Source organism: Motacilla alba, chromosome 5, assembly GCF_015832195.1.
Source record: "Motacilla alba alba isolate MOTALB_02 chromosome 5, Motacilla_alba_V1.0_pri, whole genome shotgun sequence".
Classification (NCBI taxonomy): Eukaryota; Metazoa; Chordata; class Aves; order Passeriformes; family Motacillidae; genus Motacilla; species Motacilla alba.
Window position 1 is genome coordinate 54166658 of NC_052020.1, and position 144179 is coordinate 54310836.

The window sequence follows — 144179 nt, forward strand, 5'->3', positions numbered from 1 at the left end:
TGTGATTAATGCCCAAAGTTTTTATGGATGTTCATAAGACATCACTTTCTGTGACCACAGGAATTCAAAGCTTAGTCAAGCTATTAGATCTGAAATGTTTTCACTGAGATATTTTGCTTTTGAAAACAGAAACAAAGCAAAATCCTTATTCTTTCATCTTCTCCGAGAAATATGCTCCTGAGGAACTACAGGAGGGTGTAAAACAGAGCAGGTTCCCAGGTTCCCTTCCCATTCCAATCCAGGGGCAATGCTGAAATCACCTCTCTGGGGTGGCTCCATGTCATTTTGGGATGAAGGAGAGATAGTTTGGAGCTGCAGCCTGCCAAAATGTCTACTGGGAAGGCTGCCCTTGGGTACGCACCTCTGAGCCACCTCGGGGACATACCATGGAGCTTTCCAGAGCTCCCAGGGGATGGCACCCTCTGCTTGGCTCCACTGTTAGTGCTTGCAGGAAGCACTCGAGACAGCGTGGGCAGCGTGGGCTGGCATGGGAGGGAAGGCACGGCCACTGTGAACGAGGCTGGAAGGTGCCCCAGCACGCCAGGCCTGGGCACGCTGCCGGGCTGGGGCTCACTGGGGCCATGGGGCTGGATGGGAAAATCCATGGCAAGTGCTGCAACATCACAACGGATGGACCAAAGCAGCCCCACATTCAGCCCCCAGCTCAGCTTGGAGGGGGACATCCAACAGCTTCACTTGGTGCTGTGCCCACCCACCAAAGCCTGACTTTTTGCCCAGCTCATTTGGGGCAGGGCAGCAATTAAAAGTGAAGAGAGGAAGCCACATCCCTGCCATGCTGGGGGACCCTGTGACCCTCCCTTGGCCATCATGCCAGTCCTCTGCAACATGTGGGTGAGCACTTTTTGTATTTCACCCAGAACAGCCAAATCTGTGCCCTGAGGGAGCCCATTCCTCCTGTCCCACCAGCTCCAGCCAGCTGAGTAACCCTGCAGGAATCAGGCACCGCGCTGTCGGCCGAGCTGGGCACCACCAGCACCGTGGTGTGCAGGGCCTCTCCCATCACCCAGGAGCCATGGAGAGTGTGTTCCTGCCGGAGCCAAGAGCAAATACCAGAGGCATGAATCCTGCCCTAACAGCTCAGGGTTTGCAGAGCTAAATTAAAATGATAAAAGGCTGCAAGGCTGGGCAGGCTCGCTGGCACAGGGCTGGCGGCAGCGGCGGGGCCATCAGCTCCGCTGGGTTCTTGCCACCGAGGCGTTTGAGCCAGGCAAGGGCGGCTCATGCCCACTCCTCTGCTGCTCCTGGTGTGTTGGGAAGGTGTCATCTGCCAGGACAGAGAGGGTCCCACCTCTGCCTGGAGCTTGGCTGAGCAGCTGTGGTGGGTTGAGCCCTATTTCTGTATGCACACTCAAACGCACCCTGGAAGATCCACTGTTGGTCTGCACCAAGGGACACCATTGCCATTTTTCTCTTCATCTTGCCTTTCTCTTCAACTTTTGATGTTGAAGGTTCAGGCTGTTTTTGTGAAGGGCAAAGCATTTGAGGGATTTGCCTTTTTCCAACACCCACCACTGCATTGACTGGAGGGATTCAGCTCATCTCCCTTGGTTTAGGAAAGCTTCAAGATTCACCGCTTCCCTTCAATCTAACCCAAATTTGACCCATGCAGAGGTCCTACCCTTACACACTGTGTCTCTGGTGCATCAGGAGAGACCCTTTCCCTTCCCTTGGCTTCCACACCCAAAGGCAGTTCCCATGAAATTTGATGGTTTTCCTACACCCCAACGTAAACTGATAGGTTGCTGCATGTGCAAATACTTGTGTCCACACTAAATTTCCTCAAAGTAGTCCCAAGGATAAGAAACCCTTCGTAGATCTGATTATTCCTCACCACCAGTGCTCTTTTTCCATCTTTCCCACAAGAGCTCCCCTCCCCTCTTGCCATCCACACCCATTTCTGGGCTTAGGTAATCGGGAGTAAATGCCATAGGATGCATGTTCATATGGTTGGAATATCCCTGTGATCCCTCAACAACTTCTCTCTTTGCTGCCTGTCTGTAGGAATAAATGCTATTAAAATGCAAGTGATTTTCAAAGGGCCTGAATTTTTATGCATTTTGTATCAGGATCCTTTGCTGTTCTTAGAAATGTTTGTCTTTCCAACATTCAGCAAGATGTCACAGGAACCACAAAAGCCTAAGATACACACATTTATGTTTCCTGGAGTTCACTGACTGTTACAGGGCCCTGAGACATTCTCCCTGCTCTTCTTCCTCAGGGACATAGCTGAGCTGCTTCAAGGACAAATATTCCAATTATAGACAAAGCAGGGAGCACTCAGAGGCAGGTGTTAACATTCAGCTTACTGCTCCAGCTTCTCCAGTGCCTCTTTCGAGGTTTCCAGGCAGCAAATGCAATCCCCTCTGCTTCCCTTTCTGTCCACAACTCTTGCTGTTCTCTGAGTTCACATCACTGTCATCTCCTACTAAAATGGGAGACATCTGAATGGCACCTCTGCAACACCAGAGCAGGGATGGAGACATGACGGGTGTGTGGAGCACCCTGAGTTCACGGGAGAGCGTGAGTGGTCACCCCAAAACCCACCACCAGATGAACCAAGGGTAGGGTTGCAAAGCTGGTGGCTGAGGGGAGCAGCCAGGGGACTTGCTCTTCATCCCCACTCAGCTGTTGGAGACATCCCTGCATCACCCACCCCCCCTCTGCCACAGAGGAGTTGGAATACCATGGATATTTCACTTGTACCCACAGGACAGCAGTGGGATCTGTATCAAGGACTCTTGAAACGAATGTCCCATCCTGTCTTCTCCTATCCTAAACTACCATTTATGAGTGGAAGAAGAGAGAAAATAAAAACGGTGTCAAAGAAAACCTACCTTTGTTTCATGGACCATGGAATCCTGGGGATTAGTTCCTCTGTAATAGCTGCTCCTGTAAATAGGTACCAGGTAAAAGCCCCTGTCATTCATTGGTAATATTCTGTTCTGCCATATTTTTCAGTTAACTTTTTCCATCACCAGGGATAGCAGTGTCAGAATTGAATGGACAAAATACCTGACAGGGAATGGGGCATGAGGAAAAATAAATCCCAGTTTTAATGCTATGACCTCAGGCAAATCTCTTGTCAGCCCCACTGTTTATGCTTGCGCATTTCGTGTGTCTTTTCTGTCCAGACTACAGGTGCTTTGGGACAGACACCATCTCCCAAAATTTGTTTGCAACAATTCCCCTGGGAGGGCAAAGAAGAGCATAATAAGTGCTTAGTGTACCATAAAATTATTTAGTAAATAATAGGCAGTTGTGAGTCACTGCCCTGTAACTCCACGTCTGGTTCTTGGTGAGTATTTTTATACACAACTAAGAGATGTAAGGACTTACACCCTATCTTCAAAAGGAGGAACCCAAGGGTCTTGCCTCACATGGAGTTAAAAATGCAATGGCTGAGGCAGGCAGATGTCCTGCCTCTCTGGATGGGGAACATGAAGAGGACAGCTGGGACCAGTCCCTGACTTCAGCTGTCCCACTGTGTAGTGGCAACCACGAGTCCCTGAGTTCCCATTACCTCAATTTTTTTAGTCCCTTTTGAAAACAGTGTCATTTCTTGACACTTAAAAACTTAGTGGTATTTTTGCACTAAAATATCTGTTTATTTTGTTGTGTTTGTTTTGCTTGGTTATTTTTTCTGGCCTCTGGGCAGGCTTTTGTCATCTGTATGATATAGTTTCATGATATAGAAAGGTGTGTTGAGGAACAGCTGTGAATGAGTGTGCAGAGCACTTGAGAAGCATCCAGCCGTGGGGATAGTTTCATCTGTGGTCACCTTGTGAGTGATGTGTCCCACTGCCCCTTCCTTTCTTCACCTGTTGTTCAACTTCATTCAGACTTTGTGATAGTTTGGTGAAAAATATTGGGTAATCCTGGCAAATGTACACCACTGGAAGTGAGGTTTATTTTTACCCAAGGGCCATTTCCATACCTGATAATGTTGGTGGGTCTCAAGCTCATGCTGGCAAGTCTCTTCCAGTGGCTGTTTCAGCAGTGCAAGTAAAACTGCTGCCAGGTGGGCTGGTAGCCTGAGGTGGGACAAGGTGGGTTTGTCTTGGTGAACATGAAGATCTGCTAAGTGTGGCAGCTGGATTAGCCACGTTTCACCAGGTTCTGAGGACTGTTTGAAGAGGTGAGATGTGGAGCCAGCATGTTCTTTCATCAAAGAGCTTTGCATGTATCTCCACAGATAAGGGAGCAATCTTAAGTGTTTTCATGTGATAATCTTGTCTGACCAATTAAACCAACCTCCAGGTTTTGTGTCCTGTATCAAAATGAGAATGTCTGTGCAACGGTGCCAGCAGGAGGACAAATAAAAAATTGGAAATGCACAGAAACATATGTTACAGTGAAAAAATGGGGGATATTCAGAAGGCGGCTGTGTCCAGGACAAAGCAAGTGCTTCCTAGGTCAGAACCATTCCTTGTCCTCCACATATCCATGCCACCAAAACACCATCGCAACCTGACTGGCAGGGCTCTGCTTCTATGTTGTCACCCTGCAAAAACCCTTTGCAGACAAAACTAGAGGTCCCAGGCCATCAAGTGCCTTTCATTCAGGCAAAAATGGCAGGGCTGTTCATCCTGGGTCCCTGTGCATTCCTCCTGCCACTTCTCCTTAAAAGGCATCACCCACCTGGCCCGATTATGAACATGAACTCAGCAGCCCCACACTCACCCTTGCGTAGCAACTGCTGGATAGTGACAGATTTTCAGGGAATTGGTGGTTATCTGATACATAGTTGAGCAGCCACGTTCAAGGCTATAATTGATCCTTGCTCTCTTTTCTTTGTCACAAGCCCACCTGCTAACTGCAGCTCTTTCCATCAGGTTGTCCTCTAAAAAAACCAAGGGATTAATCTTGTGGCATAGCTCAAATTACACAGGAGTTATTTGGCAGAATAATATCTGTGGCCTGAGCTAAAGAACCAACCTGGGAGTAAAAAAGTCAAACAAGGCTGTTCTCTTAATGTTTAAAACCTAGAGAGATGGTGTAACAGGCAACACAGAGGGCAGATTTGCATTTTTATTTTCATTTTGAAGGGGTTCTCTTGTGCTGTGACATGTGCTCCAGGCTAATGCTGCTTTACCTTAAACTGCTCCCCTCGGGTGAATTCTAACAGCTCATAGCTCTCGTGTTATTCCAGCTGTAGGCAGAATGTGTGGCACTGTGCTTTTTATTTGAAAAAGAAAGTCACACTGGTGCAAATAAATGAGACTGGAATCACTGATACTATGGATTATTTGCAGCTTGGGAAGTACATGAGGTTGAAAAAATACCTCATTTATGGGCAGGTCACTAGGGAGGTTAAGACCTGAAATGGAGTCATTAGCCATGTTCTATAGCTATGTTTGGTAATGTTTCTTAAATTATTCTTTCTACAGAGATAAAATCACTGCTTTCTTTTCTCCCTTTTCTGGTTTTATGATCACAGAATACATTAACATATATTCATTTTTTTGCACTTTTATAGTTGCCTTCACATGTTTATGAACACAAATGAATTTAGCACAGAGGCACTTGGACACAGACAACGTTTCACCAGCTTAAAGGTGAGGAAAAAGACCTGGGGGTAAATAGCAGGGAAGCAGAAAGTGGCAGGAGGCAGCTGAGAATGCCAAGGAGAATCCAACATGATTCACAAAACTGCCACCTGGATCTGCTGGTCACCAGCACGTGACCCTGAACTCGGACATCAGCACAGGGGAAATTCCTTAGGGAAGAAAGGACCATGGAAGTATGGCCTGGGAGATGCAGTTACTGCTTGACTGCCAGCTCTGCCCAACACTGATGTCAGGACAACACAATGAAGGGGAAAACCCCCCCTGGCCGTGCTGCCACCTCGTGCCTCTCTGTCCCCACGAGCAGAGTCCCTCTTTTCACAGGTCTGTCTGAGCATCTCAGGGAATTCTCAGAAGGGGAACAAGCCTGCAATAACTGTGACCCATCTCCATCACGGGGATAGTGCTTTTAGGAGAAGAAAGTGCTTTTTTTCTGACAGCCCTACCAACAAATGCACTGCCAAAAGAGCTGTTTGTTGCACAGAAATTGCAAGCATTAAAGCCTGACCTCAACCACGATTACATGGGACACTGCTGCAGTTGATATCACCTCAGTTCATGGCAATTGGGAGGTAAATTAAACCTCTGTTTGCAGAAGGGGCTGTGCATTCATATGCCCCTATAAGGCAGAGCCATATCGATTTTCCAGCTGGGGTAATTCCCAGTTTAATGAATTACTACTGAAGTGAGAAGAGAGAAGGTTTCTGCCACTCATTGCAATCACACAGGAGCGCTGGGGCTCAGCTGGCCAGCCAGAATCTGTGAGATGCTGTAAAACAGAGCTGATCTCCACTTATACAGGGGACTTCTCCAGACTTTGAGCATTATTGGTGGGCAGCTCTTCTCAGCACAAAGCAGAAAGGTGCATGGCCTGAAACCCCAGACTGAGCACCTTATCAAACCACCTCCAGTCCACGCCTCCCTACAATGGCACATGAAAAGAGCAGCGCACAGAGCTCCTTGGAAGGGGCAGAGTGACTGGACAGGCTTTAGGCAGCAGAGCCCCCACCATGGCATCAAAATCCACATGGCATTAATTCCTTAGCCATAATTTGTGAATTATTTGGGGTTTCATCTATGCCCTTGTTCCTCCCTTCCCCTCACCCCCCAAGTTCATAAAGTAATTTATGCATGTGCGGAGAGATTGACATTTAATAGGATGTTGGAAAAATGGAATAAAATTTCAGGAAGGAAAATCAGCTGGAAAATTATATTTGATCTTTTAATTGAGACAAATAGGGAGAAATGAAGAGATGTCAAGGGATGATATGGGGCTGACAGGGAAGTGGAGGTAGAGGCACTTAAATGTCACATGAAGTTCTACAGATTTGTTTTACTATGAAAAAGAAGAAAATACTGGAACTTTCTTCAAGTTTTAGGCAATTTTCTGATAAATTTAATACCTGGTTTGGATTTATGGTTTTTTGCAGACAATGCACCAGGGATCCAGATAAAATATGTTTCTGGTCCATGTGTTGGGTTCCCCTGTTGTCATTGGAACATCTGTCAGATTACAGAACACATCTGCTCCCCGGTCAATGACAAATCTGCTCATAGCTGCCAGAAGATTGTTCTTGCTTAAAATATTCTCTCACCTTTCATGTAGTATTCAACTACATGCTGGGGAGGTTTAGAGAAACAATGTCTATAATCTTACTAAATCTGGTTTATACTTTTCTGCTTAAAATGTCCTTTTTGCTCTAAATTTGGAATATATGCGAAAAGTTTTGGATTTTCCTAAATGTAACATTTCTTAAAAAAAAACTCTTTTTCTGACAAGTGGAGAATTTTAATTTTCTAATTTTTTTCCTTTCAAATTATGTCACGTCTTTGTTTTATTCCTCCTTTTGTCCTTGTAAGCCCAGTAATATGCAGTTATTGGAAAGTCACAGATGACAGGGCTTGTCACCCTCTTTCTCTCTCTCAGATTTAGATGTCCAGTGAAAGCTAAGCTCAGCCTTTTGCCCCTTCCTAGAGAGCGTGGGATAAACTGCCAGCTGGGTCTCCCTCTGCCCTCTGTAAATCGAGCCCAGAAGATCAGCCTGGGTGAGTACCTGACTCTCAAATGGCTGAAATTGTGTCAGATGATTTGCACCCAGAGTGACTGAAGAGAAACGAGACACGGGCAAACAGATGATTGCAAGAAAACTGAAAAGAAAATGCAGATTATCACAAAGCCTATGTGATGTTGAGTGACAAGTGAGGAACAAAGGGAATTGGAATGAAGAGTAAAAGGGGAAGGATAAGGAAGAGAATTGCAATTTCAAGTGCTTTAATAGATCAATACCAATAGCTTAAATTATTGATGTTTTTTTGGTAAAAAATTAATGATTTCTCACCACCTTCATCATTACAGGATTCGTTTCTAGTTTTTTCCAAATTCTGATATATGTTGCAAAATAAATGAAACCCCTGCCTCTACCAAAATAGATTCTGGCATTACTAACAGCTTCCTCTGTCTTTCTCTGCTTCTCCTTTCCAGCTTCAGCTGTTGTCATCTGCCTTCACACACACTTTGTGCTGCTCCCCCTGGTTCCAGATGGCCAGAGAGAAGTTAGACAGATATTACAGTGCAGGCACTATGGGGCAGCCCCACCAGCCTGGAGAAGAGACAATCCATTTTTCCCTTGCTGGGATCGTCCTGTTGTGTGTTTCCTGACTATGCAGGACATGGTGTAGCTGATAGCCTGTCCCTTATATAAGTGATTATATGGATAAGCCTGTCCAGCTGCTTCTTCCTGCAGCCTGGAGCCTGGCCCTGTGTCCTTCCACCTTCCCAGAGCTTCTCTCCAGGACACACAATGCAAACCCTCCATTTCAACCATTCTGACTGGAGACAGGATGTCCTCAGTGTTATTTTCAGCTGCAATAATAGGTAAAAAATATTCATGTTGGAGGTCCATCTCACGGGACCCAATGAAGACCTGCTCCCAGATACTATGGAGCATGGACACAGTCAGTTTTTGTGATTCAGGGCCCATGTCTCATCACTCTCACAACCAAGAATTTCTTCCCAATGTCCAATCTAAACCTTTCCTCTGTAATTTTCAAGCCATTATCCCTCATCCTATCACAACACTCCCTGTAAAAAGTCCCTCTCCAGCCTTCTTGTAGCCCTGTTTGGGCACTGTAAGGCTGCTGTCATTGTAACCACTGCTTCACTGGTTCCCATTCTTGGTTTTCCTGTAGTAGATTTTCAGGAAGTTGCATCATTTGAAAGGGTCACTGAATGAAAGGTTCAACTTGTAAATGCATATTCAAATCTGGAAGACTTAAGTGCAAAGCAGACCCCTAGACTTGTAAAGGAAACATGAGCAGGATATACATGATTTCAGGCAGCAACAAAAATTCCAACCCCTATCAGCATTAGGACTTGCCAACCTTCATAGTACTATGAATTTGGAAGCTGAAAGAAAAATAGGGAACTTTGGAAGTTCTCTAGTAGCTATTACGGGAAGTGGTATAGCTGTATTCAAATAAATGTGTCCCACTTCCAACATTCTAATATATTTTGTCATTTCTCTGGAAGACGCAAGAGAATATAATGGAAATTAGGTTTCATTTTCCATTATTCATTTCTAGCAGTTCTAGTAATATCTACAGAAAACCTGCTAATCCCAGCTACACACCCACAGGGAGACTCATATTAGAAGCACGTCTTAAAATATTTCCAGCCAGCCCACAGGTTATATTAGCATTATGATACCTCCTACAGATGCTAAGATTGGGCACATTGGGGTAGTCCTTGAACAAGCATATGCTGAGAAATGGTGCTTGTGCCACACCACTGGCAGACCCAGTACCCAGGAGAGAGTAAAGGTGGGCAAGGATTAAGAAGCAGTGCCCAAACTGGAGCCAGACTCCTTAGAGTTGAAGATAAAATCCAGTTCTAAATGCACTTTTCCTCTGGCATGCTGGGCCAAGTTGCCTACTCTCTTACATTCATAAATGCTTTACGTCAGTCAGCCATAAAGTGCTTACCCATATCTTCTTCCCTTTGAAATGGATATAAACCCAAATACCAGAGGATCCCTGCAAAGGCTCTTTGGCCATTTCTGCTGGCTTTGTAACTTCTGATGTCCCGCTGAGATCAGCCATGACCAATTTGATTTGGTGCTAACACGCAGCGTTACCATGACTCTTCCTCTCGCAAACGCTTTACTTCTTTTCCCAAAGTCAAATATGGAAAAGGTGGGACAGCAGCATGAGCAAAAGGATATTGGAAATAATCCTCTTCATTCAGCCTGCATGCAAGATTTAGTGGTGCAGTAGCATTGCAAGGATGATTTCCACGCATCTGATAACACTGTGACACCCTATAATAAAACATATACCTTCTGTTTCATTTTATCCATTTAAGCCCTTTGAGCAACCAGCAGTTGTTGAGTTCCCCACTCCTGCTATTAATAGTCGGGGCAGACCACTCTGCCTGCTTAGATTTATTACATTTTAACTAATCTTGATTGAAGTCTTCGCATGTAAGGGCTCCAGGGCAGGCACTCACCAGGGTTACACACAACACACACACACAGACAGTTTGCCCTGAAATTAGCTCATTAGATGTCACATAATAACCATTTAATGTGAAAAAAACAGGTTTTGGTTTCCCCTTTTTCATTTGAAACCAGGACAAGTAAACAGAAGGATCCCTTCTTTCACCATGATGGATGTATTCTGGACTTTTACCCATGCAAAAATCCCTCTGAAGTCTGTGGGGAGATTTCCCTGAGCAGGGAAACTTGTGCAACTCCACAACTTTTGCCTGCACTCGGTAGCCATGATTCAAAAGATATCACACACAGGGAAGCAGAGAAATTCCTCCCCATATTTTTTTGCTGAATATTTTCTATGATTGATTTTATGTTGTGGGATTTGTTAATGACATGTGAAAACGCACTCAGGGGGAAATTTGTGGTGTAGTTTCTCAGCTGCTAGATGAGATCAAACAAGCCCCATGTACATACTGCACAAGGATGATGAGAAGGGTGATACTTTCCCCATGGCAAAGTGGGTTTGGAGGCTGCCATGTCCCTCTGTCCCTCCTTCCTCCCCCAGGACAGCACGAGCAAGCTGAGTGCCTGGCTGAGAAAGGACTTCTGAAGACACGCTGAACACTTTGCTTTAAATGCAGCTTTGCAGTTCCTGTAGACAAAATGTTTTGTTGAATGTTAATGTTTCAGTTTCTATTACTCTAGTAAAAAGTCATTCATGCTTATTTTCTAGGTCATATATCAGTTTTAAATGTTTCTCTGAGAAGCATCTGAAATCTCAAAGTAAAATAAAATGAAATAAAATAAAACAAAACAAAATAAAAAAATACTTCTCATTCTGGGAGGAACATCACCATTCTTAGATTCAACCTACTACAAGTGTTTCCAGGAACTGAATTTGCTGGTGAACAAGCAACACACCAGCAATGCACCCTGACTGCTCACAGCCCTCTCTAGGTGAGTTCGGCAACCCTGGGAGCTCCTGCCCCAGGAGAAGAGGCTGCCAGCCTTTAAAATCCTTCAAGATGCAGCTTTTTTTGCCTAAAGCCAAATTTCTCTGGATGCCTGCTGCAACTGGTGCTGGGGGCAGGCAGAGATGCAGCGGCATCGAGGCTGGGTTAGTAAATGCCCCTATTGCAAGAACAGGATAAATCACTTGGGGTTTTAAAGACTGGCTTCCAAGTGCCTGCAGCTGGTGATCTGCAGCTCAGGCAGGGCAGTGGGTTTGTCCCAGCTGAGAACATGCAGCTGTCTGGGCAAGGTGCAGTGGGTATGGACTGAGAAATTGCACAGTGCAGGGAGGTACAGCAGCGGGGCCGGACGCAGTCAGCTCCTGGAAAAGGCACTGTACAGGAAATCTGATGGGTTCAGAGCACGTGGAGCTTCCTGACTGCACACAAACCTCCTCCACCTCTTGTGCACAGCAGGTCTGAGGCATCTGAGGTGCATTCAATGCATTCACCACGTGCCGCATGTACAGCCTGAAGGTGACCAAGGCTGGCCTGTGGGATTTGGGGGTGCTGTCAGCAATGTGCAGGCTCCTGTGACAGTGTGCATGTGAACTGCAGAGCCCTTTCCATGTGTTTCTGGAAGCTGTAAAGGAACTTGGCTATTGCCAATATTCTGCATTTCGGGAAGGGGCGGCAAGAGCTGATAAGAAACTCTTTTCTTGACAGTTCAGCAAAAATCCCAGGGGGAATGATAACCAGGGAGGGGATTGTTCTGTCTGAGGTTTGGCAATGAGTTTTGGGTCAAACCCAAAACCCATTGGTTTGACTTTCAACCCTCCTACTCTGGCCCCAGGACAGAGGTGACAACTTTTTTCCTCTTGCATTCTGCCTCTGGCACACTGAGGTTTCTGGCTTTTCACTGGAAATTTTTTAGGTGTTGGGCACCTGATCCTTCACTGCATGGTGGTGACATGCAGAGGCAATGCTGGAGAGCTGAGTGATGCTCACAGGATTGGTGGGGCTGGATTGGATGGCCCCAAAGTTCTTCCCACCCTGCTTTGGGTGGTATCTTCTGCTTTGAACAACTGCTTTGACCCACAAGCTGCAGGATGATCAGTCGTGCTGCTCTGATGTAGGAAACAGGTAGAAAATTCACTCTTTTACTGATCTTTCTGTCCCTGGTTGTGCAACATGCCTCTGCCTGCCTGGTCAGAGAAGGAGCCTTTCGTGTAGAGCTGGTAACAGGTGGGATTTGTTGTCAAGAGCAAAGCTGAAGGGAGATGTGGGAGTCAGTGTTAGGTGTGGAAAGGTGATGTGCACACTGCTTCAATGTTTGCATGGATGCTTTAAAAGGAGCAAACTGTGTGTTTCAATGATGTCTGCTGGGAGTAACACAGTGTGTTTGGTTTGTGACACTGGTACACACCACACATAGCTAAAGGGACCTCTGCATACCCACTTGAATCATAAAAACATCAGCTGCAGGGGATTTGCGTCTAATGTCTTTCTTGGCACAAACAGGACCTCCCCACCCCCAGCATCCAAATAATCCATCCCCTATCAGCTTTTGCCATAATATGTAATGCAGATCAGCATTCCCATCAGGGAAACCTGAACACTTTCATAAGCAATTTCATAAAGAGGTGTTTCTCTGTGCCCACATAAAGCAGAATCTGGAACAAGAGAGACAACACAGTCATGAATCCATCCATCCATTGCCAGCAATGTATTTGGGAAATTTTCTGTCTTTTTCTGTCTCACCTATTGCAAAATTCTGTATCCTGTCAGTTGCTCTAAAAAGTGTCCAGATTTCCTTTGTAAATAATTTCTAATTCACAGCCATCACTTTGTGACTGTTAATGACACTGTTCACAGTTGCCAGCAGCTTGATATATGTATATATTCTGTTGAAAAAAATAGTTGAGCAGCCAAGCAAAGCATAAAGATTAAAATGTTTTAAGACTATTGAGGCACAACAGGAATGGAAGAAAGTTTTGGTGAGAGAAAGAGAGAAATCTCAGTTGACGTTTTGGAGCAGAGACCTGAGCCATGACTGTGATTTCTGCTATTTCTGTCAGCTGGGAAACCCTCTCCTTTTCCCTGGGTGCAGATTTTCCTTAAACATTGTGACTGCAATGTGTTTTTCCAGGGTTTTGCATAGAAGGCAGGAGCCCATGGAGCAGTGCAGGGGGAGGCAGCTGCTGTTGCTGCACCCCTTCCCCAGCTGATGGGGTGCCCTGGTCTGGGATGGAGCACTTACCCCCATCCCAGCCTGCAGGGGCTTGCCAGCAGTGCTGAACCCACAGGAAAACCAGACCTTGCCAAGGGTTGAGTGCAGCAAAAGCCTTCCCTGAAGTTCATTCCTGAGCTGACCTCAGCATGAAGTTGGTCCATAGCAAGGAAATGTGTGTGGGAGAGCAGGCAGGGAAGGGAAGCATAGCTGTGAGGAAGGGGAGAGGCTGGGATGATGATCCAGGATCATCAAAAGCCCAAAGGAAAAGCTCCAGGGGTAAGCAGTGGGTATGGGGCAGGACTGAATCCTCCAAATGCTGGGGGAAGGCTTTTGCAATCCAGGAGAAAGAGCAATCAAGACTTGGCAGAAGTGTTTGTTCAAGCCGTACTTCTTTGATGCTGCTGTGGCCAAAGTACATGGAAAAGAAAAACCCTGTTTAAAAGAAAATAAAGAGCTTAACAGAGCGTATCAATTATATAATGACAATACTTATAAAACCATCTGCTGGTCTCTGAATCCTCACTTAGTCATGAGCAATTGCTTGGTGCATTTTACTTTCTAGAGAGCAAGAAGTTCCCTGCAGAAAGCAAACTCAGAGCTACTTATTGGGATAAGCTTCTGTGAAATGAGGCAACATCCCAGTTGCTGAAACCCCTGCTGTAAGCCAGCACATCAAGGAAAAAGAGCATTTCACTCAGCTTTTGCTTCTGGGAAACATTTTGGAGGAAGCCTTCACCATGAAGCCAGAGCATACCCCCAGCTCTGGCCCACTCTTCTTAAACGTCACCCCAGGCTTTGCAGAAGGCTTGGGTAGGTTCAGCAAGCCTGGCATGTCAGGAATTCCTTAAAAAATGATCTGCATGCTCCCCTTGAGCCTCCTCATGCTTGTGCTCCCCCCGCCCTGGGCAGGCAGGAGGACTTTGTGAGGCTGCCGTGGTCCAGACAGACTCGAAGCAGCCCCACAGGGGTGATTGATCGGCCCTGTGGTGGTGAGAGCACTGAAAATAATCCCAACACATGTTTCCCAGCACCTGGCAGCCAACCAGAAGACAGCACTAGCATTTCCTAAATACTGGAAAAATGACTGTCACTGCAGATGCCTCGCTAAATATAACCTGGGTGATGTGGCAGCCTGTGAAAGGCTGGAGAGGGGCAGCTACCCAAGACATGGTACAGCTCTGGTCCCATCTGAGCCCTGGCTGCCATCCCTGCGCTGAAGATCTCCAGCACTGCTCGTGGAACAGTTTTGAAGCCACAGACCTGATGAGGAAGTGTCACTCAAGGCACAAGTGCCAATAAGATACTGGAAATTAGAAATACAGAACTCTCTGAGCAAAGCATGCTCTTACTGTCCGTGGGTGGGAAGGGTGATTTAGGGTGTCTCTCCATGTTTTGGTCTCTCTGGGAGGGGTTTTTCCTCCTGTGAGGCCAGGCACTTGGGACCATGTGCCTGCATGGGAGCCAGGCAAGGCTCTACGTGTAGCACCCAGCTGGGAGCCGGACAGCTTGCACACCTAAAATTTCCTGGCTCTTGTGAATGTTTTCACAGAGCAAAGTGCTACCCAGAGGTGAAACACAGTGTTTAATTTTTAAAGGAGGTGGGGATTATCCTCCTCAGTGAGCCCCTCTCCCCTTTGCCCCTTGGCCTCACCACAAGGATTAATTTTCCAGCAGAGTCCAGTGGTTCCTCGGGTGACTGCCAAGCATCAGTGCTGGGAGCTGCTCGGTATTGAGTTACAGGACAAGCCAAGGGGTAGTGCTGCCTGTGTTTGCTTTAGCAGCTTGCTGGGCCACCAAATGCATCCAAACACATGGTTCTGACTCTGATACCTGGGTCTCATTTTCCCAAGCTGGCTTTTGTAGGAGGGAATAGAGTTGAGGAGACCTCTTGGGTCATTAATGAAATCTGGGCTCTGGGACAAGCCCTGGTCAAGGTGTTTCATGCTTCTGAGACTCAGAAGTATCACTTTAACAGCCAAAATGTTAAATAACATGCCTAGGTTTGTGCTTCTAAGACAGAAGAGTTTGTTTGCAGAGGCTTCATTTGCTCTTCAGCCTGCTGTCATCCCCCAGCAAGAAGTGTCAGCCCCGGGCTGCTCAGCTGCAGACACAGCCCTGAGGAGCTGTGTCATGAACCCCACCAGGTGAGAGCAGAAATCAGAATTTCAAATTATTGGTATTTTTCTCTACTGTTTATTCCCTCCATGGGACTCATGTGGAGTGACAAGAAAGGTGATAGAGGAGAGCCTTCCATTCTGGGAGCACAGAAAGCCCCAGTAAGGAGGAGTTTCTAGCCAGGAGGTGAAAGGCTGGGTGAGGCTGCAGAGCAAGGTGGTCACTACAAAATGCCCCATCTACCTTCATGTACCTCACAGGAGCAATGGGGCACTGAAAGCATCATGACCCTGCTTTCACCTGACTTACTCGGGTCCCCCAACAACCCTAGGGTTGTTCTCCTGTTACCTGTGCTTGATAAAGCTCATGTCATGACATCCTTTTAGAGATGTGCTGGCAGTGTTCTAACATGTGGAAAATGCCACAAACAAGGAAAAAAAATTGAAAAGTATTTTCCTGGTTTTGTACTCTAGGAAATTATGGAAATGTCTTTGGCCTCAGTTTAATTGCAGCAATGCAGAAGGAACATCTCAGTGGGAGATTTGTTTTTCTGGATTTGGCCTTGTCACAGAATCACAGAATCTGAGCCACATGAAGCTTCAAGTCACCTTTTCACAGCTCTTATTAATGAGCAGAATTTAAAAAAAAAGAAAGAAAAAAGAGCAGAATAGAATTAAAATTTAAACTCTGGACTATGTCCTTTCTATGTGTTTGCAGAGTGTCTGCTAGAGCAAGCTCAGGGATCCTGAAAACTTTTTCGTCAGATGGTTAGCAAAAGAAGTCAACTGCAGAAATCCATCTCAAATCCATCACCTAATACTGGTGAGGGTAATTTTGGAAATCATTATCTGAAGCTGCCATCTTTTAGAATCAGATCCCTATATGCAGTTCCATCCACTCTTTGGAAATTCTCACTTGTCCCCTTTTTTAAGTGATTCAGGCTTCAACCAATAGAGATGAACAATTAATTTCCAACCCAAGGGGCACAGGGTTTGGGACTTGCAGGTGTTCTCTCTGATAGGAGCTGTCATAGGAACGGTTCCTACAGCAGAGTAGGTAAACAAACGGATATAGAACACAGTCCTGCAAAGGACAGCTGGTGAGAAAAGCTGTAGGGGCAGAAGAGTCATTTAAACAAAAATAGCTAATTTGGGATCTCCTGTACAGGATCCTTATGAGTTGCCAGTGTTTGACCATATTTGAGCATATGGTGATGGCTGATCCATTTTTGTCTCCAGCATTAGCTGTACAACCCAGAATGCAGCGTGTGAACTTTTTGATGCAATGAAATGGGCAAAAGCAATCTCAATAGAGGGATGTGCAACTTCACAAGCAACTCCTGAACTTTTGGATTTCCTTTTTTGCCATGTGCTTCCCTCCAGCCTGGCTGTCTGTGCCCACCTGTTGCCTCTGCTCTTATGTTTCGATTGTAATGGGATGGGAAGAGTTATCTTCATATGGGGCACTTGTGCAGGTCATAAAGCACTGATCTTGTATGTAATGGTCTCCTATAGCACTAAGGGAAGATTTAGGAGCTTTCTGGATTTATAAGCCTGAAAAGCTCTTTCTGTGGGTATGTAGAAAGCCCTGTGCTTACACACAGGTGCAGACTGCCTGGTGTGGCATTTTGTGACCCCTGGAAGATGGGAAGCCTGGGGGTGTCACTAGCAGGCACAGAGCTGGATGTGGGGGCTGCTGAGCCACCTGCATCCCAGCTGGGAGAAGGGACACATCCTGTCCACAGAGCCATCTCCTGCCTGCCCCAGGGCTCAGCTGTGTGTCCATCCCTGGAGCTTGGTGTGGTGCTCCTGGGCAGGGTCTCATGGTATGGGGCAGCAAGGGGCTGTGGTGTATGGAGTCAGCAGCTCCTGATCCAGAGGGAAGAGTGGGGCTTTTGGGAGTGAAGAACTCAGCTGAAGTGTAAGTGAAGAAATACTGTCCTCTTCCCAGCATTCAACAAGGTAAATCACCCTCTCAAGGCCTTGCACCCACACTCACAGTTGTCCTGCCATCCTGCACCTCATCTCCTGCCAGTCTGTGTCCTGCAGAGCTATTTGTGTTTCACACCCCTGTTTATGGCATGTGGTGGAGTTGGACTCGATCCCTGCAGGTCCCTTTCAACTCAGGAGACTCTATGGTAGAGCAGTGAGCACAGAAATGGGTTCCTCAGCCCACCTTTCTGGTTCCTCCCTGCCCCCTGCACAGCTGTCCTGCAGGCAATGGGAGCAAAAGCCTCCGGGCAAATCAGCTGATCTGGGACTTCATCACTGCAAATCTCGTATCCTATAAGAAGATTTCCCAAGATTCCCCCTCCCTCACTTCAGCATGCTTGAGGATGCTCTCAGGTGGTTTTGGTGAGCAACCCTCCATGACTGAGACTCACAGCTCTGGGTGCCTCTGCTTCAGCTCCCCTCCAGTGGGATGCTGGCTCCCGAGAGGCATTAGAGGGCATGAAGCAAAATCAGCTGATGAAAAAGCTCTCTTTATCTTCATACTCATCCTCTTTATGAAGGCCCATCCTGTGTCTTCCCTTGCATTCAGGTTTTAGCAAAGTTAACAGGCACCTCAGGAGCCATTAGGATTTCAATATTCATCCACTTTCCTAATTGTTTGCTTCCCAGTGCCTTCTCTTCCTGCCAGGAGATGGAAATGTTTCTCGCCTAGAGCCAGATTCCTCCAGCTCCCTGACTAATTTCCCTACAAATTTTGCAGCCAAAGCAGTTGGCTGGTAGATCTGTTCAGCACTTTAATTTTACCTAGGGTGAAATTCATCTCCCTAGCTCCAGGTGCCTCCATCTATCTGGTTACCATCTAACCTGCTGTTGTCTTTTTAGAATCAATGGCTTCAAGAAGGATCCATCTCATGCTGAAATAGGTGCCCAAAATAATTGCAGCCATCCTGTGTTACACGGCTGTGGAGGGAGCTCTGATGAGACAGCAGTGGTGTGAACATCTGAAATGCTGTGAGGTGAATCCTACTCTCATGTCACAATCACAAACACTATCATGTTCTCTGGTAATTAAAACTGCTTAAAAGAACATAAGGAATTATGGAAAATCCTCAGCTACACTGGGAAAAGTCATCAAAGGAACTGTCTTCTTTCTCATTGCTCTGATTGAAGAGTTCCTATTTCCTCCTGATTCCAAACATCCTCTTGAACCTCCCAGTTCCACTGGCAGCCCCAATAAATTTATGGAGTTTCTGTATCCATTTTTCTGGGAGTATGCACACAGATTGTTATCTTATGTGTAATGAAGTGTCCCTTTCTCTGACAGAACTGCAGGTTTGGATGCCTGAAACAGCAGCTTTTGAGGTCTGTAGCCATTAGTTCAGGGCAGGCTGATGAGCTGTACCTGTGCTGTGCACACCCATGTCCACACCAGGATGAACACAGGCAAAAAGGGCATCAAAGAATCTCAGAATGCTTTGGGTTGAAAGGAACCCTAAAGTTCATCTTGCTCCACCTCCCCTGCCATGGGCAGGGCCACCTTCCACCAGATCAGATCACTCAAAACCTCATGCAGCCTGGCCTTGAGCACTTCCAGGGATGGGGCAGCCACAGCTGCTCTGGGCAGCCTGTGCCAGTGCCCCAGCACCCTCACAGAGAAGAATTTCTTTCTAATATCTAATCTAAACCTGCCCTCTGTCAGCTTAAGGCCATTCTCCCTCATCCCCTTTTCCTATCACTCCATATCCTAGTTTCTCCTGAAAGCCTCCAGGTGGGGAGGAGAGAAAACTTCTCTTCAGTTGTGAATCTTGCATTTTCAGTCTTCTCAGTGTCTATAAAACCTTGTAGAGTCTTTAACTTAGAGGGACTTTGGCACATGTTAAAAGTCAGCCACGTGGTGAACCTCCCTCCTGAATGAGACACTAAACACAGGGCCCTTCGAATGGAGCATTAGTGTTTATTTTAGGTCTTCAGGTTATGCTCTTGCTACATGGCTGTCCAATGGACTGGAGACTGTGAGTCTGCAGATGCACATGCGCACAGACACACAACTGGACCCCAAACTATCAATTACAGCAACAAAAAAAGAAAGCTTGATATCTGCTGAGACATCCAGCTGAAGAGGAAAAGAATAAAAGAAAAGGAAAAAAAAAGGAGAAAAGAAAAGGAAAAAAAAAAAAAAGAAGAAAAGAAAAAAGGAAGCACAGAAGTGGCTAGAGAACTGTCCAGAAGTAATAAGTGAAGTTTTTAAGCTAAGTTTGAAGACTAGCTGCAACTTGCCACACAGGAAAAAACAGAAGACAAAAGCACCATTATGCTTTCTTAAAAATGTAAGAGTACAGCACACACATTCCCTGACAAGGTCATTAAACATGGGTTCAGAGACCCACAGCATATGCCCGGGTACAATGGGTGTTTACTCTCTGACTGAGCGAGGTGCTGGTATGCATGGGGGTTACTGTCACCTGAAGAATATCGTTTTTGGGCCCATGTGGATCATAACTGCTTGGTTTGGTTAGTGCACAGAAATGCAGCTAAACCCTCTCCTTCAGATATCTAATTTGTTTGGAATGACAGGCATGTCCTGACTAAAAATTAATTCTGCCAGGTGATATAACTTGTTTGAATTCGCAGGAATTTGCCATTTGGAAAAAGGAAAAAGGAAAGACATTTAATTAGGGATGAAGCTAAAGCAGCTAATTTGATCTTTCTATGGAAAAAAAAAAAAAAACCAACTAAATTACAGGTTAAATATGAAGACTGTGTGCTCTGGGTGAAGCATGCTCCCTGCTTGAAGGTATGCTTTGATGAGGCTTCTCCAGCTAAGAAACACAGCACACATTTTTGTAAAGCAATAACTTTATCTTGCTGTTTGTTGTCTTCCTGCCTCTGACTCTGAGCAGATGGGCCAGCCATGCCAGGTGTTTATCCAGGGGGCTCCACTCTGGCACTGGGTTCTCTGTGGCATGTGGCACAGCACCCACAAGGAGGGGAATGGCAAAGCTGGCTGCTGCTGTGGCAAGAGGAGCCCAGCTGCCTCTCCAGAGCTTCCCACCCCATGCACTGCCTCAGCTCAGCCTGTCCCCTCGCCTTCCCAGAGGAAAGAGACTCCCTGCTCCTCTTTATTTTCCCTGGAGCTGGGCAATCCCTTTTACCCACAATGTTTTATCACCCCAAAACTCTGTGGCACATCTCCTGTGACAGAAATGATGAGGTGGGGATTTGGAGGCAGGTGGGCACAGTGCCACCATGGTCAGGGCTGGCCCAAGCTTGGCCATGAGAGCACTGCCCAAAGCTTTGCTGTGCCCTGGAGAGCCCCAGGGCAGCCTTGAAGGAGCATCTGTGTTTACCACATCATCAAGGATATCTCAGCCACTGCTCAGATGCAGAACGAGCCTTGCAGATTGGTTTGACCTCCTGCCCACAGAAACCCAGGAAAATTTCCTTCTTCTGGAACTGCAGATCATTAATAGCACCAAGGACATATCCCAGCAGCAGTGGCTTTTGGGCTTCCTCCTCCTCAGGGAGGTCTCCATTGCTCCTTCTGCCTCCCCTGGGACACCCAGTCCAGGAGCATGATTCAAGAGAGCTTCGTCACCCACCACGTCAGAGTGCTTCAAATGCAGATGGCTTCAGACTCACTTCCCCTGGCCATGACAAGATGGTCTAGACCACTAAAACCACATTTTCTGGAAGCAGGTTCTCAGATGGAGTCACTTCCTGACAGGGCTTTTTTTCTTTTATCAGGAGGAGCGAAATCAGAAAAAAAGCTAATTATTTACTGGAGGGAGATTTTTTGTTTAAATCTTTTCTCTTTTCTTATTAGTGTCCTTCCAGTTTATTACTCATCTGTGGCTTTTTTACAAGTTGTCTTTCAGGTGAGGCGCAGTGAAGTGGTGTTACATTCCATGCATGTAGGGGCTTAGCTGCAGTTTCATTGTGTATTCAACCCTGTAATTAAGATTCAGATGGAAGACTTTATGCCTCTAAAGCAAAGAAATTCTAGGTTTCTTGGCAAAACATTTGGCTGAGTACATAGAGAGCACCTTAAGTACTTAAATGGTCTCTACGTGAGGAAACCTGATGCCAGAAGTGATGTACCTTAAAGGCAAGCTGTTGGGAAAAGGCAAACAAACCAGTGCTAAAACGCTTGATGTCTCAAGGTACATTCTTCCTGAGTATTATTTTTTTCTTGGAAGATGCTCTGTGAGAGGAATTGTATTCTCAAAAATGACTTGTTGCTAGCACCAGGTTGATGTGAGCCACATAAGGTGTGGGAGTCAGCAGAAAGCACCCGGCTGTTCTCAATAAATGATGAGGGACTGTTGCCTTCAAGCAAATCAATACAGGGCTGCTGTGGAGTGCCAAGAGCAGGAACACTCCGTGGGAGGAAGCCAGCATCTTCCTTAGGGCATGTCCACACATGGCTGCAGTGCCTGGTTCCTTCAAGGGGAAGGAGGAGGGCCATGGGACTGCAGGATGAGCTGCATGGCAGGGTGGGTGTTTCAGCCAATGTGGGGCGTTGGCAGAGGAGGGCTTTACCCAGAGAAAACCCCCACAGGGAAGAGGGAAGTGTGTCTCTTTCAGCCCAGAGCTCTGCACAGGACAGCCAAGGGCTGTGTTCCTGCCTGGGGATGGGCTGGGGCAGTCCCAGGGGGGAGGAGATGCTCTGTATACAGTGGTTCTTTCCACCTGGGTGTGCACTCATCATCTTCCCCTGTCTCTCCTCTCTGTGTGCCACCCTGCAGCCTTCCTGCATCCCCGAGGGCCTGCTGATGTGCAAACCACTGCTGGAAGAAAGGCTTTGGAGATGGGGGTCAGCAGAGCAGCCCTGTGACCCACCCCTCCAATTAACCTGCTCTTTTATTTGTTGTCTCCTGCTGGAAGGCAGTGCCACTCAGTGCAGACTGAGAAGCTGGAGTTGTTAGGTGGAAAGAAGGACACAGTCACTGGACTCAGGACTATCACCCACCTTGTGCTCAGATTCCTGGGTAGAGCAGCCCAGGCTCACAGCCTTAGAAGCCACCACTAGGGTAATAAAAGGCAGCAAGAATATTAATGCTAACAGTAATGGTGTCTGATTCACACAGATCTTCCAGCAGTTGGTCTCAAAATACTACAAAAAGGGATCAATAACTTTTTTTAATAGATGGAGAAACAGTGGCACAGAGCAGTGACCTTGTTACTGTCATCCAGCTGGCTGCCACAGAGCCAGAAGCAGAATTAAATTCTTAGCCCATGCTTTCCTCAGCCTAAAACCAACTCAGCTTTGCCAATTTGACTTTCCACAGTGCCATTCTAAAATTTGGCAGAGAAAGCTCTCTGTATCCTCCACTCACCTCCCCTGTGTTTGGAGCCTATAAAATGCTAAATGAAACAGCAAAACCAGAGCAATAAAGATTTCTATCAATGGGGACCTCCCACTGCACAAGGAATGTATTTAGTTTGACCTTCAAAAGTAAGCATTTTGTCAAAAGTCTGCCTGAGTTTTTTAGGGGTATCTGTGCTTTGAAGGAGATGGTCTGTGTATCAGATGAGCCAGATTTTTTTGGGATGTGCAAATTACAACAGCTTCTTTTTAAATTTTTTTTTGTTATTAGGCATCAGAGTAAATAAGTATGAGCCCTACATGGAGCATCTTGTTGGGGCATACAATGTATATGCTCCAGGGTGCAAATATTTTACACACCCTCCCCTTTGATTTTTTTTTTAATGGAATATGCAAATCGTGCATGTTTCAGCTGGGATTGTCTCTCTTTGATCTGACTGTTCTCCATCCTGGAAATTCTTGCAGCAGGGATAAACTGAACTGAGCTGTGCAGCTACAGGGAATTTCACTCTGCACTTTCTCCAAGCCTGTCGGGAGCAGCAAATGCACTGCAGAGACCTTGGAGGGTGGCAAGAGGTTCAAAATAAAGTCTCTGCAAAGGAAAGGCCAGAGACCACTGCTCCAGGCCCCTGCAAAGGATGAGCCAAAGGGCTTGGGTACCATCCGTGTGAGGATTCACCAACAGATGGGACAGTCACATCACAAAAAGCCATGATTTCCTTTGAATTGCAATACCTGTTGGCAGCATGAGGTGGTAGAGGCGCTGATAGCAGGTCACGATGTGTGGAGAGCAGCATTTGACTCTCCTGCCCAAGCCAAGAGCTACACCAGTCAAATCCCTGTCAGCACCTGCTCTTAGTGCTGTTATAAGTGTGTTATGTTTATGGCTGCTCAGTTTGCTGCCTTTGCCCAGCAGACTTGGCCCCACAGGGTCTTAAAAATAATTCAGGGTGTGAACAGTCCCATGACAGCACCTTCAGGTGTCCTGCTAAGCAGGGCAGGGGCTGCTCCATCTGCAAGTGAGTCACAGGAAAGTGGTTTTAGGAAGCACAGCAGGGGGAAAGGCCGGGGTGAGAGCCACTGCACCCAGCCAGGAGGGCGGGCAGGGCTGCAGAGGAGAGGTCAGCTGGAGCGAGGAGCAGTGCCTTTGCTATGCTGCCAAAACAGCTCCCGCCAGGGCTTGAATTACCACCTTTGTGCAAACACTGTGCGGCCACCGCCACCAGCTCCCGTCTCCGATGGAGCAGATAGGGCTGGAAGGAAAACAGAACACGCAGAGAAAGCAACATATGGTGATAGGGGTGCATTTGCTGGGTGAAACCTGCTCCTGCTCCCGCTGCAGCCAGGGGAAGCTTTGCCTCTGACCACAGCGACAGCAAAAGTGGAGCTCAGGGGACTGGACTGGACTGGACTGGACTGGACTGGACTGGATTGGACTGGAGGGGTGTTTTGGCACACAGAGAAATGTGTGATGAAGGGACATATTTATGGCCAGGATGACCATCCAGCTGTATTCCAGGCTGTGCTGCAGTGAGGCAAGCAGGAATTTAGAAGTTTTCAGAGATAGCCATTTGAGTTGTCTGCAGAAAGATCTACTCATACTGGGGAAATGAGGGAGGGAGGGAAGGAGGAAGGGAAGGAGGGAGGATGCCCTTCCTGAATTTGGAAAGCATTCCTGTTTTTTTCTGCTTGCCTGTGGGGGAGAGGGAAGCTCAATGAATCATCCCAGCCACATAAAGAGCACAACTAAGATTTTACCTGAGTGAGAAGAAAGCTTTTTCATGGCTCATAAAGGCTTATTGATTTGTCCTTTTCTATTTATGTGCCTCTGCATTTCCAGGAGCACAAGTGGAAAGAAAACATCCCTGAAAAAACTCACAACACTATTAGCAGAGGTCTGACCCTCAGCCCCTTGACAGAGATGTTGCCTCCAGCAATGGGTTTGGTCCATCCTCTGCTGACAAAAACAAACCAGCCCTGTCATGTGGAGGACCTGGCGTGTGGAGCCCCTGGCTGCAGCAGTGCCCTGTGCTCCCCACTGTCTCTCCCCTGCACACATTTGCCTTTCAGGCAAGTGCAGGACACTGCCAGGGGTCAGCTGGGGGGTAGCCAAGAGTTTGGCCTGCAGTGTCTTGGGGCTTATCAATGGGCTGTTGTTCAGCTTGGGATTCCTGAGCTCCTTAGTCACATCTTTGCAGGTAACTATAAATCACCTTCTGCAGAACCTGGCGTTTTGCAATACTTGGCCCTCTGCAATTTTGCCTCTTCTGCAAATAATGAGAGGGGCCATTTTTGCTCTGCTTCAGACAGGCCTTCCAGTTACAGGCTCTGGGTTCACAAAAAATTAGTTGGGCTGATTCTGCTTCCTTGCTGAAGTTATTAAATTTCATTAAAAGCAGCTAGAAATACATTAGTTTCTCTATGCCCTTGTTTTTCCATATAAGGAATAGTTGTCAGTGGGCTGGAAAATTGGCAAAAGCATCCATAAAAACATCACTAAACAGGCTCAGGGAAAGACAGGGATGAGATTGCATACCTGCCCAAAAGCACATGGCTGGTCCAGGCCTTTCCCTCAAGTGGGCTCAGTGGTGGTTGCTGCCTGAAGCCCTCCTGAAGCCCCCAGTGCTGTGACACTGATCAGTGCTGCAGAAGCAGGTGACTCTTGGGGTCTCCCTTTCACCCCACATCAGATCCCATCTACCTTTATGAGTGATGGAGTCCCAGAGGGAAAACCCTGCCTCCACACTCTTCCTCTGTACTTCACACTGTGCAGTTTCACAGGGCAGCAGCTTGGCTGGGAGCAGGGCTGCACAGCTCAATGTGTGTCCCAGGCAGTGTCAGCAGATGGTTTAGGAGTTCTGTGGCCATGGTAGGGCTCTGCCAGAGACAGGGGCCCTGCCACCATTCCCCCATGTGCTTTGGGACCAAGGGGATGTGCTGACCAACCATGGTGTCCAGCAGCCTTGGGTGACAGCAGTGCCACCCCATGTCTGTGGGGTTTGGCTCTGGGGCAGCTCATCCAATGGCAAAGTATTCCCACTCCCTCAGCACTGAGCAAATTAGGACAGAAGCAAGTGTATGGCAGACTTTAACATCTACTGCCTCATTTTTCACACAGGCTCCTTCCCTGTCTACAAATTGGCTAAAACCATGGAAAAACCCCACGCTACTGCAGCAAACCATCAGCATGGCTGTCATGTCTCTGTGCCTGCTCTGCCCTGCCCATGGGAGCAGCTGCCGCATCGGCTGCTGAGGCTGCTCAGGGCTGGATTTATCTTTAAATTTATTTTTTATTACAGGGATAGTTTCGACTTTTCTACTTTTCAGGTTCACTCACCCTCTCATCGTCAGTGTCTCTCCCTCTCTGAGCTCACTTAATAATGCATGACAAGGGCTCGCTCTGCCACAGCAGCAATAATGCAGCGCGTCCCTGCTCCGTGCGGGGTCGGGTTTCTGCCGCTCGGGAATTCGACAGATGGAAACGCTGGGATTCTTTCCATGGCCCTCCTGCCTCCCAGGCCCCCAGGATAGCAGAAGATTATCAAGGGCATATCCCAGCACAGTCACAGGCATGGGAGAGGGAGGACCTATGGCGAGGGTGGTGGGGAGGAAGAAGGGGTATGAGTCATTATTTTAATGAAACTGGTGAAGATGAGAACCTTTCCTATGCCTGGGAAGGCAGTGCTCTCATAATCATATTGCTAATTAAATCAGTTTGGCTTCCTTAAACAGATTTTCTATCACTCTCATGACTCAACTAATTTAAAAACTCAGACACAAGGCCTCCTCACGTCCATCCCCAAAATAATGCTGGTGCTTCCTCTCCTTTGTTTTTCCTTTATCACATCAGAAGCAGTCCTCTGTTCCAAGGGAGTGTGAAGATGATGTCCAATGCCTCACCCAGCAGGGCTGAAGCCGTTATTAGAAGCTCTAGAGCTTCTGCAGAGCACTGTGCTGCCACCTTTGAGTTACTGCTGCTTTTAGATATCCACTTCTAGAGATGCAGGGACTGGTCCATATGATCAGGTTCTTCCCCTGTCTGTGCAGGGGATGCTGCTTTCACATCAGCCCTTTTTGTGCTGGTTGCCCCACAGGTACCAGCCTGATGCAGTAGAGGAGGAAAGGGAATTTCGGAAGCTGGTCTGGTGGTAGAGCAACGTGTACCTTATGTTCCAACCTATAATCTGTGTTGACTGTGAGAGCTGGGGTCTTCAGGTGATCAAAGACAGGACAGAAAAAGGTGGATTAGGAAAAGGAAAAATGAACATGAGGTCACTGAGAAGAGGAGCTACCGGGAGGATGTCACAGCCAAAGCTAAAAAAGATCAAAAAGACAGCTCATTTGAACAGGTTTGTCTTACGAAAACAAAGCACTAATAGTAATTTTCTGTGTCATATATTTCTTTATACTGAGAAGTATGGGTGGGAGCAGCAGCATGCACAGAGCAGGGATATTGGGATTTAAGGATGAAGTTCCAGCACATGCTTGAGTATGCACAGGTGAGGCCATCCTGAAACATGGGTTGAAACCTCACTCATCCTTCAGCCCTGAGGTTGCCTCCCATCACCTCTCACTTTCACTGACATTGGGGCACAATGGTTTCTGACTTCAGCCCCAATCCTTTCTATATGTGGAGAGACCTAGGCTTCTTTATCCACCAAAGTCCTCTTTCCTTCCAAAAAACCAAAATCCCAGCTACCTTCCGGATTTCATCCTAGACTGAATAGCTGCTTGTTTCAGAAAGAGTCATCTGCACAGTAACAAAAATATTCATCTTCATTTTAGAGCAGAAAACATTGCAAAAGCCAAAGCTGGTTATACTTCATGGTTCTGTCAGCTGGCTGAAGCAGTCTCACAAAAATAACTTTGCTGTCAGAAATGACTGCTGGGATATAGAAACACCAGTGGGTCAGAGAGTGGAGTTTTGGGCACCATTCCACTGCTTCTGCAGCTGCTTTCAGTGGAGAAAGGGCTGAACAGGAACCCATTACTCAATGCCATGCAGTGCCAGAGCCAACCTGGGATGCCCAGTTATGGCTGAGTGAGCACAAGGACAGCAGGTTGCTGCCTAGGCTGGTGCATTCCCTCAGCTTTCTGCAGCTGCAGTTCATGTTTTACCACTTAATTCTGCCCCACTCAGCAACAAAGCTGCTGAACATGGGACTTAGACACATCTGTAGTGTGAATTCATTCATTTTTGTCTCGGCCAGGACGCACATGATGTTCTGGCAGCTGTGGGAGCTGAGCAGGCAGGAGCAGGAGCAGTGATGCTGTGGACACTGGCATAGCTCTGGTGCTCCATGGCCAGCAAAGCTGGGAGGGGAAGGAGGATATGTGCTGAACTTTTGCATCCGCAGGTCCCAGTCAGTGCTCGGGGTGGCAGGAAGGATGCGGTGTGGCACAGCAGAGCTGCTTCAGTGCCTCTGGCTGGAGAGGGGCAGCTGGCTGCTGGCAGGGACATCACCACGGCACAGTGACCGTCCCCTCAGCTCTGGGCACGAGAGACAGGGTGTAACACGGAACATCAGGCAGCCATATCATTTGGCTTTATCCCTTTATGAGGCCACTTTGTGGTCTCTGTCAATCCTGGATGACAAGATATGTAGATGGAAGCCAGCATTTGCTCCGTGTCTCAGTCTGCCTGCTCCAGCCAGGCTTAAAGTGCCTTGAGAACAGGAACAGAGACAGGTCCTGCACCAAAATATGTCACTGCTGGCTGACGCAATCCGGGCAAGAGACAAGGGGACTTAAGACAGCTCATGAAAAATATGCCATGAGACTCTCCTTTAAACCTAGCCTTCAGGCTTTTGGGCTTAAAAATAACACACACACCGTTGGCCATTTATGTTTAGCTCACTGGGGGCTTTCTTTCCTGCAGGAATGCAAGGATTAGATGGTCTCCTCTGCTTGTGCAGTGACTCCAGCAGCGTCCCGTGGAGTGATCATGTTCTTGTCTCCTAAAGCCCGGCCTGGATTGGCAGCAGTGGTGCAACAGCAGATGCATGAATGAGATTCCAGCGCTCCCAGCCCCGGCCCGGCGGGAAGGAGGGCAATGCTGGGCAGGACAGGCCCCGGGCCCGGCTGGAGCAGGGCCTGCGAGCCAAGGGAACACTCCAGGAGGGATGTGGGTGACATTCAGGTCTGTTTGGTAGGCAACAACCCCTCCTGATTGCAATGCTCCCATTTCTGAGGGTCAGAGCCAGCTGCCTGGCTGAAATCGGGACGAGTTGCCAGCAGATTTCGGTGCACTGAAGTGGGAATGGCGCAGGAAGTGGCTGCGGAGTTTTGTTAATCAAGGAAGTGTTAGATAGGCAGGTTGGATTAACAGGATGCAGAAAAATCATTGGAATACAGAGTGTAAGTCTGGCTGGAATATTGGCTGTGGCTGGGGGCTCATAATCCTCAGTCTGCCCTCAGAGATGAGCTCTCTTCAGTGCATCAAAATAGTACATAGGGTAAAACAAGCAATGGGCCTGGGGCTGGCTCCGCTCCAGTTTCCTTGATTAAGCACTTTTTGGTCATGTAACAATTTGAGGGTGGTGGAAAAAATAGAAATAAAAGAGGAGTTTTACTAGGATAGGCCTAGGATGAGCATCCGCACAACCTAAAAGTAGGTTTACATCTCAGAGCACACCAGAGATGTGGGCTCTGCATCACAGCAGAAGACAGCTTGGTCACAGGGAGACACACTTGTGTTTCCATCCCTGAGATGGAAACAGATGAGTGATGGAGCAGTGTACCAGAGCAAGCCTGACTCGCCTGGGGATTGTCTTGCAAATTCAGGAAGGCAAATCTGGTTCAGAAGGAATTTCATTACCAGGAACAGCGAGGTTGGACCAGGTGCTGGCTGCCATGCTGGGTGTTGATGTGCTTTCCCTGGGTGGTACCAGCCCTCTGTCCTCCCTCAGGAGCAGCCCAGCCATTCAGACAGAGGGATGTGGCAGCAGGCACTGCTGAGCTCTGGGCTGTGCCCTTCAGAAAATGATTCACAGAGGAGCTGGGGAAGTGGTTTAAGCCCAGATAAGACAATACTTCCCCATCCCCCCACATCAGCTCAGGGAATCAGTGCTGCCTGTCAGAGGCTGCTGAGATTGCCATGACTTTCTCCTGAAATTTCAGGCCTTCCTAGTGCCTCCTTCTTGGGTCAGCTCCCCCATTTCGTGTTTAGTCAAAACTCCTTCATACTAGTGCCTCTTAACACATTTCACCTCCAACAGAGGTAAGAGGTGCTGCTCCTTTGGGTCACAGGCCTCCTAGGGCACTGCTTTTGGAAGCTCTGTCACAGTGTCACTACTACACAGGGGGAATAGCCTCCTCCAGCTCCCTGGACTGCTTTGAGGTAAGCAGCCTTCCTCCAAACTGCTCCAGCCTCCTGTGATTTTTATGGAGCAATTTGTTATGTCAAATGTAGGATATAGCATGGGACACCAGGGCAGTGGTCCTTAAAATGTGCTTGTTGGAGAAGGAACACTTTGCAAAGGTGAACTTGAGGTGAGAAGAGCACGTGGCTCAGATGTCAAATGCTGCGCTGAAGAAGTGTTTGGTGATGAAATAAAGATTGGTAAACTCTGTTGTGGTGGCTGGTTTGAGAGATCAAGTATTGCCTTCAGGCAAACTGTAAAAATGTGGAGAATCTAAAGGCACACGGGGCTGGCAAAAGAGAAAAGTGGTAGATGATCATTCATACCAATCTAATAATGCTGGAAATAATTTGAAACAAATTAGAGGTGGAAAACAAAGAGTCAAATTAAAAAAAAAAAGAAGATAGGAAAAAGCAACCTGTAGGTATTACTAATATTTCTTGTCCTGTATGAGAGAAAAATTTTCCTTGTGGATAATTGGACTCTCCAGCCAAGTAAGAATGTGTAATTGTAATTCATGTGGAGAAGAAATTGTTGGTTGTCATCATTAGTGATAATGTATTAGTACTGGATGTTCTGATGAGGGCCTTCTGTGGTCAAGTAAACATGCCTGCAAGGCTTAGCAATAGTCCCTTCCTTTGAGAGAGCACTTAATTACATCTAGAGAGACCTATTGCACCTTCAAACATGATAAATTACCATTGCTAAGCTTCTGACACTAGAGTTGCTTATCTGCTGAGCAGTGGTAGGGATCAGGAAACTCAGTAGGTGGTTCCTCAGTAAAGTAGAAATCATTGCCACCATCTGAGTCTTTCCTTAATGTGTTTTACTTCCACACACCTCCTCATCTCCTGGGTCTAAACTGGCCAAATGAAACACACGATGTTCTTCTCTTCTGACCTCCCAGCCTCTTGCCAAGGTGCAATTCCCAAGAGACAAAACACCAGGAGAAGGTCTACCACAATGCTGACCCAGCTCTCAGGATGAAAGGAGGCACCTCACCCAGCAGGTGTTCACAGGACTAAGCAACCCATGGGGATTCATGAAAAAGCCTGTGTTCAACCATTTCACCTCAGGACAGCTGCAGAGGTTTGGTTTTTTTGTTTGTTTTTTTTTTTTTTTTTACCAGAGAACCATTTACCAGAGAACTTTCACTGCTTCTGAGGAGAAGAGATTGCCTCATGAGCTCCTTGCAGAAGTCATCTTGAAGAACAGCAGAAACACCTGGTGATCCCTCTGTATGCAAATTAGCTCTGAATGGGGGAAAAAACAACTTCAGGGTGTTTTTTTTTCTGGTCACCTTTCTGACTTGCAAAGTGTTACCCAGTGGTCCCTATTAAAACATTCCTGGGGAGCCGTTGGGGTGGCACTGTTCAGGCAGGCCAGGAAGAGTTCAGAGGAGGAAACCAGCTCTCCCATGCAAATGAGCCCTCTGAGATAGCTGGAAAGCTCTTTCTTGTGGGCTTTGCTAAATACCGTGGTCTAACAGCCCTTGTGTGCTCCTTTGTCCCGGCTGCACGTGCTGGATGCACACCCTGGCATGATGTGGTGCTGTTTGTCCAGGCTGCAAGTTGGGCACCCAAATTGAATCAGCACAGACTCACTGAGCTTGTGAAAACAAGAGGTTCATAAACACCTTTCAGCTGTACACTGAGGCACATGGGCATGGGTCTTGCTTGGGCTGCGTTTGCCTTGGTTTCATAAAGTTGTAAAATCATTAAAGTTGGGAAAAACTTTTAAGATCACCAAGTCCAACCGTTAATCCAGCACTGATAAGGCCACCACTAAAATGTCCCCAGCTGCCACATCTACATGTACTCTAAATTCCTTCTGAGGTTGGTGACTCCACCACTTTCCTGGGCAGCCTGTTCCAATGCTTGAGCTCCCTTTAAGTGAAGAAATTTTCCCTAATATCCAATCTAAACCAGCCCTGTGCAATTTTGAGGCCATGTCCTCTTGCCCTATGACTTGTTAAATAGGAGAGGAGACTCTCCTCCCCATCTATAACCTTTCAGGTATTTGTAGGGAGCAATAAGCTCTTCCTTTAGCCTTCTTTTCTTCAGGCTGAACAACCCCAGATTCCACAGCTGCTTCTCATCAGACTTGTGCTCCAAGTTTCCCAATGGCTTAGCCCCAATGCCTTCACTTCCATATAAACATGATAAGGATCCCATGGTAAGTGTCTGTGTGATTACTTGAATATACAAAAGTGGCCCAAGAGGTCTGCTCCTAAAATTAGATCTGTTTCCTTCAAGTAACTGTACAGAAAAAAAACAGAGAGGCACAGTTCTGAGCAGATCTCAGATGATCTCTGCTTCAGTCTGCTGCTGGGACAGCAGCTAAGCACCCTATGAAGTACCAGAAACCCCTGTGATCACTTAAAGGGAGAGTGATGATTTCCCTCAATGACTCAGGGGAAATCAGGCAGGTGAAGCTCTGTGAGTGAGGTCCTAGTTCATCAAAGTCTTTCCCCACAGGTCAGCATATGGTCTACCCTAAATTTCCAATATCAGTCTGATAATGATGTGTCTAATGTTGAGTAAGAGCATTCTCCCAGCTCAGTGCCCAGGCAAATGGACAGACCATCTCTGAGAGTTCCCCAGCCTTGCTTGTCCTGAGACAGCAGGGACTGCAGTGACCGAGCTTAATCCAGTTTGCCAGACAGGCTTTTTTCCCTGGCAGCCAAGCCAACAAAGCCCACAGCACACATGCAAAGCTGCAGAGAGCTTTCCAGGACTAGGTGGTCAGGCCTTAGTGGTTTGGAGCTATTCAGGGTGTGCTGGACCAGCCCAGTGGTGCAGTCATGGCATCCATGGAGGAGCTGGGGACAGCTGATGGAGTGAAGAACATTTGCATTGCTGTGAGCTTCAGCTCCCCTGTGGCACCCAACTGCAAACTGCTGCTAGGCACAGAGAAACTGCTGCCCTGTAATCTCAGTTGCTTTTTGTCATACTTTCCACACTGGTTCACATCCTGTTCTCTTTTCACTGTAGCTCTCCTCTCCCTGTCTCTTCCAAGCCTGATGCCCTGCCAGGATATTTCCCCTGGAAATCTCCCTGCCTGAGTCCCTGAGTCTGCACCCTGCCCGGGATGAGGGTACACCGTGACGTTTATTTGCCACGGGGCATCAGGGCTTGCAGCTCTGGTTTGCTCCTGCTTGCCTGCACATTCCCTCCTGGGATAACAGTATTGTCTCAAGGAGTGGCTGCTGTAGGTATGGGATCAGGAAACTTGTTTGGTCATGCTGTAATCAGAGCAGGAACTCTCTTATCTGCTCTTATCACGCAGCGCTGCCGTGCAGCTTCCCCAGCACAGCGGATCCTCGGGGACCCTGCCAGCGTGGGACCGGGGACTCCAGCATCACTACCCAGAAATGGATCAGGCTCTCCTCCCTGTGCTGACAGCCATGTTCTGCTTCCCTGAGGATCCCATAAAAGCATGGAGAGAAGGGAGAATTACCGGGGAAAATCTGTGCATTCATTGCAGCTCCAAATCTGAGGCCAGCTGCTCCCTTCAAGCGGCACAGCATACAAAAACTGGACCTGGTCATGTTGTAAACCCCAGGGAAGGGGGTTTTGGCTACCCATGAGCCTGCCCAGGGAGCAACAAAATGCCTTGATGTGGGGCACTTCAGAGAGCACCCATCAGCCAGGATCTGCCTGTGTTGTCTTATCCTACAGCCAGCCTTGCTGTGCTCATGTCATCTGTTTAGGAGTGAGCTTGGAAAAAGCTGAGCCAAAGCTTTGGACTGCTTGAGGGATCCAAGATAAGATAGAAACTTCACCACAGTATTTTCTACCCCTCCAAATCCTGCCTGGTGCTGCCTGTCCAGTTTCTGATCAGGAGTGAAGGCAAGTGCCAGGTCTGCTCTGTATTCAGCCCTTGTCACAGGGGGTGGCCTGTTCCAGGCAGTGGCAACCAGGAGCAGCTAATAAACCCTGGCCATATTTGAAATAATTGCTATTCAAAACAGAGGCACACCAAGCTGTTAATGCATGCCCCACTTTGTGGTCAGTTGTCTCCTGGTGCTCCTGGCAGCCAGGGTTTGGTGATGCTTCAGCTGGACCTCTCCTTTTCCATCTGGAGGGGTTGTGAAGGTGGAAACTCCCACTCTGAGATATGCCCTGCGCTTCCCTGCTGTCAGCTCCACGCACATGTGACATGATGAGGCAAGAAAATGAAACGGGAGTGGGAATTTCTGATGGCATTTGAGCAGAAGGAGAGGTTGGTCTTTAGAAACTCTGGGTTCAGGCTTGTTTCTGCACTGCTTCTTCAGAGGAAATGTTTCCAGATTTTTCCAAGCCTCTCAGAAAAAAAGCTGCTGAGCTCAGCAAATGTATTTCAGTGTTTTGCCTCAGACCTTTCTCACCATGAAAATAATGTGATATTCAAAAATACAGGGACAAGCCAGCAGTTGCAAGCTTTGTGCTAGGTCCAAGTATGGGTGAATTGACTCAGGACTGTTGCTGTCACAGCACCAATTTCATCTTCCTCCCTTTGGTACCCCTGGGGCTATTGTGGCTGACAGCACCTTTATGGACCTCCCCCAAATCCAAGAACAAATAGTTTTTCATCATGTGAGGACTGCTGTGATTTATCGCAGAATAATATATTGAAAATGGATGGAAGAAGTGTCAGGATGGGGAGAGGGGGTCACAGTGTCCTGGACAGGGACTGAAAACAAATGTGGCAGGAGGCTTTAGTGCAGAGCTGGGACATTGGAACAGTACAGATGCAAGGAAAAAGCCTTAGGTTCTGCAAAGCAAGCTACTGGCTTCAGGTTTGGGATGCAGGATTGAACCCAGTAAAGCAAGTAAAATATTGCAGAGGGGCAGGCAAAGACTGTCATGGAAAAGAAAGCACCTCCTCTCAGTGTGCTGCAAGGAGCATCAACAGCTAAGCTGCATCTTGTGGGCTGCTCCTGACTCTGAGGCATTGCCAGCATCCACAGGTCCATTTTGTCTATTCTTTTACAATAAATCACAGCAGTTCTTCCCCTGGAAACTCCCTGTTTGTTCTTGGATTTAGGGGCAGAGGCACACTGGGGGCTGGCCGGGCTGAGATTGAATGTGTTTGCACAGTGCCTCCCCTTGTGGGACTGAATCCCTGTCAGCCCAGTGATGGATGCACTGCTGAGCCAGTGCATCTGATAACCACAATCATTAACCAAGTTGTTGGAGGGTCAGGGGTTGGAGGGCCAAACACCATCCCTGCCCCAGCTTTCATAAGATTCCTTTGAGGCATTGTGTGTGAGCACAAGCCATGTGGGCAGGGAAAGCCACTGCCAAGCCCTGCCATGGTGGCTGAGCCACAGGGGGACGTGGTGAGCAAGGGACAAGCTGTTTGCACAAAGATGGGGTGAAAATTGCAGGGCTGGGGTTGCTCAGGCACTGGGTCTGCCCTATCTTTGGGAATGAATGCAGGGTTTCCCCACACTCACATCTTCGTTTGCCTTTCTGCAGGAGGAGAAAGGGCACTGTGGTTGAACTGGCTTCCACTCCTCTTCTTCACTGCCCTCCCCCTCCTCCTCCTCTGGAAAAGGTCATTCATGGGCCCCTCTCCTCACTTCAGCAGGGCATCCCTGCAGTTTCTTTCTCCCACACACATACCCAGGATCTTTTCTGGAGAATTGCCCTCCATTGACTTACATCTGATGCACAAACACGTGCAGAGCCCAGGGAGGCAGTTACTTTCCCAGGCAGATGTGTCCAAGTGTTAAAAAAATAATCAGCTGCAAGCTGGGATGCTCCTATTCATCCTGGAGGGCAAACTGCAGTGGAAAGAAAGGGATGTGACTGTCCCCTGGCTCTTTATGGAGGGTCTGTTTCTTAAGAGGCTATTGAACCAGATTCAATGCACCACTGAGGCATCTAAGAGGGGATTTAGGGACTTAAAATTTGCCTGTGGGCACCAATACATACTTAGTGAACAAATGGCTGGGATCCTGAAAAGGTTATCAGGCTGACAAAAGAGGGGGAAGAAGCAATCAATTCACATTGGGGCAGAAAAGAGAGAATGAGAATAGGACAATATGGCAGCAGGATGCTCAGGTGGGCCCAAGACTGAGAGAAAAAACCCTGTCATGAAATTCCTGAGCAGAGACATGTGCTGCCCAGCAGCTTTGGGAAATACACTGGGAAAAGTGTAGAGGGAAAATGTGTGATATTAAGTACATCCACTTCAGTGACTAAAAATACTTTTGCTCATTCTTCAGTGTCACAAGAAGACATTTTTGTCATAGCTTATTTAGACAGCTGCCTGCAAATAATCAGGTTGAGTCCTAATCTGTCAGTAACATAAAAAAAAAAAAAAAAAGGAAAGGGAAAGAAAATGCCATTCCTTAAATAAATTCAAACTTTCTGTGGGAACATGTAGCTTTCAACCAAAAGTGACTTTGCAGGAAGTTGCACTGGCATTTTCTTGCCAAGGTCAAGATATTATCTTGATTATCAAGAAGAGCCTTCTTCTTCTTTTTTTTTTTTTTTTGAAACAACTTTTCATTAATTTTTAATGCATATTCTATTACAAACAGCAGTGTACTTCAGAAAACACTAAGCCTGGAATAAGGAGCATTGATTGTATTGATGGAAAATGTTCTTCTGACATCTGAAGTCCCACTTGTACCTTTCCAAGGAGATTTCAAACTTTTTTTTTTTTTAATTATGCTTTGGTTTGGAAACAATATTTCAAACTCAGATAGGTTTCAAAACTATGTAAATTTGTGTCCCTCTACATCGTCAGCTAAGGAAATTCTCGTCCTGTGTAATTTTACTCACTTCTCCCACAGACCTGTGAAATGTGTCATCACCAGCTCTGCTGCCAGGCAGAGGGACAAGGAGTGGCAGAGCTGGCAGAAGGCACTTATGGGCTGGGAGGAATGGGAAAGCCTGAGAGAAAAAAACAAGCACCAGCCACCCCCTTCATGGACATTCTTAAACTAAAAAGCCACAGGTATCCAAACTGAGGACACAGGGCTCTTGTCCCTGCTGCAAATATGTGCAGCCATGTGACTTATCATCAATATGATTGCAGGGAGAGCTCCTTGGGGAACATGTGTGAGAAGAGTGGAAGGCAGCAGGGTGCAGAGCATCCCTTGGTGAGGGGGGTGCTGCAGGCAGCACCTTCTCCAAGTTCTCTCCAAACAGTGCCCCAAACAGGCTGTTTGTGGTCTGGGCTCTGGCTGTGCTGCAGATCTGTGGCTGCATTAACCCTGCTGCTTGGTGACCTCTGACAGGAGACAACCTGGCTGCCATCCCTGGGGAGGTGCAGGCAGAAATGGAAGCAGGAGATGGCTGGAGAGTGACCCAGGGGATATCAATTTTCATGGCACAGCACAGTAGGGAGAAAAGAACTCCTGAAAAGCAGACTATTCAGAGGTACTTTTCTTCAGCTGCTCCTGGAGTGGCTGCACTCCCAGAAATGCCAGACTGGCACTGGGAAGCCTCACTGCAGGCTGATCAGCACGGTCACAAATTGGAAGGAAGGAGACTGCAGAGAGGATAACAGCTGAAGGACCAGTGCAGACAAACGGGGGAGATCAGATTGGAGGGCATCCCAATTGCTGGGCCATGGAACACTTGCCAGACAGGTTCTCTCATTTGCACCTCCAGAATTTGAGGGCTTTGCATGAATACAGCATCTGCACACCACAATGTTTGTGGAAAGCGATGCCCATGCCCAGGATTGGCCCACACCAGCAGCACAGAGCTGGGGTGCTGGGCATGCTCTGAGGTCAAAGGCAGGCTGGCCATGCCTCCCTCAGAGCTGTCTCCAGACCCAAACACCAGCCCAGGCCTAGGGAGCAAGCCTGGGAATATTTCTGTGTATGGGCAGACGCCAAGCAGGTGCTCTCAGAAGTTCTCATGAACTCTCCATCAAGAACTCAGCTTCTGGACAGAATGGGGAAGGCAGAAGAAAGGAGCTGCACTAAAAGCTGGCCTTATGCAGTAAGTTTTTAACACATGTTCCTCTCCTGTGCCTTTCTGTCCTGCACAGAGAGCCCCTTGGCCCTGACTCGACAGCTGGATGGTGTCCCAGTGCCACTGCAGATGTGTGGGCTCCAAACCCTCTGCACTTGACTCCCCATTTGGGAAACCACGCTGAGGTCACTTGGGAAACTTCACACCCAGAGGTCTCAAAACTGTGTCTGACTCAGAGGTGCGGGAGCTGCTGCCACGAGCTTGGTTTGTGAGATGACTACACACAACATCTCTGACACGAGAGCTGATTAATGCCACCCAGGCCATTGCTGAACTGCTTGCTGAATCACCTCTCTTCTTTACCCAAGATAGGTATTTTTTTATTATTTCTCATAAGGAGTACAATTTTGTCATGTTTGTAAGCCATGGGCTGCTCTGTGGCATCCAAACAGCTTTGCAGGAGAAGGCTCCTTGGCCTCCTGTCCAGATTGAAAGCAGCAAATATTAAATGTTTCTTCTTCTGAAGACCAAAGGATTCACAGCAAGGTAAGAGTGAGTATTCCTGTGCAAAGACTTTATTTTAAAGGAGGAATGATTTGATAGCCCAACAGACCCCACAAAATGCCCCCCTTCAGTGACACTATTTTGTGGATTGGTGGATGAAATAGTGAAGTGTTCTTCACTGGAGTCAGCCAGCTGTGGGCAGAGGATTCTTAAATTGTCACCTGAGACCCAACACTGCACAGAGGGAAACAAACACTTCTAACCAAGCTAATAATTCCCAGGAAGGAGTTTGTTTGGTGAATCTGAGCAAGGTCTCTCAGAATTCCTTAGGGTTATTGACTATGGCCTTGGGTTTTTCTTGGCAAGTTGTGAGTGCAGAGATTTATTGTTTTTTTGTTTTGGTTTGGTTTGGTTTTTTGTAATTTTTTTGTATTTTTGTTTTTTGGATTTTTGTTTTGTTGGTTTTTTTGGGGTTTTTTGTTTGGTTGTTTTTTTGGGTTAGTTTTTTTTTTCTTTTTCTTTTTTTTTTTTTGAGAGGGGATTTTTTTTTGTTATTGTCAGAATTTCAGGAGCATTCTGATAAGAAATGCAGTATGTGGCCTAAATTTGAACGAAGTAAACTTCACAAAGGACTTGCATTGACACAGGGCTTTCTGCAGCAGGAAGGACAATTCAGTGAGGATCAATAATTGTGTCCAGGGAATAGAAATGGGAGACGAACTGAGCTGCTAATTGTTCTGTCCTAGTAGCTGGCCAGGGAGCAAGAGGGCTTTTCTCCCTGCCCCTGGTGCACACCATCAGTGTTCCTGGCTCTCCTCCACCCCAGGCAAAGCCAAAGGCACAGTGATATGAGTGCAGCACCTGGGTTTTGCTTGGGGTGGAAGGGAGCTGGAAGGTGTCTGCCCACTCTGCACACCAAATTGAACACAGAATGAAGGCTGCAAGGGGGGCTTCCTTTTGGTGTTGAGCTAAGAAGCACATGGAAAGGAGACCTCTTTCTCCAGTGAGCAGCACTGGCTGTCAAGTCCTACATCTTGAACTTTCTCACCCCATTGTTGTCTCGGAGATTTAGGCCCTAAAAGCACAGCTATAACTGTGCACAAATAGTCAGATTCTAGAAGGCGAGACACTGTTCCTTCAGCATTCAGGTGCTGTTGGTGTTTTTATCCTTTCCCTTTTACTGGCATTAGAAAAGCCCTTACACTAATGCTTAGAGCCTGCTCCACCTTCAGTGTTGAGTCAATACCCCTCCTTCCAGCCTGGACTCAAAACACCACAGACTACTCCCCACTGTCATCAAACCTGTCCTGGCTGGTCAGGGATAACGTCTGAGATGCCAACACCCATATCCAGAGCAGTGCTGGGCCCTGAGCTGTTTCTCTGCCCCCATGTTGTATTTTCATCACATTTATCAAGTCATGCCATCTCCCAACAGCGCATGGGTATTTTGTTAGGTTCCACATAGATAAAAAGCTATCTTTTCTTTCCATCTTTTAAAACCCGTCGTCTGTTCTTTATTCATTTCCTTTTGCTGATTTAATCTGCTGCAGAAATGAGGCGTTGCATGGTGGCTCCTCTGAGCTCCTGGAGGAACCCTGCACTTGGGCACCATCCCACAGAAACCATCAGCTCCTTGTCCAGGGGGGCCACCTCCTCTGGAGATGCTTGCCCAGCACCTGCTGCCCATCAGGATCTCAGCCACATGAGGGTCTTATTCCAAAGTTTGGTGACAGGCCCTTTCCAGAGCCTGAGGAAAGGATGAAAAATCCTGAGTTTTGGAAATCATTTGTGGGAGACCAGGTTTCTGATGTATTGGCAGGGATACATGCTATCCATCATGGACCTGAGAGGCAGGGGAGAAAGGCAGACCTTAGAGGCTCAGAGCCTCCTTAATTTTAGCAAAGAGGATCGAGAGGCAGCCTGATACATATGCTTTGAAGAGGTGAATATATTCAGCTCTTCTGGGGTCTGCAACATTACTGAGGCAGAGAAGGACAAGGATTTTTGAACCAGAAGGAAAGCACACGAGTGAACAACTGTGGTGACCAGTTTGTGGGACAAAGAGAAAGAGGTGCTCCATCTCCCGCTGGCTTCAGAGCAACATGAGCTTCAGTGAAACCAGCTACTGGGTTCGAGTGACTGAGCTCAGTGATGTGTGTAAATCCAGGTTTAGCAATCCCTTCTGCCCATAAACACTACGACCCTGCTGGTTCTCACTGTTCAGCAGTGGGAAAGGGCCGAATTTGGTAAACTCAGACATACATGTCACGTGCTATATTTATACAAACCACTGCAGCTCTCTCCTTGTAGGGGAGCAGCCCTGTCCCCATGTGGCAGCAGTCACTCATCAAAGGCCAGCAGCAAGTCTGGGATGGGGGGACAATCCCTGGGAGCGTGGCTGGAAGCTGTCCACAGCTGTCTGGTTGTAGTGGAGTGCTGGCATCCCAGACTGGCCTCTCCACTCCCAAGGAAGCTCAGAGGCAGAGAGGGAGGGTTTTGTGCTCCCAGAAAGGCACTTGCAAGAGGTCCAGTGTTGACAGCATCCTGGAGCACCCAGCCAGGAGCCTAACACAGAGGGCAATGCTGTTTCTGAAGACGGTAGACTAACAGCATTCACATGTCTGTGACCAGATCTGATGTTGCTCTGCTTCATCTCACATTCATATAAATGCAGTTTTTAGAAAACCCAGAGCGACCTAAGCTTTACTAGCCCACTGATCCCCGAAATAACAAAAAAATCCAAATGAGGTAAAACCCTGCAAGAAATATAAACTTTGTATCTCCCTAAGCCCACTTTGTTTCCAGACTGTTGCTCTTGCAAGACAGAAGAGAATTTCCAGGTTTTGGCTAGAATTCAGGTTCACCTCCTGTGCAGGAATCCCGGGCACCAGCCCTGTCTCAGTTCCCTGCAGGTAATACATGTGTGCAGCCAGAAATGCTGCTAACTCACCTGAGTTTCAACACTAATTTTTTGTGAGACTCATGGTATTAACCAGGCCTCCTCTGAAAGGATCTCGAGGTGGAGGGTAATGCAGGAGCAGTGTGAAACCATCGGGGAGAGTAACCAGAGCAGCAGCATTGCTATGGCGATGGAGATAAGGGGCAGCTCTCACACCACAGCTGATGAGTGACATGATTTCTAGCCCTTTCAATGCCTTGAAGTGTTTTCCTCCTTGACTCAAACTAGAAGTACCACAATTTAAAAAAACAATATCCCCTTGGAGGGGAAAAAAAAAAAAAAGAAAAAGTGGAAATTCTTCCTTCTATTTTTAAGTCTCACTTCACCACAATAGCTCCAATATTTCACTCCTGATTCAAAGGCAAAGTCCGAGGGAGCAGGATATGCTGTAGGGTATCTCTCTTGCCACACTATTCGTGTTATTTTCAAGTTCCTCTCTGCAGGGTTGATCTTGGCAGCAGATCACAGCGCCGGCGCAGCACAATGTAAACTGGAGCCATTGTTACTCCATCTCCCGCTCCTCATCGCTGCAACAACATTTCCCCACACGCCTCCCTGCAAATTGTTGCATGTCCCGTCCTGCTTCCCACCCCCCTCCAAAGTCCATTAGGCTGCTGCAGTTCAGCTATTCATCTAGCCCCCTCTGAGGCACTGAAATAAAGTGGCTGCTCTTTGCTGGCTGACGTGGTGCAGGGTTTTGAGAGCTGGTCTCAGTGCCAGCAGCAAGTGGCTGTGCTGCTGGGCTGCCCCATGTTTCATGTCTTGTGCACCAAGCAGGCAGAAGAGGGTAGTAGGGAAGCAGGCAGCTGTCAAAATGGCCTTAAATTGCTTCATTTTCTTCCATCACCTGCTGAAGGCACAGTTGTGGGTCTGGTAGGGGGCCGAGGAGGTGACCCCTCTGCATGGGATCAGCCTGTGGTGCTGTCTGAGGAGCGTACCAGGGCTTGGACCCACACAGCCAGGTGGCTTTGGCTGATGCAGCCACAACTGAGGATGAGCTGCAATACCAACAGAGAGCTCAGGGCTTCATCACTGGGGACTGGTAAATGGCAGCTGTTTCTGGGACTTTTCCTCACAACTTTGAGGCCCTGATATACATAAATATGGTGTAAATATGTGTGTGCCTCTCTGCTCGCTCTGCCAACAGCACAAAGCCAGAGGGCACTGCACAGAATCAGCACAATGCTGAACCTCAGCGGACCCACCTTGCTTCATGTGGGTGCTTGGTACCCTGGCCCCAGCAGCAAACCCAGCCCCATCCCCACAGAGCTCCTGACAGCCCCGCTCTGCCCCCACTCCGCCCAGGCTGCTGGGGATGGCACCCAAGATGGGCTGGGAGCAGTGATAAAAGTGGCATCCATAGGAGTTCACTGCCAACTTCAGTGAAACAGGATGAAGTCTTCAGTCACTTGGCAACCTGCTTTATCAACCTGAACTTGTATCTCTCTCTGCTGCTGTTTTTCCAAGGGCTATTCATGGTTCAAAGCTGTAGACAATGCTGTTCCTTTCTTCACTCACTGCCACCTAGTTATCTCTGGCAGAGTGTGACTCTGGAGAGAAGCAATTTGAGAGAGGAAATACATTGGAGATGGAAATAGCATGGAAGATACAACAAGGACTTGACTTTCTTGTTTCTATCTTATTCAAGATTATGTTTCCTGACTGAATCCCTGAAGACATTTGAGTTGTTTTAAAAATTATGAAAGGAACAAAAGCGATTTTTTTTCATGCACGTTGCAGAGAATCCAGAATGATTCTGCTGATTTCCAAAGTGTAGAAGTGGGAAATTGGGACTGACATTTGGCCCTTGGCTAAAGCATGAAATACAGGGAAGGCCCAGGGACCTGCAGGAAACAAATGTGTGTCCCAATCAGATACATACATGGGAACATTTTTTTTCAGCATCTCAGTCCATATCTTTTGAAAAATTCATCTTGGTCTCTGCAAGCATTCCATTTCATAAAAATTCAGTAGGTGGACAAAAAGTTATAAAAAGTTATAATTCTACAAATAATACTGTGACAGGACAGGGTTTTGTTGAACGAGATGAGTGATGAAACCCAAAGCCCTAGGTTTCAAACCTTGGGTATGCTCCTGGTCCTTGGAAAGTTGCTGGATCAGCTCATCTGCATGGTGAGGAAGTTTGTCTTCTCGTCCTGGGCTTACCCTGAGTTTCCTAACTTTACACCAGAATTTGGCTCAGGAGCTCTCACACGTTTCATTCATGTAAAGGTGCAGTTAAACAAGTGCACACACCCAATACAATTTTTATAGCGAGGGTTTTGCAATCTGGACAAAACTTTCCTTGAAAGACTAAAGTCATCCTCCCATGGGTGAATCTGATTGGATTGATTTGATATTCTGAAAAAAGGTATACATAGACATCAGTTCTGTGATAAGTTTGCAATGAATTACCAAAATTAATGAACAGAATAAAAAAAAAAATTACAGGAAAGTTTTAAAAACAATAACCTTGAGGGAAAAAATTTAAAATCCTATTTTTCCCTACTTAGCTGACCTGCAGAAATTAAGGCTAAAAGGTCACATACACCCCAGTGGGATGGTGCAGTGGCTCTGCTTGGAGCAGATCCCTGAGGATGGAGGGTGCTCAGGGAAGCATCCCATGGGCAGAGCTCCTGCCCTGCTCCACCTCCTGGGACACTGGCACTGGCCAGGACACTGGGGTAGAAAGTGGCACCGGGACATGAACTTATGCCCCCCATACCACTGGGGCTGTGTGTTGGAAAGCTTCACTGAGAGCAGCTCTGAAAAGATCCAGAGCTGCCAAAATGCCCAATCTGAAACTTTCTGTCTATTTTCATCTAATCCAGCATGATTGCAAAGCTTTTTCCTGCCTGATCCCAAATGGATTTTCAGGCAGAGAAATTTATGAGAAGTAAACAACTAGAGTTAAATAAACACTTGCAGGCCTCTGGCTATCCTGGCAGGGGACTAAAAAAAAAAAATAAAGAAACCTGACAGCAAATATTAGCAACAGTTTTTTAACAGGTGGAGGAATTATCGTATGTATCTAGGAAAGAAAACAAAACAGGCACTCCTAAATCACCAGCACTGATTTAAACATGAGCTTTTAAATATAGTGTGTGAGCAGCAAATGAGTTCTAATTGAGGAGAGCTTGTAAACAAACAACAGCTTTAATCTGCAGCATCACACATGGGCCCTGAGCTGGGGCTGGACCCCGCTGCCACAGCCCAGGCCTGGCAGTGGAGAGGGGAATGAGCTCTGATCTCCTTAAGGAATGCCAAGGCATCCTGGAGCAATGAGGAACAACAAACCTGGACAAGGTCTGGATGGGCAAAAGGAGCAGTGCCAGGTCAGTGAACCAGGCGTGCACCAGGATCCTGGCACTGCTCCTCATCCAGCTGCTGCAGGGACCCAGAACAACATTTGGGGGCAGTCAGCCTGCCATGAGGATCACTTTTTAAAGCCACCTTTGAGACACCTCATTTGTCTTGCAATAAGAGAGGTGAGAGCCCTTTCCAGCAGCTGTGTGGGTATCTGATCCATGCCACAGGCACTCATCATCTCCTGCTCTGGGGAAAGACTGCTTCAAGGTCCATCCAGCACCATGACGTGTCTGGGGAGCAATCTGGGAGTTGGACAAAGGAGGGGACGTGGCTGGGAGCAATCTGGGAGTTGGACAAAGGAGGGGACGTGGCTGGGAGCAAGCCTGTGAGAGACAGCTGGGGCTGTGGTCAGAAAGGAAAGGTCTGCTGCAGCAAAGCATGCACAGTTAATTCTCAGCCTGTGATGCAAGAGCGGGGGAGATGCAGCATGTCAGGAAACATCTACACAGTGCAGATACAATCAGGCTGAAAACACACAGAGCATGCCAAGGAAGTAACCTTGAATGTCTGCTGGTATTTTTCTCTGGAAAGCAACAACAGGATATTACAAAGGGACAGAAGCATGGACATGGTTGCCAGTTCTTACCAAGATACATAAATTACCTGCCCTGGAAATGAGCGTGAAAGGGAAAAGTGTTTATGCCCAGTCCCTGACCAGGGCTCCTTAAAAGGCTAGCCCTGGATCCTCTTGTAGCAGTGCCCCACTGAGCAGTCACAGTCAGCTGGAGGTTTTGACAGCAGGATGGTCACATTCAGCATTAGAGCTCAGCCTTTCCACTGGGTGTGCAGGGAACAGGCCTTGGAAAGTGTTCCCACTGCAAGAGGGACGTCCTGCACCAGGCACACTGTGTGCCAGGCATCTGCTGATGGGAAGAAGCAGCTAGCCAGATTCAGATTTTATTTCTGTAAGTTTTAATCTCTCTCTGCTCTGAAAAACGATTAATCGCTCAGATGAGCTGAACCAGAAACTGGCAAATCAAAGCCACCCTTGTTTTGAAAACACATTGCCCACAAACCCCAGATTAGCACCGTGCCCCACAGCAGGAGAAACACAAACCCCAGCAGAATATAGCACCCGCAGCTCCCAACCTTTAGTACCCAAATTTAGGCATGCAGATAGAGCAGCTTAACCCCGAGGCTTGCTGGGACCCATATAGACCACCAGAGTCAATGGAAGCAGCAGGTGCTTGGAAACACTGCGAATCAAAGCACTCGTTTGGGGCACTAAATATAGAGCAAAATTCAAACACCCAGGCTGTAAAATGTCGGCCATGTGCTCCCTGCACTGCCCTGTGCTGTGGGTCCCACACAGCCGAGCTGCTGCCTCACGATGCCCGTAGAAGGTGCTGGGTGTCTGCTCCCACCACCTCTGCCCATTAACAGGTTTTTATCCAGGGTGACACGGTGCAAAGAGGGTTCTCCTCCTCACTTTTTCAGAGGATATTGCTGCACTTGAGATAACCCCACTGGCTTGTCTGCACTGAAAGCCATGTCAGCAGACTGTCAGAACCTCCTTGGGGACCTGCCCTGTCCGTGGGGCCCTGGGCCATGCATGAGAGCGGTCTCTGTGCCACCACGCCAGGAAGCCTCACCGGGCTGAGGGTGGCATCCGGGCACATCCCAGTGGCCCAGGGAGCCCAGGCACACCCTTGCACTTCCCAGTGCCTGTCTTGAGAGAGCAGAGCTCTTCACTGTTGACTTTTTTTCTCTTATTTCTTTTCTAGGTTATCATTTAATTAAAAAAATATGGAAGAGAAAAAGAGAGGAGAGCCTGCTAATCCACACTCACCTTTTAACTTGCCCAAGTGTTCAACTCCAGCAGTTTTACCTCCCATTGAGAAGCTACTGCACTCATTTGTTTTCTTTTGGGAAGAGGGGATGAGAAAACGCTGCAGCAGTTGAGCCTGCAGTGCCCTGTGGAGGGACAGCCCTGTCTGGGAAAGTTTTAGCCCCACAGAAGGCAGAGCAGGTCAGGGATATCAGCTCAGCCAGAAAAAGGGCTGGCTGGCACACTCCCTGCACAGGCTGACTGGGGGTTCAGCACTGAACAGCCCTTTCTCTCAGCCCTTTGCACCTCCTTGTAAGTAACACATGGAGGATCTTGGAGTGGAGCCCAGTCATGCAGACATACATCAGTGAGGGGACCACCAAAGAGGGAAGCACTTAGATAAGCCACATGGCAAAATACAAACTGTCCCATAATTTCTAACCCATGGAGAAGTCAGGCCCTGGGCCCACAGCTAAAAAAGGTACAAAAGGAGGGACAGCCCCCTTCTCCCCAACAGCTATCACACACTATTTTGAAATGATGCTACACCTACACGTTTATTTGAAATTCTCCTAGATAGACAAAACTAATTTTGAACTGCTTTTTCCAGCACTTGAAGGTATCAGGACCTAGAAAAGCCCTGCCAGAGGATTTCTTCTGCTCCTAAAACAACGAGCTGTCTGAAGTAGCTGCCAGACATGACATAAGCTTTTCATAAGAGGCAGCCCAGTGATGAACCAGAGCTGATGCTCTCTGATGGATGACGGTGGGAAGAAGCCTCCCGGGCTGCTCTCCTCACAGCGTGAGCAGCCACATGTCTGCCCAGGGCTGGGCCCAGGGCAATGGCCACCAGCCACCCACCCCTTCCTCCTTCTCCCTGCTGCCTCTCCAGCAGCAAACCACACCTGGTGGTGGTGCAGCGTTAACATGGCCCTCTCAGCCTCACCTTGAACCATGCAGGGCTGTGGGTCACCACTTTTGGGACAGGCTGTGCCAGCTGTGACTTGTGGCACAGCTCTTCAGCAGCAGAGAAATTGAAGAGGGATGAACCAGTGCAATGTGGCACTTACGTAACCCTCACCTCTAGATCTTACTGATGTAGCATTCCCCAAAACACAGTCTTCTTCCACACTCACTGATGCTCACATCCTTTTCAGCCTCCTCGCTGCTGGGAAGGCTGCAGGGCTTGTTCCTGTACTGCCTGGTGTGCACAAATCCTTGTCATTGGCATATCCACCCACTCCAACCTGGCCCCAGATAAACAGGATCACAATTCTCAGGCCCACTGTGGACCCCCACACGCCAGTGCTGCTCCTTGCAGACAGACATGGTAGAGTGAGCTTCTCGAGGGATCCCAGCACTCAGAACAGCAGGATTCAGACAGCTTTGCTCCAGGAGCAATCAGAGCCAAGGCATGGAACAACCACCTCTTCTTCCTCATCAGTCTTGAAGCCAACATGTGTCAAAAAGAAAGCAGTGCACCAGGGATGGTCAAGAAAGGATCTGAACAGAGTATAAAACAGTGCTGGCCTTTGTGGGGTGCCTACACATCAGATGCTGGTCACTTTGGTCAGCCTGACTCCAAAGGGACAGAGAATAATTTGGAAGGGCACAGATGTCATATAGGAAAAGCAGCTGGAGACCTGGAGCAGGCCTGCAAGTGGGAAGAGAAAAGACTGTGACTTTGAGCTCCAAGACTTACAGAGAAAGTGGTGTCTGCACTGTAAACCCCAGATTGTTGTGGAGATGGAAAGGAAACAACTGCTTGCTGTTTTTACATCACCTTATTGAGGAGCAGGTTCACAACAAACAGAAAGAAGTGCTTTTCCACCCCATTCACGGTACAGTTGTGGAACTCATTGCCACACGATAAAAAAGCATTAAAAGGATGATATGATGCTACAGAGAAGAGGTGCCTATCAAATATGACCCTAAACTGCTGACCAAAAGAGCTGGATGGGTGTGAGAAGGGCTCATGCTGCAAATTGCTGCTGTCTTGCACTTTCTGTAAGCATCTTCCACCGGCCACTGCAGGACAGAGGATGCTACAATAGATGGACCTTTGATCTGCACCAGTACAGCTGTTGGCTGAGCACCTTCCACCCACAGGTGGGGCTTCGTTAATCAACAGGTGGGGTTATGCCCAGAGTTATGCCTGCAGGCAGGTGGCCAAGCCTTCAAAGGGCCTTCTGTAGGCTGCTGCCACAGCAGTTTCCAAACCTGCTCCACAGCTCCCTGCCCAACCTCCTTTCACAGCCTATCAGCACAGCAAATCTGCCACAGGGAGAAGTCCCCTCCAACCCAAGCCTCCTTCAGATGGGTGGGAGAAAAGATAGGATAGCAGCTGAGAAAGACCCACAGGTTAACAAGTCTCTCCCTACCCAACAGGGCTGAAGGATTTGCATTTGGCTGGCTGGCTGGTTCCTGTTTTTTGCCAGAATATGTGAAAGCAACAGCCTCTCTTGGGAACCCAAAGGTCAGAAAACATCGTGCCTCCCTAATCATGGTCTTGTATCCTTACAGAATGTCACATTTACACTGGCAAAGTGATCCTTCTGCCTTATCCATCACTGGAAACGAAGAAATCTTAGTTTTGACTTCAGCAAAGCACATTCATTCCTTGTGTCTCAGTGGTTGTAAAGAGTAATATGGATGGAGTACATTAATATGAGCAAAAACATTTAAATAGAGCTTTTCTTCTGAGCTTCTAAAGTCTGGCTCATTGGTCCCTCAAGGTAGTTGACTTCTGTACTCATTTCATAAAGACAGTGCAAAGTATCCTTTGAGAAGGATTTCTACAAAATCATGCTGGATGTCTGCAGAAAACCCCAAATTATTAACTTTGAAGAAGGACAGGTGGGTCTCTGTTCGGCTCATTTGTAATGTACACTGCCCTGCATGTTGTCTGTTTCTTATTGCTCTAGAAATAGATAATACAATATAAAAAAGAGATTTGTATAAACCATCCAGATTTCATAGATGGATGCAATCTAGCTTTTCCAAGGGAAAAGGTGACCCAATGAATCATGAAACTTAATGATTCTCATAAAAAACCCAAAACTTCTGACTTAGGAATATTACCTATGACATTGATTTCTAAACTTTTGATTGCAAGCACATGTTTACAATCAAGTAGTTGAAGAAGAGACATTTTTTCACTTATTCTAAGCCCCTGTCACACTGAAAAAATATACAGAGCATCATGTGTACAGAGCAAAAGCAAGGAGTTCCACATATTCATACAGAAACAAGGATGGACTTGGGAAGGATTTTGTCATCTCTTAAGGGGACATTTTGTTCCTTTATTGTTTTATAAGCCCATTCTTTACCTCACCACCTGTGATGAAAGAAGAACACAGGGCTGGTCAGGGACTGCTTTGCAGCACTGAACAGAGCAAGTCAGAGAATCACATAATTTTTTCACAGCAAGAACAATATTCTAAGTTTGATACAAGCACCAGCCTTGGTGTTGAGAACAGAGGAAGAGCAAAGACAACCTCTACTCTCCTCATGCACAAGAAGCCTCCTAAAGGTCACTCCTAGACTGCTCCTAGACTGCTCACAAGCTACTTGAACTGTTCTTCAGGCTCATCCTTTCTCCAGTGCATCCAAAGCACTAGGACAGCTCACCAGCAATCAATAACAAGAGAGATGAGAGAGTTCAATTCAGCCACACGTATCATATCTCTAACAAAAATTCCTTTGCAAATTTGTTACATGTTAACCCCATCCCTTTTATCCAAGTTCCCCACATCTAGAATTGCATGTGTTCTGCAGTCTGAAAGACACTGATGTCTTCTGCAGCTTTCAAAGCAGTGATTGAAATGCCTTTCAACCCTTGGCTTGTTCTTGAGAAGGTATGGGCAGAGTGAGTTATTTTGCTGGCTACATTAACTTGCCATCCAAGCACAGTCTGAAGAGTAATAATTACGTGGCCTGCTGGAGAACAAACCAAACAGCAAATGGCCAAAAAAAAAACCTGAGCTCAGCAGGTGTTTCAGGTTAACATCAGGTCTCTGAAAGAGCATCAGGGAAGAAAAATTAACCCAGAACTACTTATGGCTTAGAAAAATCACAAGAGTCCATTTATTGGTGTGCCTCATTATGCAGTTCTTGTAACAGAGAGGATTCTAGCATCACCATAACGCTTAGCACATGTGCATCAGGAAGAAGCTGAGATGTTAGAGCAACATCTGTAAAAATAAATCAAGGTGAAACAAGACTACTGAATAAGGTGAGATGAGGCATGTGGAGACATACAAGCAATTTAAGAGCAGCATAGAAATAAGATCTGCATAAAATTGATCAAGGTTAATTTGTGGAAGTCAGAAAGTTTACTTTTTGTTTATCCTTCTAAACTTATTAATCTTGTTTCACGTATCTCAGTGTACATAACTCACTCATCACATGAAGGAGGCATCAAATCATTCTTGGTTTTGGCAGGGAAAGAGCACTACAAAATTGAACATTTGCCTGTGGTTTTTTTGTTGGTTTTTTTTTTTTTTTGTGAATCCACAGAAGAACTCCTGGACATAGGATCAGTCCCTTTGTTTAGAACAGTTGGTGATGACCACTGATGTGGCCCTTGCTACTTCAGTACTGGGAAGAAGCAGAATTAGCACCTTTGGGAGCAGTCAGCCAGCTCATGACCAAACAACAGAACAGCAGTGACCTTATTCCAAACATATATAAACCTATTATTTCTTCTTTTGAGAAAGATAACAGAATTAGATTTTGAGGACTGACTTTTGAGAAAGATAACAGAATTAGATTTTGAGGACTGACTCAGCTGAGAGTTGTTCCTGTCACGATGAAGACAAGCAAATAACTCCAAGAAAAAGCAATTAAAAGTAGCTGTATGATGACTGGAGCAAAACCGCTGCTAGAATCTAGAATTCTGCCTCAGATGCTGATAGCTACTAGGAAAATTCAGCTTTTATATTCCATATTATCTTACAGGAATTCATCTTTTACTATGTAAACTATCATTTACAAAGGAACTGTTACAGAAACAGGAATAGACCTCAACTGAGATTGGAGCATGACATGTAAAAGCTCTGAATAACTGCACAGTAGAAAAAGGTATTACTTGGGAAAGGACACCTCCTCGAGCCCCTGCACGCTCAGCCAGCTCTCTTCTCACCCCAGGAAGCCAAGCTGTGGTCAGGCAAGACTTCACTGAGCAGCCAGGAGGAGAACCACTGCAGAACAGGCACGTGGAACACACAGAACATCCAGAGCTGGATGGGACCCGCAGGGATCATCCAGTCCAACTGCTGGCAGCTAAACACAGCCCCTGCGCTCTGTGGGGAGAGCTGGAGGTGTCCCTAAGGCCCAGGGGACAGGACCTCCGCCGTGGCCCGGGAAGCGCTGTCGCTCAGTGCTGCACGCTCGGGTTACGGGAAGCACCGGGAATTGAACCTGGACTTTCACTCCTCCTCTCTTTAGCCTGGTCACATCCGAGCTCCAAGTGCTTAGAAAGCAAACAACAATCTGAAGTATCTTACACACAATGAGGGAATCATTTTATTAGATTATGGAAGACAGCAGCATTACAGTACAAAAAGTTACAAGAGTAGCAGAAAAAAAGTGTTTTTGGTTTAAATACTCAGGATTATACTGGGGAACATGAGAAGGATAGTACCCTTTTCTAAACTAACTCCTAACCAGGTTATCAAAATAAGTTTTGAATATTTAGCACAAGTAAAAAAGTTACAACAAACATCATTATAAAATGCTTTAATAAATAGTTTCTTTTCTGAAAGGTATTTTTTTTAAGAACATGTCAAAAAAATGTACTAAAACAGATGATCCTGCAAAGCAAATCCTGCATTCCTGTATAAAATAACTGGTTTCAAAACATTCATGTTTACATTGTTCGTGGGCCAGAGTTTACACTCTCAGACATCCGTTCCTCTCAGTGGTAGGGTAACTAGGTGTATGTAGTGTTATGCTTCTTCAGTAATTAAAATAAACTTATAGTCTGCCCAGTTAACAGCAATAATAAAAGCCTTAAAAAAAAAAAAAAAAGCATAAGCCTTCCACAACATTTAACCATTTCTACTGAGGTACTCCCATCCTCTGAGCTTGCCAGCCTTTTTCCTTTAGAGCGAAAGATGAATAAAGCACAACAGAAACAAGACTGAGGAAAATATTGTTCCCTTCATTAGGCCTGTATTTAAACGCAAAAAAAAGTAATACCACATGTAATTAACATATTCACAAAAGAAAAAACAATGCCTCTCTATGTTGGTACTGTACAGTAGATGCACCCGTTAGTGTTCTTGAGATGGGCTGAACATGGGGATAAACAAACAATTTCTGGATCTATTTACATGTAAGTGGTTATGCTCCTATGTAAATACAAATGACCAACAGATTCCTAACATTGATTGTATTAACATCATTTTCTAATCTGGACATAATACCAAAAAAAGTCTTATAAACTGCCATAGAACCTCCTTTTCTGCAACATAAATTAAAAGGAATGACATGTAAAAAAAAAAAAAGACCAAAATATTTAACTTATTAAATCAAATATACAGAGTGATTCATTTAATATGTACATATTTACAAAAAAGCACTTTCACTATTAGAAAATAAACTGTGTCAGTTGGGGAACCTAGAGTTCTCACAATTTTACTATATTGATATGGCAGTCTTTGACAGTTGCTATAGAAAAAGTTTAATCTCAAGGCACTTGTCACATGCTTCAATACTGCAATTCTAAAGTAATTCAACAGAAATAAAAAGGCCACTTTTAAACCACAGTTGAAAGATCTCTATAATTTTTTTTTGTTCCTGTTACAAAGTGTGTAAGGCAAATTTGGAAAAAATCTTACAGAAGCTACTAACGTAACAAGTGCAGTGAGCTGCCATTAATAGAGATTCAAAGTCAAGAAAGCAGTTTAAAGTTCACACAATTTCCTCAACCAGGAGGTTTTAAAGCCACCATTAAATTAGAGCAAGTAATAAAAAGAAATACATTCTGTAAACAGTGTACAGTCTTTTGTAATAAACTTTACACATATTGAAAATACAACCTCTCCTCTGCCACACAGCGAGTGTATTATAAGTAAACTTTACAAAAATAGCAACTATCAAAGATTACTCATTTTTTTCATCTGACAGTCATTGAATAATTTATACAAGGCTAAAGAAACAAAATAAATTTTATTTATTATTTTTATTTATTTTTTTTACGCAAAATAAAGAAACTATGAACATTTGACTCCAGATATTTTTAGTCCTTGATGCAAAGTGGAGATGTCAATTTTTCCCCTCCCCAGCAAGCGCAGGCGCAGTCTGCCTACATCCCAAATACAGGTTAGTCTCTACTGCCTTCAAAGTTTGATGCATTCACATTTTTTACAGATCTGTTGTCCATTTTGCCTATTTGGTGGGATTTCTTTACTGGACTGCTCTCTGATGTGTCAGACACCTTTGTCGGCAAAGGCTTTGCGAGTTTGTGAGAGAGGAATTTGTCCATTTCCTCATCTCTTTCCTCCTCTTCATCCTCCTCTTCCTCATACTCTACATACTCCTCCACTGCATCACAAGTTCTCTTTTGAGGAGATATGAAGTTTTTGCATTCATAACGAATGTCTTTGTTACTGTAAGATCTGTCTATAGGATTTCTTATGGGATTTAAAGGTGCCCACTGGTTATTGGCACCCTCTTCTCTGGGAGGACGGCTTCTCTCTCTCTCTTTTCTTCTCTTCCGAGTCCACCACACGCAGATGATGATACAAGTCAGCCACACAATGCTAAATACCACACAAAGAATTGGAACCAAATAATCTGGAGGGCAAATGGAAAGAAATAAAGTCTTGTGTTAACAGAACAAGATACACAGCACTGGACATTTGCAAGAGAAGGATCCATAGTTGACTACAGGTGATCCCCTGAACCATTTTTAGGAGAAAGTAAGTAAGATGTCTTTACAGCACAATAGCAACTGCCTGAATGCACCAGGTCCATTTGAAAGTGCTCTTTACTAGTTTGGTTTTACATGATTAATGATGAAGGAGGAAAGCTCCATTTGAGATCTTTTGTCCCCTTTAACAGACAAACTGGTTTTGTTAAGCAGCATCTTTCTCTAGCACCTACACAAAGCTGGCCGAGAAAACCTGAGTAATCCTGCTAGGATAAAGTCTTTCTTCTAAGAAAAACCTTATCCTAGCAGGAGGCAGACAATGGAGTACTGTGCACCTAAGTTGCTCTAAAAGTACTGGCACTTGCATCTGCATTTATCATCAGAAAGAACAGTCCTTTACCATCAGTGTCTGCAGACATTTATGTACCAATGATCTCCACAAACATCCAGGTTAGGGCTACATAACCAAACTGGTCATGTATTCTTCAGCAAGCTCCTGTTCTACCTCAAGATGAAATACCAGAATATTTGCTCTAGGGAGAAGAGTCTTCACTGCTCAATGAACAAACAAAAGTTGTTGAGGCAATTGCTTTTCTCCTCATTATAGTGTTCTCCCAGTCACACAGACACAGATTATTTCTCTAGGAAACTATTTCTGAAAATTTTATGCATATTTGGATTTCTTCTGCCCCCCTTCCTCAAGAGCTGTACAACTAGGAGAGAATAACAGTTTTTTTCTGTTCTTGATAAGCAAAAACTCACACATGGTAAGGGGGGGCAACAATAGATGAGGTGCTTTGTTTTTATAGAGAGCAATGGGATTGTTCAACAGCTCTGCAGACAAATGCTGTCAACCCACTACTCCAGTGCCTGATCCAAACATAAATTCCCTCAGCAGTTTTACGACATCTGCTTACAGACTAACCTGGAAATGACTACAGAAAAACAACTGATGTTTCAACACCATGTTCAAGTGCCTTCTGAGCACATTCTCATGTGGAATGTGACACATTCTCAAACATTTCCTTTTGGTACAGGAAGGTGAGTACACTGCCAACATGGTTGGCCTCAAGGGATCTCAAAACTGTATTTTAACAGTTATGGGAAGGATTGCACTCACATGAGTAACTGCTATTCTCTCCTGATTTTTCATAAGCAACCTAACATTAAATCATGAATGGGAGAAATACTTGAAAGAAAAAGGAGCTCTTCATAACAGCTTCTCCAAGATTAGAATACAAAGCTTGCATTCTCACTGCTATCACATTTTTTATTTCATCACATGACCATGGATCCAAGTTCACTTAGTAACAGGTTCTTTATAATTTTTGGCATACAGATTCCAAATTCAGACTACTTTTTCTTAAAGCTAGAGGAAGTCAATGAAGCATCTAAATTATGAGCTCCACCTAGACACTTGAGCATCCCACAGAAAGGACATAGGGCTTTACACCACATTTTCTGATAGGTTTTCACCCACCTCAACCAATTAAGGGGCAGCAATAACACAAATTCCAAAACCAGGTTACACTTTGCTTCATAACAACTCCACTTCAAGAACTAAGGGCCAGTGGTCAATACTGAGCACCCATATTAAAATGAGGAGTCTGGAAACCATTTTGCAAGAGAACCCAATCTAATCCACTATTTCGGGAGAATCTTTAAATCTTATAGAGATGGGAGGCAAAGTAATCTGCAGCCCTTTAGCCCTAGAATTTAATATGCAATCAGAAAAGCCAGAGGCTGAGGCATGCCAAAATCTGAGCTTAAATCCTTATCTTCTACACAACTGCTGTTTAAGGCAAGCACACTCCTTCAGGAGAGCTGAGGAAACAGTGCATTTGCCAAGACTTCAACAGATGAAAGGCATTTCCTAGAAGGAAAATGCAAGGGAAGTGGAACCAGGCAATCTCCTAATTGTTTAGACTATGGATGGAAGATCTTCCAGAAGATTATGTTGGGGAGGTCTAGGAAAAAGCTGGGAGAGCCTCCTACCATTGTAAGATTTTCACTCTGGGGCTTAGTTGAACTTGAGCCTACCAGCGGTCTTCCACAAGCCCATCTCCTGCCTCCCCCAGGCAGGAACACAGGCATGCAAAACCTCCAACAACTTCGTTTGGCACAGCTCTTGGAGAGCCAGCATTCAGAGATAAAGGTCTCCAATCACACCATATCCTCTTAAAGAGGAATGAATGCTACATTTCAAGCCAGCTGTGCACTAGTGAGAAACACATGTTGAAAAAGAGAGTGAAGTTTTACATCATGGCCAAGTATTGGAAGAAACCAGACGTCTTTAACTCTTGTTAAGGTAAAAAAATAGCACACGAGCACTTCAGAAGAGATCGGTATCACACCACACCTTCCCTTTCCCTGTATTTTCATTTCCTCACAGCCTCAGTGTAGCAGCATCAAGGGCTGAGGCTGGTTTAAGGTTAATGTAAGAGAATTGGACAGAATTGGAACTGCACACTACAGCTCCTGATCTTATGAAAGGTGTGCTTGGGCTGGACAGCTGGGCTGGAAGTCAGAGCCAAAACCATGGCAAGAGTATGTGGGCATATCACATTAGGGATGAGGTTAAGTTTAAACTAGCACACAAGCACAGAACCTTGATCTCAAAGGCACTCTCTCTTCAGTTAGTAACAGCAACTAAAATCACGACCCGGTGGATCATTTTCTCCAATGCGTAAAGAAAGATAAGAGAAGTCTGAGAGCAGGGGAACAAAAAACACACCACAGAGGAGGTATGCATTGGAACCTTACCTGATGATGAATTCCCAACAACGATGGTCTCGACTTTGACTTCAGTTACTGCCAACATGACCGTGCTGTTCTGTCGCTTGGTGATGGCATTCACTATTGTATTAGCAGCATTCTGAATGAGGCTGTTATCTTGTTCATCTCGGTGTGGGACAAAGGACTAAAGGGAGTGAAGGGGGAAAACAAGAAGTTATTGCAGTCACCTAAGCATGGAAACGTACTTTTCAAATCCAGCAACATCTTAATTGAGTTCATTCAATTTGCCTGACAGTAGCTACAAACAGTTCTGTAAAAGCTTACCACAGCAACAGCATAGCTGGCTCTACCCAAACTGCAGATGCAGTGTCAGACTTGGTGGTAGCACACCTACTTGTTAATTTAACATACCTCAAAGGATAGGCAGTGACTTCCATGTTACTAAACTGATGAGCTAAACTTAGTCATAGTTTGGAGCAGTTCAAAACATGTGGATTATCTAGATAGAAGCTTGGACTAATAACAGTCTGCTCTATTTATACCATACACTTTGCTCCCTGCATCGTGGCTCAGCATGCTCTTGACAGTACTAGCAGAGACAGATAGTCCAGCTTCTGTCTGGATAAACATTTACTATGAAGATTAACTCTTTCTTGAAAACTAAGCCATACACAGCCATGGAGTGATTGAGCTGTAAATGCATCTAAAATAAGTCTTTTGTTCATTAGGGCAACAGTTACTTTCATCTACTTGACTTGCACCTTCTTCCACTTCTCACTTAGTACCTTGTGTTTAAAGAACATCCCTGAAGCAGCCATACACTAAATGCACAGCAGAAACCTCTTCACAAGAACAGTCCAGCCACCTGTAACCATATCACCTTACTGAGAAGGCCAAGAGCCCAAGATTTCTGACAGAACAAGTAGGCACCTGTTCACTAATTTGGGCTGAACTAGCCTTTAGAGTCATTTATCATGAGCTTGTAGTAGCCACCTGTCATTAAAAAAACCTGCAGTTTCAGCTCTCTGGTAGTGTAGGAAATTGTGAGATCTCAAAATTGCTTTGCAGACAAGACTAAGCCACAGACTGCTCCACCTGCATCATTCAAGTGAAACAAGCTTGAACAACTTCTTCCCCAGCAAAAACTAATAAGAAAACATATTTGTATATATATACACACAAACGTCTCATACTTACAATGGCAACTTCCACTGCGTTCTCTGTGGAGTAAGATGGATCACACAATATTATCAGAGTTCTGTCCCTGGAAACAGTCCTAGTAGCTGGTAAATACCGGATTTCAGAACAGATATTTTCTGTTGTAGTGCCCTGTTAGAAGCAAGGGAGATTGGGTCATTTTAGTTCAAGTAAAAAACAGCATGTAAAAATCAGGATCTTCAGAGTTCTTGCAGTTGCCAAGAACTGATGAAGGCAGAAATGAGGGGAGCAAGAAAGGGCAGGAAAGTGAAGAACAGGGTTTTGGAATGACGGGCAAAAAACTGAGCTTGCATGATTATGTTAGTACAGCCTGAGCCCAACTTGAAATGTAAATAGTTCTTCTAGACTCAAGAAGAGAGAATATTCAGTACAAACCCAAATTTTGCCTCACCCTTTAGACAAAGCTCAATTAAAAGCTATGGGAGACTAGTAATAAAATTTCCAAGCTTATAATAGCAGGGAGTCATACTAGAAACCTTAATATTGCATGCTGTGACATAGAATAGATCCCTACATATATTACCACACTTCATTAAGAATTCCATTCTCACCTGGGGGACTTTGTCTCCATTAAAAATTAAAGTAATTCTAGCACAGTCATTGTCCAAGTACCCAGAATTAGGCAGACACTTGATATTGATAGGCAGAGGTTCAGAGGCACTGCATTCTCCCCAGTCTGTGCATGGTGGCTGAAAGCATTTCATATACTTCTCCTGGCATTCTTGACCCATGGGACACTGGTTATTGGAATTATCCCAGTATTTGTGTAACAGACAAGGCTTTTTTCCACACCACACCTAGGAATTAAAAAGAATGAAGCACTGTTAGAGGTAGTTGCTCTCATGTATCAAATCCAAATAAGCAATTCACACAGAAAAATATCTGTCTTTTGATACTGCTGTAGTTCTATTAGCAGATGGATCTGCTCTTCCACAAAATGAGGACATTTAGTACAGACACAAGAGTAAAAATCTGTGCAAAGATAATCTGAGAAACCACTGGCTGGGTATATCTCTTAGAAGCTTATGGATCTGTCCCACTTAACTGAGTTATAGAGAAACTTAACTGTTTATTTTAATCTGGTCCTCTCTAGCCTTCTATGATACAGCAAGAGCAATACTGCCATCAAGAACAATTTCTTCAATATTCATAACTGAGACCCTGCCAGAGAATGCTGAATATGTTAAGAGCTGATGCACATTGGTGATAAGCACAACCACTCCAACCATGCTCCCAAAAGGTAACAGTTTGCTGGTAGCCACAAATTACTGGGGTGCAGCAATTTCCAAACACAGCTCCATTCCAGGAACTGGACTTGGATGATCCTTGGGGATCCCTTCCAACTCAAGATATTCTACAATTCTAGTAAGCCTTTAAGATCCTACATAGTACTGCACAGCTATTAGGAACTTAGGGATTTCTTAAAGCACAATTATCAGCAAGAAAGTGCAAGTGTTCCATTACACATGGAAGAAACCTAATACCACACATGGATGAGTTGAATTTAAGGCACATGTTCAATATGCATTTAGGTCTTTCTTTTCCTCAGTCACAAAATCACTAGGATCTAGTCCAAAATAAATATACAAAGGTTGAAACCTGTCAATTCATAAAGCTACTGAAGAACAATACAAAAAGGCAGTTAATATCCAGCAAAAAATTTCTTCCTACATGTCCTCCACTTTGGAACTCACATTTCACAGAATTAGGAGTTCTAAAACTGTGTTTGCAAAGCTTCAGCAGTGTGATTTATTTATCCTTTATTCCAGCTCATATTTTATTTTCTACAACAAGTGGTCTAGAGAGCCTGTTCTAGCAGGTTGACAGTAAGATAGTAACTAATGATATTAATGAAAATCCATAACTACTTTTACAGGAAGCCATTTAAAAATGAAAAAAAAGAAAGGAAATTTAGAGGAGACAAAGACTAAGTTGTGCATGAAGAACAATGAGTTTGTTTCAGCCACAGGAATTTAAGAAAATAGGCCAAAATGCCTACCTTGGTGCAGTCAATACGTCCATCCAAACAGTGGCAGCTGTTGCACTCCTGTTCCCACCGGCTGCCATGGGGAAAGGTCATTCCTTTAAGCCAGCAAGGCTTTCCAATTCCAATCACTAAAGAAAAAAAAAAACCCAAAAAGCACATTCAGACACTTCACCTCTTCAAGTTATATAATAAATACTATACAAATTTAAATTAAAAATATTAGCTACTGTTCCTTACATATCAAACTACGGTATATAAACTTTATACTGGCTACATTGTACCCTGTTGTATTTTGGGTAAAGGTTGATAGCAGATATCAGAATACCTTCTTGGCATCTAGGACCAATTCTTCCAGGGGGACAAGTGCATCGGTATCCATTTATTTCATCTATACAGGTGGCACCATATCCACAAGGAGAAGACTGGCATTCATCAATATCTGGGCAGAAAAAAAGGTAAAACTCAGTGACAAGGACACAGGACATTGTAATTAATAATTTACTGAGGTGTAATCTAACAGTACCTCCTTTCTTTAAAAAGCAAAGAACAGCATGGCTACAGAATTAATCTTGTAATTAAACAGTTCTGCCATTTCAGCAATACCCCGTAACAGATTTCTCATAATTGCAGCCTAATTTAAGTTCTGGTAATCAAAACAGCAGTCATATGCTGACTCATCTCACAGAGCAGAGGTGTTGGACAGCTGAAGGTGTTAATGCCCTGTCCACATTCAGCTACAGAACAAGTCCCACATCCTGTTCTGGCACTAATCTCAGATTTAGTCTTCACACAAAAGCATGTGTTTTCATGAAGTTACCACAGTGCAAGAGCTGAACAATGATCTTGCTCAACAATGCTCAGAGAAGTGACTTGATGCAACACAAGTGACCAAAAGGCAGAAGAGTAACAATTTAGTTTGTAACACACATTTGATGAACATTAATGACCTTGAAATAGTGAGCAGATTAATTTAATACACAGATACTTAGCATAAAAGCCTCTTTAAAAAAAAAAGCCTTTAAAGATTCAGAGGCTTAGCCACAAAGCAATGGAAAAAGACAGGGAAGCATGGTCCATTCAGATGGACAGCAATGTGTCATTTGTTATCCTGGGGATGTGACCAATACGATTTATGCAACAGAAACCAGATCATCAAGTTGTGAGCCACAGGCACCAACTGCTTCATTTTCAACCAGAAACATCTCTTTTCCAAAGCATCTTTTGAAAGTTTTCTTCCATTGAGTATGTATGCCCTTTCCAGCCCCAGGGAACTGTTTAAACACCAGTTCTGGTCCAATACATAGTATCAGCTTATTTTAACATACAGGACTTTGAAAATGAACATGAAAAATGGCAGTAGTGAGATTGTTTTGCATTGCCTACAAGTGTAACAATCTAATGGATATGTAAGGGCTTTTGGGCTATTTAAACTTCCTTCAAAAGTGATCTAAACTTCTAAGATCTTCTAAGATCTGAACTTCAACAGGGTTCAATTACTCTTTCCTCCTGTTTTCACACTATACAGGTTTAAGATTCTCAGCATACAGAGGCTAGAGAAAGGTGACTTAACTCTGTTTCTGAATCAACCACAAAAGGCAATTTTTTCAGAGCTGCTCCTTCCATCTATACCAGTCTAAACAAGTAAGAAAACGTCTGCAGCTCCATTACAAATGCACAGTATTTGTATTTCTGACATCCTAGCCTTAAGGGGAAGAGGAGCAGGCAAGGAGAATTCAATATCCCTTTCTGGGTATCTGGATCTAGACACACAATGATTGCCATGCCTGGTTCTGTACTGAGACACTACTAAGCTGATGCTTCCAACAAGTGCTGCAGCTGCCCTCCAACCAGAAGTGCTTGTTTGTTTGCTCTATGCCAGAATGAGAATGAAGTCTCAACTTGACAGGACGTCACCATACTGATGGAGTGGAAGGACCAAGCCCAGAAGCCTTGAGGCTACAGAAGATTCAAAGACTGATCTTTCAAAGCAGAAAGTAAAAAGAAGGTACATATCCATTTGAGTAAAAAATAGTAAAAATCCTCTAAAAAGAGAAAACCAAAACAACGCCAAAAACCAACAAAACAACAACCCCCCCCCCCACCCCCCCAGCTTGTTCTACAACACTTCAAAATACTTTTAGGGTCTATTTTTCTTCTCATTTTTGGCCTCTGCCCTTCAGAATAATTGCAGTGTAGCAGGTTTGTTTTCTAGCTTTGAAAGACCTTTATCATACTTCTGTTATTCATGTGCCAGCACTACACTCAGTGTTTTTGTTTCCATTTGGAATGTCTCAGTGCATTCTGGTTTCTTACATTAAGTGGAACACATTCAGATATATGCCATCTTTACCAACAAGATGTTTATCAACAGAGTAATATTTTAAAATTTAAGTTTCTATGAAGGCAGCACCCCAGAAATGTTAGAATTATCCAAGAAAATCCAGCAATCAAGTCTTGAAGCATGATTTAAGCCAACTCATTTCAGAGCCATTTAATGAAATGAGTAACAGACCATAACCTGCTATTATTTACAAGGTATCAGTACCTGGCTAACAGGTGGCTTCCGCTTCATTATTTGGAATTCAGTTGAGCTAATGTAAAAAAGGGTCACCAGGTGTTCTTTCCAATTTGTGCAGAGTGGTACAACCACCCAGGTCTTTACCCATGCAGGTACTTACTGATTCTGCAGTCAGGACCAGCAAAGCCAGGGGCGCATTCACATCGGAACCAGTTCACTCCATCAACACAGATCCCTCCGTTGTAACTGTGCATAAAAAATGTGGTTAACAAGCCATCTACATTGCTTCATTGGTCGATTAGAGCTTTGTTAAAGCTTCTGCAGCTCTTTAGGGGGACATTTTTTTTCTATCAAGAGCAAAAGCATAATGCTAGATAAACAACATTGCTTAGCAAGTCAGCAGCTAAACAGCAACATCCTACAGCTGCATGAGGAAGCACATGCACAGAATTGAAGGAGGTAGAACAGCACTTTCAAGGGAACACAAAGAAAGCCTAAGGTTTTCCAAATTTGTTTGTTTTTTTAATACATGAAGCACAGATGATGGCATCAGAGTGGACAACTGAGAAAGATAAGGCAGACTGTTTCATTCACATCAGTTTTTTCCCTCTTCAACCATAAATATCAGCCCCTGTATTTAAAATATTCCCATTTTACCTCCCAAAAATTCTGTTTTGTTTTTAGACATATTTATACAAATAGGACATTTTTATATTATTTAAAATTATTTACTGTAAACTAACAGGTTTTGATTTCTCATTTTTTTACCCTATCCAATTCCAAATGCTTCAAATATTATAGTATGTGACTCACTTCACATCACTGTAATTTACTGGTCAGTTCCACCATGGACACTACACTAAAATACTTTTATTTGTTCATACATGAACCAACTCAAGATTATTTTGTGGTTTTTGGTGCTGTCAAGGAATATGGCACAGCAAAAAAAAAAGGTTGTAAGATACTTTGCAGAGGCTGGCTTCAATTATTTTAGAGTTAAATTAGTTCCAATCTGTAATGTAAATCTGTATTACTATGCTCACTTGTATTTTCACAATAGGTACAGGACTGGAGTTCATGTACTTACCATGGATGAGGGTTGCAGTCATTGGTGTCTAGAAAAAAGAATATTGGCTAGTGTAAATAGTGGCACAATTTATTTTCTAAAATAGAAACACAATAGTTCAGAAGCCACTATATTTGATAAGTAAAGAAATATATAGAACTGAAAGTTTTCTTCCACACTTGAAAAAAAAGTTCAATTATCATATATATCAACAGTAGGCAGCATAAAAACAGAACTCAAATTTAGAGTTGCTCTCCCACTCCCAAAGTTACAGCTTGGGGGGGAAAAAAAAAAAAAAAAAATAGAGGTTGCAGGCTTTACTCCACCTAGCCAATTCAGTGTCTTGGTATGTCAAAGTAGTTAACTGCTATCCTCAGAGAAAATGGCTTATACACTACTGCCTGCCTTCCAGCTACTCTTCATTATTAAAATTATTATTTCTGTGAGTATTTTTTCCTGCTCTGCATATGTTTCCAAAATTATATTTTTATAGAAGGCTGAGAGTCTTATTTTGGCAGAGACTGGATGCAAAAAGCAGCACGACAAACTCTTCATTCATTACTCGAGCATCGTCTTCTTTACCTACCTCCCACTCTGAATGATTCAGATATTTTGGCACACGAACCCCATAAACTTGCTTTGTTTCAGTGAACAGCTCTCTGCCAGACACTCCCAATATCCCAGGGGGATGCAGGGAAGAAAGGAGAAAAGTCTTACTCTGTGTGCATGTGCGTCCTTCCCATCCTTCTTTGCAGATGCACGAGAAGGAATCCCCGCTGCCAACACACGTTCCACCATTCATGCAAGGGTTCAGAATACAGCTGCTGTTTTTAGCTTTGGAAACAGAAAAAGTGTCTATTAGCCCAGAAAACAAAGAGTACCTATCATCTGGGTATGTCAGTGTCACAATCCTAAACAGCATTTAAGTCAACAGCTAAAGACTTACAAAAAGGTCAAAAAATCTCCAGAAATACTCAACCACATGATAGTCTCTCACCCACCTTCACCATGGTCCCAATTCAAGTGTTTAACTGAGCCATGAAATTTTATGATAAAGGAATTACCTCCTTTCTGCCCCATTTTTGTAAGCATTCTTCAAGTACTGCTGAATTATTACTTTGGCAGTGAGTTACCCAGGCCATGAGGTGCTCTTTGCAATAAAATACTAGTATTTAAAGCTCAGAATTTGGTTAAAATCTGCAATTGTATCTAAAAAGTAGAAAAACTCTACTAAATTATCTTCATTTGACTTCCTGATCATAATGGAAGTTTCTTTTTCAGAAAGATGTACCACAGATACTACACTCAGTCTCCAAAGAGAAAAAAAATAAAATTAAAAAATCAAGTAGTTCCCTACAGCAGGCATTAACTCTGCAAATCCCCCAGGAAGAACTTCCTAATCTCATTTTTCCTGTGTATGCCTGTTCATACACCTCATGATTACAAACCTTGGGACTCTTCAAGCCAAGCAGGGGGCTAAGTTCCCAGGAAAACCTTAACACAGGGCCTCCTAAGACCAATAGAAAAGTCCAAGTTTTCTAAAACTGCTTAGGGGACAAGCTATGGAAAAGACAACATAAGAAGCCAGAGGAGAACAACTTCCTAAAAATCAGTATCATGTCAGGTGAGTGGAAGAAATTACTTAAATTTCAGTCACCACCCAACTGGAACAGCTTTGAACTGGCCAGCCAGAACAGTGTGTCTGTTTACTAAACAGTTGTTTATTTAAACACTTCTTCTTCTTCATCTGCAGACAATTTTAAAAGCTTACCAGTGTTGCAAGTACTTCCTATCCACTCTGGAGGACATGAGCAGCGGAATGTGTCTCCATCATCGTAGCATGTCCCACCATTACTGCAAGTGTTGGCATCACACTGGTATTCACCTACACACCACAACAAAGCAGTTTTAATTCCCATTGGTCTTGCTGAATGTTAGAAACAGGTACTTTTAAATCACAAAGTTAAAGGGACTTTGTATTTAAATACACCAGTACCAGAAACACATTGTTCCACTTGCTGCATTACAATAAACAAGCCAAAGAATGGAAGCTAAGGACATCTCTCACAGAACTGTTTCACTACATGAAGGAATACATTTTTTAAATGTTCCATTTTGTGACTGGGAAACTGGAAGGGGTAAGGAAAGTGCACCTATTTTTTCACTGTGATTGTTTTATTTTAAAATTCAGGAACTCCAGTCCCACGAGAAGAAAATAAATCTTTGGGTAATCTAAAGATCAAAGCAAGGAACACTTACGTGAGTGACAAGTTTTGCCTTTCCAGTCATTCTTGCACTCACAATAGAAGTCATTTACCAAATCAATGCATCGGCCACCGTTGTGACACGGGTTAGGAGAACAGTCATTGAAATCTAAAAGAAAGTTAGTCAAATTAGAAGATCTAGCCCAGCCAAGGCCATGAGAAAACAGAAAAATAATATCTTTATAAAGAAAATATATTTTGTACTACCTAGGAAGACAGCAATCCTAATTATGAGGTTATCTTTATACAAGCAAGGAAAATACTCTGATTTAATACAGAACATGAATTATGACTTTCTGACAGCTTAGAAGGACCATTCAGTATGGCTTCCCAGTAAAGCACCAAAGTAGCTTTGTTTTTACAAACAGCTATATTCTGAACTTCAGAAAGCTTTCTAGTAGGGACCACAATGTCCTGAAAAGCAGCCCCAGCACAGGACATCCTGGGAGATGACAGAGACAGTTAAGGCTCCCTTGCTCTGTTCTGTTTTAAAACACAGATTTACAGCCATTAGAGGTGGCTTAACCACATACATATGTGCACACATGTGCACACATTAAACATACTTACACCATTATGGATTTTAGAGAAAGCTCCTTTCACTTGAGACAAACATTTTAATAGGGGGAACATAACTATTCCAGAACAAACTTCATCTAGACCACACAAAAGGCTCTTCTGACAGCAATAGCTGCCAAAAACTGCTCAGAATGTATTTCACATCTTAATTGATGCATGTCCTGTAATAAGTCTCAGCAAGTCCTTGCCATCATGTTTTAGAACAGGCTTCATTCAGAGCAGAAAAAGCAACAACTGCAGTTTCCTCTGAGGTGTCTTAACCATGAACTGGCCTAGTTCACTTCCTGGCCAATACTCTTGCTTATCCCCAGGACAAAAAGTTTTCTCCTCCTGAAATAAATGCTGAACTATACCAAAGAATCAGATTCTGCTCCTATTAAAGGAGCTGAGGCTTTCAGAGCAGCTACCTGAAGGTATTTCTGAAAATAGTTCTGCAAATAATTATAGAACAGAGAAACTACCCCATTATTAAGCACATACCAACCATCTCTGTTACAACAAGGCTGCACCACTTGGCCCTGCAACACTGATCAGTACTCACTTGTGTCACACAGCTCTCCCTCCCAGCCACTTGAACAGAAACATCTAAATGAATCAACTTCATCGATACATGTCCCACCATTCTTGCAAGGCTTCCCAAGACAGTCATTGATATCTGCAACAAAAAGTCAACAATTATTGCTCAAGGCTGTTTTCACCTACTCTGACACATGATCTACACTTGTGTCTCCAGGAAAAGCAGCACAAAGTTATTACTGCATAAGTACATGCAAAAGAAAGGTTCAAACATCTGTTTTCAAGCCTGGTAGGGTTTCTGGCTGACTTGCTACATGAGAGACACTACAAGTCCAACCAGAGCATTACACTTACCTGGCAAGAACATCCAGGGGTCTAAAAACACCCAGACCAGCAATACAAGTTCTAGTCCCCTCTTTGTGTTCTCATGTTGGAGAAATCTGTGGCTTGTAAGATTGTGCATAAAGGTAGTGGCTACAGACACATTTACACTGAAGTTGGACTAAAACCAGTTTCTATCACAGAGGAAGTATAAACCACTACAAAGATTTCTACCAGAAGAAACAATTTCAAGCAGTACATCTGAAACAGCACCTTATGCAACTTTACTGAAATGTAAATGTTTTATTTTATGTTGTAAAGCTTCATAACATTAACTTCCAAATAAATTTAGAGCAAAAAGAACAATCTTTTACAAGCTCCTACTTACTTTCATGACAGTATGTTCCAGTAAAACCTCTGTCACAGGCACAAGTGAAATTCCCTCCTGGCTGACTGATACACCGGCCATGAGGCCCACAAACATTGGATGAAATGAAACGGATTCCTTCTTGGGTAGCATTAGTGAAGACTTCTATTGTACAGCTGTCTATTACTGAAAAAGAAGTGAGGTCTTTAGACTAATGATCTGTATCACCAATCAGATTTTAGTTTTAAAAGAAGTTCTACAAGAATTAAAACTAATCACAATTTTATGTTAGCTATAAGTCACCATCTAGCCCTTCATAAATGAGGAGCACTTCCTCTCACTGCTATTTTATGAAGTCCAAGCGAGTACAGTAAAAACATTTCTGCATTATACTATTCCCCAAAATGCCTTTTTTTTTAATGTACCACCATCAAGACAGATTTATGGACAACAGCAGGTACCTTTACAAGAATTATTCTTGCAGTGGTCCTTGAGATGAGAACAATTTTTTCCATCATAGTCATCAGGGCAGGCACAGTAATAATCTCCTCCCAGATCATAACATTTAGCCCCATTCTGGCAAGGGTTAGGTTCACAGAAATCAATATCCATCTGTAAGAGAGACCACAGTTAGCAGCAGCTGCTTCATTTCCCAGGAGTAAGTAGCATTATCTGCTTTGCCAGAGACACAGATGAAGCTAAATGTACAAGGAACCTCAAGTTTTAAGGTTTATGAATCATAAATATTGCATTCCACCCTGCAAGACAGAAACTTCAGCTTACTTTAGTCTATCCTAATACAAAGCATTTCTGACACTGCTAAAAAAATACTCCTTTGGAGGAGGCTGAATAAGTACATTTGCAATAACTCAGTGAATAATTATTTAGGCCATTAGGAGACACCTTAGTGCAACTCCTCTGGATCACTATAAGTCACTTCTCTGTCCTTCACACCCACGTACCAAGTGCCACAAGGCAAGTTAAATACCAGCGCACTTGCCAGCTTTGTGTCTGCAAGAAACTTAAAATACACAGAACCTGAACAAAATCCCATCCCCTAGAGCAAATTCTCTTCCCATCTCAATTAACACATAGAATTTATTATAAAACCACCCAGCTTGGAAGGGACCTCTAGAGGTCAGCTACTCCCCACCTCCTAGCTCAGAGTAGGTCTAGTTAGACCCAGCTTCTCAGGACCTTATTTTAAAAGATACCATCACCACACATTTTACACACAGTTACACGAGATGCACTTTGGCCATCTGATCCAGAGAGCAAAATTTAAATCTCACCTTCATTATACAATGTTTAACATAGACCTTGCTGTGGCAAAACAATTCTGCTGCTTTCTGCTTTAGACTGACACACAAGATCACTTATTTGGGATGCCCTAAATTGATCTCAAAATCCACAAAGCAGCATCAAAAGGGATACTTTTACATCACTGTATCTTCCCTCCAAATTATTTTTCTTAAAGATTGCTTTTCTCCCCTCCAGTCAGTTTTTCCTTCTTCACATGTCTCTTGGAAGAAAGATAGCTTTCAACTTTACAGACATGAAATTAAGTCCAATAGTGGTTTTGATTCCTATTTTTAGCAGTTCAGTAGTTAAATAGGAGAAAAATGCCAAACTAGCCAAAGGAGAAGGAACACAAATGGTGTTAAGTATTTAATTCAGAGGAGCACATACAATTCAAGTCACAACAGAAAATTTTTAGCAAACCATTTCGTGCTCTCACACAGAACATTCAAAGCAAGCTATAAAAAATAGCTATGGTCTGAGAAAGATTCTCAGATCTCCTCTATCAGATGTCTCCATTTGTTTCCTTCCATTAGTATAAATTTCCCCTTCCCAATGCAAGTTCAGTAGCTGGTACTTTAGCATCTGGAATCAATGGTAGATATTTCCTGCAGCACACAAGGCAAGCAGCCAACTCCCCCCTATTATTCAAGCACATTTGCTAAAACTTTAATTACACAGTATTGTATGAATCAGCCCGGAGTAGAGCACTGAAGTTATGATCCTTATGCAGAAACAGTTCATGAGCTATTAGGTGCTGCACCAGTTGGATTAAACTGGTTGGTATCTGCAGTCCTTTTAAATTTTGAATAAAATGAGGGCACTACTTCTTTAATGATGCAAATAACATGGAATAAAATTACTTCAGTGTTTAAGAGACTCACTCCAATAGCCTCTACAAAAAAATTCTGGAGCAAATCCAACAAAATTCTAGCCTAGTGCCTCCAGTTGATACTAAGCATAACATCCAGATGAATGTGACTATCAGCAAAAGCCAGAAAATGAATACTTAATGCAAAATAATTTTACACTGAAAAGCCTAATGTCCTCCCTAGAAAAGAGGAATATAATCTTTACCATGAAATACTTTAGGAATTACCACGAAGACTTCAATATTTCAGATCTGAGTCCTTAAGCATTAGAACTCCATGTTCCTAAAATGATCTCAGACAAAATTCTGAGAGCCAGCACTTGTCCATCTGCCTGCCTCTAGTAATTATGTTAATCATCACCATTATAAGTAATACAAATAATTGATATATAATTATTCTACTCCTACCAAGAGCAGTAGGATTACTTGAAGGGTAATTCAATTATGTACCTCAGCATTATTAGGATGAGAACCTAAAGCACTCCAGTGCAATAAAAGGACATAGGTCCTGAAAACTGCAAAAGAAAACATTACAAGCTTAAGAAATATTTGCAGCCTTAAAACCCTTGGGAAGGGCAACACCTATATACAACAAATTGCAGTTTATCAGGCTGCAAATTCAAGTGTTCCAGCTACTATGACAGCGCTGCACAACAAATTTGCTTATTCAGAGTATCAGGTAACAGCTACGACAGGCAGTGACGTCCAGCCTTGGGTTACTCCCATTTAAACCCAGAGATCTATTTCTTTCAAGAATTCAGTCCATGACAAGGATTGCAGTAATGTCTGCACTGCCCTCACCTCGCAGAAGACTCCAGAGAATCCCTGGGAACACAGGCAAGTGAATCCATTCACCAGGTCTTTGCAGCGGCCCCCGTTCTGGCAGGGATTGCTCTCACACTCGTTGGTTTCTATCTCACAGTTTTTTCCTGTGAAACCACGAGGGCACAAGCAGTGGTAACCGTTCACTTCATCCTTCACAGAGCAGGGAAAAGAAGCAAAAGTAGAAGGATTTGTTTATTGACAAAATTTGCACACAAAAATTCAAGTTACTTCTGTATTCTGCATTTGCAGACAGGAGTAGCACCACAGAATTTTATTTTGTGAAATGGGTACAGGAGTCTGCAAGTACACGGTTACATTTTTAACATTTGAACTCATTTACCCAAACTGTAATTGCAAACTATAAAACTCATAACCAGTCAGACAAAGATTAATTTTCAACATGGAATGCAATGAACAAGAGTTACCTTACAAGTCCCTCCATGCTGGCACTGTCCATGACAGTCATTTATATCTATGGATAAAATATGCAAAGCATTAGAATTTAGACTGCGAGACTAAGTTGTAAAGTATAGGTTTAGCATAAAAATGGACAACAAGTGATTTTCAAAATGTTTTTTTTTCTAGATGTTTCAATGGAAAGGAAGGATTCTTGGTGTCTTAAAAGATCCCTATTTTTTAAAAATAACCCACAGAAAACTACATTCTATATTTCTACTACAGTGTACTAAAAATGAGATATCAATATCAGTTAATTTCATATCTAACATTTTAGCTTAAAAGTATTTTAAATTGAATCAGTATATATCATTCAGATACATGTAAGAGTCAAGAGATTTATTGAAGTGTATATCTAAGATCACTTTAATACCAATTACCTTTCAAAATAAATTTTCAAACAGTATTTTCAATTTACATTGCTAGAAGTTAGAAAAATCCTGTCAACAGGTATTCTTTTCTTGTTAAAGTATGTATACTATCACTTATTGTATTTTTTTAAAAGAACAAAGCATCCTACTGTCTACATACAAACTAAAGAAATACTAACTGATATGACAATTTACTCCTGTCCATCCTGGAATGCAGTCACAGTAATATCCACCAATGAGATTTTTGCAAGAGTAAGCATTAACACAGGGTTTCCCCTCACACTCATTAGCATCTGTGAAAGAAGAGAAAATAAAGAATAGAATAAAGAACAAACCCAGAAACAGATTACCACAGCACCAAGCAAAGTCTCCATGCAATCCCAGCATCAGAAGCTCATATTAAACATTGGTAGGGCACTAAAACGATTTACATACCGCAGGATTTTAATGCACAACTTGCCTATAGTAGCACATGCATGTTATCTTCCTCTTTCCTTGGCCAAAACTCAAAAAGGCAATTTGTTAGTCAGGGAAAATCCCTCTCTGGCCTCCACAAGCTTAGTCACTGTTCTGCCACCATGGAAAAGGAGTTACCATCACCAATGCTGCTTTTTGCAACAGAAAAGTTCTGGGGCATTCTTAAAGAACTATTATAAGTAAGCTTAAGTTAGGCCTTAAATAGTTACAGATCCACTTGAAACTTCTGGCTTTGAGATCTGCTAAAGAGGAGCTAAGATACCAATAACAACACACATATTCCGCATTTTCTTCAATAAAAACCATGCCAGAAACACACAGAGTTATTCATTGTTTAGGAATAATCTCCAGTGGTCTCCAAAGCTTTAGAATTACTTACCAAGCTGGCAAGTTGCTCCAATCCACTGCTGTGGACAAATACACTCGAATGCATTGACACCATCAATGCAGGTCCCTCCTTGAGCACAGGGGTTGGATGCACACTCGTCAATATCTGCAAAGGCAAAGGGGGACTCCATTACACGGCCTAAAGCTTGGCTTAACAGGTTCTGCTTCAAAGTTAGTCTGAGATGAAGGGGGAGAATGTGCAAACAGGCCTAGGCACAGACTAACATTGCTAACCTAATTTTTTACTTAGGGTTTCTCATATTTTTGTGACAGAGAAGATCAGCAAACAAGAATCAGATAACCTAATAACCTACCTATGATTTGCATGTTCACTGAAAGTCATGTCCCTAGATTGTAACACATACTTAGCCAGTTTTGGTTCTGTGGTTGTGAATTTTCAGGGTTTTTCGGTTTGTTTTTTGGTTTTTTGTTGGTTTTTTTTTTTTGAGGACAGTTGCTGTTTGAAAACAGGTAGGCCACCTGTGTTCCAAATCACAGGCAACATGCAAACCTATTACAGTCCCACAATACATTTCAACCACTTCTCTGTCCTCTGAACCACACACTTAAGCATTTAAGTGTGCAAATCTACTTTTCTGCTATTAAAGGGCAGAACCTTTGACCTTCACATTTATATTTCTCAAAATGAAACCATTCTGTATTTTGCTTCAGAGTGGCTGGGTCAGGAATTGACAAACAAGCTTTGGCAACAGAGCGTTTCTTTGGATTCAGTTCAGCTATGCTTCTGATAACTTTTTGATAACAGCTCTCAACTGCATTGAGTCAATACTGTGGGCTGCACAGAACCCTCCTCTTTTCACTCTGCCAAAGCTCAGCTGCTAAAAGGCAGAGAAAGTGAAAGACTACCACCAAATTCCAAACCCACAGAGCATGTTATCACCAAGCATCAACCCTTCCAACCAACAGGTCAGTCACCAGCAAAACCATACCCACCAATAGCACACGTTGGTCCACTCCACCCCGATGGGCAGTGACACTTGAAGCCTGACGAAATTTCGTGACAAATTCCACCATTAGCACAGGGATTAGATACACAAGCATGCTCAGCTGGGGAGAAAGAAGGAAAGAAATTCTTGCTAAATACTCTTCCAGTACCAATTAAGGAGAACTTGCAGTTAAAAGTTGCGTTGGCTACAAGTAACCAAGAGAAATAGCAGGGGAGAGATACCAGTACAGAAGTTTGGAGCCTTCCTCTCCCACCTGCAGAGAGTTAAGATTCCCAGGAGAAAAAAGTAGCAGGATTTCACTGAAGATGTAGCATCCTTCCCACCTAATGACTAGAAAGCCTAAGCACAGACAGCTCACTCTATTTCAATATCCCAGCAAACTTGGGACACTGACACTCTGCTTCCAGCCATGCACTTCCACCTCCAGAGCACTCCAGCACTTCTTTTGAAATCAGTGAGAAAAAACAGATAGGCTGTATGCAGAGGTCTGAGTTGTAACAGTTTAAGGTCTGTTTAGCTTCATTCTAGCACTGCTCCTTGCAAACAGCAGGGAATAGAGGTGCTTACAGGCAGTGATGCTCCTTGTCATTCCATGTAGGGCTGTAACAGTGGCAGAGGCTGCACAAAACCATCAGGTTGAGGAGGGACAAGCTTTTGGTAGCTTCCCCTCTCAGAAGCCAAGGAAGCTTTTTAGGACCAGTACCTAAAGCAGCTCACACACCAACCTACTGTTAAAAATCATTGTAGATCTCAGCAAGTATATGGTTTCCTTTTGCACTGCCTCCTCACTGAAAAGACAAGCTACTCCCCCACAGCTTTCAAGGCAAGCTATGGCAAGATTTCCTCCATTTTAGCCTAAACTTTACATCACGTTCTACCAGCTGCAGCAAAATTTAAGTTTTGATGGTATCTTTAATACCACATAGAGCTTTAGGAAGTTCAAAGATCTGCATCCTGATTAACTCCAAAAACCTTCTGCTTGTAATAGTTTAGTGAACTTAAGGCCAAGCAGTGAAGTTGAAAAAAGAAAAGGTTCTTTCCACCTAAAATTTTAACTATCAAGGAACAGCAAAATTCATAGCGAGAAGCTGCAAATATCACATTTCAAAAAAGGATTAAACAATGCACCACGAATAAGAAAAAGAGCATCCAACTAATATGAAGCAAAATATGAAAGAACTAGGAAATGCACACTGTCCATTTACCTCCAAAGTGACAATAACCAAGAAAAGTCTCCAGAGACCAAAACTGTCCTTAGAACATGAACATTCTGGTCTTTGTGTAACACATACACAATAAAAAGCAACATACTATCTTTGTACTGTGGTTGAGATAGGAAGCAGTTTTTCAAGACACAGATCTGTTGGACTGAAAGCAAAGCCATACTTCATCACAAGTGTGGTTTAAATGCTCTCCTCCATTTTGCCAATAGGCACAAGGAAGACACTGTTCAGACTGCTCAAGGCGACTCTGCAGGAGGGTTTGAGCACATTTCCATAGCAGTTAACATTTCATCATTAATCTAAATATATTAGAAGTCCCACATTTAAAGATTTAGTTTCAGTTGATTAGAAAGGATAGTCAACACATTCAGCCAACTAAAAATGGGGCCAAAGCCCCACATCAGAGTAGAAACTGAAGTGTCCATCATTTCCACCTTTCTTAGTACCCAGCTTGGGAAAGATGCATGCTTGCCAGCAAGCCAGAAGACAATAAAATGGGCAGCAGGGAGTAAGGCAACAGGGAAAGCCATATATCTAACCTATTTCATGAGACTACAGCCCAACAGCATATTTAGATTAAGGAAGAGAAGTTAAAAGGAAGAAACAGTCTCAGTCTTATCTACAGGGAAACTGGTGCAGCATTTCTGTTGTCTTTGGTGACTTTTTGAACAGCCAGGCTCAGGCCCCAGAAAGGAGAGATGGAGCACATCCCCAGTGAAATGCAGGAGTGCTAAGGCAGTTGCAGGTCTCCCGGGAGAGGGGCACTGTCCCAAGTACCGATTTCGCAGTTCTTGCCCGAGTAGCCGTCGGGGCAGGCGCAGCGATACTCGTCCGGCTCCGTGTTCATGCAGGTGCCGCCGTTCAGGCACGGGTGGTGATTCCCACAGTAATTCAGATCTGCACAGAGAAAAGGCTCAGTCAGCAGGGAGCACAGATCCCACCATTTCAGTCCCTACTCAGACACACAGATGCCTTTCTGGCTCGAACATCCTTCACCCACATCATCCCCATATTCCAGTGGCTAGCCCGTGATCTGGTAACTATCCACAGAACAGGGAAGAATGAACAAGAGACAACTGCAGGAGTTAGAAGAGTCAGGACAATTCCAAGCCTTTTGTCTTGAACTTCCTATACTTCTGATGCCTAGGCACCATCTGCCACACAAGAATTAGGGCACAGAAACACTCAGTTAGTTGCACACTAGCAGAAAAAAAAAGGGGTTAATCAGTTAATCATGCAACTTAACTTATTTTTCCTGTACATTAATGTTAAGTACCTTTGTTACAGAGCAGGCCACCCCAGTTGGTTTCACAATTACACTGCCATGGTTCATTACAGCTCCCATGAGCACAGCCTGGGTAGCGGACACACTCATCACAGAACTGTCCTTGCCAACCATAATGACACCTAAGATGTAAGTTCACATGTTAAAAGTTAGCAACATGATGCTTCATGATCAGCATTACATGTATTTACAACACTACACTTACCGTTCTCAAGAACAAGGCCAACTGTTCAATGTGCAACAGATAACAAAACTTTATCCTGTTTAGAAGGGACACAACTAATCCTGTTGAACATCCTTTATGGGAACTCATCCTGCTCAAATGTGTTACACACAATGGCAACAAACACCACCAAGCACTACACATTATGAGAACGGGACGTGAATTAGTTGTTCTTTCACAAGAAGTCCCATCTTCACATAATCATCTCACACTAGGACAAAACTTGTGACTGATGCAAGAAAACTGAAATTGATTTTCAGGAGATTGCTGGCTCACTGCATCAAGCCCCACAGTGTTTTCCTGTAAAGAGAGATTTCAAGCTAATAGCCAATTTGCTCTAGAGTGCTACAGCCTTAAAAGACCAGGGCAGCCAGAAAGGCAGGAGTCTTAAGAATTTTCTCTATGTCTGGTTTCTCAGGAAAATCTTTTTTCACAGATTTATTCCATTATATCCTCAGTGTTCTCTACCAGCACTATGGAAAAAATACTCTTTGGAGAAAGCAGGAGCGAGAATAGAAACAAAAGCCATTAATAATTCATTTGGTTTAGAGTTGAAATTTCCCCCCAAGATTTCTTCCGAGACCAGTATCTTTATGTTAATCTGTACCAGAACTCCACTAAAAAAAGCAACTGTTAATGCTACAGGGAAGTACTAGAATCTGAACTAATGGCGGGGGGAGGGCATAGGCTAATGATTTTTTAAAACATATTTATATTTCACATATATTTTAAGTACCAAGAAATAATAAGCTTGGTCTTTTGGGCCAACAAAAGAAATGTTCTGTTTGTTAAGAGCATATTTCTTTTACAGAATTCAAAAACAACACTAGCAACAAAGAGATCACACTGAATGAGAGTTGGGCATATGTACAACAATGCAGCCCTATTGCCTAGGAGGAAAAAAAAAAGCATTAGAAATGAAACTACATATTTTAGATGTGACACTACCATTCTATTATCCACGTGATTTAAATAGTATAAAAGAGCAGAAAATAAATTAAGTCTTTGGGGGGGGACAGTGAGAGAAGACAAGGAATAGAAGTATAACTGAGGAGTCTTGGTTCCTTGTGAATCAATCCCCTTCCACTGTTTCAGTAAGCTGGATCAATCCCCAGAGGAGCAGAACAAGCTGTGCTGGCAGCACAATAGTTAAATCCTTTACTGTTTCCATTGGCAGTAAGGAATCTAGATCCAGAATCTCTGCAAGACCATTCTTTTTATACAAGTTCTAGAACTACTTTGAGCTCCTGTCCCAGTACCTGCTCCAGCCCTGAAAAGCTCCAAGATCTCCAAGGAGAGCCTCAGCTGAGAACCCAGCCCAGAGGCCTCGACTGCTCCTCTGAGCAGGGCTGGCAGAAGCCTGGAGAACACTCAGATTTTAGAAGCCTCTTTCTGTGGCTGCAGCAGCAGCAAGAGGAAACAAATACTGCTCTTGCTAAATTTGATCTCTTCCTTCCTCCTCAAGGACAGAAAAATCTTTTCAGAGGATGGTAATAATAAAAAAAGACATTGCAACTCACTTTACTGGCCCCAACCCAAATCTTTCATCCATACCAAACCTGGCACTACTGCCAGTGATTCACCATGACTATCCCAGCCAGAGCCAACTCCCCACCCACATACAACAAGCATTTTCAAGAGCTGAAAGTCTGCATCACAAAGCAAATAATCACAGTAACTCAATTTATTCTCCATAGCCCATGGATAACAAGTTTCTTTGTTTAACACTGCAGCCGTGCTATAGAGTGCAAAGAAAAATACAGCCACCTTCTAGAACTTGAAGGCATCTTAAGCACCTACTTGAGTTTGCAGTTATGCTTGATGACATTAAAAGTACTTCAGCAGAGAAAAGTTGCTGCATTTTCATGATATTCAACACAGTCAAAGTTTACTGTTAAAGTTACCACCATGCCTGAGGGAAATAATTTCTAGAGGCTAAAAGCAGTCCAAAAGAACATAATGTTTACAAGTCAAAAGGTTACTATGTGGTAAGCTGATCAGCCTCCAGTTTACAAGGAAGAGTAAATTAGGATTTCCTCTTGAACAGGAAGTCTGGTCGCATCCTACATTAACAGGTGCTAGAGCAGCGCTAATTCCACTTCCTTCTGAAAAGATAATGCTGATATGGATCTCAGCCCACCCTGAGAGCAAGATGGGATCAATAAAGGTAAACCAACCCAGAAGTGGGTATGTTGTATGTCATTTATGGGTATGGATATGTCATTTATGACAAAAATATCAAGAAAAAAACCAAAGATTAAAATGATTAATGATTCACTATGAGAAGCCCAAATGGTACAAACACAAATTCAACATAATTTAGGGAAAAAAAAAAACTAAAAAATTCAAACCAGAATTCCTTTTCAAGTACCAAACACTTGTGGAAAAGCAAAAAGGAAACAGTCAGTGCAGCTAATAGTGGGCTAAAGTTACTTCTTCCCTGCCCTCCCATCCCAGTCAAGAATCCACTAAATTGCAATTCTAAATTTTTCACATCTGACAAAATAAGAAAGCCAAATATAGAGAATCTATAAGGATTCTCATTGTTCAACAGACAAAGAAAATTCTTATTGGAATCAAGATTCTACTTCCTTTGTCCTTCCCCTCTGCTGACTTCATCAGCTCGAAGTTGTCTTCACAATCCAACACATGCAAAACAAAATCAGACCTAGCTTAATCTTAGCCCTTGCTGGGTTATTAGCAGTACAAAGAAGCTACCATAAATAGATTGTTACAGTTTAGTAACTTCCTGATGGAAGGCTGAAGCACAGGCATCTGCTCCCAGACTGCAGCATCCCCTTGGGTCACAACTAACACAGAGTGTAATAGGGAGAGAAGAACAATTGTTGGTTATCTTGAAACCAACAACTTGGAGAAGAGAGCTGGTAATTCTACAGGCACTCTTCACAGCTTCCATTTTCCTTAGATGAGAGTCTGGTGGCAATAGAAAAGTGAGAATTCATAAAAAATGCTAGAGGTGGGGGCGGCAGGAGTTAACATTAGCAAAAATTCTAGACAAACCTTCAATCGACAGATTAGAAAAACTGCAACTGTGCAGAAAAAACACTACTGTCATTGTCAAGCAGAAAAAGCCACAATAATTCAGCTCAGTGGTGCTTCAAACAGCTAAATTTCAGGATAAAGGACTTTCTACAGTAAATCCCAGTGCATTTTAAAGAGGCAAATTTTAGATCAGGGAATCCTACAAAAGCACTCATCACTACACACAGTTCAAAGTCAGAACTTTGAACACACAGTTCACAGACACATGTACTCAGAGGCAGGGGAAAGTGGGAAAAAAAAAGCATGAAACAGAACATTTGGAGCTTTTATTTTTCCTGGGGTCATTCAAAACCAGAACTTATCAAGTCCAATAGAAGATTTTTCTGCAGAAATATGCTTCCCTTATGTTCTTCTGAAAGACACATAATTAAGGAAAAAGCTGACAGTGGCCTTTACTTTCCTTTGAGGAAGTCTGTTATAATTATTTAGTAAGAGCTAGGTTGAAACTGAACATTTCCAAATCAAATGGAACTAACTAGATGGGTATAACTAGACCTCCTTGGGCAAAGAGGAGACGAGATGATCCTGGAAATGTTGTCAAGACTCCATAAATTTATGGCAAATCCTACAGTGGCAATTACAGAAGTGATGTGGAAAGGTGAAGAGATGTACCCAGATCCTGATGGTCTGTGAACCATGGCCCCTCAGCACCTTTAATGATTAACTCCTCCTTATCCAAAAGGAGGATGCCTCTGCCACCACAGCAGAAAGTCAGGGTGCCCTCACTGGTCAGCTTCAACTCAGCCCTTTTGTACTATCTTCATACATGGTTTATTCTCCTGGCTCAATCACTTCTGGTCATTTGAGAGTCCTGATCCTTCTGGGCAGAAAGTTCAACTAAGAAACTTTGTATTGCACATCTTATCCAATGACTAATCTATGCTGGTTAACCTTAAAAAAAACCCTCTGTAATTCCTGAGAATGAGAGGACACCTAAATTAATTATATTCTCCACCTACTTACAGAGCTTTGTCAGCACTTCATGCATAAATACACCTAAACCACCAACCTGAAGTCTATTCCTGATGTCAATGCAAGAATATGGGGCCTAAAAGTAAATTTTAAAAAAATCTTAGGGAGGATGTAAGCAATGTGGATCAAACCTTTAAATATCACAGGCTACACACCTCACTGATATATTGCTCATCATACAAAGACTGAAGACAACATCATTGTGAGATATTCATACACCCTTTCATAAATAGAATTATTGGAAGGAGCCTCTCCCAATCATGTTTCAAGTGGAAGCTGGGGCCAAAACACTCAATACAGGAAAACAAAGCAAAACAGTGACATTAAGAGCAGAAGCAAAATGCATCATTCAGGGGTGGGGGAGAAATAGCCCTCTTAAATAGAAAACCACTGAATTTTCTAGTGACGTGAACAGGATGGTGTTGCATAGGCCAGAACAATAGCTTTATATTAGTTATTTACTTAAAATAACCATAAGAAAGTCTGTTTAAACTTTTAGGAGATTACTTGTTGCACAGCAAGCAGGAATATTGTCCAGCTGTTAGGTCCTAGAATTCTGAGCATCTGGATTAAATGTTAATAAGCAGTACAGTACTCATTCACTAAAACTTGTCACAGAAACACTTTGCCCACTTTCCTACCTTTAAAATAGGCAAGATAATTTTGTGAATAGCAAAGGAAAACTTACTCATTAATAAGCTCAAAGAATTTAATTACCTGAAAGCTTGTTATCTTTTCCTCTCATCCCCAGCCTTCTTATCACACCAGAAGATACAAACCTTTCCCTATGAACATTTTTCTCCTCTAATAAAGGAAGTTATTGAAAGCTAACAGTCCCACTCCAGTACTACACAGCGTTTTAGAACAAGTTAAAAGAGGGGATGGTTCAAAAGTTTTTAGCCAAAACATTGCTCAGTTAACTTACATAAGTGGCTCTAAGGGTGTGCCTGTATTTGCATTAGTTCACACCAGGAACATGCTTTTTACGTGAACTGCCTGATCATTCCTGTTGTTGGTGTGTTAGTTCACATCACAGAGCTGTTCTGGAACAAAGGAATTGGATTCCTCTTAGGTTAAACCAAGGTAACATCAGACAATGTATGCCAGGAGCACACCCAATGTGTTCCAGCTGCAAACAGGCATTCAGGCCACAAGAACAGACTAGAGAGTCTAAAATTTGAAGTCCTGAAGTGTTTGGAGTGTGATATTGAGTTCTCTGCACTGCTTTGATCTACTGTTCTAGTTCAGCTGCACTCCCCACACTGCTGTAGACACAAGTTCAAGCACTACATGTTTTTACTTCCTGCACACCCACTCACATCTCCTGGATGCAGATCCACCTTTAGGATATGTTCTATACCCTCCAACCCACTCATGTGCAGAGCATGCCTCAGTTCCTTGACCAATAAAGAAGCAAAACATGAGATTCTTTGTCTAACTTAAGGTGTCTACTTGTGAAAGATTTGCCAACATTCCCTAAGGGCTCACCACTAGGACATAAAAAAATAAGAAAAAAAAAAGCACGCTGGTTGTAACAACAGGCAAGAGAACACAATGTGAGTAAAGACAAAGCAATGGTAAGAATTTTACAAGATCTCTGAGACCTGAAGCTGTGATAGGATATCTTACACTAAAGAGGAGACAGGAGATGTCCCAGTCATGGTACCAAGGGCATTTCTGCAGGGCCAAACAGCAGCCTCACACTTTTTAGGGATCATGGGCAGTCCAGCGTTGCTGGAATTGAGCTGATCAGATTCCAAAGCAGCTAAGCACACTGCTCCAACAAAGTTTTTTTCCTAGTTTACTGCTCAGAGCAGCCTATGAGATTTCTAATAATTCCATTCTGGAACACCTGTGAAAGACACCCACCTATTTCTCCCAATTTTTAAAAGCTGGAATTTTATTTCCTTCTTTCTTTCAGTTCTATAGGACCTTTTGCTAGTCCTCTACAGTCTTTCAATAACCATCTGTTTTGAAAAGCCTCACCAGATCACTTTATACCCAAGAAGGAATTTACAAGAATCCAGCTGCTGGATTTTTTATTAAAAAAAAAACAAACAAAAAAACCCAAAAAAACAAAACACCAAAAAAATCAACAAAACAACAAACTTTTATACAAAAATTTTTATAAAAAAACCTTTTTTTAATACTTTTTTTAATAAAAAGTTTAGACAGAGTTCCCCAGCATTGATGTTAAACATGTTATCCACCCAACCACCACAAACCACAAGTGAGAGATCAGTGATACTGGATAGCCTCTGAGAAGTCTAAGATTTAACAAAGACTCTCTAGAACACTTTTTACACCACCAATACTCCAGGTAGCTGCAGCTCATTTTGCAGCTCCAGTTTTTCTGCATCTCTACAGAAAGTACTGGATAACAGTTGAGCAGGGTCTGGCCCGTAAAGTGACAGATGAAGGGAGCAAAACCACTTGGGAGATGCCCACAGCCCTTGCAGGCACTGCAGGACTGCTGAAGGGCATTACAAGGACTACAAAAGGCATGGCACTGGACAGAAAGCCTGAGAAAACTTTTTCCCCAGGGCAAAGATATGGTACATGTTTAAACAAAACCAACCAAATAAAATCACCAAAACTGTAAAGCTAAAACTGTCATATATAGTTCTAGAACAAGTCCGTTCAAACCACACAAACCTTGATTATTTTAAAAGTTCTTTTGAAAACAGTACACTTGCTTTGTCCACGTGGCACAGAATCCACATTAGAGTACCATTAATGACCCCATTTTGAATTCATTTCAGTTAGTCTGCACACTCTAAACAAATTTTCATATCAGTTGTGGAAAGTAAGACTGGCATTTCCCAGGACAAAACCTAGCTCTTACCAGGGCTGCAGAACACAAGCTGAGCAGTGTTAGGGATTCAACTCCTCTTGTTTTGCTTTATATGAGAAACCAATATCCAAAGGCAATAGGAAAAGTAGAAAGACTTCTGAAAATACCACATCCTGGCAGGGCTATGACAATGTAAGCCAGATATGAGGCCAATCTGGACCTCAACCAAAGCCATACCACTCTGGATAACAAGGAAGTGAAAGATTGAGCTGTTAAGCCTAGTGACAGTTTATGAGTGGTACCAAACACACGCAGGTCAGCAGTTTTAATCAAGGAAAGAGACTGCCACTGGTGGTTTCTTTACATTCAACTCTGCTAACTTCATGAGGTCATTGAACTCAAGCCAGATATGAGCCATTAGATCAAACTTCATTCACCTCTAGACAGCTTAATGGGATTTAACGAAGTACTTTAAATGATGCAAAAACATACAAAGAGTATCAGCATCAAGGCTCTGCAATGTTGTGTCTTATAATCTCTCCTACTTCTTTGGCCTGGTAGAGTCAATTAATAAAAAAAAAAAGACCATTTAGTCTGCCACTACAGACCAAAGTTTATTGTCTTTCTTTATGCACTGTGGGTAAAGACTAGTTTGTTTTCTCTTTAGGACGGTGGCATTTTTCCATCCTTGCAAGACTCAGCTAAGTTGCTTTTGCTTTCCTCAAGGATGTATTTTTTTGTCTTTATTCAGGAAATTTAAATTTTTGCTGAATTGCCTCCACAATGACAAAAACACCTAGACCGAGCCACACCACAAAATAATTTCTTACATCAGGTCATTTTGAGATATCTGGTCATTCCTACTTATTTTCCATTTTGATGGAAACTCAGCAGAATAAATGGAAAAACATCTCAACACTGTAACTTTCTCAAAGCATATGGGTACATGAACTTGACCAACAGATGATGCACACCCAGAACCAGTGACAGAGCCTCTATTAACAGTCTGAGGTCATTTAGCTACTTCTGGTTTTAATGTAATTTTTAATCCAAGAATGGCTCTAAATTACATTGAAACATAAAAGATGGAGGATAGATCTTTTCTAGAAACCTTGGTTGAAGCCTTGGAACCTCTACGTTACCTCCACGCTCATGCAAGTTGAAGATGGAAGCCATTTTCCAGCTTTTCTATTTACTAACAGCACTGCAAGTTTTGGCAATTAAGTAGCTTTTGGCACCAGCTGGTTCCCAACTACCTCACACCCATATTTTTTCTCACATTTTCATTTTCTTTCTGAATTAAAAAAGGACATTGTTTACACCTGTTAAATTACAGTGGCAGCTGTCCAGAAACCAGGATGAAGGAATCTAGATTAAAATTCAATAGCACCAAACATAGCAGTTTCTTTTAAATAACAGCTTCCTTTGTACTGCTGAAGATAAAGGTCATGTCTGTAAGCCTTGTTTATTTTTAGGACAGCATCATTTTTCTACAGAAAGTATTACCCATTTTTGTTAAAAGCAACATTTCCAATATAGTCTAATAACCATGACAGAGTACTCTTGAAAAACACAATTTAAGCTTGTGTGTGAATACGCTCAAGCTACCAAATCACCATTCAGGAGATAGCTAAGAACTTTTTGCAATATTACAAAGAGTGGCCACACAGAGAAAAGGCACTGTTCTCCTTCAGTTTGCTGATCATAGCTCTGACTTCAGCAGGCAGGCATCAAGAAACAAGGTAAACTGCATGCAATAATCCACTATTCTTTCCCTCAGTACTTTCTTTCAGGTGAGAGAATCACCCATCACAATAGTGAGATACCTGGACAGCATTCTTCAGTAGATCCAGGGTTATTTTTGTGGGCTCAGTTTAGCTGGGTGAGTTGCAAGAGAACACCTGGATTTACAACCCCAAATGCTTCTCCACATTAGCTCCAGGCTGCAAGGAAAGGCTTAGTCACGTGAGATCACCTATTGACAGCCACCTCGAAAAAGGTAACAGCACCCAGCCTCTCAGCTTGAAAGGTTTTATATTCCCTTCTTGAAACCTCCCTCCTCCTCTCCAGCTTCTGCCTTCTCAGATACAGCTGGTATCACAGAAAAATGGAAGTTAAAAAGCAAACTGCACCAACCCCTCTCACTCACCCACCCCCACCCAAAAAAAAAACCCCAACCGAAGGTATTGCTTTGTATTTGTTTAAATCTGTTTCTTTTTCATATTTATTCAAAGACCTCTTATATTCCAAAAGCAAATATTCACAGGCTCCTAGGATGCTACTTTGACACCTAGAGGACATGAGAAACCCTTACATGAATCAAAATTCATTAAAATAGGCTCTCAAAGGGGAACAAATGCATTCTTGGAAGGCTCAAGGGAAGGAGTGCTTCTTCTTCAGGCAGAAATGATACTGGCCCAGCTTTCAGTAACAATCTCTACTTGCAATAAAAAATGGCCAACAGCAGTAGGAGCACCCAATACTTGGAATCACAAGGAAGATACTTAGTGATATGGAAAAATCACAAATTGCTTTATATATAAATATTCTTACACAAAAAAAGAAGCCATCATTTAAACATCTTCCTTGAAAAAAATCTTTTATATAGCTTGAGAAGTGAAACCACACACAAACTGAAGCACTGCACTTGAAATTTAGAGATCTCAATCAGACCAGAGGGCTACAACACAACAAACCTTTCAAGAACTCAGCAGCATCCAATGGAAGTTTCAGGACAGTAAGAAACCACTCTGTGCTGCAATGATTTAAGGTTTGCTTTGTTATCTGCCATCCCCCAGTGTTAAAACCATGAGGCTCTGCATGGATGGGACTTGTCTGCATGTCACCTACCACAGTTCATGAACTGGCATCTCAACCCCAGCTCTACTCTAAGCCCAGCTAAGCTGGACTATCTGCATCCCATTTCTGCCATTTCTGCGGAGGCTGCAGCAGTCAGAAGGATGAAGCCAAATTGCCTTGAACTGTCACAGCTTGTCACAAAGTGGTATTTGTCAGCTCTCAGGGTTCTGGCAGCCACAGCTCAGTTTTACATCATTTCAATCAAGCAGGCTCAACACAGCTCAATAAGGAAGCACCATGTGAATCCACCCTTACAATGGTGCATACCACTCTGACCACAAATAAACTCAGCAACTTACACAGGATCCCGAACTTGCAAGTGGACCTGTCCCATTTCTTCAACAGCCAGTGTAAAAATAACACCCACTTCCCCTTGACCTACTGCATTGAATGCCTGAACCTTTACAGGAAAACAATCAACTGCCCTTGCTATCACAGTCTACTTAAGCTGCATCACAAAGTTAAGGGAACATTTCACTCTGTTCTCTCACATTTAGGGACCAAAAAAATTTACCTGGGGTAGAAAGTTTAGGGTGGGGTTGCTACTGTATCACTATTATTACCAAAAGCCTTTTTTTTCTTGGAACAGCAAAATTTACTATATTTTGGTCATCAAAATGTATATTGAGTGCTCTAGGACTGTGAGCATTTCCTCATCTAACAGTTCAAAGAGCAAGCTTTCCCTTTCCATTTGAGAGAAACAAATACATAGAGATTAAAACTCCTAAAGACTTTGAAAATAATAATAAAAATATTGATTTTCTCATTCAATAAAGGTACAGTTTTGAACTACACGAAACAAATCTGTTTAGTCCTATATAGGCAAAAAATAGCACAGCATCACAAAACAGTTCAGAGTATATGCAGTTCTTAGACACATGACATCTAATTCAAATCCATTTCCATCCATGTTCTTGTAGAGAATTTTTCCATTTCAAAGTACTCTTAATGAAAAGTAGCAATATACATGGAGGACTTGAGAGATCAATGCTCCCCTCCCCCAAAAAAAAAAAAAAAAAGAAATATAGTCAAGCATGCAGACTTACTTGCATTCCCCAGGTACACTGCAGCCCCCATGGAGCAAATTACATCCTTGTTTACACACAGCTGTAGACACAAAAAGATTCTGGCATCAGTCTGGGCAGCCAGGTATCCATTAGTGCAGCAGCAATCTGGAGCTCTTCAGGCTGGGCTCCTGTCATTTAGCCTGTCTGTTATGTGTGCAAAGCAGACTGCCTTCCACCATGTTCCAATAGTTGTTCCTTCCAGACAGTTATTTCAGAGAACACAGCACCATTACAGCCAAAAAGCTTTGCAGCAGGAGTGTCAGCACTCAAACTTTTATGAAATACAGTTGTTTTTAAAACCTGGTATAAGACTGGTATTATGCTGGAAATCCCAAACTTTAAGTGATACATGACCTTGAGTAAGCTGTAAAAACAGTCTTTCCCATCATTAACAAGCTTTTTTTACTGAAAGGGAACAGAAAACAAAACCAAAAAGCCCTCAGCAGAAAAAGAGTATGTCAAATAATTTCAGCACTAATTACTGAAGGCAAAATGCAGAGATTTGATTGAGTGGTACATTAAAAGACACGACTACTCTCGAATTTCTGTTCCCATTAAGAGTTATCAAAAAGCTTTCAGCTTTGCACACTTTACACTTAAAACTGTTTCATTTGCAGAAACAGTACTATGGGTGCATTTTTATGGATTGAAGTCTACTGTGTAAGTGATATCACTCCAGTAAAATCTTGCATTAACAGATGTCATGCATCATTTTGCTTTGAAAGAACACCACTATTGAATAAAGTCAATTAGTAAAAGGTATTTCCCTGAATACTGGATTTGTCTAGGTATGCTCTCAGCACACACCAGAAGCAACACTGCATCCTGTGCTCCCCTTTTCGCCAAGGATGCTTCACTTAAAGATTTGTATTGAAAGGACAAAGCCTGCAAGTCCTAAAATTAATATGCTACAGCACTGACACAACAGAAATACCTGCTGCAGTTTACACCTATTTACATACAGCAGGGCTAATCCAAGACAAAGGAAACATACTACCTTGTTTGCATTCTTCTCCCATCCAACCTTCCATGCAGGCTTTGTTTCCATTTTGATCACAAGTGTAGTGACCAACAAAGTCATCTCGAGGGCCACAGAACTTGTTGCACAGAGCACTGTAGTAATTTTCATCACATTTCACCCTTATTTGCACTTCAAAGTGGGCCACAGGACCATTAATCTGTAGGGTCTTCCATCGATCTTCTGGGTTGATCATGCCAGCATGCGCCACTCGCTCTATTAACAGGTTTTCACCTTTTTTGGAAAGAAAGGTAAATTCAAAAGGGGGTTAAGTTTGATAGCACACAAGCACATATGGAATCCAATCAGAAGTACTCAACTGGTTAAGGGAAAACCAAGTAAAGAAAATGTTAAGATGATAAAGATCTACTGTATAACTGAATTTTCCTTTGCCTTGCAAAGTTCATTACAGGAAGGCCAATTTAAAAAAGTGTCCCAAAGGAAATATTAAAAAACCCTGGAACATAATCCATAGGAAATAGCTTATTTTTCAAGGCAGCCAAACATACCACACCCACATGCTGACAACTAGCAGCTTTATCTTGATCTGAGGCTCTTCTTGCCTCCTTTTTGTTCTTATAAAATTGCAAGATCTGCATAATTTCATAGCTGAGATAAAGTTGTCTGCTGCAAGTTTAATTTAAAAAATAAAGCAGAACACAATATATTCAATTTGCTGCAAAATTACTGAGCAATAGTGAATGCTCCTGTAGGCTTGCATTATATACATAAACTAGCTTGTTTCCATTTTATTACTCACTCTAAAATAAAGGCAAAACATCTTTAACAACCATTCCATAGAACGCTACACAGCTAGTGTTTGACATTTTGAGAAGAAATAAACAAGAGAACCCAGGATTGTCAAGGGCCATTCTCAGCTCTGCATCCTCCTTATTCTCACCCCCAGTGGAAGTCCTGATAACTGTGATAACTCCTGATAACTGTGCTCCCTGCTGCAGCACACTCTGTGAGCATCCTGCCTTGGCCCTATGGAAAGCAGCAGCTCTGCTACTGCCAGGCTCCACCCACTGAGGCCAAACCTGCACAAAGAATTACACATCCCAGGGGAAAAGAGGATTCTAGGCGGTAACACTATAGAAACTGCCAACACTATCTATTTTCATTTACATAAATACCCATTTTGTATCTTTATCCATGTAATTCTTTGTATAGAAGCTTCACTATCTGGAGGTGAGACAATTTTAGCCAGTACAATGAAATTACAAAATTGCTTCAGCAAATATTGAGAATAAGCAAAGCTCAGTGGGGGGATAAAACGGGCAGACAGTGAGCAATCCCAGTGGCAGTTTTCTAATGGGTTCACCACTCAAATCTCATACCACTCCCCTGTACAGCTTTTCTAGGTGACTGCAAGTTGCATCTGGAACTACAAACCCGATTTAAGGATGAGAAAAAGGTACAGAAGCTTCACTTGAACATATTAATTTCATGCACATTTATGAAATAGATATAATATTGCCAGCTCAGAGCTTCAGCACCCATTTTCTTTAAATAAAGATTCTGTAAAGTACATGTTAAAAGAAATGCATAAGCAAAAACTTGCAGCAAGAGGCCGAGATGATAGTGAGAGAAAGCCTGAAGTTCAAATTATTAATAATAGAGAACAAGCCAAGCTGGTAGCAAGCAATACTAAGCTACCACCTTTTCCAAATGTATTTTACCTACCCAGTTACTTTCTAGAAGTCACTAACATCATGTGTTTAGAAAACAAAATACAAGGAGTGACTGTTTCTCAACCAGAACGTTACTGACATTATGAATCCTGTGCATTTCTTAGCAAAGTGTTTTCAGCCACTCCAATTATAAAAGAAAAGAATAGTTACAGAATTATCAGGTTCTCCAAAGTATCTTGCTCTCTTGGCATCTTTATCCAAGCTTGTTTCTAGAAAATTGTTTCCTCTTGAAATTAAAAAAAACCACTGAACTCAAAAAGAATCCCTTTTAACTAAGCATTGAAATGTACTTCAGTTTTTAAGATCTCACAGTATCTCTCTATTAATGAAAGTGGTATTGTCATGCATAAGCTTGTATAAGTAAGTCATGCTTGCTTGGACTAGACTGCATAAAACATTTTATCATTTTATGGCTGGCCAAGACACACTGAAGCCTATCCCTCTCTTCTTTAACTCTCATTCCTGCGCATAAGCTGCTGTCCTCCAGCAGCATGTGCAAGATAGAAAAGGCTGCCGGCATTTTATTTTTGAACAACAGGATATTTATCACACCAGTCATCACTGAAAGTTTAATTATTAGATAGCATCACGGAATATTTTAGGTTAGAAAAGACCTTTAAGGTCATCAAAGCCCAATCATTAACTCAGCACTGCCAAGGCCACCACTAAACAAGGTCCCCAAGTGCCACATCTACATGTCTTTCAAATACCTCCAGGGATGGTGACACCACCGCTTCCCTGGGTAGATCTCAGCATCCTTTAATAATCTTACTTTACTCCACTGACTATGGAAAAACTGTTAAGGAAAACATGCTGAATCACTGGATGGTCAAGGAAAATTGAACAAATACCAAATATACATTACAGAGCTGCTTTCCTGCTATAAAAGTAACATAGGCTCCTTATAAACAGCTGCAGCAGCCACTGCTGTGAAAGTGTTTCCTCAAAGTGCATCAGATGGACTGAAGAACAGTTCCTGACATTAAAGGAGTGGCTCATATAATAAAAATCTTATCAGGCATCTTCAGGCTAATGGAGATTCATCAGAGCCAGTTAACTAGAACAAGCATTATAGCTACTGCAAATATACCTATGCAGAACAGACCTCTTGATACCAGGGGTCAAGAACAGGGGAAATAACCCAAGAGTGCTCTTTTTATCTTTTTGAACACTCAAACTTTATCTTCACAAGCTCCTCTGAAAAGGAATGTATTCAGAGTCTTAAGGGTTTTTCCTCAAGCTTGTATCAGTATAAGTAGGGTTTAACAGCCTAAATAACCAAGCCAAATAATTTACCCTGAGCCACAAAAGGCAAGAGGGAAGAAGCTCCAAGCCATTTCCTTTCTAATACTAAATTCTTAAGTACCAGACTAAGTATGAGAGTTCTGTTTAATTTCAAATTTAACACTGATCCTGGGTAGGAAGGTGCATCTTCCAGAGAGATCTGTAAACACAGGGAGGAACGTGTTTGTCAAGGTTCCTCCTTCAGCCCCCACAATATCAAAGCATGTCTGAAGAGATTCAGCCTCTCTCACCTAACTGTTTTGATGAGACAAGTTTGCTTCCCACATCTAACTGTGCCATAGAAGTTCACCTTAAGGGTTCACACTTATTACTTTTAGCCTTCAGTAAAGGCATAACTGAATTTCTCTGGTAATTGGTCAAAAAAGCATCATTCATTACTCAAACTTACAAACACACAAACAGCCCCCAATAAATTTCCTTGATTAACAGGTTTTCTACAAGCCTCTCTAGAAAAGCAGATAGTGGTACAGATGTTTGCATAAAAGGAGATGATGCCTAAAAGCTAGTTCTTTAATTAATATTCCCAGGGCATCTGATTTTTGGAAGAGAAATCTTCATCTGAAGAGTATTTAACTGTGCAGTATACAAATAAGAACACTGCCCATCAGCACCCCGACCCTTTGCAGAGGTCAGACATTCCCAACAAGCAACAGGGCTGTACAAAAGGTGATGCTGGTAGTTGTTTGTAAGGGAACAGTGACATCACATGAACTTCACACCCAAAGGAGCAGGAGGTGTCCATCTCAGGAAGCACGTTCTCTTCAGCAATATCTTTTGAGCACTATGGACAGATGAGTCTCCTACAGATTAATAGGAGGGAGGAGAGCAACCACTGCATGCCTGCAGCAGACACAGAGTGAAATGGAAAGTTACTTCCCCATGTGAAGATGCCAGCTTGCTTTGTCAAGGCAGGGCTGGGCATTGCTAAGAGCTCTGCTGAAGTCTGCCAAGTCAAGTGACTTACCTGGAAAGTGGAACTGCTGTGACAGATGACAGCAAGCAGGCCCTCTGCAGTGACTTTGTATCTAAGCCAGCTTCCTCTCCCCCTCTTCCACCCTCCCAAAGCAAACAAGTGGTAACACTACACTGCCACAAGCTTTCCCCCAAGCCAACCCCGCTGCACACAAGAGAAAAAAACACCAGCAGTTCAGGAATTGGGGACGAAAGACCCTCTAAGAATTTGTACAGGGGAATAATTTGCTGTGGCAGACTTGCTCTTGAGATGGTTACTTCACAGGTCAGCTCTGAGTCCCTCTGCGTTCACTGAGTGCAAGAAGAATGCAGGATGCTTGGACACAGAGAGGGAACAACGAGAAATGCTCTAGAACCTCCAAGTTGTTCACTGGAAGCCTCTTTCTAGGTTTTAGGGGAGTTTTTTTTTGTTTGCTTGTTGTCTTGTTTGGGTTTTCTTGTTTATTTTTGTTGTTGCTGTCATTTTGGTCTTTAATATCCACTTTAGAGTCCAAGCTGGAACACAGACCCCACTTTTAACTTTCAGCCTTACTCATACCCATTAAAGGAAAGCAAAACCTGACTCTCAAACTAATTAATCAGCTTATAAACAGACTCTGGCAATTACTTTGATTAATCTATCTTACAGTAGCAACAGAAGATACATGTAACATGATCCCCAGATCAGCACAGCGCTCAGGATTGACAGGGAGTTAAGCTTCCCACAGACATTCACTTCACCCCTCCAGGACCAGATATGGTCTTTTCTCTGGAGGAGCTACTGTATTCCCTTTCCTCATCTCTAACATGTGAATTTTTACTGATCTGTGCCTGTTTGGCAGTTGAGCGGTGCTTGCAAAAATACATCTTTGAATTGAAGCATCTTTGCGTCTTGACAGATTCACAAGGCAAAACCTACTGGAGGACTCACTGCCAAGATCCCTCAAAGAAAGAGAAAGCCTTCAGCATTAAGAAATTCTTCCTAGGAATCCTATATGCAAACCTAAATTGAAGCACAGCAAAGCAACGCATCTCTGTAACAGAATCAGGAAACTGACTACAGAAACATTTAACCAAGACAAGCACTTTGCTAGTCTTCTGCCAAATTACAGGCCAAGAAAGCCTTCCTAAATTCACCTGACAAGCCTTCAAGCCTTCAGCTGCAATACAACTTCGCAGTACCCCTTCTCTGGCAGCCTAAATTAAAGGGAAGTTCACTTTCCATCAGCAGTTTCTCATAGAGCTAAACTGTAATCTGATACTTATATACTCTCCCACAGTTCATAGAAACTGTTAATTTAAGGAGATGGCACACTGGGCCTCCAGAAAACGCTCTATATCCTGTTGGCCTCAAGTTCAGGGGGAAAAAAAGAATGCAAGTAAAGAGATTTGTTAGAGCTTGTTAAACTAAAAAGCATAACAAAGACCTAACACAAGCCTGAGATGACTGTCCTCTTATCAAGTATATTCAAAAGAAAGCCGGGGTTTAAAGCTACAGATTTGCAAGAGGATTCAGCAAATTCTAAGAAATAAACAGAAAGTTACAATACTATTATTTATAACAAAGCTAATTTAAAAATGAAATCCAGCACTTGAATGCATACAGATTTACAGGATAGGCTGTCTCTCTATGTTCAGTCCTTTCTACAACATCTCATGAGTTGATTTGCCCTCTGTAACTAGGGCATGAATATTCTAATATTTGCTGTACTAGCTGCCTCTAGATAAACTATTCCCAAGCTGACAAACATTTAAATTAATTAACATCTCATAGTATATTTTAAACAAAGCATTCAAGAGGACTCCTCCAATCTGTTCCTGTGTAGGATATCTAAACTTACTCAAGATTTGGGCTTACTCTGCTCAGTACACAAGATCTCATTTTGAATGGCACACCCAGCTTCAGGAAGTGCCATTCAAGAAGACTGTGGACAAACTCATCTGAAGGGTTACAGCAACATCAGTAAGAGATGTAAAGAGAACACAGCCAACAGAAAAAGGCTAAAGGAGCTGTTAAACAAGACAAGCTTAACTCTAACAGAAGAATGGTTCAGGCAGCAGTTAAACTAAAAACTCATCATCACTGATACAGAATCTGATAATGATTTGGGACATACATAACCTCTTCACTATCCTAATGGTCAAACACTTACCTTCCCCTACATTGATCCCAACCAAAATGAAACAGTCCATCAATAACCACAATGAAAGCCTGAGGTTCACTTTTATCTTGTAGCCAGAAGCATTGGTTATTTTAAGACATATTTGTAAACCATTTAAAAGAGTAGGTTTAAGCTGGAGTCCTGCTTTAGCAGCACTATGGCAATCAGCACCTTGATATGATTTTGAAATATTTATGAAATAATCTTACTTTCACTTCAGATCAATAACCTTGCTTTGACAGGTAATATTAGCATTTACAGACTGAAAATGCGAGGAAAGCTCCAGTATTTGAGGAGAAACAGAGAAGGGATCATACCATGATTTAGAACAATTTCAAAAAAAACCCCATGAAGAACAATTTCAACAAAATCATGAAAGCTGCTTTCCTTATGGGGAGCAAGAATTTTTAATTGCTCACATGATCATAGAAATTATTGCATAGCATGATCACAAGCAGACTGAGGAGAATTTGAAGTGCAACTCTACAGATTATCTTCCTTTTTCTAAAAAAATAAAGGGCCTAGCATGATTTGTAAATATTTTTAAAGAGCTAATTATCAAGAGTCATTGTTAATTACAGCCTTTTATTACAACTGTCCATTCTTTTTCCTATACAGCAATAATTTTTCACAGGTCCTAACCCAATACTCACAGTTTGGATTTGTACATGCCCTTTATTAGACAACAGCTTTGCCTAGAGCTGATCTGGAGGGATGGCTGATTGCAGCAGGATACAATTTCCCCCCTCCCCAGCTTGCATACATGCAGCACAGAATAAGTACAAACTCCAAGCTTTACATAAATACTCACCAGCTTTTGTATCATTATCCCAATCCCATGCTTCTAATATTAATGTGAACGACCTCTGAAAAAAAACAAGACACTAATTAGACAGTAATAAAAAACTGTTATAACCAGACAAACTGATTTGAAATAAGCAGATATTACTGCTACAAGAAAGCCAGCTGAAAGCAGCAGAAAATTTCACTTCTCTGTTGTCATGTGAAAGCCCTTGAAAGCATCTTCTCAAAAGCATGAAATATAACAGCATTAAAAATTGTGGGACAAGCCATGCTACCAGCAAAACAAAAACATTCTATGCACACACACACATACATTGAGGACTGAATTATTATTACTCTCCTCCCACTGCATCTAATTCTCAGCTTTACTTAACCACAGAAATCCTTTTCAGAAGCAGCCCTAAAAGGTTTAAATGAAATGAGGTTCTGAACCTTGGGAAACAGCTGGGATATTTAAGACTTAACTGAACCACCTCCCCTAAAACAGAATGAGAGCCATCCTTTAGAAAGCACATGAAAGACAAGTCTATACCAGATCTATTTTACAGAAAAACATATCTAAAGAAGAAATACACAATTCACCCTGCATCTATCAAAAATTTAGACTTCTCATGACAGGATAGTATAAAAAACAGATCTACAAAAGACACAGCAGAAACAATTATTACAGTAAGCACACCTGGCACTGTACTTTTCCCTGAGGAAAGAAAAAACCCACGATTGCAGACAGTTCCTAAATTATTTAGAAAAAACATGAAGCCTTTACTTCACTAAACCAAGGCTCCAGGCATTTTCCTTGGTTTATGACCAAATATGTAGGACAGATGTTGATATTCAAATATTAAACTTATTTAGAAAAAAAGTTATGCATACAGGTAATTTTTTACTGCTTTGAGATTAACAAGAATAGCTGTCAAACCATTCAGCTTTGATAATTTCCAAGTGCTACAAGTAACACTGAGATACTCACATACATCCAAAATCAAGGAAAAGCCATCAAGAACAGAAAAAAGTTATTGCACCACTATCCTAAAGTCCTCCTATACACATCTTCATGCAGAGTCAATCCCTGATGTGTGCGCAGTACACAGCCTAATGATCTATAAATCCACATGGGTATGGGGTCATTCAGCCCAGAAATTGCAAGGACCCTCTTTGGAAGAGGATTATGTAAGAATCCAGCCATCTTTCTCAGGGTCATTAGGACTATTTTACTGTTACATCAAGAGATGTGTGTTTTTATATTGAGATAGCTCCTTATGTGCTTTAAACACCCCTCAACTCCACACCAAGGAGAGTTGATCAAAACACTGCAATTTCCCCATTTTGGAACAGCAGCCACAATAGGATCAGTGCAGCACCCCAAGCAGAAGGGCTCTCTCTGTTTGAGGTCTTCCATGACTACAGCAGAGATCACTCTACTCAGAAATAATGCACCTGAGTGCTTATTTTCCTACTGCTCAGTTACATTAACATACAAACCATAACTCAGCCTTTGAAAAGAAGTCTTTCTACTGTGTTTTTAGCTTCAGACATATAATAGGGAAGATGATTTTACATGACTGAAACAAAAACAGGTTTAGCAGTGACTATTTAGATTAGACTAAAGAAAGGAAGGAGATAGGGAGCTCAGCAGTGACCATACTGGACAGAGACAAACGCGAGCTTGGAAATGGACAAGAGAGATCCACTGAGAAAGCAAAGGGCTCTACCTCTGAGGTTTGATAGCACAGCTCAACTCCACCCAATTTTTAAAGACAAACATTAGTGGACTATTTTAGTAGCTTCACCCTCCAACTCCCTGCATTCCCCAGTCTCGACACTTAGGGAAGCAGATAGGATTTTACTCAACTCTGAAAACACTACCTGCAACCCTCTTCCCAACTGCTACCTGAAAAAAACACCCATACATTGAATAGTTGAAAAAGTAAGTTCCATATAATACTTCCCTAACATCATCTTCTGGCCATGGCATGTCTCCTTATTTTGCATCAATATTATGAACTAACCTAGGCAGAATTCTGTCAATCAGTGCAAAAAAAAGGTCCATAGTTATCCATATCTTCCACTTTTAACTACTTACCTTCTAACATATCCCTTAGTTTTCCTGTGTTCCACTGATTGGTATTAGAAGTGCTCAAGTGCTTCTAGATGTCCATTTACTTATATAAGGGCTGGTCTTTCCTACTGCAAATTGGCTGTTGCATCTGATTACCCACAAAAGGCAGCAAAAAATTTAAGATGGACTTACTGTCTTAGGAAACAGACCAGTCACCTGTGCTTTCCAATCACACCATTTGAAAGCAGATTTGGATCCATGCTCAAGATGCTAAGGAATTTTGATGGGTATAGAGTTGCATGTTCCAGCATGATCATGCTGGACAGTGTGAATGAGGATAAAGAGGCATTCTACCCATTTAAAGATGCTTAAAATAAGAAATCCCACAGCTCTGGTGGCCAACCTCATGGTCTAAGTTGGCATAGTCTCTGGAGCAGAAAATACTGATTTATGATCTTAAAGAACTTAATAGTACATTATGAGCAGCCATGACTCTAGTGCAGAGCTGCTCCTCCAAAACGTGGAGGAGCCCACACAGCTCATGCTGCCTCCTCGTGGCTTTGCAAGCCCCAGGTCCCATGGGCCTGGTCTCCAGAATTTGCTTTGACCATCCTCCCACTGGTCAAGGACCACAGCCCACCTGTAGCAAGTTTAAAGAACCTACACAGCAAAGACAAGACAAAGACTTTTAAATCCTTTCACTTCCCTGTGTCTACTTTTATGGGTGACCAGGCTGGCACTCGGCTGTTCACACATGAGCAAGCGTTTGGAGTGTAACCTTTCAGGAAAGCTTGCAGTCACACTTGCAGGAGATTAGAGATGTTAATCAAATGACATTACACAGTATTGATAGACAAATCTGTATTTACTGGACTGTCAGTTTTGGCTGGGACAGTTCTCAGTTGCGCAACTTCTGCTCTCTGCTGAGTTTCACAGTCACCCTTTAAAAGCCCCAAACAGACACAGCAAAAATGCAACTGTAAAGCTGATTTTTATGGGTATTTTACCTCTAGAGAAGATAATTAAGGTTACCAACCCAACCTGTCACCCTTCCTCATCTCCAGCTGGCCAATAACTTGAAAGAGGAATTCCTCCCTGTGCTAGTGCAATGGATCATCACATTACAGCTACTACACCCCAAAAGAGAAAACTGGTCCTTAACCCACTCAATTCAAGAAACCCAGTTTTGCCACTACCACATGTACCAAGTCTTGCACTAGATCTGCTTACATGTCTTTGAATTTTGCACTTCACTGTAAAATGACAGCTGAAAACTTACAAAAAAGCATCTGTGTTACTAAATATGTTCATAATATGCAGCACTGAGAGCTTCCCAGTTATGGCTCAATTATCAGAAACACATTTTACTACTAAAATGATTAGTGGAAATTTTGACATCCATACACTCACCCTGAGTGTAACCTAACCTAATAATCAGAGTAAGAACTGAAGTTTAATAACACTGATGGATATAAATTTTAATATGGCCATTTTCACACTGGCCATACTTATTTTATGAAAACTCTACCATCAGCTGACATTAGTCACATCTGCACTCTTCTACAGAAAGTCTTAACACAGACTAACCAACACATCCACTGACACCAGCTGCAAGTAACTCCTCTGTAACAGAGACACTGACACCTGACATCTTTCTTAAACTGTGCTTACAGAAAACAGCAACAGAGCTTGCGTTAATTTAGCTCTTGGGTCCAGAACCTAAGAACTAACTACCTATACAGCAAATATTTAACCCCTCACATCATCCAGCAGTGTCTTGGCTTTTTGATGGATCTTTAATATGAACAGACTTGCTTGAAAGTTATTTAAGAACATGTTCTCCACAGAGACTGTTGATGTAAGTGTGCTCAAGTTCATGCATAAATCTAACAAAAAGAACTACACAAGTATCCTAAAAATGTCCCAAAATCATGAGCCTGACACATAATACACACACACACCACCATACCTTCTGCTTTAACTTGCACACAACTCTTGCTGTAGGCTAACAGAACAGCAGGACATGTATATTCCAGTCTGCTCTGATCTCTACAAAAAGGTTTGTGAAGTATTATCTGTTGTTCATTTCAACCAGTACTAGCAAAAGATTTAGAAAATATTGTTAAAGTGACCATGGCACAGATTTGAGGGGGGCGGGGGGAGATGGGGGGATGGAACATACAGCACTGAAAACAGACTTGATTCTACTGACTGTGGTGATTAGGTTTATTTTTCGAAAGAATAAATACACAACATCATCATTTGTGCTCATCACATCAAAACTCAGAAGATGTTAAAGGCTACGAGTCAGAAGAACAGCAGTGCACTTCTGCAGAAGAGCACAGCTTATGCAAGAGCCACTTCGTAGGAGTTAACTAAACAGATATGCCAAGTAGCTTGGAAAGATACAAATTAAGTCTGTTGATCCTGGTGATGCTGCCTCAGTTGTGTTTTTTTTCCTCAGGATTGGTGTTGACATAAGCAACTTCAAAGCATTATTCCTCTGTTTACACTAAACAAAACACTCCCCATACTATCCCAGAGACCTCCTTTCTGGGGAGGGGGGAAACAAGACCTGTAATATTGGTTTGGCACTGTCTTTTCATGAACTGTTACTATCACCTTGGTATCTGCAAATCATCATTCAAAAGGCAGGGTTTTTTTTTTCTGGCAAACCAGTCATGTCAGAATTTTCATCCCAAGAGAGATGATCAATCTGATCACAGCATATTCAGTCAGGTATAGGACTTAGAGTCTCCAACTCACAGTCTGAAAAATGCCAAAGGTGAAGCTTGAGCTGAAATCAATACTTGAAGTTTTCCACATCAATAACATTCTATTTTATGACTTTTATGCTAGCAGACAAAAAGTTATTGATTTCACATGAATAAAAAGACTGTTTGGATTGTCTACACAGAAAAATGTTTTAAGAATCAGCAATAAAGCAGAAAAAAAGTGTTGCTCCTAAGCAAATCCCAAGCCCACTTTATCTTCCTGTTCTACAGTCACAGAGTAAATGCAGGGTCTCATCTCCAGTAAATACTGTTTCTTTTCAAATCTCATTCAAGCACAGGAAACATTTGTACTCAAACATTTCAACTGCCCAAAGACTGGATAGCATATCACTAGTCTTACTGCAGGTTAATTTTTGTAACTTCTGGAACAAGCCACCACCAAAATATATCTTGCAGCCATGTCCATTAAGTCTTGATCAGCACAATCAATTCTCACACTTGCTTTCATGAGAAACTTTGAGTCCAGTGAGACGAGCACAGGTCTGGGGGCTTGCCCCCCCTTTTTTTATTTCAGCACCTCTCCCCCTCCCCCCCCCAGGCAGCCTGCTTGCCATGGAAAAAGCTGACTTCAAGGCAAGCATATTCCATTTCCTTCCCCAGGAACTCTGCAGCAAGTTCATACAACTTCCTCATGAATAACCCAGAGGTGGAAAGTGAATAAGGAAAAAAAACTAAGAAAGATTCTGAGAAGATCCAGGACTCACAGTCAATACAAGGTAAAGGGCTGCAGGTTTATCTTTTAGAAACAGACATTATGAAGTCATAAGAGGGACCTTTACTGAATGAGTAAATCATACCCATTTTGGGGGAACATGGCAGTTGGGGGCAGGGACAGGGTAGAGGGCTTTTTCTGAAACTTGAAGGATATTTTAGCCACTTGCATGCAAGAAGCTTGTCTGCTGAATTCAGAGACCATTTACCATGCAAAATCATAAAGACGACCATCCTCTACATATTCATTTTTCATTTAAAGGAGTGAACATAGTGAGTCCTAAACAAAAACCTTCCCTTTGGAAACCAAACAACCCCATTTTATTAGGAGTGGAAGGCTGGGTTAGAGTCCTGCAAACACCAGCAGCAGATAGCAGAAAGTAGTTGAGCAAGTTCAAGTTTTCTATTTGAAAGCAATTACTGCAGTTGTACTCCTCTTGGCCCAGTCACAAAAGCAAGATGATGTTTACAAACTCTGGAGCCCTGCTGTTGTGTGAGGGGAACTCTTTGTGAATTAGCCCCACCTGACAATCTTTAGGAAGTCTGCAAAACCAGGGAGGGGTGAGAGGGGGCTATTTTTTGCCACGGTTAACAGACAACAGGCTGATATCTCCTCCTACATGAGTCTGAACACTCATTCCACTCCTCCACCAAACTAAGCAAAACCTAAACTGGAGGGGTGTGTATGTGTGTGTGCATATGGGGGTGGCAGAGGGAAATCTAGACTATTAAGATAATTTCATTGCAAAAAGAGCACAAATAAAAACAACAGGTGAATAAGAGTCAGTCCTGGAGTTGATATATCAAATTTAACACCCAGGTAGAGACTCACTTCAGGTAAAGAAAATTACCCAGCAACTAGGTGGAAGAATTCTATCAACAACCAGCTGCATGCATCTGAAAGATAAAACAACTTGAAGGAGGAACTCAAAGGGGTATTACAACACCTATTTGGCAGTGCCTAGTGTTTTACAAAACAGGAGCAGTGCGTTTCTCTCCAGGGTGATCAAACCACCATGATCCTGACATACCTTAACCAGAGAACGCATTTGTAGTAAGATCTTCAGAAATCCGAAGATACTCTGATCCTCCTGCAGTGGCAGAATGCAGCAGGAGTTTCTCAGTGTGAAGGGGTCTTTATATGTCATGGAACAGCAAACATTTTGGCAGTGGAGCTCTTAAAATCATCTCAAGTCACATACTAGCTTTAGCTAATGCCTGTAGGAAACAGAACCATTTTCACAAAAGCCCAAAATGCTGTGACAGACTGGAGCTCCTCAAGGCAGGACGTTAATACAGCCACCTCAGACCACATAAAAGCAAAGGGAGAGCCCTCAGGAGATCCATCTACATATGGGAAGCTAAACTTTCTTGTAACTTAGCACCCTAGACAGAAACTCAAGGCACATCTCTGCCAAGTCAACCTTGTGACAAATGGCAAGTCAGAGATGGCACATTTGGTTCAGCACTGGCCCTGACCTCTGATAGCACCTGTCAGACAGCTGCTGCAGCCAGGGCAGCAGCATCCCTGAGGAGAAAGGAAACAGGCACCCCAGGAACAGTTTTCACAGCTCCAGGAGTAAGTCATTAGCTTCTCATTTAAAAAACCTGCAGGAGATGTGACCAGGCAGCAGTCACGCGAGGATTTCATCTGAAGAAGAGCTAATCTGCTGACTTCCCTCAGCTCCTGGAAGAGCCCCTCCCTATTTTAAAGCAGTGCCTTTCACCATTACACACACAGCAGTAATGCTAGTCCAAGGGAACAGCAGTAATGCTTGCCTCTGCTTTTTATAGCTGTCTGCTGTTCATCCCCACCCTCTCCATCCCCCTTCCTCTGATTCCAGCATGTACACATCTCTGCTGTGTTCAGGGAGATTAAGTTCCAACTATGAAGTCCGAGCTGCCAACTGTGGCCACTTAAATTTCAGCAAACACCATAGGATTGACATAGAAATCATCTGGTTTCCATATACTTTCAGAACAAAAAAAAAAAAATCAGCTGCTCAGAACTCCCATGATAACTTGCCTTTCTTGAGATTTTCCAGCAAGAAATAAGAATATCAATGTTTAATACCAATCCATGCTATAAGCTGTCAGTTTTCTTGAAACATTCTATTTTACTGCAAATGCCTTCTGCCTATGCCATTTCTAGGCACCTACTCTGCGACACAAGTCTCAACAAAAGTATTGGCTTATAAAACTAATCAATACATCAAGGAGGAAAGATTATTTTTTTCCCAATTGAATAAGCAAGTTTAATGCTTATGAAAAAATAATTAATTTCATCTTAGATGAATGACCAGTAACTTTATTCTAGTTACAAAAACAATGACATTCTAGGTGGTCTTTAAACAACTTCTTATTCTTATCTCTTTCCATGCAATCTTTCAGAATTCTTTGTTGAATTCTGTTGTAGTACAGCATTGCAAATCTCATTTTAACTTCCAACCTTGTTGAATGTAAACTAATTCTCATAGAGCCCATCACAACACTGGGTTAATGACACCTGTGACCTTGTTCTTCTGTGCAAATGTGTACTGATAAGCAAGGTTTCACTAAATAGATCTTTTGATAACCATAATCAGCTACTCCTTCAATCCACCAAAGCCATGCAGCTTCTCCCAGCTAAGCAAGTTCCCTTCACAAACTCAACACAAGTTCTTTGATCACAGTAAGAGATTTGCCTCCCACTCTTTTCCATGTCTTGACTACTCAATATTTAGAAGTCTGTTGAAAAGAGCACCCTGGATAAGAAAAGTTAGAGAAAAATAAAAATCTTCCAGGAGGGGGACTGTAGAAATCAAAGGTCCAGAGAAATGCAGGAAGAAGGAACAAAGAATCAAGTTATTTCCATGAGAGAAATGAAAGAATTAGCCAAAACTCCTCAGTCTGGAAAAGACACAACAGGAGTATGTGACAGAAGCCTAAATGCTTCAGCAGGCCCTGGGGATGGGTCAGGAGTAGATAATCTATGGCCATGGTCTTGGCAAGAACTAAAAGATAAGAAAGGAAGCTATCAGGAGTCATGGCCAGAAGCAATGAAGTCAGAGAGGATGGCATTTCAGGCAAAATTTCAGGGAAAAGTGGTTTTAAGAGTTTTGTGGGTCCAAGGGCAAATGGGCACAAATACTTCAGAGAGACCAACCACAAGTGTTTCTGGAGGCTCTCAGATTGAAAAAAGTGCTAGGGACAATGACAAGCAGTTTTCTATATTCTTGCCCTTGACCTCCCATGAACATTTGTTTACATTCCCTGAACTCCAGTTCCAGGTGTGGTTCAGAAGCAAGCATTTCACTTTTTCTGATGGCTTACATTAAAACAAGACAGTGCTAAAATTAAGAAAACAATTACACTGTGGAATCTTGCACACCTGCCTGAGACATTACCATCTATCCCAGGATAATCAAAATTGTGACCAAGCAGCGTTTGAGGAAGAAAAGGTAAGCCAGGAGAAACAAAGCACAATTCTAAATCAAATTTATAATTTTAATCTCATAACTCCTCTTTGAAAACCATGACAGAAGACATAATTGAAAAATCTAATCAAGATTCTCCTTTCTGCAACACTGAAATGCCACATGAAATAGAACAAATGCAGAAATCACTAACACATGCATGCTATTCAGTCAGGTACCTGTTGCAGTAAATGCAACAAATGCTATTGAGATAAAGACAAGCTGAGCTAAATCTACTAACTGGGAGATATTATTTAGAATAAAGGTTTAGAGGACTGTAGGCTTCTGAAACTTCCCCTGAGGAAAAGGTAATCCAGACAGCCTTTTAATAGTGATTAAGTCAGCTGACACAAAGCAGAACATACTGTCATTCAAGGAAAGACAACAAAAATGCTCAAATACAGCAAGCACTTATTTCACTAGAAGAAGATTGACAAGTGTCAAGTGAAACACAAAGCTTAATGATTTCATAGTGATTTTTCACACAAAAATTCATCAGCACATTTGTGACAAAAATCCTGGTTTAACTAAAAGAAAAAAACATTACTTGCTTTGGAGAAGGCTGGTATACCAAGGTTTGCACAGAAAAATAATTGAAATAACTTCACAGTTCCTCTCCAAACTTTAGCTATTCTACTTACACTAGCCAAAACCAACCCCTACTGGCTTCCATGTGGCACAGATGAAGGCTAGTGCTATTCCTAATTAACCTTCCTCCACTAAGAAAGTGATTCTGCACTTCTACGTGTGTCACTGAGCCAAGTGTCACACCAGCCACACATGTTATTCCATACCAGCTGAAGAGTAAGCAAGAAATACTTCCCCCATTAAAAGCTGGGCCTCTCAACCACCTAGGAACCAGCCTAAGGAACAAAGCATCATCTTTATTCTCCAGGGAGAATTAGGGGAAGAATAGCATAGGAAAGGCAAATCATTAGTTTAGCATGACTGGCACAGAAGCTGTGAACGCAAGAGCATCTGTGACAGTCTGGAAATAACAGCTAAAAATTGTTAGGACTTAAAAGATAAAAGGGAATAAAAAGTAAAAAACACTCACAGACTTGCTACAGGACTACCCCTACTTGACTGAACCACCCCAAATACAACACTACTCTCCATAAAACACAACTTAAAATCACATGTGGAATCCTTGTCATTACACAAGATCCCACAAACTACTAGAAGAACCAGCCTCTTCAGAGCAAACCAGGTTAATTCACTACATTTCCAAAAGATGCTTCTAGATACTCTGCATGGACCACTGGAGTACTCCTGATAAACGGAAACAGTAGATACAGCCTTTTAGCCATTTGGGTGTGCCTGACAGTTGCTACAGGCTCAGCCCAGGCCTCAACAACAGATTTGGAATTTGAGCAGAGATTGGAATCCTTAGTCACCCAAGGAAACACATTTTAGACCAAAATAAACAAGAGTAGAGAAGCAGGAATTAAGACATCACAAGTCTTCTGGAGCCATACCTATATACAGGTAAACCAACTGCTGGTAATGTTTTTCATTTGAATTTTTTCACACTCTCCAATAAGGAAAAAATTGCCTTTAAAGTTCTTGTCAGTAAGCACACAAGACCTTCTCCTGTAGGTCTCCAACAAGTCCTGAGAAACAACTTGCAGAAACTCAATAGCCTTTGAAAGCTCTGTGAAACTGCTTTTCTTCCAGGTAAAGGAAGCCCAACTCACCAATTCTATTCTAACCTCCAACAAAAAACATGGCAACAGCATCTTGGAGCTGATCCCCAGATCTGCTGGGCAGAAGCCCAGCATCCCATAAAAAGCTTTAGGCATGTGGAAAACAGCCTCAAAAAAGGTGAGCTTGTCCCAGCAGCCTGAGCACAGCAATGCTCTGTTTATACATGGCCACTGTGAAAGAAAAAACAACACCACAGAGAAGAATGACATGCACACAAGGTAAAATCCACCTGAAAACAGTCTTAAACCACCCTGCTCATCACTTTGCTTTGTTTCAAGTAGTTGATAAGAGCTAATGATGAGCACAGAATACAAAACAGCTACAGAAGAACCATTAGTCATTCTTTCTACAGGCACAGCTCCCCTCTGCTAATTTACCCAAGATATCTATATATACTAAACCTTTGTGTAGTCCTATTAAAAGTTAACAAATATTTGGGTATCCTTTGATATGGGTGTTACTGTGCCTGTCCCAGTGAGGTTTCTTGAAAGTGCACTGGAATATAAAATAGCATTAGCAAGATATTCTTCTACACCATAAAAGAAATTAAGTAGTAGAGAAGCCAGCCAATTACCATCACCATTTTAAGTATAACAGCTACCAACCAAAGCAATAGGATTTGGTATGGAATACTACAACCATATAAAAGGAAGAGACAACATCCTAGTAGGAGACAACATCCTAGTAGAGAGACAACATCCTACCTGATAACTGTCAAACAAATATCACAGTCTGTATTCAGCCTCTCTCTCAAACAGGAGAGCCCAGTTAACACCCCCCAGCTGCATTTCTCTTTCTGAGAGTTCTAGAGCAAAAGCAGCAGAAAGGAAAATGAAATTAACCCCACATGCATCAGTCCTGAAAACACACTTGAACCTTAAATAACAGCCTTCCACCCTATTCAGGGAGAACACAAGGTGTTGATTTTTTGAAATTAGAAATGAAATTAAATCAGAAATTATATACAAGATCAGAATAACAATTCCAGTGGATGTTTCTTTGCTAGTATCCAGTTTTGGTGGACAAAAAAAAAATCCACTGTTTTAGATAGAGGATCATAGGATTAAGTGTCAACACACATTTTGCCCAATCATTATGTTACAGAAAATAATCCAGCTACATCTTAAGATACTTTCATGATCTCACAGCTAGTAAGCTTCAGTCCTTTCCACCACAGCTGGAGCTGGAACTGGGAGTTTCCAGAAATGCACCCAGTTAATCCAACAGCAAAGAACAGAAGAAAGTACTGATAAAACTAGGGAACAGAGAACAATACTTTTAGATAAAGAGACATGTGCAGGTACAGTACCAGGCAGACACTTGACGACCATCTGAACATCACTCTATTAGATTCAAGAGGAAGCTTTCAGCCTTGCTACCACCTTTGAACTGTTTCAGACAAACTTGATATTAACCAAGTATCCACGTCCTACTCTTTTCCTAAAGTTTTGGAAGAAGTCCAAGATAAATTAAGCCCATTATACACACACTTTCTTGTTGCATTAATGAAAGCATAGCTAGATTGTCTCTTTTGAAGTGTATGTAACAACCATGAAGACCCATTAAGGGTTAGTGCAAGACTTGTTTTATGCTAATATTTAGAATTCAAAGATGAACTAGTAATTAATACTGCTCTTCCCCTCCCCTCTGCACTCCATGTGGCATGGATATTAGTGTCCTCTGGGCACTTGAAGCCATGCATCATTATAATTTCAACTTGAAGTCAAGAGGGAATTAAACTAACTATGTAATAACATACTTTAATTATTGTTCTAAACACAGAACACCTGCATGCACTCTTTTGTATTGGAAATATGCATACTAAGAAGGTAAGCAAATATATAAAAAACCAGATATGCCCCCAAGTTCTATGTATGCAAAGACCCTAGGAAGACAGAGTAGTGTTTTAATCTTAATCCTTTTAAATAATTGTAGCTGTTGATAGTACTGCAATCTTTCCCTTCATTTTTGAAAAAGCAAATGCCCACAAAACCAATTCCAGCTAATGAGCTCTAGATGTCTTGCCTTTGGAAGAGGAGAGGCCCACACTCAACCATTGTTCCTAAGGGAGCCGAGACTGTGGCACTGTTTTTCTAAGTCCTCCTCAATTCCCTCATCAGTCCTACCCAACTGAGTCACCTCTAGAGCTCCTTGGGCAGCAGCAGCCACAGCTGAAAGGGGACATGAAACAAAGACTCCACTGGCCACAGCAATGGCAGCAGCTGATGGCTCAAATCCTCCTGCAACTCTAAACAAAATCCATTCTTTTCCTGCCATGGCTTTGGTTCTGAGCACAGGTATCACCACAGGCTTTCTCACCAATAAGAAACACAAATATTGTGTTCTTCTTTGTCTCTGTTTTATTGCAACATTGAGTCATGCAACAGTTTCAGTCAATTTGAACTTCACATTTCCACAAGAGACTTATCAGAGTGTAGAACTGCTCATGGCTAGTAACAGAAGCGTCATTAATCCAAAAGAAAGTGACAACACACCTAAGCTGCCCTTCATTTCAGCCCCCAGCAAAACACCAGCTCAGTTTTCAACTTCTGCACATGCTAAAGAGGCTGGCAGGGAAGCAGGAACTTATTTTAGTTCTCTGTAAATTTACAGCAATAAGTTGAGCAGAAAAATAAGAGTCACCACTCTAAGAGTGGGTGCAAGTTCTTTCATGCAGATCAACACACAAGGAACTTGAATAAAGGATTAAACAGGGATTATGCACACAGTTAAATATACACAGTAGAGCCAGAGTTTAGCTGTGAAAAAAATAAGTTCATAAACACATTCCTGAAACAAATGCTTCGATCATATCCCAGAGCAGGACTGAATCTTCTGACCAGAGCTATGTGGCTACAGTAAATCTTTATCACATTTGCAGCACCAACCACTACACTGGATTTAATTACTATTAAAAATTAATTGCTTACAGCAGCAAAGAAACACAGCATAAAATAGCATATGTAGCCCACAATTCCAAACTATTAGAATATACAACAACCAAGACATGATCAATCCCACTGTAACAAAGCAGCATCAGAACTTCAATGTCCAATAATCTCTTTCAGATTCCTGTAAACTGGAGGGGATCTGAGGTAGCTTTATGTTATTACAAATCAGACAAAAACCACAAAGGGGCACACCTTTGGAAGGAAAACTTTGTAACAATGGTAGTAAAATACATGAAGGAGCCTTTGAAAGTAAGCACATGCCCTATAAATTTACTCTAAGCATGTAAATTTAGAATGCTTCTCTATTTCTTCCCCTTCTCCTCCCACTAACATGGATCTAGAAGATATGAAAGGGAGATTATGTCAGCAAGTCTTCAAATTTATTTCACTGCTGACCCCTAGTTACTCCTCTGGTGGGTAACAATGTTGTAGCTTTCCTCATAGGCATGAGTATCAATAGAGAACACAACAAAGCCATGGAAAGTAGGCCAACATTAAAAAAGCCAGAGTAATTTTTAAAGTCCAAAGCTGGAGCCATAAATCAAAAATATGTCCCAGTGACTACTTTACAGTTTCAACACTTCATTTGCCACTGACTCCCTGCTGTTCCAACTTTCTCCAGATTCCTTGGCAAGCTGAACATTCAGAGTACCAAATCTTTAAAATCCATCCTAATGGCTTAGGGACAAACAAATCATCACTGGTAGCAAGCTGCCACAAGCCAAGACTCTCTTTCCTGTCAGCCAAAGCTCATTTTGTTTACCTTACATTTGCAGTGATCTGGGAGCAGATATGAGCAGCTCGAGACGCTCTGGTGATATGCAACAGCTTGTACTTCTGCCTGAGCCCTGGGACAATTAACATTCTGACAGCCCTCAGTCCAGGACACACAGTGTTAGATGAATGGAATCTGAATTCTGGAAATTAACCTCTGAAGAATTGCCACCAGCTGGGTTTGGGCAACCACTTTACCTTCACCTCTTGTGATGTGTGGTTCATAGTTTGGTAGTTTCCCCAAAACCCTGAAGTTATCACAGTTGAACAGCAAACATCAGAAGGCACTGCAGGAGCACTAAATATCTGCCAGCCAACACCTTACACGTCTGTGCAAGTCCAAACACTTTATTTTCCCTACTTCCTTCCCTTCCTAACTTTCTGATAGGAGAAAGCACCAATATGGGTGGATGAATCATGGAAAAATACTGTTCCACAAAGGTACTCAACAGCCAAATGCACACTAAAATATTCTGGGCCTATATATAAACATATGATTTAAACAACAGTTTATAACCAACACAGGGCTGCTATCAGGTCATTGTGGTGTGCAAAAACCAGTCACTACTGAGGGGCAGCACATGGATATACCTGCCCTTAACAGTCTAAGTAAGCATGGTCTGACTTTTAGACTTTGCTGATTTCATGTAGCCAGTTACAGTAAAAATTCCATGCTGTGATATAAGGAAAATCATGTCATTGTACCATAAGAGAGTCAGAACTATCTAAATTACCATTACTATTAAAAAAAAGAAAAAAAGAAAGGAACAGCAGCTAAAACTATTAAGCAGTAGCACAGGTTACAAGACAAGCGCTGTTAAAATTGTCCTCAGTCAGTAGGAAGAACACTAAACAGTACCAAAAATTGCACACCCTAAAAAGCTTCTACTTCAGTAGATTAACTGAAGATCAATAATTAAGCTATTTAAACATTTCTCAACTTACTGCTTAAAGCATATGTCAATCAAGTCTTCCAAGTATGAACTAGTTCCCTAATTAGATCTTAAGTTCTCCAGCTGGAATCCAGGACCTATTACATTAAAAGTGTAGATTCTATCTTTACAAAATAAGACTGTTGAACTTTGCAATGCTATAAACAGAATCATACATATTCAGGAAAAAGGAAAGAACCCTATTTGATGCTTTAGTTAACTGTTAGCTCACACAATAACTCTCTCCAAGTTCCATGAAGGGGTAAGGATATTTTTCTACCTACCAGAGGATACTGCATCAGTATTAAGATTCACTAAGAGTCTGAAAATGTAAAATTTATCCAGTTTGAATGCGATATGCTTAAAGTTACTTAAGATGGTATGTTCACAATACTGGAAACTACTGGAGAGCCTAGAGACACAGTGGACTACTATGTGGAAATAGAAGAAGCACTGTAACAATAATTTAAATGTAATAATAATCAAATTGTAACATACTAAACAAAGCCCACCAGAACACATCCTGCTGGAAGCAAGATATATGTAATCAGGACTTTCAAGCCCAAAGCAGGATGTAAACAGATTGCAGTTTGTGTACTAATACTCCAGCCTTATCTCAGATTTAAAAATTTAAACCCAACCAAAAAAAAAAAACTTCAGAGAATGAGCACCTGTGCATCTGTCCTAGGGGCATATAATTGGTTACTCAAGGACTATTAGGCTGTTTCTTAGCAACCTCTGCAAGCTCTAATCAAGTAAGACTAAGATTGCCATTTAGCCTTGAAATGCCTTGCCCCTTCCATCTAATGTAGCTTTCTACTGAGGAGCAAACAGTCAAATCCAGGCTTACTACATGATTCAGAGTTCTTGTTATCAGAAGATCCTCATGTGAAATATGATTTTTACACTTTATTTAGCATCTTAAACAGTAATAATAAAATAAATATTTCATTTTTCTCCTTTATATACAAATTAAAGGCTAGCTACAACCATGAAAAAAACCCTTGGGAATGGTTTAACAAATGAGCATAAGGTATAGTTCAACTCTTAAACAGCCTTTTATAACTGTAAATCATTCCCCAAATATAATAACAGGGAAAAAGGTTAATAGCAAAAGCAGTGGTAGTGACATTTCAGGTAAATAACAAGCTTTTCTCTCAGAACTGAATAGTATTTAAGTCTTTGGTGATGCTGAAATGTGTCAACTATGTTGCACACACTGGACTTCTAAAATTAACTATCTTCAAGTAGAATCTGGCCATCAGACCAGAAAAAAGAAAAAAAAAAGCAAAAGCACTGGAGTAATCAAAAAATAAACTCATCTGTTCAGTCCTAGTCTAGCATTGCTGCTTGTCTGTAGTATCAGTGGGCACATGACAGACTGCTGAAGACAGCACTCAATCATTTATACAGAGTATTTTTTCCTGTACAGTAAACAAAGGCACCAAAAGACTGGTTACAGCAGGGATGGCCACCCCTCCCTGACTCGAGGTGACCTACACCAGAGCCATCACAGTATTCTCCTCAGCTCTGCCCCCCACAACAGGTCTCCTCAGGTGCACAGAGGGGAAGGAGCAGCTTTAAGGGGGCCCCACCACCCCACAGGAGGCAGAAAGTCAGTGGTGTCTAACATGAACAGGCAGAGACACTCTCACCTACCCACACTGGTTCATGCCCCAGCCCTGGGAGCAGGGGCAGGGTGGGGTGGTCAGGCTACATGTCCACCTCCTGCTCCTGTGAGAGCTGAACATCTCCAAAGCACTGAATGGACAGCACATGACTGCCAGCAGTCACCTCTGACCGGAGATTGACCCGTTTTAGACACCCACTGACCACAGCCAGAGCAGATTTCTAGCAAAAAGCCCATCAGAGGTTTAGCACAGCACAGGAGAGAGAGGGAATGGTGGAATTACTGCCAAGGAACAGCAGCAACTCTCCTTCAGGTAAGCAAATGGATAAGCATCAAGGAGTGAGAAGCACTGCCAGTATACCCTTACTCCTCACTCCTTAAAGCAGCCTCTCTCCTTCCCAAATGTTGCTCTCAAGCTCCTTCCAGATCAGAGAATTACTGCAGCTAGAACTGCAGAGGAGCAAGGGAAAGCAAATGGGTGTGCTGGCAGAAAAGGCACGGTCACTTTCTGATGATGTCTCCTCTTCAGGTTGAGCAGCTCTGAAACAGAGCAAGCAACACAAGCAGGACCCACACAGAGTTGACAAAACATTGGGCCTGTTTTCAGAAGAGCAGGGAGGGAAGCTTTCTGGCACACAGTAACCTAAAGCTCCTGCAGATGACTAAGTATACAGTGTGATCATAGCTGCTTTATGAACTTTGGGTAGTTTTTAAAGTACACTCATAGCATGTATTTCAGAGCCAACACAAAGCAACACCTAGAGGAAAAACAAGCAAAGGAGTCAGACTACACAAAAAAAAGCGAATTCCACTCATCTCACCTACATGAAGTGACTCAAAGGCATTACTCAACAGAGTTGGCCCACAGGGGACAAAAGTAATTTTCAAAGTTAAAAAACAAAATCATATTTACCTTACACATCTGTCTCAAATCTCCCTTCATACAAGAAAATCTTTGGGACAAAAATACATATTAGCAAATATACTAAAAATTCACAAGACCATTTCTGGCATTTTCTAAATCCAGAAAATGTATTGTTCCACATTATTAATTGTTTGAAAAAAGCTTAATTTTTTTGCAGCTTTTGTACTGAAAAACAGTGAACCTGCAAGGGTTCCCAAAGCAAGCTGCATTTGCACAAGAAATACAAGCAGTAGCCTCAAACATGGAAGACAGCTTCTGCCACACAGAGCCCCTCAACATCTACACTCACACTTGAGCCTCACAGGATCACTCAAGCCCCCTAAAATACAGTGGGAACACAGTCTAATTAGGCTAAATATCACAAGTCTGTCGTAACGCAAACCAATTACAATTTCACCCCAACTACATTCAAGATAAACCTGATTGTTTAAAGATTAAAGCTACAAGTGGTCATGTCTCCAGCAGATCTTTCCTATGCAGATTTTTTTTTTAATTGAGAAAACAGCATTTGGAACATCTTTAAACAGCTCAGACACAAAGCCTCTACTGCACTGCAGTGAATCAAACATGCTCTGCTTCTACCTCACATCCTCTCGTGTAAGAGTAATCCTGACTGCTTTAATACCTATTCCATTTTCAGTCAAAGATTTAATGCCCACACCAGCTGTGTGGCTAGGAGTGTAGCATTTCACAGATAGGCTGGCTGGAGCACCTTCTGGAATAAAGATTAGAAAGCTGACAAGAGGTGTACAAGCACATTGCCAGTGGCTGGGAGGTGAGGGACTTCGTCTGCAAGTTTTGAATTCAGCCTCAGTGTTTCCAATAAATAAGCACATGATTATTTAAGGAAACTTTAAAGGAGTATAAATAGAAGTGTTCTTTACTATCTGACCATCTCTGTGACATTCAAAAAAGCCCCAGAACTTCAAGGTATAAAGTTTAAATAGTTAGCAGAATACTGTCCTTTGTGGCATATTTATTTCAAAGACATACGAAATTCTAGATTTAGTGACATGAATGCATGAAAGATTAAGAGTGCAAAAAGAACTTCTGCTTAAAATTAGAAGACAGATTTCCTATAGTTACATGAAACTTAAGTCTTTAGACTTTCTATTCTGGGCAAGCTGCAAATAGTTGCTGGCACACACAGCATGCCAATAATAAATCCCTTTTTCAAAGAGTGGTTCTGAAGTGGTCACCATTAAGGCCTTGGTTCTTTTTTAGAGGTGACACCTGCAGCTGCTATTGAAATCAACTGGAGTTGTCACTTCCCAGCATTGCTGAAGTCACTCTCTAAAACATCATCCATTATCTTCTTTTAAGAAGGAGCAAAACAAAACCTGAAAACTACCTTTTACATTTGTGTCACTTGAGACCAAAGGGATATCATTTTTATAATAAACCATTTCGTCAAATCTTTTGTTTCTGATCAAAAAGGCTTCAAGGCAAATGGAGTACTGAGCAGGTGAAAGCATATAAATTCCATGATCTACCTCCCCAAAAGGGAGGCAACATGGATCCATGTCTTCTGATTCACAGTGTATTTGTTCATGATTTGCAACAAGCAGGAGAAGGCTTTATGAGCACAAGGACTGCAGGCGTTTTGGCAAAATATGAAATATTTTGGCGTGGCAGTTCCACAGGAGTCCTAGAGCCTGCTGACAAGCCCACTAGACAGAGGCAGTAAGCATGCACCAAGTTTGGGGAGGGAAAAGTCAAAGCAAAGCCTTCCATCTGGGTAAAAAAAGGCTACTGATAAATAAGACATTAAACATTTATGTAGATCATCAATATACAGCTATCAACTAGATTATTTGTTCCATGCTGATTTCCTGAGCTAACAAGGTGTGATGCATGCACATCACAGCCCATCACAACCAGGTGAATTTTACATTTTGGCATAAGGTCTTGCTCTTACTTCTTATTCCCTGCCCTCAGGTCTTGTTTGGAACTGTGTTTTTGCAAGCAGTTTCCTTAAGAAGGAGTTTCAATGGAGCAAAGAACAACTAATTACAGGTAAAGCTTGCTGTGTGTCTCCCCTGATTTTAATCTTTTTAATAAGAAAAAACATACCCTACTGTTCCTCTGGTACAGCCATGCACAAGTTTTTCCAGTGCTAAATGGCCTAACTTTAACCTGCCTAATTTAAGCGTATCTGTCCCGATGGGTTGTCATCCAAGATGACAGGATGCATGTTTACTCTATCAGGGAGCAGAGAGTAATCTAATCCAGGATATTTTCATTACAAAGCCTCAAGATCCTGATCAGAGAGTACTGATGGCTGTGTTGAGACAGGAGGTAGACCAACTGTGGGTCTACCAGCCAAACAAAAATAGACAATAGCATTTCCTACAGCCAGGCTATCTAGTTCCCTAGAGGCACCAAGGATCCCAGACAATGAGCTTGAAGGCTAGATGTCTTCCAGGGCCTTAATCACCTTCATCTCTCAAATTAAAAGCACTAGGAGAGCTTGATGCAAAATCCTACCAGACAACATGAGAAAGTGCCAGGCAGAATGCTGTACCCATTAAGCAATAAAAGCTGCAAGGTCAAGTATTCCCGCTCAGGTTTTGGCAGGGGAAGGGGCAGGTTGCTTTCTAAGAAATTTAACATTTACTGCTGCAGCCAAGCTATCCTCTCAACAGCTTTACATATTTGATGGTTCACACTCCTGTGTATGTCTTAGATCAAGTCTGAACCCCTCCAGGTATTTGGATGAGACCCACACATGGACTGCATACAGATGAAACTCACACACAGCCTGGACATTAAAATTATTGTCATTTTTTATCTACCTGAGAGTTAACACTACTTCAGAAGGTTACAGAGAGGTGCCACAGTCACACTCCAAATAGGAAAAAAACACTAAGATAGTGCCTAAAAAAATCAATTAGTTGCCTAATTGTAGCAGGGAAGGCACCCTTTATCCAAGTAATTTGCAAGGGCTGCCTGAACCTCTACCACCTTTCCTTCAGATTGGTTAGAGTCCTAGCTAAGCACCAAGGAAAAGGAGAGGTGAAAACGCTTGTTTCTGCTTATCTCCAAGACCCTGAACACTGAAGTTCACCTGGGGAGCTCAGAGCATGCAGTACCCATGGGTGTGCTGTCAGTCACAGCAGGATCTCAAAAACAGAGGGGCTGAGAGGAGCCAATGATGCATACTGTAATACATGATTTCAGCATCCACAACTAGTCAGAACAATTCCTCTATATGACTAATTAACTGAAGTAATGGATGCCATACCAACATTTACGGTACAGGAAAAACTCTGAATTCCCTGAGGGAAAGAACAGGGTGGAGGGAAAAAAACCACACACAACTCCATTTCATGGCATCTTGCAAAGGAGTACAAGAAATGGTTCCACATAACCCATCCCACAGAACAGCTAACTTTAAAACACCATCTTCAGAAGCAACCTTCAATTAACCCCAAATCTAAAATTCTGCCAATGGCTACTGATAAATATTAATGTGCCAGGTATTTGTGAAGCTTCAGCGTCTGAACAAACAGCTTTGTGCTAGGGAAAAAAAAAAAAAGCTCAAGACTAACAAGCCTGAACTGTAACTGATCAGAATCAACTTCAAAGCTACTTGAATTCTTCTGTCTTCTTTGTTTTAAAGTTGCACATAAATTTTAATTGCATCATTTGTTTGTTAACAATCTCAAACAAGCATTAAGCTTCAAGTTTTACAGCAGGAGGCAAAGAAAAAAATGTGAGGTAGGTGGGTGAAGAAGACAGCTGTATTGTTCTAGCTGTTCCTCAGCCTCTCCCACTGCCAGATTTCTGTGGATGATGTATCCCAAGGTAGCAATTTTAAGAACTTTCTGGCAGTATCCCAAGCTCCCTCTTGCAAATCAGAGATCAGACTAATGATATTAAAAAAAAAGGACAGGAAATAGGAATAAGCTGGATAACTGACACTGTTTCAAACACTGGAAGTCACTGAACTCTGGTACTGCAGCTTTACAGAAGAGACAGTTGTCCAAACTGAAAAATTTTACCTCAAAAAATTAAAAAGGAAAAATCAGCAAAACAAAACAAATCACTCTTCAAGAAATTACTTGCTTTACAGCTACTGCTAGCTTGGGACATTGCAGTATCACACAGACTTTAAGAAACACCCCCCATCCCAAGCAATTTATACATTACTGCATTAGTCTCTAAGTGAGGGAGTTACCACTCAGGTGAGGTTCACCAAGAACTCTGCACATACGATGGTTTTCCTTACCATGGAGCTTAAAAATTCAAGCTAGAACTATTGAAATAAATCCTCTTCTCACTGCCAACACCAAAGCAAATTTGTTTCATAAGTGAAGGACACAATTTCCAATGCTCTTTACTCTTGCTCCTTCCCATCATATCAAAGAAACAGTAACTTCATTACTGTAAATGTACTGTTGTAGAGCAAAAATAAAAGTCATAGGAAAAGACTATGCCTGTATTGTTGTTTCTCAGTTGCAAACTTGAATAGAGAAAGAATATTATTTGAGAGCAATTTAGAAATTACCCCAGGGAGTTGAAACATAACCCAGGAACTCAATCTACTTCTAAAACCCCCTCGTGATAAACTAGCACTACAATTAAGCCTCTCCTTGCAAAGCCTACACAGCTTATGCACAGCTCTGACAAAGATGCCGTGTTCCCCATCAACAGACTGAACTCACAGAGTTCAAGATCTAACTACAACATACAGGAGGGACTTCTCTTCATAGGTGTATCCAAAGATTGTTGTAAGTAAAACTACTCCACAGCTTATTTTTAGAACCCAGGGTGGGCTGGAGAGTATTCAGTAAACCATCCAAAAATCAGCTAACCACCCACAGGACTGCAGTGGCACTGTTGAAATAAATTACAGCCCACTTTGCAACAGCTGCAGGGAAAAAATGGTGGAAAAAAAGAAATACCCTGAGTATTTAAATTCCCTCAAAATGCTGGAGCCAACAGTACAAGAAACAGCAGCAGACAGGGTGGTGTGGGGTAGAGACACTGTGTTAATTCACCTGCGAGAGGCAGGTCAAACAGGCCTTACTTAGGACTGAGTGAGCACAGAACAATATCCGGCAGCTGCGAGGTAAGAATGTGCTTATTCCAACAGAGAAAAATTCAAAGAAGGCTGGGCTTAGGGACCTGCAGTGCAAGGATTATCAAATTCTCCTTGTGTTTCAAGTAGCAATACTAGAAACTGGCAAAATAAAAGCATGAGTTAAATTACCTTTACTTCCTCATGCAGATAACATACAAAGTTTGAGGTGCTAACGTTACTGAAATCTCCTACTGAAGAGTTTACGATTTCATCAAGTCTGTATTAAACGGCCAATAAACAGGAGAAAGAATCCTAATTTTCTCTTTGATCTTATAACTTAAGAACACAGTTCTAAATACCCTAGGTTTATGGTATCGACTATACCCATTAACAGGAACATTTCCAAGTTCAAGAGGGCACAGGACCAACAAAGGCCATCAAAACACCCTAACCTGGCAACCAGAACTTAAGTGCCTCTGCATGGAAAAATTTATCAGTTGTACCTTTTTTATTTTTAAACATATAACTGCAGCAAACTCAGTCAGTCCTAAATTTGCGGGGCATGACCATCAGAGGTTGTAGGAGCCCTGGTAGCACAGAAAGTGAAATGATTTATGTAGACTGGCTTCTTTTAGCTTGAAATGCTAGTGAAGCATTTTTGTCCCTAACCATTCCTAGCAGGCTTTCTCCAGGTAACTGAGATCTACGGTCTGAGAGGTCAGCAAGGGCCATTTCATCCGTTAGTCACCAGGTGCCAAACGCAATCCGCAGGTACCGAGGCTTCCGATACGCATCTCCCCACCGAGCCGGGGCACTGCACCATCCCCATTCCTCAGCACCTCGCAACTTGCCAGCTTCCACCCCGTGGCCCACTTGGAAGGGCTGAGGGCAACAGCTGTGAAACTCCCTGCAGGATCCTACCTGCCTGCAGCCGGGCAGGGAGCCCAGCCTTCCCTCCCTCCCTCCGGCCACTCCCCAGCGCCGGGCCCCGCACCCAGCACCCCCAAAAGCACAAGGATGCATCCAGGCTCCAAGGACAAGGACTAGCACCTCCTGCAGCCCCCGCCGATGCCCCATCCCTGGAAGCGTTCAAAGCCAGGCTGGACGGGGCTTTGAGCTACCCGGGCTAGCGGAAGCCATCCCCGCGCACGGCAGCGGAACGGGACGGTCCCTAAGGTCCCTTCCACGCCGCACCTCACAAGGTGGCGGGGCCTGAGGGGACAACGCACTGCGGGGGCGAAACGCCGAAAGCCCGAGGCGCGGAGCGGAAGGCGGGGCGGAGCGGGGGCGGCCAGGGGGTCCCGCACCGGCGGGCACAGGGAGCCGCGGCAGGCAGGCCGGCGGGGCCCGGAGCGGGGCCCGGAGCGGGCGGTGCCGGGGCCGCGGGCCCGGCCCAGGTGCGGGGGCCCCGCCCCGCGCAGGTGCCGGGACCCCCCGGCGCGCGCCCCGCCCCGCCCCCGCCGCGGCACGCGCCCCGGCCCGCGCGCCGCGCCCGCCGCCAGCGCCCCCTGCCGGGGACAGCCCCGCGCCGAGCCCGCCGAGCCGCGGCCGCGCCGTCGGGCGGCGACGAGGGGGATTCTCCCCGTAATGGTGATTTTCCTGCCTTCAGCCTCTCCGGGCTCGGCCACCACCGGACGCGGCTCCTCTCGCAGCCAGCCCGGAGCTCCCGCAGCACCCAGCGCCCGCGGTGGCCCCCGCCGCGCCGCCGCCCCCGCTCCCCGCGCCGCCGGCCGTGCCCCGCAGCCTCGGGAAGCGGCGGCCGCGCCCAAGGCAGCGCCCCGGCAGCTGGCCCCGCTCAATAACGGGGGAGCGGGAGCGGCACCGACGGGAGCGGACGCGGAGGGAACGCCACACAAAAAAAGGCTGATAACGAGAGCGCGATTAAAAACCTACCGGCCACGCGAACTGGAAGGGAATAACAATCCTGCCCGTCTCGGGAGTTCTGCCTTGGTGGGAGTATTTGTTGCTGTTCAAATAGAAAATATTTCCACCGAGAACGGGGGTAGATCCGAATCCGTAGTTGCAGGGTCCGACCGGGGTGATCTTGGCCTGATATTCCTTGAGACAGACTTTCACGTAAGTGTCGCACTCGTCCCGGGAGCAGTCCAGGTTCTCGGGGCTTTTCATGCCATCGCAGCATTCCCCATTGAACAACTCGCCGTTTACATTCCGCACCGAGTTAAGCTGCAGCTCGAAATAGCCCGTGGACCGGGACACCTAAAAATAAAAACCGAAGGGGAGACAGCCTCGTTACTACCGCGGCCGGGGACAGCACCAGCAGCGCGGTGCTGCGGGTCCCCGGCTCCCCACGACAACTTTCGCCGGCTGCGGGGTTAACCCGCCGCGGCGATATACATACGCGTACATGTATATACATATACGTACATAGCACTACAGACATAAATACAAACGAGAAACGAGCAAGGTGCAAGGGGAGCAGGGAGAAGGCAGCCGCGGCGCCCCGCGGCCGGAGCGCAGCCCCCGCGCCCCGTCCCTACCTGCACGCAGGAGGCGAGGAGCAGCGCCAGGCCGAGCGCGGCGGCGCGGGGGACCCGGCTCGGCCAGCCGGCGCCCCGCATGCCTCCTGCTCCCGCTGCTGCTCCGCGCCGCCGCCTCAGAGGAGCCCGCCGAGCCCACCGGCCACGGACCGGCGGCCGCTCGCGGCATGGGCGGTGGGGGAGCCGCCCGCAGCGCGCCGGGGGGCGCAGGGCATGGGCTGCCGGCGGGGCCGCCCGGAGCGCTCCGCCGCCGCTCCCCTCCCGCGGGCTCCGCTCGCCCTCTGTGCGCCTCGGCTCCGCGGACACCCAACAAGTAGGTGCCGGAGTGACAGCTTCATTACCCATTCGCCGCCGCGGCCGCCGCCTTCATATTAATGAGGGGGACGGCCCGGCCCCGCGGCCGGCGGGTGGGGCCAGCGCCGCTCCCGCCGCGGCTCTTAAAGGGCGGCGGGCGGCTCTCGCTCCGCCCTGCACTGACCGCAGCGGGGTCCGCCAGGAGGTGGAGGGGCACGAGAGATGCGGGACACCCGCGGGTGGGGGACCGCGCCCGCGTGGCGGTGGGTGTGGGGTGGACACCCAGCCCACGGTGTTGGAGGAATAGCCACGGGATGCGTGGGGTGGGTGCACCTCTGCTTGTGAGGGAGCAGGCGATGTGTGCACCCACGCTTGTGTGGAACTGCCCGGGGAGTGTGCGGACAGGCATGAAAGGGCAATGCAGCGAGGGAATGCTTGGAATGGGAGTACCCCAATAATGCAGGAGTTGATACTCCTGTGCAGGAGTGCTTGGGGGAATTGCCTACAGCTGTGCGGGAGTGCTCAGGGTGGGATCACCGACAGGTCTTAAGGAGTGCTCAAGCAGAGATTACCTTCAGCTGTGGAGGAGTGCTCAGGGGGGGATCACCTTCAGCTGTGGAGGAGTGCTCAGGGGGGATCACCTTCAGCTGTGGAGGAGTGCTCAGGGGGGATCACCTTCAGCTGTGGAGGAGTGCTCAGGGGGGGATCACCTTCAGCTGTGGAGGAGTGCTCAGGGGGGGATCACCTTCAGCTGTGGAGGAGTGCTCAGGGGGATCACCTTCAGCTGTGGAGGGGCAGTGTGCACTCAGTCACGAACGACGGCAATGGTTGGCTGTGCCTCCAGTCGTGTAGGTGCATGGTATGTGCAGATGTAGCCATGGAGGAGAACAGAGCATGGGATGATCCCTGTTAGTGAAAGAACACGCACGGTGTGTGCTCCGCAGCTGTGGAGCAGTGTGTGGGGTGGACACACCCGTGGTTCCAGAGGAGCACTGAGGCTGGGGACACTCACTGCCCCAGAGGAGTGTGTGGAGTGCACGCACTCACAGCTGTGCAGAGCCACATATGGCTTTGGCATAGTGCATAGGGTGTGTGCACCCACCCTCATGGGGAGGCACAAAGGGGGTGTGAACCCACAGCCCCGTAGGAGCTCACACGGGAGGGCTTGTAGAGTGACATGTGCGGCACACAGAACAGATGGCCAAGTGGTGGATCATGTCCTCCTCCAGTGGTGGCTCAGGCAAATATGAGGGTAACTGCGCGGAGATTTCTCCTTTAGTTTAAGCACCCTGTGATTTTGATCCCTGCTGACAACTATGAAAGCTATACATACAGACAACTGCATGCTATGGATACAGTATCAAAGCCCAGATCTGCATTTAGGACCTAAGTTTTCCTGCTGTTTCTCTCCCTCCTCCCTCTCCCTGTTTAACTCTTTCGTACTGACCATCCACTGGAGTGGACAATTGGAGAACAAACAGCTCAGAAATCAAAGGGCTGTCAAGTTGCCCTGTGCAGAAAAGCTTTCAGAGAGCCTCCCCCTGCCTTTTCAGCGCCCCGCTGCCCCCGTCCCTCCAGCAGCCAGCCGGCACGCTGCTCCTCTGCTATTCATGGCCAGCGTGCAGCTGCAGCTACTCTCCTAGGCTGACACAGCAGCAGCTGCTATGTGTGTGCCAGCTGGCTAGCCGCTCTCCAAAATCCTCTTGTCCGCCCCACTCCCCTTCCTTTCCTGCTTCCCCACCTACAGACCTGCTTCTCCTTCCCCACCACGTCTCCCACTTGCCACAATCTGCTCCAGTTTCCTATCTTCCCCACTGTCCTGAGCCTACCCCTCTGCTGTCCTGGTTCACCTTACTTGCTCTCCAGGAAACATCCCTTACTTTCCCTCTCATCCCTCTGGAGCTCAAATAGGAGCTCTCTGAAGTGGAGAGGTGAATATTGCTTTTAATTATTTTATGTGTCCTCTCTTTGAAACTGTGCCTCCCAAGATAACTGCATTCAAGCATTTTTTTGGTTAAGATAACCTCTGGGATAACCACCTTTAGAAGGCGGCAGGGGGAAAGTGGGGAGAGTTGAGGGAGGGTTGTTATGCTGGGTTGAAGTCTCCTATTAAAGTTACTACATTTTGTTAATCAGAAACTCCACCGAGCCCATGTTCTTTGCCCAGCTGAGCTGCTCGCTGGCTTCCAAATGGACAGGCGAATGCTTTTTAGTTTTTTAATTAGTCTTTCTGGTGGCTGAAAGGAAGGAGTTTCTTAGATGAGCTTTCTGCCCAAAGATTATTTTGTGGTGGATGGCAGCCAAAATATTTTGCAAGACAGGTATTTTGTTTGCATGTATCATGATAAACAAACATAAAACCTCACAATCTACCTTCAGCACTATGTGGTCAATATGCCTGTGGAGGAAGACATATATTTTTATCACCGAGCTAAGTAAATGTAATACAGAAGAAAGATGATCCAGTAGTTACAGCACATGTTCAGTCTCTACAGAGCCAAGCTCGGTTACCTGCTGTATCACAGAATTTCTTTGTTACCTTGAGCACACTGTGTGCTCTTCTTTTGCTTTGGTTTTGCCTTTGTAAATATTCCACAGTACTCAGAAACTCTGGTGCCATTTTAAAATGCCTTTTCTCACTGTAACCTGACTTCACAGGAGCAGAGAGGGAAGGTGCAGCTATTTCCGGCCATTCTCTCTGCTTGGGGAAATTTTCATTTTATTCTTCTCAGTGCTGCAGCCCCGTTTTCAGCCTGAACTCCTTAGTTCTCTCACTGTGATTATTATTTTTTTGAGTGCTGTGGAATTTCACTCTATTCTCCTTCGGGTATGGAAAGCTGCTTCATTACAGTTGCACACGGATAGTGATGGTTTTCAGGTAAAATGCAACAACATATTTCTTAGCAACTTAACTTTGAGCTTTTAAAAAAGCCTAGTGGCCAGATCTGGTGGTGAATGCTGAGCGAGGTTAGAAGGAGACATCCCCTGTGGCTTAGACAATGTGCATCAGATGGCCTGGGTGTGACCAGCCCTGGAGGAGGACAGTCCAGCCTCTGGAACTGTCCCTCCCTTCCCACCAGGGCTGCTGCCTCCTTCTAGCTTTCAGAGAGAGATGAAGTTAGGTGCCTTGGTCACTTCCAGCAGGCCGCCAAACTCCTGCATCCAGGAGTGCAGTGGCAGGATTTGCCCCTTTTCCTCCAGCATTGCCCGGGCTCTGGGCCCCTGCTGCAGGACAGCTCCCAGGAGCGGGCTTCCCCCACTGGGAGCGAGCACGCCGGAGGCGGCTGGCTCCATAACTCATTCCCAATCAGCTGCACGCTCCCGGGCCTGCTCGAGGCCCTGGCTGCCAAGTGTAAGCAAGTGTCTCCTCTTACACACACACCTGCAGCCCAGCCTGCTGTCACCCAACCCGCCGCCTCCCTCGGCCATCCTGCATCTGGCTGCACCCTGTGCCAGCAGCCATCCTTTTTCCAGTGGGTGAGGCCAAGGCCTTTACTTCCCCTCTGCAGGGTCATTGTCCCCTCACTTTCCTCAGAGAAGGGTCTCTGTGCCTTTGTGTTGGGTCACAGGGCTGTCCATGCAGTCCCATGTGTGCCTAGTGCTCAGAGGGAGCTGATATAAATTTCCCTATGCTGAGCACAGGCTTTGAGGTGCTGTTCTTTTGTTCCCTCTTCACCAAAACAAGGGCTGCCAAGATCCAGATTTAAAAAAAGCATAAATATCCTCCCAGTGCTGCTCCCTTGCTTCCTCCTGCTGCTGTCCCTTCTCTTTTCTCTGGCAACTCCTGATGACGGTAGCAAGTGGGAACCAGGGGCTGTGCATGACAGAGGGGTGAAAATAAGGCTGAGAAAACTCATGGTTGACTTTAACTGGAGTCTCAGCATGCAGCCAGCAGTTACTCATCCTGCTCAGGGGACAGGACTGGAGAACATCGGTCCCTGTGGCAGGGGAGGGATGCACTCACTGCCAGCCCCAGGCAGGGTGGAGTCCAGCATCCCACACCTCCTCCTTCCCAGCCCTCTGGGCCAGGATTTTAGCTTTTGTGCTCTAGATGTGCACTTGTACTAAGGTTATGTCTGCATGCAAATCCTTTGGAACTATGCTCATTAGATAATTTGCATAAAATATCCCTGGAGGATCTCAGCAGCCAGGAAGTGGTGGGGTTTATCCATGTGCCTTAGAGGTATAGGAATGCCATTTATCTGTATGCATATGGACATGGACATACATCTCACTCACCCAGGCCAGAATGTCTCCACTTGGGAGAGTTAAAAGCAAGAAGATCACTTTGGATGCTTATCCATCTGAGAATTGGCAGGGTAGGAGTTAACCCTCCCTTTGTGGCCAGATAAGGCTACAGCTGCCTGTCCTTGAGAGCAAGGCATTGCAGGACAGAACCAGCTGTGAAGAATTAATTTCTCTCCTTCCTTTTCCACAAGTGAAGCCTTGTGTGTCAGGGTTAAGGATATGGATGGAGAATACTGCTAGGGGACAGAGGTAGAGGGTAACTAGCAGAGAAGAATTTTCTTTTTCTCTTTGTGTAACTTGACTGGAGCAAGGTATTTTGAGTTTTGCTCTGGGCTTGGCAGACAAAGACATGTCTTGTCCCTTGACTTTGACTGAAGACTCCTGTTGGGTTTGTATGTCTTGTGTAATGTCATTAATAAGGGTGTACATGCATGTGCTTGTTCTTCATGGAAGCAAACCAGATCCAAACTGCAAAGATGTTGATTGAAAATATTATCCAGTATAAGCCCTGGGAGTGGTTTCTCTTAGTTAGGATAGAGCTGCCTGTACAGCCCAAGCGAAGACCAGGTGGAGAAGGCATAAGGTAGTGCTTATATTTGTCTTCCTTCCTGACTACTACTAGGAAAGTAAAGTTATGCCTGATGGAAGTTGTGCCAGGAAAGGAGCTGAGATCTTGGCAGCACCCCTTTCTATTTCAGTGGTTGCCCAGCTCTGATCTGGCACTGGTCTCTGTGGGCTTTAGAGCAGAAAAGAGGTGGTTTCCTATCGTTTTAACTTTGCAGCCTGGCGTGCTTTCTGCTTTTGGGGCCTGGTCTTCTGCCAGCAGAAGCATATGCTGAGTCTGGCCCAAGAAGACGGTTGGACACAGTTTGCACAGCTCTGGGTACTAAAGGCCAGCAACATTGATAAAGTGAAGGAGAACCACTGAACACAGCCTTTGAGAGTTACTCCCAACTCATCACCACCTGTGTGTGAGCCCTGCTTAAAATGGAAACACCTGGGGTGAGGGTGGAGGTGTTAACTTGTCACTTGGGGAAAAAAAAATTAGAAAACCAGCTCAGCTCGCTTCTGAGAAATAATCCACTCTCTTAAAAGTTAAGTTCTTGCTCTCCTAGTGGTTTATCTTCATTGTGGGTTTTCAGAAAACAGCCCATCAGAGAAGCCTTTTCAAAATTGGTTGAACCATGCTGTGTCTCCTACCCACACCCAGCCTTTGCTCCTCAGGTTCACTGCTGTCATCCTCAAAGAAACACCTGCCCAGGGCTTTCCTGGTGCATGAATCAGAGAGCAAGGTCAGAAGGGATGTCCAGAGATTGTCTAGTTTATCCCATTCCACAAGGAAGGAAAACCAGTGCCTGCTTCTTGCATAACAAGTGGTTAAAAGACATCCTCAGATAGAAATTTCTTAGCTCTAATAGCCTGTTCTAATGGCTAACCATCAGAAAATGCATGCTGCTGCATTGCTACCTTTTGATCCCACTTCTTGACCTTTTTGCAATCGATGTGGAACTCAGCAAATTCCCTTCCTCTCTCCTGCTCCCCTTTGTGTATTTGAAGACTAATATTGTGCCTTTCTCTGATGTCTCTTTTTTACAATTGAAAAGAAAAATTGGGAGTCCTTCATGATTGTTGACCATATTTTCTATACCACTGATCATTTCTGTGGTCCTATTGTAGTGTCTCTGTCCTGGTTCCTCCCTTAACTTAAAATCCAGTGCCCCAGATGGGACACAGAGTTCCAATGAGGTCTTTGCAGCACTGGATGAGATGAGAGAAACACATCGCAGACCAGGCAGAAATCACTCCTGTCTGTACACACCACATGATGTTTGCTTAAATAATTTTTTACTTCTGTTTTTTTCCTTGCAACTGCCCAGTGTTGTTGACTTCAGTTTGGCTTTGCTGTCCATTGAGCATCTTTTAGTCTTGGAGCTTTAGGAAAAATATCTAGGTGATCTAATGAATTTGTGTTAGCCATTACTCAATTCTTTGTTATTTTCCAGATGTTTAAAGAACATTTCTTTATTCCATTTTAATTTGGAAATTCCCATGGTGTTGGCTTGGGCCATATCCTTAAGCTCCTCCCTTTTCCAAAAAGGAGTTATGTCTCACTTCTGCAGTATTCTGACACCTTGTTGTTCTCTGTGGGATCCCAGAGAGCTGCTAACAGCCGTGACATTGCTTTAACAAGCAGTCTAAGCACATTATATGTAATCAAGGCAAGTATTCTTTGCTTATTCTTTCTTTCTTCTAGACTGAGATGTTCTCCTGTTATCCATGGCACCATCTGTGCAAACTGTTTGGGTACAAGTGGTCTTTTTACTGAAAGCTGTGGTGAAGAAGGCAGGTGCTTTTCTTGCCCGTTGGATAGTTCTTCTGATAGAAGGCCTTTATGTCCCTGATAATGTATTTTATGTTTTCTTGATGTTCTCTCGAACCTGTTGGTTGTATTTCTTTTTTCATCTTGATTTTTCTTGTTTGGTCCTACATTTTCAGCCTATACATTTACATTCCCATGCCAGTGAATCTCTTTTCCATTTTTTGAATAAACCATTTCTTTCTTTACAGGTCAATTAAGTGGCCATGTTTTAAGAAAATAATTTGTTTCTTACAAAAGCTGTTTTCCCTGCTCTGCTGGGATTGTTTGAATTGATGCCCTTACCATTGTTTCTTTAAGGTTCTGCAAACTTTCCTGAATTCTCTTTTCTCTGAGACTTATTATCAGTACTGTGAGGTTTTTGAAATATGGTTTCTGGAAGTCCATTGTATTTATTTTGCTGTTTTCCTTTTTTCCTTTCCTATGGCTTGTGAACTATGTTGTTTCGTGGTCGTTTTCACCCAAGCTGCATTCCTCTTGCATGATATAAGTGGTTCCTCTCTTTGGTCAAACTTAGTTCCCATTTTGATTATGTATCAAGATTTTAATCTCTTTTTATTTATTCCTTATGCTGTTTGTATGATTCCATCAGATGATCCCTTATCCTCTTCAGCAGCCCTCCAATGATATTCTAATGAGTGATGGTATTTCCCCTCATTTATAATGAGGCTTGAGGCTCTGCCCAAGTACTTGCTGCTTGTATTTACCTGCTCATTTCTGAAACCAGTCCTTGTGGATCATGGTTCCATTAATCCAGCAGGTCAGGGCACAGAGATGCTCTTCCTGTCTTGCATTCCATGCTAGCTCTGATCACCAGATCTTTTCCTTGGAACATCCATCCAGGTTCAAGGCAGCCAAAACCACCTGCACAGCCATGCATTCATTTCCAGGAATAGAGTTATAAGTAGCTGATGCCACTCGTGACCAAAATAGCTAGTGCTTTATTCATGGAAGGAATTTTCCCTTCCTCCTTTAATCCATGAATTAGCCTGACCAGCGCTAAGAAAACCACTCTGGATATGCTGAGTCCAGACAACTGCCAACACATCAGATCTCTGATTTCCATGGAAAAATCATAGGAAATTGCCCAAGATGCAGCTAGCAGTTTATCTAATTGAAACCTAACCTAGATTTAGACTAAGCCACTGGCATCTTTGACCTGTTGTGAGACCAGGGAGGTCTGACATCCCTCTCCTGTGTCTGGACCACTTCTCAGAGGAGAAGCTGTTGCTGACCAGAAGGTGCTGTTTTCCTGCTAAGAGGTGGTGGCAGAACTCAGGAAAATGCAATAAAATGTTTGCGTCTGTGGAAAGGACATATTCAGTGAGTAGGGAGGAAAGCAGACATCTGTCTATGCAATAAATTGCTATGGTGCAACGTATTGTGGTGCATTTACATAGATATATTGGTAATTTTCTCTTCATAGAAAGGTAGTCCTTTCTGCAATTAGCCATGTGGCTGGGTTTGACCAGCTCATACCTTGTTAAACCTAAATGTGAGTTAGATGGAGAGTATGGTAAATGAGGGAATAAAAAGTATGAGTTTTTAAAAATTATGATTCCATCTTCTTTGAGAGCATCCTACTCACTGTCAGAAGAGCAGGGTTCATGCATTCCTCATTGATATTAGGCTCTTTGCCAGCAGCTGATAATGTTCATTATTTCTGATGACCTGGAAAACCAACCCAGCACTGGAGGAGGAAGAATTACTTTTTGTTAGCATTCTCTGTCATGTAGAGACAGCTGTAAGACAATTTGTGGTAAAGCAGTCAGACCTAAGGAAATGCAGATCTGTACCTGGCACTGCTGAACATGACCTGGGGATATCCCAGTGTGAGCATCCTGCCAGTCCAGCCTCAGCAGCAAAGAGGCACAAGAAAAGCTCTTCCAGTGCAAAGATCTGTTGGTACACTTACACAGTGACACTGATTTAAAGAAGGAAAAAAAAAAAAGGACACTAACTTTCTTATCAACAACACTCTTAGCATTTTTTTCCAGTTATTAATTATTTGAATTGCTCTTCAATGTGCAATTTGATCTGATTACATGGTCATGCAACCCTCTGTTTCTCTCACTGACACCTTCAGCCATTTATGTTTTGCAAAATAAACTCTATAAAAGCTTTCTTTTAGGGCTTCTCTTATGATTGTCAGAGAAGGGTTTGTCCTTATCACAGCTCTTAAACTAAAATACTTGTGCCCCTGTCTCCATTAACACTGAGATCTCAGTCAGTCTCTGCTCCCTTCAGCCAGTGCCTTCCAGCACTTTCCAAAAGAAGGTGACGTACAGGAGCAAATGACCTCAAGCTTGCAGAAGACAGCTCAATTCATCCACTGGGATGGATCAGATTGCCATTCACAATTCATCTATTTATGCCCCAATTAACCATTCAAATAAATTTTTTTATTACTCCTAGTTAAAAGCCCACATAAATGGAGCTTCCTCTTCTGAACAGGAAACTTTGCTCCAAAACAGAATTCCTTCTTCCTGAAGCCGGGCAAAATAACCAAGAGGGGTGAGAGATGATTCATCTACCAGCACTCTCCATCAAAAACTGTAGCTAAAACAAGATTACTAAGAAGAAGAGTGCTATTAAAGGAGGAAACTGCTGCTATAATTTTGTTAAGGAACACGAGATTATTTAAAAGCCTTTTAAAAAGTGTGTTTGTTCCGGGAGAAGAGGGGGGAGGGAGGATTTTAGAGGAAGGGAGAAAGATTATTAGTCTTTCTTGCCTGTAAAATTCATGCTGCTTCCCTTGCCCCAGCCAGGGATTTCAGGAGCCATTGTAAGTCATTACTCCAGCCCTAATGAACAGGGCTGCACCTTAGCTTTGCAGAGGCTGAAAGCATAGGGAAAAAAAAGGTTGTGAGCTGTAGAGGATTTGGTGCACTGTACTGCATGTAATTACAGGTTAAGATTTTGTTTCCAGCAATATTTGCTCCTGGTGGTGACAATCCCTGGAATACTCACATGGCAGCAGTCTCATATTGTTCAGAGCTGCTTTATAAAGCTCTCAGAGCCATGAACAAGTGAACCTCAAAGCCTGTGCCTCACTTCCCTCACCCATAACCAGGTTTGCACCTGCCCAGCACACAGGCAGTGATGAAGCAGGGAGTGAAACAGGCTGCAACCACTTCCAGCAGCCTCTGCTGCGTGTTCCCAGCAAACTGCACAGCACACACACGGCAGAGCAGTGCCCCCATACCAGGGGCTGCAGGGACAGCACCCCAGAGCTGCAGGAACAGAGACTGGGGTGATTCTGTGGGGATGATGTGGTGCTGGCTGCACACCTTAGCCAGGGACTGCTGCTGGATTTGATCTCTCTGTGGTGCACAGGGTCTGCTACCAAGCAAAGCCAGCACAACTGCCCCTGGGATTGAGGGCCAAACCTTAGCCTGGGAAGTTGGAGATCCTATTCTGCTTCTGAAATTGGCTTCTTTACATACCAAATGGGCGTACTGTAAGTATTACTGAGAGAGCTAGGAAGAGGATTTGTGCAGGTGCAGATCACTGGCCAGGAGTAGTCTCTCCAAATGGGATTCTGCATTGAGAAAGCTGAGGGACTGATGGGATGCATTAAACCAGGTACTGCAGCCATACAAAAAGCATTTTGTGTACAGTGTCAACTTGCAGCCAGAGCTGTGCATTTTTATCAGGTTTTCAAGGTCAGACAGGAACTTGGTGGTCAGGATCTGGTCTGACCTCAACTGGTTTTCAGGCTTTCATTCTGCTTGCTTTTATTAAAAGAGAGGCTCTGCAGCAGGGCTCTGTAGGATTGGATCAGGATAGGGGCAGAATGTGGTTCAGGGGATGCCAGAAATATTGAGGAAACACTGCTGAGCAGCAGAAAGCTCCAAGAGGCAGCATGGGTGATGTCTATGCATTTCTCCCAGGCAAGGGAAGAGTGCTGTGGAACAGAGCTGATACCTGTTTGTTCATTGTAAATTAATGGCATGTTTTAAATGCAGAGCTCCACTGAGTGGAATGGCATAAAACTTTGGCTTTGTGATGTGTCAGGATGGGGGGCTTGAGGGCAATTCTGTCCTTCAAAAAGAGAAATGTTACACAAAGGAACTTGGAATTTGAGAGAGGTTCCAGTAATGAACAATTTTGAATAAAAAGATTGAATTTATGTTGGAAAAAAGAAGTTCAGGATGTGGCTTGTTTTCTGTGGTTAATCCCTTCTAAATATTTAAGGAAGAAAAAAGGAGGGAATGGAAATAGTGCCATGTTTAAAAATAGGATCAGAGGTTCTCCTAAAAACATGAAGGAATGCTTCCACATATTGTACCCTGGGATCCCTCCCCTCAAACAGGCTCACCCTACTCAATGCATCCTGGAAGAGTCAAAAATGAGCTTGCATTTTTTAAAATCTACATCCAGGATTTGTTAGCCTTCGAATTTGGGTTCTGCTCTCAAAGCATGTGTCTAAAGCATATGTCACCCACAAGCCATGTTGTCCTTATGCAAAGAAACGAGGAATCAGACCTACTGTCACTGAAATGTGCAAAATGACCTGGGGCTGGAGAGAGACCTTCCAGCTGTGGCACCAGACCCTCTGTACACCTGGCACAGCCTCCCCTCACTGCCCTGCCCTGTGAAACCTCTCTCTGCAGGCCAGCAATGTGCCCAAGGCCTCTGAAACCCTGGATCCATCCAGCATGGACCAAAACACACAGAGCTGGCTGCACGCCCGAATGCAGGGGGTTGTGGGTGTATTGTGTCTTTGCATATATTTCCAGGGAAAACATATTACACCTAGCTTCAGATGCCAAACTTCTCCAATTATGAGAGAACAGTAATTCACCAAGGAGTAAGTATTCCTTCAATTTCCTTTCCTTGGAAATGTTACTGAGAATCTGTTCTGAATGGAGGCAGATGAAAAATGCTACATGCTAATGCATATTCTGGGTTAGCTGTCTTTGTTAAATTAGAATGAATGCTGCTCATTTCCCATCTGGTCCTCTTTGACATTACTTCCAGAATATATTCACAGCTCTTATTTGTACAGTACAAATGGCTGGCTGTAGTACCAACTTTACCTTTTATAGGCTGCTAAAATGTTGGTGCCAGATCGCAAAATAACGTTCTACTTCTAGGAAGCATCTGTGGGCATTGCTTGCTCCAACAGCTTTCTTTTTTTCTTCCTCTTATTTTCTTTAAGTGTAACCATGTATGTGAAGTGAGTTTGTTGTCAAACCAAGTGAAAGTTGATGGCTTGACAGCCCCAGAGCCTGCAATCTTCCTGGAGCAGCGAGGATGCAGCAGGCAGATCAAGCGAAGTGCTATCAGCCCTCTCATCTCTTCTGCACAGCCTTCCCTGAGGGCTGAAAGCACAGATATTTCTCCATCTGCAGCTGCTGGTTGGTGCCTTTGCTGACTGCTGTGGCCAGGGATTTTGTGCTCTGAATCCCTGCGTGCTCTGGGTTGCCCTGAAAAATACCAATGCAACGGCAACTGAGCAGCTCTGAGCCAGCGCTGAATCCAGTGCTGCTGACCTGAGCTGGTTTTCTGATTATTCCTAAATCTTCCCATCCATGAGTGTTTGTTTCTGGCAGTTTCCTTAGCAGGCTCCCTGTTCCAGCAGCCTCCACCCCTGCCCTCCTGTGCATTTCAAACCTACCTTGGTAAACAGAGTGTCGTGATCCGAAACGCCCACGTTTTTCTGCCTGGAGTGACCAAGGGCTGCAGCGTCGCGCTGGGAATTCTCACCATAGCAACTACCAGCATTGACAGAATTTGGTACTCATTAAATAGGCTGTTTGTTTACCTCTTGGGCAGCAAGAGTCGACTACAACCAGAGCTGAAACACCGCCAGCTGAACAATGCTGGGCTGCCATCGTAACTTCACGTGTGGCACACGTAATTACTGTGTTCTGTAAGTGAAACAGATACGGGAAGCCTGTGTGGGATGGGAGTGTTGAAGATGCAGGGTGACATGGTATTATTATCGGAAGATCAGCAAGCGTGCTTGTCAGACACTGCTACGTGCTCTCCATGGATCCAGCAAAAAGTGAGTCCTGAGTCACATCCCCTTGACAGATGGGCTAAATGATCATTCACGGGGGTCAGTACATGGACTTACCAAGCAGCAAATGCACAGGGCGGGGGAATAAATTATTGGTACCCCAGCAGAAAATCCTGAAGCTTGTAGATAGAGGCTCAGTGCTCAGACTCTCAGGGATCAAATGTGTGGGAGTGGTGGTTTTTATGATGGTTGTCAATGCCCAAAATGTAGAACCACCTAACAGTGCAAAAGTGACTTTCAGAAAACATATCTCATCGTCTGTGCAACCATTTCAGTTCCAGGAGTGCGGCATCTGCCAGCCTCTGGGCAACTCTGTGCTTCCAGTGGGACATCACCTGCTGCAGAGCTGCTGTCAGCTCTTCAGCAAGGGATACTGGTGATACAAATAAGAGGAAGCACCACAGCTGAACCTCTTCTGCCCACCACAGAGCTGCCTAGCCTCCATGGCAGTGTCTCTGTTGGGGTGATGGCTTTCAGCACCTTCACAGGGGTGCTGCTGGGCACCCACCACTGCTCAGGCAGGAGCAGGCTGATGCTCAGCCTCAGCGCAAGATCTCCAAGCTGCGGTGTCCCATGAGTGCTGCACCCTGTCACAAAACCTTCAGGCAGCCCTGTAAAATCGTCTAATGGGTTCTCAGCACAGCCAAATCCATGGAGAAAGAGCGCATGCAGACATGGCCAGAGCATGGACTGGGAGCATTGCACACTGAGCATCCAGCATCTCATGGAACACAGCTGAAGTTTCTGTCCAGCACGTGAATGCATTGACCACTCTTCTACACCCCCTGCATGCCTCCAGTCTGGATAGAATTGCTGCCTGCCCCTGCCTGCTGCCAGAGCACCACTGAGGTCTGGGATGTTGCTGGCAGTGAGGACCCCAATCCAGGCAGCAGCTGCAGTGCGTGGCTGTAAGATGCTGGAAGAGGGAAGAGAAGTCCTAGTGCACACTCCTCATTTGGCATGCCCTTTAAAAGGGGCCAGGACTGCTGCTCGGGTCCCTGCCCCAGGCGGGGAGGGAGCAGGAGGTGGACTGAAGTCACTTTCTGCAGTCACCTAATTAGAGCATTTCAGAAGAGGGACAGGTCCAAACACCATCCCCTCTGCCCCTTAGGGAGCACAATTGGTGTCCGGTCACAGCTGGCACGCTCAGGACTTTGTGCAGGCAGGGGCTTGTAGGAAGGGAGGGCAAAGGGGAGAAATACCTCTGAGACAAAGGTGAGCCTGGGAGCCAGCCCCCATAGCTCTGCTGACTGCAAAAGGCTGAGGATTCTGCATGCTGTTATTAACACTTTTCCTCAGGTCATACCTTGAACTAACCTTTCTCCCTTCCTTAGGCAGTAATTTTTGCCTTTTTTCCCCCCTAACCTTATCACCTTGTAAACAGTCCTCCCTTCTCTATAGGTGCTAACCCTTCTTTTCACTTACCTTGAGTAATTAACAAAATTAAACTCCGTAAGTTGTGCTCAGATATACCTGGACTGGAACTGCTCCTTCTTTTACAAACTCAAAGAAGGGATTTTAGAGCTCTGAACTTCCCTGTTTTCTCTAACCATGTGAGTTTGTCTGATGAGGGTCACCATACCTCCATACAAGCCTGGCCTTGCTTAATGGCAGGCAGAAGAAAGCCCTGTGCTCTTGTCCCTCTTCCCCGAAATCTTTCCACATCTGTTCAATTTTAAATGCAGAGGGCTTTCCTTAGGGGTGCCTTGAGCATGGGGCTGGGGAGTTGTTTCCTCTCCCCACCTCCTGGCACAGTTATTTTTGTTTTGGCATCGGTGGGAAAAGGGATGGGGAACACCACTTCATCCCATCCCTGTGTGGATGGCATCCTGGGACCCTCAGTGAGTTTGGCTCTTCATCTGAGTGTGCTGTGGTGGCAGCCAGGGAGTCTGATCCCCACAGCTGACTCCTCCCTGTCCAAAGCAGCAAGAAGAGATCCCAGAAGGCAGTGGGGAATAAATTACACTGCAGCAATGGCTTCAGCTACCAGGCCATTGGGAAGGATTGTACAGGCTGGGCCACCACAGCTCTGCTGCCACCACCCAGGGCACAGCTCTGAGCTCTGCTGATCTCACCCCGACCCAGGCTTTGGTGTAGAGGGTACCACTGTGATTCATTTGGGCATCACAGCCCCTCACAGCTTCAGTATTCCCTGGATGCTCGACTTGAGCTGGCATAGATCTCATTTTCCGAGATGCCAGACTCTCTTCACTCCTGCTGCAATGAGACCACAGCAGAAGCATCAAACTAAAGCCTCCAGTTTGGATAGAGAATGGGGATAGCAGCAGCAGCATGCCCGGAGGGGAGAGGTTATGGCTCTGCTTTGAAAGGACAAGGATGGAGTGCAGTGAAGGCATGAGGATTAAGCAAATGCTAATGGTGAGCAGGTAAATGGGTGATCAGATCAGAGGGAGAGCTGCAGGCCCTTGCATGTGGGGACAGGCTGAATTGTGGGGCAGCTGCTGGCCACGGGGCTCTTCCTGGGGCTGCTGCTGCTGCTGTGCCTGCTCTCCAGGCTGCCCATGGCAGGTTGCTCTGTGCTGCTCTTGTTCCAGCCCTACCACTTATTATGAACAGGCACGCTGCACATTTCAAAGTATTTTTCTACTGACTGTGATATAAGCAAGAATATGACAAAATGTGGTCATGAATATTTCAGGGTGATCATAGGAAGACCTTCAACAGCTAAAATGTCTTCAGTGTCAGACATTTGGTGGGGCTTGAAGATACAGAGGTGTTGAAAGATGGTTCCCTGCCCTTCAGTTCTGCAAGGAAAGGGGTGATGGCATGTGTCAGGCTCTGCTGGAATGGTAATTTCCCAGTTTCCCAGGAGACCTTTCAGTCATCCTTGTGTGGAGATTCCTCAATACAGGGGAAAATTGCAGTATCTTAGAAATTTATCCCATGGGCAAAGGAGACTTGGAAGTTATATCTTTGCTCAACAAATAAACAATATGCAAAATTATTAAATTAAACTGGAAAAAAATATGTGGCATGATTTAACCCAGGATAATTAGATTTTGTACATTACGTAGCTAAGAGGGAAGATATTTTTCTGCTGGAGTATTTCTTTCTGCTTTCCAACGTCTATGATTTCTCATGAGCAGCAATTCTTCAACTGCACTTCCAAACATTGAGGGGAGCAACTGAGGACATTGTGGAATTGAACATTGGAAGGAAACCAGAAGACTGTTTTTCTCAATCCATAGGGATGTCTCAACCTGAGTCTTTTCCTGAACTCAAACCATCCCCAAACACCAGCAGCTGTTTCTGGTAATTGTCTTAGAATAACACCAGTGGCTTTCCTGGGGCCCTGTTCACAGTAGAGACTGCTTTGGATTTCTCCAGGGGGAGGGAATGACCCAACTTGTTGCACATTAACCCTGCTAGACCCTTCCTCCCTGGCCCCTGTGCTGGGCTGCCAGACATTGGGAACTGAGCCTCTTCCCTCCTGTGCCCTGAGCTGTGGGACTGTGGGCACATCCACCTGCCCACTTGGAATATGCTCCTTCCCACTGTGAAGCTGCATGTCCGTGTTTTGTGGCTAAATTGAAGCTGGGCTTCACAAGCAGTAAAGCCCAAACCAGACTTGAACCCCCAAATTTATCTGGGTTCAAATACCTGGGAGTCGACTGCTGTGAATTAGACAATAAGTTGCTTTGTTTCCCATTCCTGACTCATCCTCTTTTACTGCCTCATGTTTTCAGCAATGAATGAGTCCAACTGCCAGTTTGGAGAATTATTTTTGTGGCAGAGCGTGCCTGATGGAAGAGACAACCATTGCTATCCATTTCCATTAGCAGCCTGTCAATAGAAATTAAATTACATGAATAAGGCACTATCAGTGCCAACATCACTGCAGGAAAACATTAATTAATCCTCATTTACATTAGTCAGTGCTAGCATCAAATAGACTCTTCTGTTGCTACCAAAGACATTTCCACAAATGATTGTTGCTGTCTGATAAACAGATTCACAGAACCTCACTGACTCACTTGTTGGGCACTCGCCATCGCATTCGGGGTCTGAAGGAAGCAAACGCTTCGTGGGATCCTACTCAAAGCCCGGGTTTGACATTAGACCTTCCAGTCATATTCAAACCAACACAGACACCAGAGAGGAGGGGCTTTGGGCTGTAAAGAAAATAATTCCCCAACTAACTTATAATACTCACAGCAAATTTATTCTTGTGAGGAGTTCAAGATGTGCCCGTCACCAGTGTAAATAAACATCCCTGAGGATCTGATGATCTTTCAGAGGGGGCTGCACAATAGTGGGAAGATGGAGGGGACTGATCCTTGCCTTCTGGCTCATGGAGGAAGAATGAAAAGCTAAACTCCTTTCTGAGAGAACATTTAAGTCAGACATGCCCTATTTAAACCACAGGATGTCCTTACCGTTGACTTTTTGAGCCCTGCTGAAATCCAGGTTTTCAAACAGGCTCTGCCTTCACTGTGGCTGAAGGAACAGACATCTAAACTCCAGTGCCCTCTGAGGGGCTCCAAGCCTGGCTCTGCAGCCAATCCCCACCCGCCAGCCTTCTGTCCCAGGAAAAGAGAGCAAGGAGCAGTGCTCTTGCACCAGGAGAGCTGTCTTTGGCACACACCTTGTGGGAGATAAGAAAACTTGGTACATTGAGAGATTCACAGCTGGTGCTCAGCCAGTGCTGGAGAAGTGACAATAGTGTGAGCATAAAGCATAAAGGCTTCTCCCTAAAGCTCTCACCACTCCATTTATCCATGGAGCTGGCACCACCAACCAGCACTGACATGGGTCTGCAGCATAAGCAATGCAAACCCCTGGCTTTCCTCTGGGGACCTCCTGGGAAGGCAGGGTCTGCAAGCTAGGAGAGTTCAGAAAGCACTTTGGAGAGGTACTGTGCCTGATTTGGGACTGTCAGCCCTGTTCCCAGATATGAACACGGGACACAGCAATTATTACAGTATTTCCAAGTCCTCCCATGACTGTGGAGAAAGCACTGTGATCTGATGGAGCAGATTCCTGCTCCAAAAGCTGTGCAGGTGCCAGCTCAGGCTGAGCCACACAGAAGATAGAGCTGGTCACTACAGGTGCCTCTGCCTGTGGTGGAAACCAGATATTATGACAGCAGTCCTGATGGCAAAAAAACAGAGGGATGATGATAGATGAGTGAGGAAGAAGCAGAGAAAATACCAGAACATCTCAAAATCATGGCAATAACTTTCTAAGTAAGTTGCACTGCAGGGCTTGCTTGCTGCCCACTGAGGTGACTGTATTTCAGCATCACAAATATGTCATTCTGCTTTGCTGCAGGAGACAAAATGGCCTAATAGGAGGTGGGAATGGGTGGAAATGGAAATTACAACCAGCAGCAGCTTTTGCCAAGAGATAAGAAGTGCCATTAGCAGCTCTTCTCTGTGGCAGATTGCTGGGTCATGGGTGCTGCTCCTCCTCCCTGAGCATTCAGGAGAGCATTTCCCTCTGCCTCCAGCACTGCCAGGGACCTGCTTGGAAGCACAGACCTGCAAATTCACATCTCCACTGGAGAACTGTGCACTTGTGTTTGGGGTCTTTCTTTTAACCCATGTGCAAAAGTAACACTAGTACAGCATTACTACATGCTGAAAAGCTCTATTTTGAGCTAATAATGGTGAATAGAGAAATAACAGAAAAATCAGTTTGAAATCTCTGGGTTATGGTAGGTTTTGAAATACTTTTCAGTACTTTGGCTGTATAGTATCTGGCACAAACTACTGGTTACTGTAATAAGTCTTTAAATCTACTTTAAGTGTCCTTCCACTTCTTTTCTTCCTTGTGTTCAGCATCCAAATGACTATATGGAGATGTATTAAGCAATAAACAGTAGAGTCCAGATAAAAAAGCTTAGCTGGGATAAAGCTAAGGCAGTATCCACACAGCCAGTGCATGCATAGGCAAAAGCAAGAGCAGGAAATGTAGGATGCACCTCAGGAACACAGCACATGAAAGCAAAATATACCCCATAACCCTCCTGAGATTTAGAGTGAGGAAGTGGAGATGTAAACAGCATCTACTTCTTGGTCCTGTTCCAGCATGAGCAGCCCTGGGAGGACAGGGATGGGCAGCAGTTCCCACCCTGCGTAGGAGATGCTGAAATGGGGCTTTGAAGCTCTGCTGGTCCATGGAGGGGCTGCCTCCTGCAGAGCCCAGCCTGGTCCTGCTGGATGCGAGCGTGCAGGCATTGACCTCCTGCTCCATCTCTCTCTCCATCCCTCCATCTATGGGGAGGGAGTTTTGGTGCATGTTCCCCTGACCCTGGTGCCTGAAAAGGTCTCTGTGGGAGATAATGGTGAGCAGCTCTTGAAGAAAGCTGAGTTCAGTCTGACTCACACTGATTGCTTGAAAAGTGCTCCCCAGTCACCTGCTGCCTTGTACTGAGTGCCAGATTAATATAATGAACCCCTGATCCTTCACTTAATAGCTACACTGTGGCTCAAAAGCTGGGTACTCCTACACCATGTAAATTTGCCTAGATTTGATACGCCTACTGGTGACCTCCAGCCCTTTTAAAATGGTTTTGTTCCTCAGAATAGAATGGATTTATTATTTTTTTTTTATTTCAGTGAGATAAATGGAACAGGAGTCAGGTCCCTAATGTTATGTTAAACTGCACTGAATTAGCCGAGGCAGAAAAATCTCAACTCAGGTAAAATGTCAGGTATTTAGGATTTTTAAATACTTATCTCCAGCTTTCCTTGCATGAGCTGCTTTGTTTCTTTGTTTGTTTTTTCACAGAAAAGAAGTTTTTCTCACTTTTCCAGATAATTCACCTTTCTGCTTCAAAGCCAAGGGTGAGGATGTGAGGGCTGATACTCCAAGGGTATCAGCTCCAAGGCTGATAATTAGAATCATAGAATAACAGAACTCTTTGGGTTGGAAGGGACCCTAAAGTTCATCCCATTCCACCCCCCTGCCATGGGTAGGGACATTTGATTAGGAGTAATCAGATAAAAATAATGTGGCACCAGGAAAGACTGATAGTGCCAAAATCAGGGAAGGAATTGTGCATAGTCTTACCTTGTGGATAGTCTTACCTTGATGTGCCTAAAGAGCAGGGAGTTAAAGAAGTCAACTGCAGTATGTGCTGAGACATCAAAGCCAAAAATCACCTTCAAATTACTCATCACTTTAGAAAACACACTTTTGATTGAAAACAATCCCCTTAACTAAATTTAAAGACTTGTTTTCATCAAGCCCCTATTCCATCTGGCCAAGGGGGATGTCTCCCACAAGGCCAGTATTCCTATGGCATGGTGAACAACTTGGGGTCCATGTACCAGGCACTCCCTGGTTTCTCCCACAGCCTGGGGATGGGCAGCCAAACAGGGTGCAAGGGGCAAACCCTGCTCTGTGGCAGTGACAGAGGTGACTTCCTTCTGTTTTGCTCCTGGACACAAGGTGAATCCAGCTGTAAGAGGAGGTGGGGCACTCTTCATGTGCTGTGTGCCACTTCCCTCCAGCTCTTAGTCTTTGCTGTCCAGGAGGGGCTGGGGGCTCACTGGGAGCACACAGGGCTCTGGGGGGCTCTTTCAGTGACTGCTGAAGAAAGCAGGTGGTGGGTTAGATGAGGGAGAACAGATGGTCTGAGGAGGGTGTTCCTACACCAGGCTGGAGAAATCATCTCTTCCCTGCACCTCCCTCATGCAAGCTGCACAAAGAACGTGGCAAACTACTCACATGCACTTTTTTGGTGTATTCCTCTTTTTTTTTTTTTTCTGTGCACAGTATGAGACACTCATTTATTTTACTGTGACAGATTGCCACCACACTTTACAGCACCTGAGTGCTTTCCACATGAGGGGCCAAGGTGAAGTCCCTGGACAGGAATGATCATTTGCTTTTTGCTCTCTTGTCTCTCCTGTCCCTTTGTGGGTCTGCTGAACAGGCATGTACAGGTGCACTTCAGGTGGGAAGAGGGGAGAGGTGGGAGATATCCACTGATTTGGCTGTGCTTCAGCAAGCTCTGCATCAATACTTCAGATATTTTGATGTCTGAATGCTCAGAGGCAGTGCAAAGTCTTTATGTTCAAACCACAAAGTCTACTTGGTGCTATGAAACATGGAACATTCAGAAATATCTCAGGCTGAGCAATTTTGACCTTAATGTCCTAGTTTCTCATTTTTTCAGCTTTCCAAAAGAGGTAATGTCACCAGATCTCTCAGGGAGTCATGCAGGTGGGCTCCTCAGTGCTGGCAACCTGCTCAGCTACTGCAAAGAGCAATTGGTCTGAATGAGTCATGAAAATTGAGGTGTTGATGTAGTTGAAGACATCCTTAATGCTGCTGATTTACCTGTGCAGTACTTGGTTTTCCAGTCCTATTTATGGTTTCAAAGATATAAACTGTTCCTTACCAGTCCATGAGAAGTAAGAGGGAAAGAAAAAGATCATCCTCAGATTGCAGTTTCGTGGCTTGATCCTGTTCATTGACTCAGTTAAAATAAATTGAAAGATTTTCTATCTCTAATGTCAGTTACATCTCAAATGAGACATGCTGGGCTGAAAGCTAGGAAGCTAGAAAGCTTTCTCCTAGAAAGAAGATGGAGAATGGCCAGGATGGTGAGATATCCAGTCCATTTGGCTACACAGACTTCTTATTTGTGTTCCTGTAATACTTGGAGGCCCTGTGGTCCAGCACCTCAGTTTGGAGAGTTCTTGTTGGTTCTCCTTCTCTGTTGCACATTTGCTTTGAGATAACAGGTAATTGCATGGGAAATAGAAGTTGGGCAAGAGACCAGGACATGCTCTGGTTCTCAAAGGCTACTCAGAAAAAGTGAGGCATTTCTATGGATAAGTACATGCCAGACATCCCATCAGGAACATGTTTAATAAGTCAACGGTGATGACCCCCCTAAAAATTGCCATTTGCCTTAGATAAGACATATCTCTCTGATAACCTCAGTATTTGCCTTATTCAAGATAATTCCCATAACAAGTAAAATGAACTTGGTGCTATTTGTTTAAGCAAAATTATTTATGAAGGGAATGGCTGGTGCTGTAACCTGCAAGTGCTCTTGGGTAGATGATGGTCACCGCCATGGCCAGCCTGGGGCAGTGAGCACAGCACCTCAGGGCTCTTCCCATCCACTGTCCCTGGGAAGCTCACCCAGATGTCTGCCACAGCCCAGCTGGCCATGGCAAGACTGAGCAAAGCTGCAGATTCCATTTTAGTCTGTGTTTTCAGTGTCCTTTTTCAGTTTTCAGCCAAGGTCCTTCCAGGCTTCCAGGTGCTTTGGTGGCTGTGGCCAGGAGAAGGTGGCAGGCTGGGAAGGGCAGTGGGTGAGGATGTGGCTGTGTCCATTGTCTGAGGGACATGGGGGTGGACTAGATCTCACATGGGTGGGAAGGACAGCACTGTGTCCCCAGCCAGGGATGGTGTGTTCTTCTTACCTGGTAAAGCAAAATGTTGAATGTAAGAGATAATTCTATGCGAGCCAAGAAATGGAGAAAATGCTACAGAAGGGAAATGGAAGAAAAAATTCTCCTGAAAGCAAGGCAAGCTTTCCCCGTCAAGAAAATTTTTTGTAAAAGAAACATCAGAGATTTTAACTTTTTCATTGTAGTTTACATATATATATATATTTATATATATGTGCATATCTATATCGATATGGATATATATATGTGCATGGATGTGTGTGTGTGTCAATGTCAAATCCCCCAGCCCAAGCCTGGTATGCTGACCACTCAATTGAACCTGTGAGGGACATTATACAGACCTACAGACCCAGGAATGACAAGGATTTTACAATGGGCATATACACACACAGGACCCTGAAGCCTAATAAGGAAACTCTTTACCATTTGTTTAAAGACTACGTAATTTATGTTTTTCATCATCTCACAGGGAAGAGAAGGTTGTTTACTTTGATTTGTTGATGCAGCAATTTTAAACATACAGTATGGTATGTGGAGTCTATCTGGAACAAAACACACCTTATTGATCATGGTGTAACCAACCCAAAAGCCATGGCAGGTAAAGAAGGAAATTGTGTAAAGCATAGACAGTGCACGGTTCTCACTTGTATTATACACCAGAACTCTTTATGTGATGTTTGTGATCAAAAGCACCTTGCATGTCAGAAGAATTTGAAAGTAAGGTTTAAAATGCATGATCTGAATTGTGCCTTGAGGACAGAAAGAGGGAGAGGTACCCACAGAGTCACTCCAAGCTGCACAGCTCCCAGAAGCCATGGGTTAAGGTTTGAGCTCTCAGGGGCAGGTAGTTGTGGAACTAGAGGAACAGTGAGGCAACCCCATGGAAAATCCGCAGTGATAAATGTTTGCTCTTAATATAAGCAGGTTCATAAACCAGTCTGATCCCTGAAGCTTGATAGAGACCAGATACCAGAAGGCACATTTTCAGCTGCAGAGCTGGCAGAAACCATACCTGGGATCCTGACCCAGGTGTAGCATTACACAGTGTTTTGGACAGGTTGGATTGCTCACCATGTCCTCACTAGGTTACCCAGTGCTGTGCTGTACAGTGAGGCTCTCAGAGCTAAAACAGGCTTTGATTTTGTCATCACAGGCAGAGTGCTCTGTCTTGGGTCTGCCTGATGGTGCTCCAAGCAAAACATCATCAGGCATGGGGCCGAGCATGGCCCATCACTGACACCAGCAGCACACAGGTGGGCAAGCTGGACAAGCCCCTGGGATGGGGCTCTCCCTGCAGCTGCCCTGGCCACAAGGTCCCCCT

At 44.0% G+C, this 144179-nt stretch overlaps 1 protein-coding gene across 2 annotated transcripts; it reads right to left on the reverse strand.

Annotated features, from left to right (window-relative positions):
• Positions 1-52030: 52030 nt before the first annotated feature.
• On the reverse strand, positions 52031-120879 carry JAG2 (jagged canonical Notch ligand 2). Of its 2 annotated transcripts, XM_038137899.1 has the most exons (26): positions 120517-120879; positions 119912-120235; positions 95061-95115; positions 88117-88371; positions 87099-87159; positions 76133-76263; positions 75634-75753; positions 73620-73733; positions 72658-72771; positions 71981-72094; positions 71400-71446; positions 70951-71124; positions 68441-68591; positions 68001-68165; positions 67317-67430; positions 66192-66305; positions 65704-65817; positions 64650-64766; positions 63954-63981; positions 63027-63112; positions 60674-60787; positions 60361-60476; positions 58913-59158; positions 58341-58472; positions 57171-57327; positions 52031-54331 (listed from the first exon to the last, which is right to left on the reverse strand). In XM_038137899.1, the coding sequence occupies exons 1-26, from the start codon at positions 120859-120861 to the stop codon at positions 53859-53861; spliced, it is 3981 nt and encodes a 1326-aa protein (XP_037993827.1). In that variant the 5' UTR covers positions 120862-120879; the 3' UTR covers positions 52031-53858. The 2 variants fall into 2 exon arrangements, with proteins under 2 accessions (XP_037993827.1, XP_037993828.1); XM_038137900.1 differs by lacking the exon at positions 71981-72094.
• Positions 120880-144179: the final 23300 nt, after the last annotated feature.

Coding starts and splice junctions, on each gene's coding strand:
- JAG2 (XM_038137899.1), bottom strand. CDS start 120,861: ATGGGTAATGAAGCTGTCACTCCGGCACCTACTTGTTGGGTGTCCGCG. Junction 71,447..71,980: donor AGGAGTAAATTGTCATATCA/GTTAGTATTTCT, acceptor TTTTATCCATAG/ATATAAATGACTGTCATGGA. Junction 64,767..65,703: donor AGGAAGTACTTGCAACACTG/GTAAGCTTTTAA, acceptor CTGTTTCCAAAG/CTAAAAACAGCAGCTGTATT.